Below are 144,179 nucleotides of genomic sequence, written 5' to 3'. Positions count from 1 at the left end.
ACTGGGCATCAGAAGCCGGCTTTCTCCAGGATGGGGAAGCTTGGAGGAGGCACGGGGTTTAAGGGGAAGGAGTGGGGACAGTCCCCCAAAGCTCCCTATTCAGTGCACGGGCGGTGTGCAGGGATTCTGTCACCTCTCCTTTCCTGTGGGGAAAGCACTGGCTTAGTCTGCGAGTCCGCCTGAGCGCCAGAGTAAAAGGCCAAGCGATGCCTACCCGGGAGATGTTTGTGTGCATAGAGTGCCATCCTAGGCTACGCAGGCTACTGCACTTTTGTGGCTCTGTCTGCTTAGTTCGGCCTGGCAGGGTGAACCCAGGACGTGAACATGGAGCCCGGGAAAGGAAGACAGAAGAGGCACCAGCTCTCCCGCAGCTCTTCTTCCCTGACGAAACTGAAGCCTTGCTGAGGAAGCAGCGGCGAAGTGCTGTTCGCTCCAAGGCAAAGCCTGTGCGAAAGCACAGCATTCGCTGAGAAATGTTCGGCGGGCTGCTGCTGCTTGCCTGAGCTCAGTCTCCCAGTGGGAGAAATCGCGGTGGGAGAACCCGCATACAGTGAAAGCCTCTTTGCCTGGGCATCACCCCTGGGAAAGCACCGCATTCGTAGGGAATTCAGAGTTGGGTTTGGGGATGCTGCTGCTGCTTGCCTGAGCTAGTCTCCGCAGCACGGTGGAAGATACCCGCATGGAGCGAAATACCCTTTGCCCTAGCATGCCCTCTGCCTGAGAGAGAAGCATGGTCGCACAAGTCTGTCACCGCGCTCCCCAGGAGGAAGTGTGGGGAAGGCCCCGCACGCCGCCCCCTGGGATGAGAAGGAGCCCTTGGCCTTGGGGTCCGGAAACGCTTGGGAAGCAGGATAGCCTGCCATGGCAGGAACAGCAGGCCAGTGGCAAGACAAGTGTCACCCACTCCCTGTGCGGAGAGATCGAAGCCTGGGTGCTAAGGAGACATGAGTGGACGACTAGGGCAGGGGCGCGTGCTCCACTCTGAGGAAGGAGTCGGGCAGATGGCAGGCCTGTCCTGTGCCTCTGGTCCCAAGGGGAGAGCATCTCCTAGGCCACCTGTCCCAAGGGCAGTCGGGCTTGCCCCCAGTTGCCATACCCGGAACTCGCAGAAACAACCCCATGGAGAAACGGGCAGTCAGATGCTGTCTTCCACCAAGATGTGGCAGTGTTGTGGGTGGCAGGGGTGTGCCTGGTAAGGAGTGGAGACAGACCCCACAGTTCCCCATCCCAGTGCACGGGTCGTGTGCAGGGATCCTGTTGCCTCCTCTCTCCTGTGGTGAAGGCACTGGCCTAGACCTCGAGTCTGCCTGAGCGCATTAGCAAAAGTCAAAGCCTTACCTATGACAGGAGATGGTAATAGGCATAGAGTGCCATCCTAGGCCATGCACGCTGCTGTAGGGTTGTGATTATGTCTGCTTAGTTCGGCTTAGCAAGGTGAACCCCAGGCGCTAACGGGGAGCCCAGGAATGCAAGGCCCAAGAGGCACCAGCTCTCCCGCGGCTCTTCATCCCAGCCACAACAGAGCGAACGACCAAAGCCTTGCTGAGGAAGCAGCAGCGAAGTGCGGTTCGCACCAAGCTGAAAACTTCTGCAAAAGCATAGCAGTCGCTGGGAAATCAGAGTTGGTTCTGTGGGCTGCTTTTGCTGCTTGCCTTAGCCTAGTATTCGCAGCACGATGGGAGAAACCCGCATAGAGCGAAAGCCTCTTTGACAGGGCATCCCCTCTGGGAAAGCACACCATTCTTTGGGAAATCAAAGTCGGGTCTGTGGGATGCTGCCTGCTGCTTGCCAGAGCTGGTCTCCACAGCACGGTGTAATACACTCGCATGGAGCGAAATCCTCTTTGCCTGGGCAACCCCTCTGCCTGAGAAAGAAACGCGGTGACGCCTGTGGAAAGAGCCTTAAGGAAATGGACACGTTTGTCAGGGCAGAGCGACGGAAGCCTGGCTGCTAAAGAGACACGAGGGGAAGATTAGGGCAGGGGAAAGGGCTCCACTCTGTGGAAGGAGTCTGGGCAGAAGGCAGGCCTGTCCTGTGCCTCTGGTCCCAAGGGGACCGCATCACCTTGGCCACCTGCCCCGTCGGCAGTCGGGCTTGCTCCAAGGTGCCATACCCGGAACTCGCAGAAACAACCCCATGGATAAACGGGCAGTCAGATGCCGTCTTCCACCAAGATGTGGCAGTGTTGTGGGTGGCAGGGTTTGTGCCTGGTAAGGAGTGGAGACAGTCCCCCACAGTTCCCCATCCTAGTGCACGGGCCGTGTGCAGGGATCCTGTCGCCTTCTCTCTCCTGTGGTGAAGGCACTGGTCTAGACCCCGAGTCTGCCTGAGCGCATGAGCAAAAGTCAAAGCCTTACCTATGACAGGAGATGGTAATAGGCATAGAGTGCCATGCTAGGCCACGCACGCTGCTGCAGGGTTGTGACTGTGTCTGCTTTGTTCGGCATAGCAAGGTGAACCGCAGGCGCGAAATAGGAGCACGGGAATGCAAGGCCCAAGAGGCACCAGCTCTCCCACGGCTCTTCATCCCTGCCGCGACAGAGCGAACGACCAAAGCCTTGCTGAGGAAGCAGCAGCGAAGTGCGGTTCGCACCAAGCTGAAAACTTCTGCAAAAGCATAGCAGTCGCTGGGAAATCAGAGTTGGTTCTGTGGGCTGCTTTTGTTGCTTGCCTTAGGCTAGTGTGGGAGGAATACGCGTAGAGCGAAAGCCTCATTGCCTGGGCATCCCCTCTGGGAAAGCACAGCATTCTATTGGAAATCAGAGTCGGGTCTGTGGGATGCTGCCTGCTGCTTGCCAGAGCTAGTTTCCACAGCATGGTGTAATAAACCCGCATGGAGCGAAATCCTCTTTGCCTGGGCATCCCCTCTGCCTGAGAGAGAAGCGCGGTGGCGCCTGTGGAAAGAGCCTTAAGGAAAGGGACACGTCTGTCACGGCAGAGCGAGGAAAGCCTGGCTGCTAAGGAGACACGAAGGGAAGATTAGGGCAGGGGAAAGGGCTCCACTCTGAGGAAGGAGTCTGGGCAGAAAGCATGCCTGTCCTGAGCCTTTGGGCTCAAGGAGACAGCAGCTCCTTGGCCACCTGTCCGTGGTGGAGACATGGGCTTGCCACCAGGCGCCTACCCTGAACTCGAGAAACAACTCCCAGAAAGAACTGGCCATCAGATGCCGGCTCCTCCAGGACTTGGAAGCTTGGAAGAGGCATGGGGTTTAAGGGGAAGGAGTGGGGACAGTCCCCCAAGCTCCCTATTCAGTGCACGGGCGGTGTGCAGGGATCCTGTCACCTCTCCTTTCCTGTGGGGAAAGCACTGGCTAAGTCCGCGAGTCCTCCTGAGCGGCAGAGTAAAGGGCCAAGCGATGCCTACCCGGGAGATGTTTGTGTGCATAAAGTGCCATCCTAGGAAATGCACACTACTGCACTTTTGTGGCTCTGTCCGCTTAGTTCGGCCTGGCAGGGTGAACCCAGGACGCGAACATGGAGCCCGGGAAAGCAAGGCCCAAGAGGCACCAGCTCTCCCGCATCTCTTCTTCCCTGACGCGACTGAAGCCTTGCTGAGGAAGCAGCGGCGAAGTGCTGTTCGCTCCAAGGCAAAACCTCTGCGAAAACACAGCATTCGCTGAGAAATGATCTGCGGGCTGCTGCTGCTTGTCTGAGCCCAGTCTCCCAGTGGGAGAAATGGCGGTGGGAGAAACCCGCATACAGTGAAAGCCTCTTTGCCTGGGCATCTCTCCTGGGAAAGCACAGCATTCGTAGGGAAATCAGAGTTGGGTTTGGGGATGCTGCTGCTGCTTGCCTTAGCTAGTCTCCGCAGCACTGTGAAAGATACCGCAAGGAGCGAAATACCCTTTGCCCTAGCATCCCCTCTGCCTGAGAGAGAAGCATGGTCGCACAAGTCTGTCACCGCCCTCCCCAGGAGCAAGTGTGGTGAAGGCACAGCACGCCGCCCCCTGGGATGAGAAGGAGCCCTTGGCCTTGGAGTCGGGAAACGCTTGGGAAGCAGAATAGCCTGCCATGGCACGAACAGCAGGCCAGTGGCAAGACAAGTGTCACCCGCTCCCTGTGCGGAGAGATTGAAGCCTGGGTGCTAAGGAGACATGAGGGGACGACTAGGGCAAGGGCGCGTGCTACACTCTGAGGAAGGAGTCTGGGCAGATGGCAGGCCTGTCCTGTGCCTCTGGTCCCAAGGGGAGAATATCTCCTAGGCCACCTGTCCCAAGGGCAGTCGGGCTTGCCCCCAGGTGCCATACCCGGCACTCGCAGAAACAACCCCATGGAGAAACGGGCAGTCAGATGCCGTCTTCCACCAAGATGTGGCAGTGTTGTGGGTGGCAGGGGGTGTGCCTGGTAAGGAGTGAAGACAGTCCCCCACAGTTCCCCATCCCAGTGCACGGGCCCTGTGCAGGGATGCTGTCGCCTCCTCTCTCCTGTGGTGAAGGCACTGGCCTAGACCCCGAGTCTGCCTGAGCGTCAGAGCAAAAGGCTAAGCCTTACCTACGCCAGGAGATGGTAATGGGCATAGAGTGCCATGCTAGGCCACGCACACTGCTGCAGGGTTGTGACTGTGTCTGCTTAGTTCGGCTTAGCAAGGTGAACCCTGGGCGCGAACTGGGAGCCCGGGAATGGAAGGCCCAAGAGGCACCACCTCTCCCGCGACTCTTCATCCCTGCCGCGACAGAGCAAATGACCAAAGCCTTGCTGAGGAAGCAGCAGCGAAGTGCGGTTCGCGCCAAGCTGACAACCTCTGCGAAAGCATAGCACTCGCTGGGAAATCAGAGTTGGTTCTGTGGGCTGCTTTTGCTGCTTGCCTTAGCCTAGTATTCACAGCACGAGGGAGAAACGCGCATAGAGTGAAAGACTCTTTGCCGGGGCATCCCCTTGGGAAGGCAGAGCATTTTTTGGGAAATCAGAGTGGGGTCTGTGGGATGCTGCCTGCTACTTGCCAGAGCTGGTCTCCACAGCACGGTGTAATACACCCGCATGGAGCGAAATCCTCTTTGCCTGGGCATCCCCTCTGCCTGAGAGAGAAGCGCGGTGGCGCCTGTGGAAAGAGCCTTAAGGAAAGGGACACGTCTGTCACGACAGAGAGATGGAAGCCTGGCTGCTAAGGAGAAACGAGGGGAAGCTTAGGGCAGGGGAAAGGGCTCCATTCTGAGGAAGGAGTCTGGGCAGAAAGCATGCCTGTCCTCAGCCTTTGGGCTCAAGGAGACAGCAGCTCCTTGGCCACCTATCCGTGGTGGAGACATGGGCTTGCCACCAGGCGCCTACCCTGAACTCGAGAAACAACTCCCAGAAAGAACTGGGCATCAGAAGCCGGCTTTCTCCAGGATGGGGAAGCTTGGAGGAGGCACGGGGTTTAAGGGGAAGGAGTGGGGACAGTCCCCCAAAGCTCCCTATTCAGTGCACGGGCGGTGTGCAGGGATTCTGTCACCTCTCCTTTCCTGTGGGGAAAGCACTGGCTTAGTCTGCGAGTCCGCCTGAGCGCCAGAGTAAAAGGCCAAGCGATGCCTACCCGGGAGATGTTTGTGTGCATAGAGTGCCATCCTATGCTACGCAGGCTACTGCACTTTTGTGGCTCTGTCTGCTTAGTTCGGCCTGGCAGGGTGAACCCAGGACGTGAACATGGAGCGCGGGAAAGGAAGACAGAAGAGGCACCAGCTCTCCAGCAGCTCTTCTTCCCTGACGCGACTGAAGCCTTGATGAGGAAGCAGCGGCGAAGTGCTGTTCGCTCCAAGGCAAAGCCTCTGCGAATGCACAGCATTCGCTGAGAAATGTTTGGCGGGCTTCTGCTGCTTGCCTGAGCTCAGTCTCCCAGTGGGAGAAATGGCAGTGGGAGAAACCCGCATAGAGCGAAAGCCTCTTTGCCGTAGCATTCCCTCTGGGAAAGCACAGCATTCTTTGGGAAATCAGAGTCGGGTCTGTGGGATGCGGCCTGCTGCTTGCCAGAGTTGGTCTCCACAGCACGGTGTAATAAACCCGCATGGAGCGAAATCCTCTTTGCCTGGGCATCCCCTCTGCCTGAGAGAAAAGCGCGGTGGCGCCTGTGGAAAGAGCCTTAAGGAAAGGGACACGTCTGTCACGACAGAGAGATGGAAGCCTTGCTGCTAAGGAGAAACGAGGGGAAGCTTAGGGCAGGGGAAAGGGCTCCATTCTGAGGAAGGAGTCTGGGCAGAAAGCATGCCTGTCCTCAGCCTTTGGGCTCACGGAGACAGCAGCTCCTTGGCCACCTATCCGTGGTGGAGACATGGGCTTGCCACCAGGCGCCTACCCTGAACTCGAGAAACAACTCCCAGAAAGAACTGGCCATCAGATGCCGGCTTCCTCCAGGATGTGGAAGCTTGGAAGAGGCATGGGGTTTAAGGGGAAGGAGTGGGGACAGTCCCCCAAGCTCCCTATTCAGTGCATGAGCGGTGTGCAGGGATCCTGTCACCTCTCCTTTCCTGTGGGGAAAGCACTGGCTTAGTCTGCGAGTCCGCCTGAGTAAAAGGCCAAGCGATGCCTACCCGGGAGATGTTTGTGTGCATAGAGTGCCATCCTAGGCTACGCAGGCTACTGCACTTTTGTGGCTCTGTCTGCTTAGTTCGGCCTGGCAGGGTGAACCCAGGACGTGAACATGGAGCCCGGAAAGGAAGAAGGAAGAGGCACCAGCTCTCCCGCAGCTCTTCTTCCCTGACGAAACTGAAGCCTTGCTGAGGAAGCAGCGGCGAAGTGCTGTTCGCTCCAAGGCAAAGCCTCTGCGAAAGCACAGCATTCGCTGAGAAATGTTCGGCGGGCTGCTGCTGCTTGCCTGAGCTCAGTCTCCCAGTGGGAGAAATCGCGGTGGGAGAACCCGCATACAGTGAAAGCCTCTTTGCCTGGGCATCACCCCTGGGAAAGCACCGCATTCGTAGGGAATTCAGAGTTGGGTTTGGGGATGCTGCTGCTGCTTGCCTGAGCTAGTCTCCGCAGCACGGTGGAAGATACCCGCATGGAGCGAAATACCCTTTGCCCTAGCATGCCCTCTGCCTGAGAGAGAAGCATGGTCGCACAAGTCTGTCACCGCGCTCCCCAGGAGGAAGTGTGGGGAAGGCCCCGCACGCCGCCCCCTGGGATGAGAAGGAGCCCTTGGCCTTGGGGTCCGGAAACGCTTGGGAAGCAGGATAGCCTGCCATGGCAGGAACAGCAGGCCAGTGGCAAGACAAGTGTCACCCACTCCCTGTGCGGAGAGATCGAAGCCTGGCTGCTAAGGAGACATGAGTGGACGACTAGGGCAGGGGCGCGTGCTCCACTCTGAGGAAGGAGTCGGGCAGATGGCAGGCCTGTCCTGTGCCTCTGGTTCCAAGGGGAGAGCATCTCCTAGGCCACCTGTCCCAAGGGCAGTCGGGCTTGCCCCCAGTTGCCATACCCGGAACTCGCAGAAACAACCCCATGGAGAAACGGGCAGTCAGATGCCGTCTTCCACCAAGATGTGGCAGTGTTGTGGGTGGCAGGGGTGTGCCTGGTAAGGAGTGGAGACAGACCCCACAGTTCCCCATCCCAGTGCACGGGTCGTGTGCAGGGATCCTGTTGCCTCCTCTCTCCTGTGGTGAAGGCACTGGCCTAGACCTCGAGTCTGCCTGAGCACATTAGCAAAAGTCAAAGCCTTACCTATGACAGGAGATGGTAATAGGCATAGAGTGCCATCCTAGGCCATGCACGCTGCTGTAGGGTTGTGATTATGTCTGCTTAGTTCGGCTTAGCAAGGTGAACCCCAGGCGCTAACGGGGAGCCCAGGAATGCAAGGCCCAAGAGGCACCAGCTCTCCCGCGGCTCTTCATCCCAGCCACAACAGAGCGAACGACCAAAGCCTTGCTGAGGAAGCAGCAGCGAAGTGCGGTTCGCACCAAGCTGAAAACTTCTGCAAAAGCATAGCAGTCGCTGGGAAATCAGAGTTGGTTCTGTGGGCTGCTTTTGTTGCTTGCCATAGGCTAGTGTTCGCAGCACATTGGGAGGAACATGCATAGAGCGAAAGCCTCATTGCCTGGACATCCCCTCTGGGAAAGCACAGCATTCTATTGGAAATCAGAGTCGGGTTTGTGGGATGCCGCCTGCTGTTTGCCAGAGCTAGTCTCCACAGCATGGTGTAATAAACCCGAATGGAGCGAAATCCTCTTTGCCTGGGCATCCCCTCTGCTTGAGAGAGAAGCGCGGTGGCGCCTGTGGAAAAAGCCTTAAGGAAAGGGACTCGTTCGTCAAGGCAGAGCGACGGAAGCCTGGCTGCTAAGGAGACACGAGGGGAAGATTAGGGCAGGGGAAAAGGCTCCACTCTGAGGGAGGTGTCTGGGCGGAAAGCATGCCTCTTCTGAGCCTTTGGGCTCAAGGAGACAGCAGCTCCTTGGCCACCTGTCCGTGGTGGAGACATGGGCTTGCCACCAGGCGCCTACCCTGAACTCGAGAAACAACTCCCAGAAAGAACTGGCCATCAGATGCCTTCTTCCTCAAGGATGTGGAAGCTTGGAGGAGGCACGGGGTTTAACGGGAAGGAGTGTGGACAGTCCCCTAAAGCTCCCTATTCAGTGCATGGGCGGTGTGCAGGGATCCTGTCACCTCTCCTTTCCTGTAGGGAAAGCACTGGCTTAGTCCTCGGGTCCTCCTGAGCATAGAACACAAAAAAATAAGAGACTCAAAAAAAAAAAAGAGGTAAAATTTTCTTTTTTTGGATAACATGAACTTACATGTTAAAAAATCCTAAACACTTCACAAAAAAATTTGAATAAACAAATTTAGTAAAGCTGCCAATAACAAGATCAATATATAAAAGACAAGAATTTTGTTTTTTTTTTTTTTTAATATGGACTGCTTCCCAGTTTTTCATGTCATCCATGTTCAGTGACCACGCTAATTTTCTCTGCATCATTCCAATTTTAGTATATGTGCTGCCAAAGTAAGCACAAGACAGGAGCATTTTAACACTTTAATGATGAACTATCTGAAAAACTAAAGAAAACAATCTAATTCACAATAGCATCAAAAATTATAAAATACTTAGGAATAGATTTAACTAAGAAGATGAAAGATCTGTACTCCATAAATTATGACATTGATAAAGAAATGGAAGGAGACACAAATGGAAAGATAGCTCATATTTATGAATGGTAAGAATTAACATTGTTAAAATGTCCATACTCCCGAAAACCATCTGTAAATCCAATTCCTATCAAAAATCCAATGTTAGGGGCGCCTGGGTGGCTCAGTGGGTTAAGCCGCTGCCTTCAGCTCAGGTCATGATCCCAGGGTCCTGGGATCGAGCCCCGCATCAGGCTCTCTGCTCAGCAGGAAGCCTGCTTCCTCTTCTCTCTCCGCCTGCCTCTCTGCCTGATTGTCATCTCTCTCTGTCAAATAAATAAATTAAAAATCTTAAAAAAAATCCAATATTATTTTTTTACAGAAGTAAGTAAAGAATCCTAAAATTTATATGAGACCATAAAAGACAACAAATAATCAAAGCAGTTCTGAGAAACAATGAGGAAGAGAAATTACACTTCTTGATTTGAAACTATACTACAAAGCCCTCATGCTCAAAACAATAAAGTATACTGGCATAAAAACAGACCAATAAACAAGTAGAACAGAATTGAGAGTCCAGAAATAAATCCTTTCATACAGTCACCTAATATTTGACAGGGGCCAACATATGTAAAGGGTAAAGATAGTCTGTTCAATAAATGATATTTAAACTGAATAGTCACATAAACAGTATGAAACTGGAAACTTATATCACTCATAAGTCTTAACTTGAAATAGATTAAAGACTTAAAGGTGATACATGAAACTACATTTCCTAAAGGAAAACATAGGAAAAATTCTCCTTGACATTGGTCTTGCCAATAGTTTTCTGGATACCAGACCAAAAACACAAGCAAAAAGAGCAAAAATAAATAAATGGTATTACATCAAACTAAAGTTTCTGCATTGCCAAAAAAAGAGAGAGAGAAAGAATGAAAACACAATCCACAGAATGTAAGAAAATACATACAAATCTTATATCTGAAAAGAGGTTAATAACCAACAGATAGATATAGAAAAAAATATATATATAATTAAAAAAATAGCAAAAGGATCTCAATAGACTTTTTTTTCAAAAAAGTTATATAAATGACCAACAGGAGCATTAAAAAGTGCTCAACGTAAAAAACTCAGGGCAAAGTCATTATGTTGTTGTTGTTGTTTACCTCTGAAAAACACAGCAAGATATTACTACCTATTAGAATATATACTACCAAAAAATTGAAACTAACAAATTTTGGTAAATATTGGGGAAAATGGGGAACTTATGCACTGTGATAGGGATATAAATTTGTATGGAAAACAGTATAGAGATTATTCATATTATTAAAAGTAAAATTACCATATGATTCAGTAATCCCACTTCTAGGTATATATCTAAAGGAAACGAAGTCACTGTTCAAAGACATATCTGCACTCTTATGTTTATTATAAAATTATTAACTCTAAGCAAGAGATGGAAATAACTTCAGTATCCATTAATGGATGAATGAATAAAATAAGTATGGTAAATATATACTATGGAAATGCTTAACCATGAAAAATTAAGAAATACTGCCATTTAAAACAGCATGGATGGCTCTTGAAGGTGTTATACTAAGTGAAATATTTCAGAGATTTTATATATTTTTTTAATTTATGTATTATGATATCCCTTACATACAGAATCTGAGGAAAAGGCAAACTAATGGAAACTTAGAGTTGAGTTGACAAGGGGTGAACCTGGCGTAGAGTAAGGTGGTCAAAGGGTGCAAACTTGCAACTATAATATGAAAAAGTTCTGGGGATCTAATGTACAGCATGATGATCATAGTTAATAAAATATACATACTTTTTTTATTGTGCTTCCCTTTATTAAACTTTGCATATATCACATTCTTACAAGTTGAAAGTTTATAGCAATCTTGTATAAAAGAGGTCTGCTGCCACCATTTTTCTAACAACATTTGTTCATTTTGTGTCTCTCTGTCACATGTTGGTAATTCTTGCAATATTTCAAGTTTTTTCATTATTATTGTATTTGTTATGGTGATCTGTGATCAGTAATTATGACCCACTGAAAACTCAGAACTAGTTTACTTAAGGTATATACATTGTTTTTGTTTAAAAACATAATGCTTTTGAACAGTACAGTATAGTGTTTAATTTTTATATGCACTGGGAAACATAATTTTTTATATGCACTGGGAAACCAAAAAAAAAATAATTTGACTTAGTTTATTGAGAAAAATCACTTTATTGAGGCAGTCTGGAACAAAACCCACAAGACCTCTGAAGTTTATCTCTACTATACTATATACATAAAATTTGCTAAGAGAGTAGATCTTAAAATTCCTTACGATACATGCATAAAAAACAGTGGTAACTATACGAGGTAGTAGATGTATTAACATTTTTATGTAGATTATATTGCAATAAAGATGTATACCAATTTATCAAATTGAACAAAATTGACACAATGTTAAAAGTGCAATGTTATAAGAAATCATTTCTTAAATTTACAAATTATAATATGTTGATTTTTTTTCAATAAAGCTTGAAAAAACTTTTTGTAGAATTAATCTATTTTTCAAAAAAAGAAGTAAGGAAGTAGAAACTGCAACTAACTCTGAAATAATAGAATATAAAATCTATTTTCGTTATATACACTGTGACAAAAACTATTACTTAGTTTACAATGAAGGAGTACTTATGAAGCATGCAGGATGGTCTATAAATAAGGCTGAAAGAGCTCAGCTTTAAGGTTTAAATTTAAAATCTTCTTTTGAAATACTAAACTGACCACCCAGTTTTCCAAACATAAATGTCTTAACTGCATGAATTTATTTCATACAACTCTATCATCTAGTTTCATAAGAAAGCAGCATGCAAATTTTGAATAAGACAGACTTGCTTAAGTTTCTTTATGTTCAACAGTAAAGGATACTTCCCTCAAAATAAATAGAAGAAAAATCAGCATATTTATTCTGATAATTATTATTCATAATGACATTCATATTGAATTAGGGAATATATATCCTCAGAGGGGGTAAAGTAAAATGAAATTTATTTTGGTAAATGTGTCTATGAATAGTCAATACAATGCCTCAATATAAATGAATATTACCATTTTGAACAATTTAATTACTATTATTAGAATTATTAGAAGTATAAAAATAGCTATCATTTTAGCATGGAATATGAGACTCTCATGCTCCATGCTTCATCACACCCACAAAACAACTCTGCATAATAAGTATTATCATCACCATTTCATGGGTGAAAAAACTGAGGCTAACACATTTAGATAACTGGTTTATGATTACATGGCTAGTAAAGATGCATCACACTAATTTAGGCTTTATGATTTAGAATTGTCCTCTTTCCACTGCACATTCTATTACTCTGTAAATACTTGGCCTGTTTTCATTTAGTTCTTTAATTTTGTTCATGTGGTGATGGCTTAAAGCTTTATTTAAAGGAAGCTTAAAAAATTCATTTAACCAAAAGCTCCCAAGAATTAAAAATGTCATGGATCTAATGTAGACATGGATATCATTAGTTAATGGATAACTATCTATTTTCCACTCTAGTGAGATAACAATCAGAGTATTTTTCTAAGTTTTAGTCTCTCAGTGTTAAAAAGGACTTTGTTAAAATAGAAATATTTAGACAAAGGTGATCAAAAGTCTGGATCAGGTCACCTTAAGATAAATATTAGGAAACTGAGGAAACAAATGGAGATTTGAACACTGAGCTATGATATAATGAATGGTTTCAAGTATTTAGTAGAGTCTAGAAAAGCCCTTTAAAGCCTGGTCTTAGCCTAGCATTGCAGCTTCTGGGATATCTGTCTATCTATCATCTATCTATCTAGATATAAATTTGAAAACTTTTTTAACTTAAAGATTTTGAGAAATAGAACATAATCAGCACCATAGAAGATCTGTTTATGATAACAACCTAGCCCCTCGTCCCAGTTTGTTAATATTCTCTCTTATTTAATGTAACATTGTGCAAATAGACCACTACTGATCTGCCGTTATGAATGAAATAGCTATAATCATCTGTTTGCATATCCTGGTGAAAATATTCATTTAGTTCCATGTTGTATTTCTAGGAATGGACCAAATCTTTATTTTTATTTTTAAGTATTCTAAATATTGTCCAACTTACCTCAAATGTTTTCATTATGGGCACTTTCATTCTTTCACATTCTTGCAAGACAATTTTACTGTTGCCCAATATGGTAAGTGTGTAATAGTATGTCATTTTAGGTTTTAATTTATTTTTAATTTAATTTAATTTAATTCCAGATTTTAATAAAGATAAACAGTTTTTATATATGAGTGGCCATTTGGATTACCCTTTCTGTAAAGTACATGCTCAAATCTTTTGATATCTTACATTGTGTCATACTGACTTCTTTAATAGTAGATTTTCTGAATGAACTTTTAGCTGTGTAGGTCTTCTCTATTTTATTTTGAACTTGTTTTCATTTCAAAATCTTTATATTTTTTTCATAATCTGCTTTTACTTTGCTTTGTCTATTATCTATCTATCTATCTATCTATTTATTTGCAAGCAAGAGAGAGCGAGCAAGTGAGAGCGCAGGGAGGGATAGAAAAAGAAGGGAAAAGAATCTTAAGCAGGCTCCAGGCTCAGCACAGAGCCCAACTCTGGGCTCTATTTCACAACCCTGACATCATGACCCGAGCCAAAATGAAAGAAATAAAATAAAATTAAGGTGTTAAAAAAAAAAGGAAAAAGAATTGGAAGTTTAATTAAGTGAGCCACCCAGGCACCCCTGTGGTATCTTAGATTAGCTGTCATATCTATAAAGTTCTAGAGTATCCATTTGGTTCATTTATAAAACCTTTCTCAATATCATTTTTAGTTTCAGTTTTTTGTTCAATTTGCTTCGCCTCTCATTTCTTTGAGCAGAGTAATTAAGCCATTTTACAATCTTTATTGATCATTTTAACATCATACTTAATCCCATTTTGTCTATCAAATCTTGTTAATGGTTTTTCTTTGTGTGCTTTGTTCCAATTTGCTATATTCAAGACATTATATTTGAAACTCTTATTGAGTAGGGATAATTAAGAGCTATAATAATGGTATGGTCCTCCTTGGCAGGATTTTCTCTTATATCTGAGACTCTACAAGACAATCATACTCCAAATTCAGCGATTGACTTTCTCAGTTTACACAGAAGGCAAGGTAGGCTTTAGTCTTATTTCTGCTTCTCCTTGTGCTTTGGGGATCTCAACTTACATTTGGGTTGTACCAAAGTCCTCAAATTTGATTGCTGCTGGATTTTGAATTTTGTTTCTCTAGTATCAAGAGTCTATTAACAACACAGCTCAGTGTGTTTTAGCAGTTTCAAATGCTCTCATAGCTAAAATGGCTTCAGGGCATATATCTCTAGGCTCTCATTGTATTTCGTATTTTGGCCCAGTAATCCCACACTTAATTTTTATAATCATTCTGATATTTTTAATTTTAAAAGCTATTTTGTCTGGATTTTTAGTTGTCCTAAGTAGGAGTTTTTAGATCACCATTACTAGAATCAACACCAAATATACATGAAAATGTCCGCAGTAGTTTATCACATCTTTATGGCTTTGAACTTCCATAAGCTGAGGCATCCTTCTCTAATCACTTAGGCAAACTCCAATTTACCCTTTAAAACAACACAAGAACTGCTTCATTTAAGAACATGTTCAGGGATGACTCTTCCCCACTGTTCTTACCAACATTCCCACACACTCTTTGCTTCCCACACCTTGTTTATGAACTTTCATTAGGTATATCACCGTGACCAGAATTTTGCTCTATTGTATTTTTGTCCTTTAGAGCTTTAATTAAATATGAATTCCATAGAAAGTCTGTCCCTTTTCTTTCAAACATGGGTTAGTTATTTCTTCTCATTCTTTGTCAGAAGTTACTTTATTAGAGAAACTTATAGCTCTATTGTGACTTTGGAGCCATTACAGTTTTTTGACTGGAAAAATCACCCATCCCTGAGATTTTTACGCAGCTTCCTAGCTGATATTATTCAGAAATCTGTTCAAAACAGACATTTTCAGGGAGGCCCTTTCGGACCACTCAGTTAAAAAGCCTCTTCTCAATCACTGCTCTTTTTAAAATGTGCTTATTTAATTCAAATATGCATCACTATTAAAGAAAAACCAGTACATTTTTTTTTAAGTTGGCTTACCTATTATCTATCTCTCCCATTAAAATGATTCCTCTGGGCTGGGGTTTTGTTGTGCTCATCTTAGGCCAAGCACTCAATAAATTGTCTCTGAATGAGTGAATTGTTTGACTCCCTTGCTAGATTCTCAACTTCATGAGGCCAAGGATTGTTCTATTCAGTCCTTCTTTATCCTCAATGTCTGTTATATTGCAGTCACTTACGTGACTAATGGGAAAAATCACAGAAAGAAAGAGTTAAAACTACAGAAAAACCCTGTAGGTTCAATAACACAAAGCTTTCTAAAATTATTTAGCCCAGGAATTGAATAATGGCTGCACTTTTGATTTTTTTTTTAATGGTATTGAATTTAATTTAAATGGAAATACTTGATTGGTAGAATAATAAAAAAATTATAAAAGCAACTTGCTCCTTAAAGTAAGAATTATATAGGGCATGTCTTCTAGAAGCAATATTTTCAAATGTCAAATATCTGAAAGCATAGAAGGAGAAGTAAGAGTGTGAATTGTATTTCAATGCTCTTTTCTTTATATTCAGCAAACAGCTTCATTCACACCTTTCCAATATTTTCAACTCTTTTGACAAAGCCTTCAGAGGAGTTACTGCTGATGACAACCATCACAGCCTAACAGGAGAAATTTTATAACGAAAAATAATAGCATGTTTTTCCCACGTTGTTAAGGATATGGTGAAGCTCTGTCGGATTCAAAGGAGGAATGTGAAGTTCCATGCTATATATAATAATAACTTATTTTAATAGTGGCTTTGCAATTTTTCAGATATATCCATTTACTGAAACCACTATCAAATAAACAAAAACAAACAAATTAACAGGGGTTCGAGACAGAAGTTATCTAATCTAAAAATAGCACATGTTCACAGAATACACAACACATATCCCAAGTACTACTCTAGGTTTCAAGTAATAGTCAAAACAATAGTAAAAATGATTCAGACCCTACCAGTCAAATCATAAATGGGACCTTAACTGTAAATCCTTATCTTTAGATCAAAGCGGGTATTTAATTGGGTGCTGAAGATACATTATAGAACTAATATGTTATAGAACTCCTCTGAAATGAGTCATTTCTTCCATCACTTTTCCTGCACAGCTGCTGACCCATGTTTTGGTTCCTGGAAATAGCTGCTACCCTGTCATACTTCTTAAAAGCACATATATTGATAACTCTACTCATTCCTCCATTCCTCTGTGACTGTCACTGTGTTAAAATGTGGAGTCAGCTGACTCACTTGTGGTGGTAATAAAGTAGATGAGTTTTCAAAGTATTTTGTTATTTCTAAAAATGCAAAAACCAAAATCCATTGAAATCATAAGGGGTGTTTCAGGGAGAGCTGTAGGATGTGGTTTCTTGTGTAATCCACAGAGATTAGCTCCAACACATATTTAAACTCTCCTCTAGGAGCAACCTTAGTGGTAAAGCAAGAAGATAAACAGATGTATACACACCCTGGCACAAAATTATCACTTATGTTTGGCTTCCTAGTCTCCTCGTGTTACTTATATATCCTAACTTCTCTCTGAAATCAGGGAACACAGAATCTCAATCAGTTGACATTTTTCTACTGAATTACCCAATAGTCTGATCATACCCCTAAGACTTTTTTAAATTATTTCACTCATAATCCCAAATCTGCTTTGCTTCCTCATCTTAGTACACTGTAATTTGATTTCAAAATGAGGACAGTTGTCAGTAATGCCACATTCATTCATCTATTTTACAATTCCATGTACTTATAACTATGAAGATATGTTAATAACATCCATTCCAATAAGCCACCCTAAACTTATTGTCATGAAACAAGACCTCAAGAAAGAGAATTCAAAATCATCCATGTATTTGCAACTTATTGCAATAAAGTCTTTATCAATAGACTTCCCTGTGCACATGGTGGTCAAATTGCTGGTGAAAAACAGCCAGATCTATTACAAGCTTTCTTATGCCTTCTAGGTAACCCAAGTGAGCCTTTATTGATACTGGGAAGGGATAAAGCAGGGAAGGGATAAACAGTGATGTAAGAATTGGCTAGACAAAGTAATGACTCTCATTACAAAGTGAGTATTTTAAAGCAAAAGAGTCTGTTGGGAATATTGTTTTATAAAATAGTGTTTTTTTAAATTAACTTTTTAAAATTCAATTAGTTAACATATAGTGTACCATTAGTTTCAAATGTAGATTTCAGTTATTCATCCATAGCATATAATAGCTAATGCTCAGTACTTACTGTTATAGCTTCTTGAAAGCAGAATTTTAACCCACTGAGCCACCCAGGCGCCCTTGAAAGCAGACTTTTAGATCCCATTTTCTGATTACTTCCATGTAGTACAACACTCTCCTGCTAGCAACCTTCAAAACATACTGTTTGTTAGAGGAACTTCTTGAATAATAAATAAATAGGAATTTATTTAAATTTATAAATATATAAAATAAATAGGAATTTATTTAAATTTATTTAAATATTGCACACTGCTTCATTGTTCATAAATAAGGTGATGATATTATAGCCATTAGTTGGTAGCACTGATATATCACTTTCTTTTTACTTCTCAGTGCATTCTCTTTACACAAAATAGATATATATTTTAAAAGAATCTGAATCTGTGGCAAACTTTTAAAAAACCCTATACAGTAAAGTTTATCATTTTAAGTAATCTCAATTATCTTCCCCAATTGTGATAGTATATCCTTCTATCTAGGCCAGATATTGTATGAGGGATTTGAAGAGACATACTTTTCTAAATTTCACTTTTCTCATCTGCAAAATGCTTATCATGATCCTACAATAAAATACACTTACAATTTTTTGATGAAAATTTATTTATTTATTTTAAGATTTTATTTCTTTATCAGAGAGAGTGGGCGAGAGAGCAAGCACAGGCAGACAGAATGGCAGGCAGAGGCAGAGGGAGAAGCAGGCTCCCGGCCGAGCAAGGAGCCCGATGCGGGACTCGATCCCAGGACGCTGGGATCATGACCTGAGCCAAAGACAGCTGCTTAACCAACTGAGCCACCCAGGCATCCCTTTTGATGAAAATTTAATCTGTATAAACAATATATTTGCTGTAATGCGTGGTTCATGGAAAATATCTTATTTAATTATAAGCAACAACAGTATTAGAAATTAAGTAAATGTGTCTATAATATTTAAAGTTTTAACACATAATTCCAGTGCTTTGCCTTATTTTCTCAAATCCCTTTACCACTTTCACTGACAGAGTCAAATGTACTTTTTCTACTAGTAGCCAGCTCTTTGTCTTTTGCCAGAAAGATGCCCTTGTGAATTATTTATAATAGAGATATTAGCAATAATAATAATAATAATAATAATAATAAGTAGCAATAAAAATGTTTTTAAAAAGTTTTCTTAACTAATTAGGGTTCTTAGACATCAATTAGAGGAACCACCTCCGGCAAGCAAATTAATCTGCAAAACATTCCCAGAATTAACAAGTCAGTCAGATACAGGGTTGTCCGTAGACTGAAAGGTGAAGCAAAAGGACTAGGTTTGGAAAATAGGTAAGGACAGTGAAGAAAATGATCAAATTTTTGGGCAAAATAAATTCTTAGGTGTCCTTTCAATGGAGTCCTGGGCATTATGTGGCAGAAACTCTGGAGATTATGTCAATCCATTGGAGTCACCCCGTTTATTAGCTTGCTATTGACAAAGTTATTTACAAACTGTAGAGCAAGAGGTTGTAATGTAGAAAACTGATGATAATGCACAAGAGTCTTGTTAACAATAATGCTAGTTAGTGATTTTTCATTAGAGAACATAAATTCTATAACCCAAATTATGGGCCCAGAGCACTTCTGCTGCACAACTCTGCTTATATCCCAAATACCCATGTGAACTAATTTTAATATCTGCTTCTCTTATTAATTTTTGAATAAAAATTCTTGACACAAATATTTTATAATTGTGTGATAATCATGCATTTAATTTCTTGGAGAACAAAACACACTTTAGCATAACTGGGTTCGTTCACAGAACCAGCCTTGATAAAACACTTCTGTATGTTAGAAATGATGTAATAAATGTAGAATATTGGGCACTTGTTTGGTATTCTTTGCCATGTTTTGCACTATCTAAAAAGAGATCAGTGAACTTGGACTGGAGTTAGTAGACATGGAAGAAAATAAAATATTACAGAGAAGAATACTCTGTGGTCCACAACCTAAACGGGCTGGGATTCCCATCATTTGGATCCCTGTAGCTTTACAAAAGTCCATTAAATTTTTGTATCTCCGATTAAAGTTGATTCCCCAGTACTTTTTCAAACATCTCTTGTCAAGTATTGTTTCCCAGAAAAAAAGGGATGTTGCACATGTATCTGCCTTTGTCTCTGGTCATGATCTCAGTCAGGATCCTTGGATCGAGCCCCATATCGGGCTTCCTGCTCATTAGGGAATATACTTCTCAGTCTCTCTCTGCCGCTACATCCCCCTGCCCCACTCATGCTCTCTCTCTCTCAAATAAATAAATACAATCTTTAATTTTTTAATTAAAAATAAGATAAATAAAATAAAATAAAAAGTCTGGTCTTACTGCCCCATTTAGCTCCTTTTTTTTTTTTTTGAGTTGTATTTAAAGCAGCATGAGAGAACATGAGACTCTCAAACTTAAAAAAAAAAGGAAAAAATTGAGTTTTGTTAGGATTTAAGATCTTGTCTGCTAGACAAAAACATTGGCTTTGTTAACATGTGAAAATTAACAAAAGAGAATAAGATAGAATTCTAATAATTTTTGTAGAAATTAGAAATTTCTTCCAACCCAATTACATACAGACCCATTAAGTAAATTCATTCCAATGTCCCAAACCAACCTTTTCTAATAGTAATGCATCTGTGTAAACAGGGTCAACCCAAGGAATAAATAAATATTATTATTTTTTTCCTGTCTCTTCCACAGTCACATATGGGTATATTGGTAGCAAGACAATTATCTATCTTCTAAGACATGATATCATAAGGAAGGGTATTCTGTCCATTTGGAACAACTGAAAATCATTGTAATTTTATCTTGGTGCAGTAACTTGAGATGGCACAGTGTGGGTTATGAATATATTTTATTTTTTTTTACTGGGAAGAAGAGATTATAGAGATATTGGTTATCCAAGAGAGACTGACAGGTGTTGATAGTTGCCAGGTCAATATCCATCTGCTTTTTCCTTTAATATCAGAAAGCACTGAGGGATTGACAACAAAGAAACTTAAAACAACATCAAATATTTTATTGTCTCTTTTCTAGTTACATTGCAACCATATGACAAGGTATCAGTCATACAAGATATCATTCTCTTTTACCTCTATCTTTCTGCCAGAAATGTGGGCTTAATAGTGAGAACCACAACAGCAATTTTTGCAACTGTGAATAAAAAGCCAGGAAAACCTCTAAGATACTTCACTTGACTTTCTTAAGACTCTGAACCAACACCAGAAAACACTCTCTGTAGTCTTCTTGTTAAATGAAAAAATATGGTTAAACCACTTTTGACAGTCTACTACCTACAGCAAAATGTAAATCTTAATTGAAATAGGTCCTCTCAGCTGTGCTTAAGCAACTGAGTCCTGAGCTTTTCAGGTTTTCAGTCTGAAAGAGTACACCTCTGGTGCTCTGAAAGGGAAGAGAAAGGACACCCTGTTCTCCATATAAATTAAAGAAGAGAAATCTGTGCATTTAAGTGGGCCATATAAAATTTATCAAGCAATTATCTCCTAACTCCTTCCTATCCAAATTACCTGATATGCTCTCCCTACTCCTTTATTCCACGTTACTGCCTTTTCCAGGATTCTGTATCACATCACAACATGTCTTCTGTTATTTCCTTCTTGCAAGCTAGTTTTGTTTTCTCCATCTAAAAAAATCAACAATCATTGTGTATTTCAATTCCCATTGTCCTCAAATGCACTGATTCTTCTTATCTATTACTCTTTTCTCATACTCAGTGTCTTTGTCTTTATGGGGTTTGTACTTTGCTTTTCCCCATCCTTTACTGCCATTATATAATCAAATCTAATAACTTCTTAGAGAAAGTTAAAAATTCCTGCATAGCCACACGTGAACACAAAGTCACTGATTTTTAGCAAACCTATAAGATAGTCAGACATCCATTCAATTTCTTTTTATTAAGATTTTATTTATTTATTTATTTATTTATTTATTTATTTATTTATTTGACAGAGAGAGATGACAAGCAGGCAGAGAGGCAGGCAGAGAGAGAGGAGGAAGCAGGCTCCCTGCTGAGCAGAGAGCCTGATTTGGGGCTCTGTCCCAGGACGCTGGGATCATGACCTGAGCCGAAGACAGTGGCTTAACCCACTGAGCCACCCATGCGTCCCTCCATTCAATTTCTTTTTTTTTAAGGATTTTATTTATTTATTTGAGAGAGAGAGACAGTGAGAGAGAACATGAGCGAGGAGAAGGTCAGAGGGAGAAGCAGACTCCCCATGGAGCTGGGAGCCCGATGTGGGACTTGATTCTGGGACTCCAGGATCATGACCTGAGCTGAAGGCAGTCGTCCAACCAACTGAGCCACCCAGGCGCCCCTCTCCATTCAATTTCTTAACTGAGTCTCAAATGCATCCTGAGTTCTAACCTAAATCTAAGTTCTACTTCTTACACGTTGTTCTATGACCAAATTCTTTCAGTTCAGTATTTTGTAACATTTAAATATTAATCAATTGATGCTTTGTTTGTGTATTTCTATGAAAATAATTTGAATACTGTAGATTTATTGTTATATTTATAGATTTATAATCAAAGTTTTATCAGTTGAAGTTTTTGGAAATTTAAGATATAATGATTAACCTAAAGTGATACTGCCTCAAATCCCTGTGATATCAAGGCCCAACACCTGATTATAGCCAAACCTGTGGTGGATAGTTCCATGGGAAATTTCAGTTACTTAACACTGATAGCATCTCATGTTCTCTCTCTCATTTTAGAATGTCTCCAACACAACCCAAAAGTGTAGGAGAGTTAATGTCCTCTGAGGACAGCTCTCAGTGAAGTGGAAATAAGAACCATAGGTAAAATTGTCAGTTTTCAGGTCTTCATGAGGACAACTTAAAGAAGTTTCTCAGGACCTTTCAGTAAAAGCAAGCCTTCATTTTCTATCCACAACAATTATATCAACAATGTACCTCTTTGACAAAGTTGCTTCTTCACTGTATCACTTTCCCATTCTTTTCTACCTTGGATAATCTCCCAGATAAACCAACAGTACTCAAATCCTTTGTCCTACTCTTTGCTCTCAGGATAAATGGAGCCAAAAGACTTAGATTAATATCAAGTTCTGAATGGGATCTTAGAGCTATTTCTGTCCAGATTTTCATAAACATAGGGACCTTTGAATTATCAGGCTATAAATAAGTTCTAAATGGAGGGGGCAAAAGCAAAAAGTAGAAATGTTTATGTTTGATTTTTCATCATGATTAATTGACTTTATTGATTATTAAAAATACTAACCTTATAAAAGTGTGGATCTTTGTAAAACAATGTCATAATGTAAGAAATAAGTTGCATAGTCCTTTTGAGAATATTAAACCAAGTGTTCAGGTGCCATCTAATTTCTTGTTTAATCCAGAACTTTGGTGTGCATTATCTTGAGGAATAGGATTTTGAAGTCCAGACAGACTAACAGAAAACTGATCCAAATGTGTGTGTTTATATTTGTGCTTTTGTTGTAAAAATCAAAGTGTGATTGCTGGTTTAAAATGGTAAAACTAATAATGTTCATGGACTCTATTATAAATTTTCTAATTGTATGGGAAGAATCCAATAAACATAGAATTAATTGATTTGCAAATCCTCAAAGAGCTACAGGATCAGGTAGTGGTGTGTTCTGATTCAACAGCATCATAATGCAGCATTTTATATGTGTGGCTAATGGATATTTTCATGAATGTTTGCTAGCTAGTCAGCCAATACAGAGAAATATTAGGTAGAGTAATTACTCACAGTTGTGTTTAATAAAATGAGAGAAAATTATCAAATGACACTACTAATATTAATCCTATAGCAGGCTAAATAATTCAATGATAATTACAAGTATTAATCCAGCTTTCTTCCCTGATTATGACTCTTCTCTCCTCTATCCTAATGGGAGTAGCAGATTGTCTGCAATGAATTGTGAAAACCCAGCAGTGACTTTGGCAGTGAAGGCCTCCCATCAATTTTGATAGGTTAAAATGATTCTGGTTGGTCTTGAGCAAATGTGTCAATTTTTTTTTCTGTGTGTGTCATAAAAGAAAGAAGCAATAGTAAATTCTTGCTGTTATTCCATGGAGCCAATAAAATCATACTGCCAACAAGAGGCTGTTGACACCGTAAGTATAGTTAACTGTCTTGAAATACTAGGCCTGGAAATAAAATTCCAATATTTCACATAACCTCTTTTTTTTAAAGAAAACAAAACAAAACAAAACAAAACAACTATACTGCTTACATATAGGGCCCTGCTGTTGTGTAACTATTTTTGAACATGTCTACTGTAAGTGTATATATATATTTTTTTTCTGTGCAATACATTCATTTAGAGATAAATTTGGATTGCAAATTATTTTGGGGGAGGCATGGTATTTGTGGCTAGTCTTACAAGTAAAAAAGACTAAAAGAAAGAAGAAAAACATTTTTTATTACAGCATATTTACATCTGTCCAAAGTACTTATTTACTATAATACTGACTAATGTATAATACTGTACACAAAGAAAGAAGTTAAATGAGTTATAATTCAGTCGAAGTATAGCTGGCCATTTTACAACTTACCACTGAATCTGTCTTTTATGAAATGTGATATCTGGCAATCTGGTCCAGTTCATTACATCAGGTCATTTGTATGTTCTTATTACCATTTTGATAGCATAGCACATTTTATAACCCAGACATTTAACAATGGAACTATGATGCATGTATTTTCAAAAGTATAGACATACACGAAGCTATGAGGTCAAAAAAGATGAATGTCCGTAGTACCATATAGACTCAACAAATAAAAGTGTCCAAGGCTCTGAGTGAGATTTATGAATATTGTATAAGATTAGGCCAACATGTGGTTTTGATATAAATAATCTGTTCTTAAATTAGAATTACAATCGTTGAGTACAGTGTTGAAAATGGCAGATAGATTTTAGCTATCTTTGCTCACTAGGGAAAATGGAAAAATGTTTAGTTTGGTCAGATTTTCACTTAACTTCTGAAAAATCTTACGTTTGAGAGAACCCTTCTGAAATAAGAATCCTTAAAGACATAACCCCTTTGGCACAAGTTTCAAGAAACTTGTTTGATGTTGTAGACAATTATATGGCACACGTACTGTTCTAGATGTTTCTGGCCAATAATATGTAAGCCATACCAAGGCTACTATTCATATAGAGATGTTCCTCAGCTTACAAGGGGGCTATGTACAGAGAAACACATAAAAAATTGAAAATGCATTTAATACCCCTAAACTATCAAATATCATAGCTTACCTTAAGCTTATTTAAACATACTCAGAATACTTTCATTTACCTGCATTTGGGCAAAATCATCTTAAGCAAAGCCTATTTTATAACAAAGTATCAAATATCACATGCAATTTATTAAATATTACACTAAAAAAAAGAAGAATGGTTATATATAGAATGCTTGTAAGAATATCAGGTGTTCACCCCTGTAATCTTCTAGCTGACTGGGAGATGTGGCTCACTGCCGCTGCCCAGCATCACAATATGGCACCATACCACATGTCACTGGCTCTTTTTATAAAGAACCAAATTCAAACTTCAAAGTACAGTTTCTACTGAATCACTTTCACTTTCACATCATTGCCAAATATATCATAAGTTGAATCATTGTAAATCAAGAGCCTTCTAATTTGAAAGTTAAATCACAGTCACCCATATACACGCAAAAAAAGGCCTTCATGTAGGGCCATCTATGCATCTCTAAACAACATAGCATGACTTATCAACAGCAAAAAATGGATGTGAAGGAGACAATTGCTTTGCGTCAGTACTCTGAGCAGTAACATACATGGCCTTACTCACCTAGCAGAACTCCAGAGCTAGCTGATGGCAAGGAATTTTCCAAATGTTTGCTGAACAGGTTAAGCACTATTCTTTTTAAATTAGTGTGCATATCTGTTTTCTAAAGATATGTTAATTTATTTTATTGACTTATTACAAAACCAAATAATTTCCTCTTATTTAAGTGGCAGGCAAATAGAATTCTTTGTAATTGAAATCAAATGGCTCTTTAGGGAAAATATACTAAAAATTCTGAAACTTGTATTGCTTATGAATCTTTTATTGGAATCCTTATCAAGTTGTATTTTTCAAGTTTTTCCTAAATAATCTTCAATGAATTGAAAATATTTTTTGGATTTTATTCAAGGCTATTAACACACAATTTCACTTTGTTAAATATAGTGCTAAACTTTCAACCAAAACGTTGTGTCTTTGTTTTCCCACTACCACATCAACCATCTACTGACTGGATTCTCTCCCCAACTAGCACATATATACCATGGTCTATCTTTAGGATAAGTAAGGGTCATCTTTTGTCTTTATTCTATTCCTCGTATGCTTCTGAACTTGTTGAATTTTAATATAGTCACACCATAAGCATCACATATTTTATTCCCCTTTAAATAGTAAACAGTGCACAGCCAGAGCATACCTTCAAAGCTATCAATATACTTACTCTGATATATTATTTTTGTATTTTTGTAAATTAAAATAATTAAATTATAGAACAAGAGTTTCAGGTGGTAGGTGTTGTAAGTTTTACCCAAACTGACTTTTGTCAAACTGGTTTTTGTCATCATATATGTCAAGTAGTTTTCTCGGGTTTATTTTTAGAATATCCTTGTATAATGAATATTTACACTGATATCTAGTATAAAAATCTTGCAAAATATTTTAGAAACATTAAGATATTGAAAATCAATCTATTTCTTTAATTCACTGAAGACATTTTTGGCTTGTTTCCAGTACTTTCTTACTGGTTAAAAAATGAATTTGAAGTAGTCTGAATTTCATTATTATATGGCACTTTCCCTTTGATGAATACAAAGACGATATTCTATATTAGCTATCTGAGAAGAATTCATTTTTTAAATTTTATTTATTTGTAAGAGAGAGAGTGAGAGAGAGCACAAGCAGGGGGAGCAGCAGGGGGAGGGAGAAGCAAACTCCCGGCTAAGCAGGGAATCTGTTGCAGAACTGAGTCCCAGGACCCTAAGATCATGACCTGAGCTAAAGGCTCAGGCGTTTAACTGACTGATCCACCCAGGGGTCCCAATCTGAGAAGAGTTCTGTATGTTATTCCTATTAATATGCAGTTTAAAGTCTAGGTAATTAACTTAATATTTTAGTGGCTATTACATAGATAGCACTATGTTCCAGGCAGAGAGTAAGTAAGAAATATTAAATCAACCATATTCTATGCATTCTAAATGAAAATAATTAATCAATCATAATAAATCCTTCTATTTATGGAATATCAACTTATAAGCTTTTCTCCATATGAACAATGCCAAATACCAGAATAAAGGGTCATCTAATACAAATAAAGGATAGAATTAAAGAACTCTGGTAAGCCATTTAATTTTGAAAAATGGTGTTCTATTGTTGCTGAGTTGTGGTTTTCAGTTACATAATATCTGATAAGTGTAGAAGTAACATGAGTGTTACGTGAGATGAGAAATGGTATATAATTAAGATATTTTTAAAAGTACAGATAGATACAAATTTGTAAACATAGCATTATGGAGGTATAAAAATAAAATACACACTCTAAAGTGAATAAATCTTGGAAAGCTAATAGAGAAGTAAAACAAGGACAGTGCAAAAAGTATGGTGCATTTTTATAAAGTTCAAACAAATTCTGTGAAACCATAGATGGACTTAAAGGTACTATTGTGTATCAAATATTGTAAAAATTAAGCAAGGAAATAGCAAACATAAAATAACCAAAGCATACAAACTTGGGTAGATACAATAGGTGTGATCATGTTCTACTTCATAAAGAGATGAGTTAATAGATATATAGAAGTAACTAGACTTTTTAGAAGTTAATAAAACTTTGCCTGTTATTTCTTAGTAATATAAAATATATGGTTTTCTAACAAAAACGTTTATCTTAAAAATATTTAAAAATAAATTTCAGGCTACTCATAAGGTTATATTTACTTTTCCACTGAAGGAAAAGCTGGTTGTTGTAGTTGTAGTTGTAGTTGTTTGTTTGTTTTAGTCTCCTCCTAGTTGTTATTATTATAATGTGGAATGAGGAATGTTAGATGGAAAAGTGAATTATTTTATAGACAAAAATCATTACTTGATTCACTTCCTGGTACAGCAGATGGAGCTCCTGAAAATATGCCCTTTTGCCTTATGGAAGAGTAACAGTTATGCTTACTTCTGAAACATACTTGGTGGTGGCCCTAAATAGTGACACCATAGTAAACATTTTGAAAATTTGCAATTAATCTTTATAGTCATAGGGCTCCAAAAGGCACTGCTGGTATCTTAGCAGGTATTTCAATAAAGCTAAAAGTTGCCTGACTGTTTAAAAATATTAACAAGGCACAAAACATGGCAGAAGTATTGTCCTCAGATATTATTTTTTTCCATATGCTCCTGATTCCAGACATGACAAGTTATTTTTAAAAAATTTTTTATAAAAGATTTTATTTATTTATTTGACAGAGATCACAAGTAGGCAGAGTCAGGCAGAGAGAGAGAGAGGAGGAAGCAGGCTCCCTGCTGAGCTGAGAGCCCAATGTGGGACTCGATCCAAGGATCCTGGGATCATGACCTGAGCCAAAGGCAGAGGCTTTAACCCACTGAGCCATTCAGGCGCCCCCATGACAAGTGATTTTTGATAGATATATATACAATGTATTTTCAAGTTATAGGAAAAATGGTTCTGCTATTTTTAACCTTTTTTTTAAATTACATAATTTTTAATTAAAATTTTATTTTTTAATGTTTTACATTTCTTTTCTTTTTTAAAGATTTTATTTATTTATTTGACAGACAGAGATCACAAGTAGGCAGAGAGGCAGGCAGAGAGAGAGAGAGGGAAGCAGGCTCCCTGCGGAGCAGAGAGCCTGATGCGTGGCTCAATCCCAGGACCCTGAGATCATGACCTGAGCCGAAGGCAGCAGCCCAAACCACTGAGCCCCCAGGCGCCCCAATGTTTTACTTTTCAATATACTACTTAGAACATAAAACCTATTCCATTTTGTAAGAAGTTTAACCATTTTAAAAATGGTAATTTTCTCATTGTGTCTTCCCCTCACATTGCTTTATTTTGAATAAAAAATTTCACAATAAACATAACTGATGCTTTCCTTCTGACGGTCCCTCTGTTGGTCATATTGTATATGAGCCATGACATTTAGTTTTACAAAATTTATTGATGTTTGTTGATATGTTTTATCATAACTAATTTTCCCTCCCTTATCTAGATTCCCCAGCTTTCAGACAGGTGGACACTTCAATAAACCATACCCAAGGGATGTATCAAGTACTTCTTAGACATTCTCTCAGATCCTTGAGGTCTCCTTTTGCCTAGGGATTTGCAATAGGTTCTGCCAGAGGCACCACTGTGACAACTGATGTCCATGGTCTATCTCCTGCTAAGCTCAAGAGGTCACTGGTTTCCAAGTTTATCTATACAATTAATGCATTCCAGCAAGTTCTTTTTTTTAATATTAACACACTTATTTTAAAGTTTATATGGAGAGGCAAAGACTCACAATAGTCAACATAGTGTTGAAGGAGAACAAAGACTGAGGACTGACTTCAACGTTTACCATAACGATGGGGCACCTGGGTGGCTCAGTGGGTTAAGCCTCTGCTTTCGGCTCAGGTCATGATCCCAGGGGCCTGGGATCGAGTCCCGCATTGGGCACTCTGCTCAGCAGGGAGCCTGCTTCTCCTCATCTCTCTCTCTGTCTGTCTCTCTGCCTATTTGTGATCTCTCTCTCTGTCAAATAAATAAATAAAATCTTAAAAAAAAAGTTTCCCATAACGATAATTGTAAGCAAGATATTGTAATACCACAGAAAGACTAGATTAAAGCAACAGAATATATATTATCAATTATATTTTATATTTAATATAAAAGCAAAAGCAATACAAGAGAGCAAAATACAATCTTTTAAACAAATGGTTCTGGAGTAAAAATATAATATAAAATAAAATAATAAAATAAAATAAATCCAGGCAGATATCATACACTCTTCACAAAAATTAACTCAGATTGGATTATAAACCTAAACATGAAACATGTAGAAGGTAATATAGAAGAAAATTTAAATGACCTTGGTTTTGGCAATAACTTTAGCTACAAAAGCACAAGCACTGAATTTAAAAATGTCTACTCTGTGAAACACAATGCCAAGAGAATGAAAAGGCAAAGCACAAACTATGAGAAAAAATTTGCAAAATACACATCTGGCAAAGGACTGTTAATCAAAAATACACAAAGACCCCTTAAAACTCAACAATGGGGGAAAAACCTGATTAAAAATGAGCCAAAGACCTTAGCAGATACCTCACAAAAGAAAATATTACAGATGGCAAATAAGCATATAAAAAGATGCTTCACATCATATGTCATCAGGAAAATGCAAATTAAAACAAAAAAGAGACACCAGTACATACCCAGAATCCAGAGCACTGACAACAGAACACGAAATGTTGGTGAGGATGTGGAGCAACAGGAATGTTCTTCATGTCTATTGAGAATAAAGAATGGAAAACAACTTGGCAGTTTCTTACAAAACTAAACATTTTCTTGCCAGATCATTCAGCAGTAGCAGTTCTTGGTATTCATCCAAAGAAGATGAAATCTATACCACAAATATGTCTATAACTGACAAAAGCTTGGAAGCAACCAAGATATCCTTCCATAGGTGAAAGGACAAATAAAGTGTAGTACATGCAAACAATGGAATATTATTTAATGCTAGAGAAATGAATTACCAAGCCATGAAAAGATATGGATATAAATATTTAATAAATATTTGATTTTAGGCTTCTACCAGTCTATCAATAGTATTAGTATATTTTAACAGTGAATGCTCAGCATTCATGAATTTACCTAATAAAATATTTTGGGTTCAATATTTTAAATACTTCAACCTCTATGATTATATTCCTAATAATTTTGAATTGGGGTAAATAAACCTTAATTTTTTGTAGCTTGTTTCTTATTGCAAAAGAGCTCAATGAAATTTGAGAAAATAAAAATTTACAAAAAAAAGTTTAGTTTACTATTGCCAAATAATTTAAAACTTTATCTTATATTCAAATACATATATTTTTCTAAATTGATTTATATGCTACTAAAACCAAAAATTTTTAGTTATACTAGATTTCATATCATGCAATCAATGCCAGAAATCCATCTGGCAATGATTTGTCTTAAATAGAGTTAAGATGGGTGTTATTACAATGCAAGATGGAAACAAAGATAGTATAACAACTGGTGTTACATAACTTTTCCGTTTTGATCAAGTTCTAATCTACAAAAGGCTTTTATCAGTGACAGACTTGAGAATTTAACAAAACTTTTAAACAAGCATGTGCGACCCATTCCTAGAAAACTACACAATCAGTAACACTTTATTTAGATTAAATCATGACTATTTCTCCATTTGAATAAAAAAGGTAGCAACCCCAATAAGTTTACTGAACATGAAAAGTTGAAATGCTATAATGTTCCTAAGGAATTAAATGATCCAGTCATGAATTACAAAAAAAGGATATAAATTACCAAAGTGTTTGTATAATTGTAATGTACAACTGCCCATTATCGTTCAATAGTGTAGGCTTGTACAAGAACTCTATAAAAGAACTCTATTCTAAACCGTGGAAAATATGTTCCCTTTCCCCCGATATACAACTATTAAGCCATTCATTTAGCTTTTAAAATACCCACTTAATACAGGCTTTTTACACATTTGAACAGGCAGCAGGGCTCTATTCTTATGGCTTACATCTGAAGGATAGACTTCTAGCGTAAGAGGTAAAGCCCATAAAGGAGCCCAATAATAACAACAAAATACAGTTTAGTGAGCCCTTACAATCTGCCAGCTACCTTTCTGAGAATACTTCAATTAATAAAACATATTAAATACCAGACCACAAAGAGCTTACATTCTTTTGAAATATAATAGTGAAATAATCCAATAATAGAGGGGCACCTCGGTGGCTCAGTCCATTGAGTGACTGCCTTTGGCTTGGGTCATGATCACAGGGTCCTGAGATGTAACTCCCCAGCAGGCTTTCTAGGCAGTGGGGTGTTTTCTTCTTCCTCTGCGCACCCTCCCAATTCTCTCTCTCTCTGTCTCCAATAAGAAAATAAACCAGTAATAGAATAATGATTGATGGTTGATGGTGATAAGTGTTACAAAGAAGTACAAGAAAGGTAAAAGCCATTGGAGAATTCTGGGATGAAAGTTAATTTTATTTTGTGTTGGGTGGTTATAACTCATTTATGAGATGTTATTTGCACAAAGACCCAGGAAGTGAAGGAGAGTGTTATACAGATATTAAAGGAAAAGATTGCTCTAGGCAGAGCAAGTAAGTATATAGACTTTGTGTGAACAGCTTGTCTGTTACTTTTGAGGAAAAGCAAGGAGGCCAATGAGGAGTTCATAGTGGTGGAGAGAGGAAGAACGTATTGATGTATGACCTTCTAGTACATTGAAACACCTTCAGTTTTTATTTAATATGAAAGGGGAAGATACCAAAAGACTTTCAACAGCAGAATAAAATCATCTGACTTGATTTTTAGGTTAAATTGCTGTACCAAAATAAATTTGCAGGGAGAAAGGAGTGCAGTATCTGTGGAAGTGGGGTTATCAATCAAGTCAATAATTCAGGAACATATGATGGTGTTTTTAGCATGCGGGGTGGTAATAGAAGTGGTGAGGGATGGTTTTCATTTTGCATATATTTTGATGGTGAATATTCTGGTGAACAGGATGGGGTATGTGCAGAACAGACGATATCAACATTTATTTTACCTGCACAAACAGAAGGGTGGAGTCTTCAATCCCTGATATGGAGAGAACTCAGAGTTCAAATGTTCTTTCTCATTAAATGGCATAGTGATGATGAGGATTTAGTCAGACAGTGAAAGAGAGCAGTAAGCATAGTGTTAAGCGGTATGGCATTATAATACATTTGAACATCAAAAAACGTTGTGTTGGATCATCTTTTTATGTGAGTAAATAAATAAATAAAGCTTCCTGGGGTTCTGATAGAGGTAAAGAAGACTGCTATATGATCCAAAGGGGCACGTGCACCAAAAGTTAATAACAGTAATATCCACAATAGCCAAACTATGGAAAGAACCTAGATGTCCATCAACAAACATCAACAAATGAATGATATATATATATATATATATATATATATATATATATATATATATTGGAATGCTATGTAGCCATCAAAAGAAATAAAATATTGCCATTTGCGTTGACATGGATGGAACTAGAGGTTATTATGCTTAGCAAAATAAGTCAACCAGAGAAAGACACTATCATATGATCTCCCTGATATGAGGAAATGGAGGTGCAATGTGGGGGGTGGGGGACAGGAAAAGAGTAAATGAAACAAGATGGGATCGGAGGGAGATAAACCATAAGAGACTCTTAATCTCACAAAACAAACTGAGAGTTGCCGGGGGGGTGGTAGGGAGTGGGTGGTGGGGTTATGAACATTGGTGAGGGTATGTGCTGTGGTGAGTGCTGTGAAGTGCATAAACCTGGCGATTCACAGACCTGTACCCCTGGGGCTAATAATACATTATAGGTTAATTAAAAAAGAAGAAGACTACAATAAATCAAATGCTATGGTGTTCAGCAAAGAGTGTGTAATCAGGCATATTTTATTAAAGTAACCAAGTAAAATGATGGTCGAAAATTGGAATAACAGAAAACATAAAAATCTGAGATTTTAAAAAGTGGTATGGGACAATGTAGAGAATATAGTCAATGATATTATAATAGTGTTATATGGTGACAGATGGTGGCTATATTTGTAGTGATCATAGAATAATGTATGGAGATATTGAAAACCTGAAACCAATGTAACACTGAATATCAACTATACTCAAATAAAAAAATAGTAAAAATAAAACATTTTAATTTAAAAAGATAAAAAGAGGGACAAGAATTTGAAAAGTGAATTTCAACAAGAGTAAAGATGAGGCTAAGACATACTCTGAACCTTGAGGAAAACACCATTTTGAAAATTCTTCCCATTTTGAGAAAACTCAAATGAATCAATACCTTAAAAGAACCCATTTTAACTGAGAGATGTAATGAATGCTCAAGAAATAATTTTATGAAAGGATAATTCTTACCTATGAAACAGCATGCAGAAACCAGGGGAAACACCTGGAAGCAAAATAAACTATACTGAAAATAAGAATTAGGAAAAAGATAAATGATGAAAGATAATAAATTAGACCTGCGACAGAGACCTAGTGAAGAGAATTTTTAGCTTGTGGTTTAATGTTTTTGAGGATAATCTAGAGTTCATAACTGCCTGGAGGCAGGCTGGTTGTAGTCAGTTTAGGCAGACCCCTTGACAGGCCTACTTTGGGCAGGTGGTGTTGGAGGAGGCCATTGGGCTGGACAAAGACAAATCCAACCATTTGACTAAAGTGTTTTTGAAGATGTTGAAGTCAGATGCAACAGAGAAAGACCGGTCAAACCTAATCTCAGAAATGGAGATGATGAAGATGATTGGACACACAAGGACACCATCCACCTGCTGGGTCCTGCACACAGGACGGCCCTTCGTACACTCTCATGGAATATGCCTCCAAAGACAACATACAGGAGTACCTGCAGGCCCAGAGGCCTCCTGACCTGGAGTACTGTTACAATATCAGCCTCAATGCAGCAGAGCAACTCTCCTTCAAGGTCCTGGTATCCTGTGCCTACCAGGTAGCCTGAGGCATGGAGTACCTTGCCTCCAAGAAGTGCATACACCAAGACCTGGCCACCAGGGAAGTGCTGGTGACAAAGGACAACATGATGAAGATCTCAGACTTCAGCCTTGCCAGAGATATCACCACATCAGTTACTATAAAAAGACAACCAACAGTGGACTGCCTGTGAAGTGGATGGTCCCTAAGGCCATGTTTGACCAGATCTACATCCACCAGAGTGACTTCTGGTCTTTTGGGGTGATCCTGTGCAAAATTTTCACTCTGGAAGCCTCCCATATCCTGGAGTGCCTGTGGAGGTGGTTTTCAAGCTGCTGAAGGTGTCATTTGATGGATAAGCCAATAAGTGCACCAGAGAGTTATACACAATAATGAGGGGTGGCTGGCATGTGGTACCTTCAAGCTGCTGGTAGAAGACCTGGATCATACTGTGGCCTTGACCTCCAACCAGGAGTACCCGGACCTGTCCTTGGCCCTGGAACAATACTGTCTATGCTTTCCCAACACCCAAAGCTCCACCTGCTCCTCAGAGAAGAAGAATTCCACCTTCTCTCATGTGCCGTTGCCCAGGGAGGCCTATCTGCCCTGACACCCAGCCCAGCTTGCCAATGGTGGACTCAAATGTCTAGTATCCCTATTACTCCTGTCCAGATTCCATCATAAGGTGTAACCCTTACCCCCCATCCTCCCTGAAAGACTCACTGCCTCTCCTTTGTCCCTTTCCTACTGGCAGGAGCCAGCTGCCTACCTGAGGCCTTCACCCCTTGAAGTTCACCTCTCTTCCCCTTCCTCTTCCTCCTCCTTACAACCTGCTCATGAAAGAAAGGAACAGAGAGGCAGGTACTTGCTTGTGGCTACTTCCTTCCCTCCCATATGTTGGACCAAGACCCCTCCCTGTCATCTGGTACTGCCTGGACGTTGAGGGAGTTGGAGATGAGGCATGCCAGTGAAAGCTGTCGGAGCTTTCCTGTTTTGGTTTTGTCTGCTTAGCATAACATGTAAGACTGAGTTCTGGTGGCAGGGACCTACTCCTTGGGGCTATAGCACTAGCGAGGGAAGGTCCACTGGTCTGGGCCTTGGCTAAGAGCAACCCCTGCTCCAGAGATATGGTGCCAAGGGCTTATTAATATTGATACTAATTTGCTTTGCTGACCAAATACCTGGTATCAAAAGATGGGAAGGCAAAGACTGGAAGCAGTGTTGTGACCATGGGGTCCAGCCCCAAACTATGAAGAAAACACAAAGTGTATAAATCTGAGTAAGTATATATTTACACACCTTTTAAAATAGGTTGTTATCAAAGATTTAATCAATGGGTAATATGCTCCTCGTGGCTGGGAAGCATCAGTTGCCATATATTAAAAACAAAGAAAAGAGGTGTCTGGGTGGCTTCCTCCATTAAGTGTCCCTTCTTTTCAGGTCATGATACCAGGGTCCTGGGATGGAGCCCCACATCAGGCTCTCTTCTCAGTGGGAAACCTGCTTCTCCTTTTCCCTCTGCCCTGCTGTAGTTCCTCTTCCTGTCTCTCTGTCTGTCAAATAAATAAAATATTAAAACAAATACAAGAAAGAAACAAAATGTTTTTAAAAGGTCTTTTTTTTTTAATTTTCTATGGGTGCCTGGATGACTCAGTTGTTTAAGCAGATGCTTGCCTGAGGTCATGATTCCAGTGTACAGGGATCCAGCCCTGCATGGGACTACTTGCACCCCAAGGAGCTTGCTTCTTCCTCTCCCTTTGCACGTGATTCCCCCTGCTTGTGTGCTTCTTCTCTCTCTCTCTCTCTCTCTATCTCTCTCTTGCTGTCAATAAACAAAATAAAATTTTTTACTAAATAAATAAATGAATAAATAAATTTCTAAACCTACTTTCAGTTTAGGTCCCTTAACAAAAATTGCTACTGCTTCATTTAAAAAAAAAGATAATTTAGAATGATGCTTCCAGAGTTAAAAAGCTGTTTTGTTTCTTTGTCAAGATTAAATATAGAAGTGCTTTAAAAAGTAAAAGAAAAAATATGCTGTATTAACACTAATCACACTATAACTTTGGTGGTTATATCAAGATAATGAAAAGTGATTTTAAGCAAATTTCATTATCAGACATAAAGATCACGTCAAAATTACAGAAGAGTCAAAGGATGAATTCATCAGGGAGTATAATAATTCTTGACTTTTAATACTTAATAACAGATTTGGGGATATGTAGGGAAATACTAAGAAGAAAAATCATAACTTCCACCTTAGAAGAGAAACGAAAAAAAATTTCAACACCCTTATTTTAAGATTATATAGACAAATGGTCATCAAATTGGTAAGATATGTAAGACTTGAACAAAATTATCAACTAACTAGATATGCTTGATATTACAGAACGCTACCAACAACCGCAGACTACATATATCTTAAGCCATGATTTTCTTTGCAAAGGTCAACATTGATAATGTTCTAGTCATACCTCCGTGTACCAGGAAAGAAGGAGCATATTTCTTGAAAAACACAGCTATCAAAGCTCCATTGAGAAACCGTAAAGATGGAGAAGGTATTTGCAAATTCTATATCTGATAATGGACATCTACTCTGATTATTAAAATATGAATAAAAATAAAAAAACCTTACTAATAACCAAACAGAGTATCCAATTTTACATGTGAAGGAAATTATTGAAGAGACATGTCACCAAAAGGATATGGATGGCTTATAAGCACATGACAAATTTCTCAACATTTAGACATTAAAGAAATACAAATTAAAATCATAATGAGACATGCTTACCTATCTATTAGAATGGCTAAAATTATAAAGGCTAATTGTACTTCGTCTGAGCTAGATTGGGAAGCAACAAAAAATCTAAACTGTTGTTGGCATATATCATGATATCACCACTTTGGAAAATAGTTTGAAAATTTTTTTAAATGCAAAATATGTTGCAGTTACACAAATAGCCATTTTACTTCTAGGCATTTAACCAAGAGAAACATACCCTATGTTCATACAAGGACTTGTATATGAATTTCATAGCAGCTTTATTTTTAAGAATTGAAAACAGTGGAAATGTTCATCAATGTCCATCAATAGAGCAAAGACAAATTATGATCTATTCATTAAAGAGATTACTATTCAACATCAAAATGAACTATTTACAATTGGAGATTCTCAAAGTAATGATGCTGAGAAAAGAAAAGCCAGGCAATGAATAGTATATACTGTGTGATTCCATGACTATAAAAAATCTAGAAAATACAAATGTATATATAGTCACAGTCATCAAATATATTGGTGTGATTTTAGTGCCTTCATCTGTGCTCCCATAGCTTCCTACACTTGGATCTCCGAGCATTTGTTACACCATGTGAAAATATGAACTCTTTTTCTTTATTCTGTCTTTCTAGAATAAGAACCCTTGAAATTTTATGGACATTTGAACTCTCAGTTATTAGCAGAAATTCTATCACACAGTAAGTTTCCAAATATAAAAGCCAGAGTTTTACAATGACTTCTAAGCTTTCACATGATCTAGCCACTCATTTAACCTCGGTGACCTCTTTCCCTGCTACTCTTCAGTCACTCACAGTGGCCTCCTTGCTATTCCTCAGATATGCCAGGCATGGTCCAAACTTATGTCCTTCAAGATAGCCAATTCCTTTGTCTGGAGTGACCTTATTGCTGATAGTTCTGGGCAAATTCATCACCTTTCCATACCTTTGTTCAATTGTCAGCTTCATTGTAACTACCCTGATCTTCCTATTGAAACTTTTAGCTCCCCATCCCCTGCCTAGCAACCTTGATTTTTCTCACCCTGATCGAATTTTTCTTTTTCCCCATTGTACTCATCATTTTTGAATGCACTATGCAATTTTTATTAAGGTTTATAGCTTTTAATTGTCTCACCCATTAAAATAAAAGTTCTACAAAGCCAAGTATTTCATTTACCAGTGTAGTCTGAAGTAATATCTGCCATATAATAGATTCAGTAGACAACTGGTAAATTTCAAAATAAATTAATGTTGAGTGTATACTGAATTTCATAAGTCATTTCAATATTTTTTCCAAAAAATAAACTATGTAAAACATACTTTAGCCCTGCACAAAATGCCTGGTGAAGCCACAGAAACCGTCCCTGCTACAGAGCAGGAGTTGCCACAGCCCCAGGCTGAGACAGTTTCTGGAACAGAATCTGACAGTGATGAATCAGTACCAGAGCTTGAGGAACAGGATTCCACACAGGCAACCACACAACAAGCCCAGCTGGCAGCAGCCGCTATAATTGACGAAGAACCAGTCAGTAAAGCAAAACAGAGCCGGAGTGAAAAGAAGGCACGGAAGGCTATGTCCAAACTGGGTCTTCGACAGGTTACAGGAGTTACAAGATTCACTATCAGGAAATCTAAGAATATTCTCTTTGTCATCACAAAACCAGATGTCTACAAGAGCCCAGCTTCAGATACCTACATAGTTTTTGGGGAAGCCAAGATCGAGGATTTATCTCAGCAAGCACAACTGGCAGCTGCTGAGAAATTCAAAGTTCAAGGTGAAGCTGTCTCAAACATTCAAGAAAACACACAGACTCCAACTGTACAAGAGGAGAGTGAAGAGGAAGAGGTTGATGAAACCGGTGTAGAGGTTAAGGACATAAAATTGGTCATGTCACAAGCAAATGTGTCAAGAGCAAAGGCAGTCCGAGCCCTGAAGAACAACAGTAATGATATTGTAAATGCTATTATGGAATTAACAATGTATCCATCTGAAAACGAGGACCTTTTTTTGGTGTTCCAAAAGAATAACTGCAGCTTGGTTTGAAATTTGTACTGTTTCTATCATTAATAAAGTTATGGGTTCTTGTTGGATGAAAAAAAAAAAACATACTTTAAATTTACTTTCAAAATATTTTATAGCATATAATGGACAATATACATAAGCCTTAAAGAAACAATCATATAAATAACCATTTCATATCTACTTAAAAATTGCATAATACCACACTCCTAGATCCTCTCTGAATGCTCTAAAATAACCCTTCAAATTTTTTGACAAATAATTTAATACAATAAAAGTTTCATTCATCTATGTAGATCATAATAAATGTTTTTAATAAGCATGAAATTATAACTCTGAAGTGTGCTAAAATGAAACCACCTGTGAAGGGTGAGAGAACAAAAATAAGCATCATTATTGCAAATAATAGGTATTTATTACCTTTGAATCAAAGCATGTGGATTTGTTCAAACTGGCAATAAAGGAATATGGAGACACAAACCATAGAAAGTCATATGTTAGATTTCTAAAAGACTTCGAAGTGAAGAGTATACATTTTTTAAATGCTACATAATGCTACATAATGACAAGATGACAGGTTGTGACAAAGAGCATTTAAAAGCTCTACTCATAATGGAACGGAAGGTCATTTCCTGTAATTTTATATAAATCATTAATTTACTATATCTGGATACAACATATTACCAAACAGAAGTTCATCAAAGACTAAATCATTTTTAATGGAACATAATAATTTGAACCTACATGTATTAATCATTTTTTTCGATCTAACATTTATAGTCTCGCTAAACATTTTATCAGTTGTCGACAAAATTCAAAAAAAAATAGGATAAAAAGTCGTGTTTGGAAGAGTAGATTTTTTTCAAATTTGCATTTAATCATTTAAATATTTGCTGATATTTTTAAAACTTTAAATGTAATTTTATATATATCTGACCTATCAGATGATATAAAATTTTTGGAGAAAATATGACATATTTTTTGATCTTGGTTGAAGGTATTAATAAAGAGCAACTGTTTGTATTATTTGTATTGTGATATCTTAGTTAATAAACATGAATAACTGGTATAAAATATGTTTTTTAAAAAATTTTATTTATTTACTTGACAGAGATCACAGGAAGGCAGAGAGGCAGCCAGAGAGAGAGGAATGGAAGCAGGCTCCCTGCTGAGAAGAGAGCCCACTGTGGGACTCAATCCCAGGAACCTGGAATCATGACCTGAGCCGAAGGCAGAGATTTTAACCCACTGAGCCACCTAGGCGCCCTAAGATATGTTTTTTTTATATAGAATTATAGTTCTTGCCAAAATATGGAACTAGCTGGAACTGAATGCCTCCTTCAAAGTCAGCTCTGGAGAAATTATGCAAGTGTAATATGGAACTATTTCAGATATTAACCAAAAACAAAGAAATGATGATAAATTCCTTAAAAGACTCAAAGTTGCTCTTGACTGGTATGTTTCAAGCTCTATTCCTGGTTTGAAGACAGGTTTTAACAGGCCTGTCACTGTAGAAATCAGCTGGATGTTTAGAGGCTATCAGAACTGTACAAAAACCTTGAAGGGGTAAAGACTTGAAAATTCTTTAGAGAGGTTAGCTCCCTAAGGCATTATTCCTCCACACATTTTCCTCCAATCAATTAAGACTGATGGATGAGGGCACCTGAGTGGCTCTCTCATCACGTGGGTGGTAGGTTAAGCCTCTGCCTTCATCTCGAGGCATGGTCTCTGGGTCCTGGGATGCAGCCCCACATCGGGCTCTGCTCAAAAGGAAGCCTGCTTCCCTCCCTGCTTGCCTGCCTCTCTGCTTACTTGTGATCTCTCTCTCTTTCTGTGTGTGTCCAATAAATAAATAAAATCTTAAAAAAAAGGCTGATGGATGATAAATTATGAAAACTGCTCCCTCCAAATGATGCTTCTTTATAAGGATTTAAGAATTTAAAATTGTAAGAATTTAAAATTGAAACTTGATCGTAGGATTTATCTTATAGAATAACATCAAGTGAAGGCAGTTATTATTAGTTCTGAAGTATTTGTGATTCTGAATTCTTGGCCTCATTAGTAAATTTGTTTTTAAATTCTCCCATGGAGTGGTGATTGGCCTTCAGTCTTTCATTGATGTACATCATTGGCTCAAATGAGTTGTGTGTGCCCAGAACTATATATAATCTTCTTTGTATTTCACTGGAGATGGCATTTCTGAGTTTTGTTCAATTGAATTAGGACAGATGTTTTAATAGTCACTTCTAGAGTTGGCCCTGGAGAATATCTTCCTTTTTTTCTCTTCCCGATTCTCTGAAAAACCCTGACTAATTCACATTATCACAGTGATATCACAATTCAAGTTTTTCCAAACACTATAGTTGCCAAATAGAAGGAAGCTACTCAGAATGTAATACTATTGTGAATGATTGTGAAAGAACACATTATCATAATTAAGCTACCAGGTTTCAATGTATTTTATTGTTGCTTAGAAAATCCTAGCATACCCAGACTTTACAGAGATTTGATGATCCTAAGAGGAGCTGAACTCATGGACCAAAATAACTATGCACATAAAAAGTACAATCACTAACCTAAAAAAGATGATGTGGTTAACTTTATATGGCAATCCAAGTGTTATTGGAACAGAAATTTAAAAAATAGCTTAGGGGCGCCTAGGTGGCGCAGTGGATTAAGCCACTGCCTTCAGCTCAGGTCATGATCTCAGGGTCCTGGGATCAAGTCCAGAATCAGGCTCTCTGCTCAGCAGGGAGTCAGCTCCTTCCCCCTCTCTCTCTGCCTGCCCTCCGTCTACTTGTGATCTCTCTCTGTCAAATAAATAAAGAAAGAAAATCTTAAAAAAAAAAGAATGACTGTACTTTTAAAAAATAGCTTAAAAGGGCGCCTGGGTGGCTCAGTGGGTTAAGCCGCTGCCTTCGGTTCAGGTCATGATCTCAGGGTCCTGGGATCAAGCCCCACATCGGGCTTTCTGCTCAGCAGGTAGCCTGCTTCCCTTCCTCTCTCTCTGCATGCCTCTCTGCCTACTTGTGATCTCTCACTGTCAAATAAATAAATAAATTATTTTTAAAAATATCTTAAAAGTATATGAAAAATAATGATATACATATACAAAGAAAAGATACTATACTGTGAATATAAATTAAGTGAAAATTGTTGAAATAAAGAATACGATAAATGGAGACTAAGATGAATATAGCTGTAAAAGGAATAAATGAGTTGGGAAAAACAAACAAACAAACAAATTAATGACTTCTGCCCAATGCAGCAGAAGAGAAAAAAAATAAAGTAAATATTTAAATAAGTACTGAGATAAATTTTGGAGAATTAAAGAAAAAGATACCAGACTTAAAATGATGCCAAACATGAGAAATCAGAAACAAAACAAAACAAAAACCACACACACACAAAACCACTCATATACTTTATGGTGAGTTTTAAGAATATCAAAAACAGAGAAGAGCACAAATGATGCCCAAGAGAAGAACAGATCACCTAAAATGTACAAGAATAATACTGACAGCAGAATTCTCAATAGTAATAGCATATAAAGGAGACAGCTGGGTGTTTGTAGAGATGGCAAAGATATTTGAAACTAGATATTATACATCAAGCCAAATTATTGATTAAATTTGAGAGCTCAGTAAAAATACAATGAAGCATGTTAGGTCTTAGAACATTTATCACACAGAGACACACATTTTAGAACACTTCCTTGGAGGACAGCTCAATTTAGAGAGAGAAAACAGAATTATGTACTCAAAGGCACATTTTGAAGGAAGGATTGAATATAGTCTGCACTGCAAATATTCTTTAATCGTATGTTCTGAATTTCCTAAATTTTAGAAGTATTTGTTCAAATATTTATCTTTAAATAAACCCTAGGAGACTTTTTCTTGGATTCTGGAAAATCAGTCCATTTGGATACAAATCTTTTTGTCACTGATGGAAATTTTGATAGCCCTTAACTGTGGAATGCCTAATGTATTGTTACAGCAATTGCGATTTGCCAATACATGGGTGATGTGTGTGTGTTGTGTGTGTGTATTTTTATTTTTGATGGTTTTACTCTTCTATGAGATTTTTAAGTAGACATAATTTTAATAAATTATGATTTGTTGAAATTTATCTGAGGTTATATATAATAAAATGAAATTTGTGTGAACTAAAGAAGTGCGTCTCCATTTTTTTGTTTTAAGAGTAGACTGGTCTTTAAAAATTGTCCAAAGAAGTACATTATATTCATTATTAAATTTGATAATATACAATAAAGTATTTATGGTCATATGGAACCATATCACATTCTACTATTAATTCATATTAATAATTACCATAAGAGGAAAAAGGGATATTTTTCAAAATGAAAATAAGCGTATTTTTCAGAATATGATATAGTGTTATTCACTGAACAGAGGGAACAAATGTCAAGGTTTAACACAGTTTACAGAATGTTTTAACATAAATTGAAATTTAAATCTGACCAAATTTCACAGTTTTAAGTAAAACGGTAGCACTTTATATCCTTGAAAAGTGGTAAGTGACCCAAAACATTGCTTAGAAAAACAGATTTAACAGTACACTAGTCTGAGATGGTTAAGTGATGGTACAACTTGCCATTGTGTATCATCAAATGGTATTTTTTTTTCTTGGTCTTGTCATTATATTTTATTTTAGCCATTCTGTTAAGTGTGTAGTGATATCTCAGTGTCATTTTAATTGCATTTCCTTGATGTCTAATTATGTCAAAATATATTATTTTGATGTTTAATGTTCTGAGCTTTCGCAGTTCAAGACCATGAAGCCACTTAGGAAAAATACAGTTGCAGATGCACTCATAGACCAACTCTTATTTAGAAATAAGAAGAAACATTACTACCCATTCCAAAAAAAATTGACTTGTTATGCACTAGGGATTTTATAAATTACCTGACACAACTTATATAGTAAGATGAAATGGGACAGGCAGCTTCTTGCAGCTATATACATCATCATTTTAATTTCAATTTTCAGTATAATTTTTCCAAGGTATACACAGAATATATATTTAATGTAAATTGTGAACATTTTAACTCTGTATATGGAAATTAATCAATTTTAAGTTTATAACAATCAAAATTAACAGAAGTTTATTTTAAGTTAGTTAGCTTTCTCTGCATTGCAAGACAGAATAATCAAGAATTGGTAAGAAAAAAATAATCTCTGTAAAATTACCGGGGGTGCATCATAATGTGTTCGGTAACCGATCAAACTCACAATTTGGATTGAATGTCAAGTGATTTTTCAAATCTGCAACTCATTGTCAATTTTTTTTTCTTCATTGTGTCTTAATAAATTACTGTGTTCATTTGCATGGAAGTGAAGAAAAATGCATGACATTTCATCTCAACACTAACACTTTTAACTGGCAACTCTGAATGTACTTTACAGCAGTGTAACAAAGTAAAGATCAATGATGTTTCATGAAATATTTGTTATAATTCTCAAGGAGATAGGGAGTTTGTGCAAAAATGCAAATCACTTTGCGACTAAACACATTGTTTATTTCAGCTAATTTTAAGAAAATATGCTAAGACTCTCTCAAAAAAGGAAGCAATGATTTAGGTTTTCCTTCAAACTCCTTATCTAATCCTGAGCCAACAGCACATAGTTCAAAGAGCAACTAATTTGAGCAGCTCCAATTTACACGTTTCCTAACAATGCTTAATTTAGTGGAATTTCTGTCCAATTATGTTAATTTGAAGTAGTGAAAGACAAACATTCAAAAAGATCATCCTTAATTTATATAGATTGCCAAACTCTGCATTTTCTGAATGACGCCCAGGAACGTATTTTCAAAAACAAACAAACAATGCCAGAACCACTATTAGGTCATCTCTAGGCAGAAAGTGACTCAGAGGCTACATTACTCTCTCCCTGAAAGTATACTGTAGGCACTGAAACTACTACCCTGAGTCTGTGCTATCAAATTCCTTAAGTTAGAAAGTTTTAAAACCCATCTGTGTGGGAGTATTTCATTTACAGATAGAGATTTGGTTGTTTATACATTTTCATACTTGATTTTTAGGGTGTAATAACTATGTTTTAAAATTCATGGTGGTTTTGAATACTGTTGGATAATTGTGCTAAAATGGTATATCCATTCCTTCTAGGAAACAGAAATTATAGAAAGGTAGTGCTTTTCAGATCTGACATCTTTGAGTCATTGCAGTTTCAGTATAAATGCAATAGGAAAAGTGACATTCATGTTTATGATATTTTCTATAAATAAATTAGAATGTACTGGAGGCCTGATATAAAGTGGGATGCCTAAACTTCAGTAAGATCTTGTTTTCAATTCAAAATAAATTTTATTTTTTATTTTTTTTATAATGTACCTCAATTTCAGATAAGCACCCCCCTAAGGTCCACTCCATTTTTTTAAAGATTTTATTTATTTTATTTGACAGATAGAGATCACAAGTAAGCAGAGATGCAGGCAGAGAGAGAGGGAATAGGAAGCAGGCTCCCTGCTAGGCAGAGAGCCCAATGCCGGGCTCAATCCCAGGACCCTGGGATCATGACCTGAGCCAAAGGCAGAGGCTTTAACCCACTGAGCCACCCAGGCGCCCCCAAAATAATTTTAAATTGAATTATGCACGTCTAAGTTCAGAGACAATAAACATCAACCAACACAATTAATAAGTTCTATTTCTTGAAATTTCGGGAACATTGATAGTCTCATCTCCTAGAAGAACAACAGCTAAAATTTTTGGTCATGGATTCTTGCTAAAATATCACTTTCCCAAAGAAAATTAATGTTATGAATTTTCATTGATTGTTATTGATCATGAAGAATATAACAACCACGATAAAAAGAGTAGGAAAAACATTATATCTCATCTGTAAGGGCATGTGGAAAGTAGGAAATGCTAATAAAAATAACTACCATTATTTCCTAAGTTAACATAATATAACAGAACACAAATATTTCATAACAATATTTTCTAGGCTCATTCTGATAACTCTTTTCTACATTCAAATTTAAAGGTTGAGGCATGTGATATATATTACACAAAAGACATCCCAAGGAATTCGTTAAAAAAAAAAACTCTTAAAATTGGACAAATCCAAAGGAATTTTTTTCTAATTTAATTAACAAATTATGAATCGACTTACCTATTTCATCACAGTGTATCAGGCACCAATAATATTTTTTAATCGTCATACCTGATGCAATAGTTACCATCTTTCAGACATACTGATCAGGAACAAGCAAATAAACAGGAGCACCATAGCTTAAGATCTACCTGCATAACTATAGGACTAATTCAGACAATCTCTTCACCACAACATAGCAATGAATAGAAATCATACATGCTCTGTAATGGACATACAGATGAGATAGAAGGGATGGGTGTTAATATATGCAGAATCTTTATTAATTACATTGTAAAACATAATATGGAAAAACAGAATACAATTTTAGAAATACCCAGGTCACCATCATTGTTTTATTTTTATATGTGTAGGTAAGGAGTTTAATAAACAATCCATGACTATTCAACTTCTTATATTTTGAAAATTTTAGCAAAAGTAACAAACCTAGCAACTAGAAAATTGTATCTATCTGCAAAATACAGCTTTGCCAGTATGGTAGAGGAAAAGCAAAACAAAATAAGTAAGAAAAGTTTAACATTTCACAAGAGTTTTACTTTTATTTTTTTATTTATTATTTTTTATTTCTCATTTATTATTTACTTCTATTTTCTACTTTATTTTAATGAAAATGTCATGACCATAACATAAGAGCAGAATTAAACCAACATGAGAAATTATTTTTTCATAGGTTAAAATAAACTAGCTTGGTGATTAATTCAAAAATTATATTACAAACTTCAGTGTTCTTGCAGTAAGTATCACTGCATAAACAAATGAGTCAGGAGTCATAAACTAATGATGATTCTAAATGTTATTTAGAGAGACATTCTGTTCTTAATATATTTCAAATATTCTACACAAGGCAAAGTGGATCCAAGTAATCTGTAGGCAAAATAAGATTTTAGAGAAGTATATATTTCCAACAGTATTTATAAAATATTACCTTTATGTAAGGCATCATCCTGGACTTTGTGGAAAACACACAAAGGAGTAAGAAGTGGCCCTTCAAGAAACATATACAATATCAAGGTTTAACATGAAGCAGCATGTCTTCTCTAAGTAAAAAAACATTGTACCAACTGACTTTACTGAAACTTTATATTTATTGCTCTCGTTTTAGGTCATAGTGTCCTTCTGCATGCAGGCTGCTAGAACGGACATGATATAGACTGAATAGCTTATAAAGAACAGGAATTTATTTCTCACAGTTCTAGAACTGAGAAGTTCAAGATTAAGGAATGGGCAGATCCAGGGAGAGCCCACTTCCTCATAGATGGCTATCTTCTCACTGTAAACGTACATGATGAATGAATCAAGAGAACTCTCTGGGGTCTCCTTTAAAAGGACTGTAATCCCACTTATGACCTAATCACCTCCCAAAGGCCCCTATGTTTTAATACTACCACTTCCAGAGTTAGATTTCATAATATGATTTTGGGAGACATAAACATTCACACCATAGTATATATAAACAAAAAAAAAAAGACACAAAAACAACAAACAACAAAAATTATTTTAACTACCTATTATTTTCAACTACATAAAATTTTGTTTCTATATAATATTAAATAACTCATTTGAGTGATTCACTTATATCCAATGCATCTGAGTGCAATTAAATTTGCTTACCCAACATATCCAGCAGCATATTTCTTCAGAATATCCCATTCCCCACCTTACGGGATTTACCACAATTAGAAGACAGGGGATAGAGGATAGATAGATAGATGTATACGTAAACACACTTGTACATACACATATGCATATTTTTTCCTGTTAATCATACTCATGCAAATAAATTTTAAGCTCAAGGAAACCTGTCTTGTGTGTTACTTAATATCCAGTTTTTAGTCAACATCCAAAAACAAATAATCCAATAAAAACATGGATAGAAGACATGAACAATTGTTTCCCCAAAGAACACATTCAAATGTTCAGTAGATAACATGAAAAGATGTCCATCATCATGTATCATTAGGAAATTGCAAAGCAAAACTAGAAAGACATACCACCTCACACCTGTCAGAATGGCTAAAATCAACACTACAAGAAACAAAAGGTGTTGGAGAGGATGTGAAAAAGTAACACTTGTGGGGGCTGCCTGGGAGGCTCAGTGGGTTAAGCCTCTGCCTTCAGCTCAGGTCATGATCTCAGGGTCCTGGGATCAAGTCCCACATTGGGCTCTCTGCCAGGCATGGAGCCTGCTCCCTCCTCTCTCTCTCTACTTGTGATCTCTCTCTGTCAAATGAATAAAATCTTAAAAAAAAAGAAAAAATAACAATTGAGAACTGTTGGTGGTGATGCAAACTGATACAGCCATATTTGAAAACAGTATGGAATTTCCATAAAATTTAAAAATAGAAGTCCTTTGTGATCCAACAATCCTGCTGGTGTGTACTTACCCAATGAATATAAGAAAACTTATTCAAAAGGATGCTAGCACCCCTATGTTTATAGCAGCATTATTTGTAAAGCTAAGATATGGAAAGAGCCCAAGTATCCCTCAATTTATGAATAAATAAAGAATAAGTGGTATGTATATACAATGGAATATTATTCTGCCATAAAAAAAGACTGAAATCATGCCATTTGCAATAACATGGATGGAACTAGACAGTATAATGCTAAAAGTGAAATAAGTCAGTCAGAGAAAGACAAATACCTTTACTCATATATGGAATAAAAGAAACAAAACAAACAAGCAAAGGGGAAAATAACAAGACATAGAAAGAGAAACAAAGCAAGAAACAGACATTTCATTACAGAGAACAAACTGATGGTTACTTGAGGGGATCTTAAAGGAGTGATGGATTAAATAAGTGATGGGGGTTAATTAGAGCACTTGTTATGATGAGCACTGAGTGCTATATGTTATATTGTACACATGAAAATAATACAACCATATATGTTAACTAACTGGATTTCAAATGAAAACTTTTTTAAAATCCCAGTTTTTAGCTCACATTCTGGCTTACAAAAGGGATTTAGTCCGGAATTTGGAGATTAGTTAATGAACAAATAAGGGGTGAACAGGCAGTTGTTAGATAAAATTACTATCCTTTCTGGCATGATCTTATACCTTTTATCTAGAATTATTTTTAGCACTTTAGAATCTTCCTATTTTATTTTGAGTCATTAAACAAAAATTTCCTCAAAGGACCTTAGACTCCATCGAATTTGAGCAACAGTGTGAGAGAGGAAATGGTGTCCAGGAGGAAAAAAAAAAGATGAAACTACTTTTGTTTACTAGTGAATGCATAGTTCTTCCACAGAAGCTCTAAATGGTCATGGCTCCAGCTTTATATGTGTTCAGTCATATGTTCAGAAGTAGGTAACACTATCAAAAAATATAAAGCATCTGAGATTATTTTCCCTTATTTGAAAGCTGGTGTATGAGTGTGCCGTGGTTTCTTGGGTGTTGATAGAAGACGCAGACTCATGGTTCAGAAATAATATAGCTTATTATTCACAGCAATAGAGGTAGCCAGAATATTTACAGTATTTGTGTGAGTGTGTGTGTGTGTGTGTGTGTGTGTGTGTGTAGGGGTGGGAGTTATATATCAGTTCTGAGCCTCAGTTCCCACAAGAAGAATCAAAAAAGAGGCAGATAATATTTGCAAACACAACAGGTTAAGTTAAAAAAAAAGATACCTTTCTGTCTTCCAAGTCTATTCAATACAACCATCTTCAAAGGATGGTCTAGAACAAATAATAAATGCAGAAATGTAAGCAACCAATTGAAAAGTGTCTCCCAAGAAACACACTTTGAGAGTCTTCATTTGACAAAAATACTATAGGATATTACATGGATCAGGTGCATTGAATACGGGAAGGTTAAAATTACAAGGAACCAAATATTTTTAAGCAGTTCTGGCATCCAGTAGAGTTCAAATAGGTTTTATAAGATTGAGGAAAGAAGCCATCAAAACCTGGGCCCAGGGGCGCCTGGGTAGCTCAGTGGGTTAAGCCTCTGCCTTTGGCTAGGCCATGACCTCAGGGTCCTGGGATCGACCTCTGCATCAGGCTCTCTGTTCAGCAGGGAGCCTGCTTCCCCCTCTCTCTCTGCCTCTCTGCCTACTTGTGGTCTCTGTCTGTCAAATAAATAAATAAAATCTTAAAACAAAACAAAACAAAACAAAAAGCCTGGGCCCAATTTTCCCAAAAGTATGATTCTGATTCTAGTCTCTATAATGTTATCCCTTGAAGACAATGTCTCTAATTGAGTTCAATTAGTTTACTAAAGAGCATACCCCCATTTGTTGTAGGAGACGAACAATATGCAAGAGGCAAAATGCCACATGGAAGCCACCTGGTCTTCAGTGGAATATAGAATCAGTTCCTTTGGGATGAATTTGTTCCACATTTGACTTCCCACTTAAGGGAAAATAAGAGTGCCTTCTAATAGATTTTAAAGAGGAAATGACAACGGAAGCTTATACAAGATTATAAAATGGGAAATTTCATTTAGATAAGCAATAATTTCAAAGTCATCTTCTTAATATGACAGACCCTTCACATAATCATAATTTTATTTTGGTATTATATGGTAATTTCAAATATAGTAAATATAAAGAATTTACCTCTGTAATTATAGCGAGTCTGGTTGTAGTTTAATGTCAACAAAACATCAATTTAGAAGTATGGTCTACCAATTATTAATACATTTGGAAATGGTGTGTCATCTTCACTCCACTTGTCTCACTAAAACAGTGAGCCAAAAAAGTAGGTCCAAGCTGTTTACTATGGTCAAAATGGGTTGCTTTTGCACTTGGTAAAGAAGCAGTCATATTTTGGAAGAAGAAAATGAGGCTATTAATATTTTCAACTTATTTTCAGAAAAAGAAAGAAAGGATAATCTAAGCTAAAGCCAAAATCTTACACAAGGTGGCAGGAGAATGATCTTTTCCCAGATAAAGGGTTTTTCAACTTAGCCATGTTAGGAGGAAGAAGAGATGAGACATTGTGGACTTGACTAACGTTTGTACACTGTTCAAAAAGTTTTCAAAATAATGTGTATTATTTTTCTTCTTTTAGTTGAGACAAAACAAACAAACAGACAAAAAACCACTAATGAGCTTACTCTTAAAAGGAGGTAAACAAGAAACTAGCAAAGATTGAGTGTTAGAAATTGTCCCCCTCCTTTCTTTTTTTTTAAATTATGTTATGTTGGTTACCATACAATATATCATTAGTTTTTGAAGTAGTGTTCCATGATTCATTGTTTGTGTAAAAGACCCAGTGCCCCATGCAATATGTGCCCTCCTTAATACCCATCACCAGGCTCACCCATCCCCACATCCTTCTCATCTTTAAAACCCTCAGTTTGTTTCCTGGAGTCCATAGTTTTTCATGTTTCATTTCCCCCTCCAATCCCCCCACTTCATTTTTCCTTTCCTTCTCCTAATGTCCTCCATGCTATTCCTTAGGTTCCACAAAAAAGTGAAACCATATGATGATTGACTTTCTCTGCTTGACTTATTTCACTTAACATAATCTCCTCCAGTCCCATCCATGTTGATGCAAAAGTTGGGTATTCATCCTTTCTGATGGCTGAGTGATATTCCATTGTATCCATAGATCACATCTTCTTTATCCGTTTCTTTGTGGAAGAGGATCTTGGCTCTTTCAACAGAATGGCTATGGTGGACATTGCTGCTATGAACACTGGGGTGCATATGGCCCTTCTTTCCAGTAAAATAGAGCTAGCCTATGACCCAGCGATTGCACTACTGAGTATTGACCTCAAAGATACAGATGTAGTGAAAAGAATTAGGTATTGTTAAAGCACAAATGCAGGGGATAGAAGTTATGGTACAGAAGAGGGAAGGGCAACCATATGGCAGAGTAGAATAAAGTAGCTCAGGAAGAAATAAGTCATATCCAGATATTGTAAGGCATGTGGGGTTGGCAGGGAGAGCATGAGAATCATGAGAGAAGAGAGAGAAAATGGACCAGGCAGGAGAGGTTTATAACATTTTAACATCTAAGGTAAACATATGCAAAGGAGAATAGGGAAATAAATAAAAGTTTTTATAAGGCTCAATACATAAGGAATAACGTGGAGGACACTGGGAGATAGAGAGAAGTGTGCTGGGGGAAATCGGAGGGAGAGACAAACCATGAGAGACTGTGGACTCTGAGAAACAAACTGAGGGTTTTGATGAGGAGGGTGGCAGGTGGTTGGGTGAGCCCAGTGGTGGGTATTAAGGAGGGAATTTATTACATGAAGCACTGGGTGTGGTGCATAAACAATGAATTTTGGATCACTGAAAATAAATTAAAAGAAAAAAAAAAGACTGACTACAGACATGGACCTCAGTGTAACACACATATGGAACTCACTGTAATACCAGCCACTTCCCACCGACACACACAGACTATGATAATAATAAATAATAATGCAATTAAGAAAATTGCCTGCCAAATAATTTTTCCTCTTTTTTATTTTTATGATTTTTATTTTTATTTTATTTTTAAAGTTTTTATTTAAATTCCAGTTAGTTAAAATAAGGTTAATATTAGTTTCAGGTGTACAATATAGTGATCAACACTGCCATACAATGGCTTAAATAAAAAAAGGAAAAAAAAATTTTAAAGATTTTATTTTTAAAAACCTCTACACCCAAGGTGGATTTCAAACGTACAACCCCAAGATCAAGATTTACATATTTTACTGACTGATACAGCCAGGCACCCCAACAAATAAAAATTTTATAAAATTGTTGAGTTTGTGGGAGTCTCATTTGCTCAGTCAGTTAAGTGTCTGCCTTTGGCTCAGTTCATGATCTCAAGACCCTGGGATCGAGCCCCATATTGCTCATTCTCTCTCTCTCTCTCTCTCTCTGGCTTTTGCTCTTAAATAAATAAATAAAAAATTTTCAAAAAAATTGTTGAGCTTGTTTAACTAGTTTTAAACTAGTAGACAGAGATGAAGATAAAGTATAATGTCATGCAGGTAACGTGCAATGCAAGTTACATCACTTCTTTTATCACCACACTGGGACTTTCCCTACTGAGTTGTTGTAATGTAAGGACCTATTTTATATTTTTATATTTTAGCAAGAGGCTTTCATTGAGGTTAACCCTTAAACTGTCCTTGCTCCCCTTCCCCCAGGGGATTCACTTAAAAACAAGCCCTGGAAATCAGCTCCAGGTAACAAAGCCCATATACAAGAGTGGGTCAGGCCAGGTGGAGACATCAATCAGCGGGAGGGGGGGCGGTGTTTGCATATTGTCTCCCTAGATACTAAGGAGTATGCCCCACTCCTCCGCCCTTTGGGAACCGTTTTGGCACCAATCCTAATCAAGGTGTAATAGGCTGGGTCAAATGTCTATACTAGGGTAAATTGAACCTCAATTGGTCACCTAGCCTCACTGTGGAGTTTCCTGTGTGTGTTAAAATCTCATTGGTCACCTGTGCGTGGCCAGGCCTGACTGCATGGCCTTTGCCCTTAAAAGCTAGACTGTGAAACAGGGAAGGGTTGCCTTCTCTCATAAGAGGTGTGGCCCCGAACGTTCAGTTAGATTCTTGATGCTTGGCATGAAATAAAGCTTTGCTTGAACTTCGCTTTACATCAGTCTTGCTCCTTTAATCATAGACCCATTATTGGGGCATAACAGTATTAATCTTATAGTTATATGTCCACAATGCATCCATCATCCATTCTACCCCTTAACATTCCCCTTTGGACAGACCCATGATCTAGAACAAGCCTTATTTTATAGTGCCTTGCAGGAGATTTTTGCTGCTGCCTAAATTGCCTACTTTCCTCTCACCATTACCACGGAAATTGGGTCCACTGAAACAAAGGGGCAGTGTAAGAAATTAACAACTTCCATAAATCGATTTAAATAACAAAGTATAAGATAGTGATACCTTTTTTTCTACCACATAACCAATTCTTGCAAGAATAAGGTCATATAAGAGAATTTACAACACATGCTAGCATTATCCTACTGGACCCAGATCATTTGTATGTTTCTCTGTCTCTGAGAAATGTAGGTATTTACATGACTAAAACCTACAAATTGTTTGATATGACTACTAATATCACCTACATTATTTTAAAGCCTGTTTAAGGCTTCTGAAATACATAGGTTTTGTAAACACTTATTAAGCATCTTGTATATATCAACACTTTAAAAATCTCTGCTTTAAAAACAAAACAAAAAACCTCTACCTCAATGGAACTTTGAGTCTGAAAAAGATACAGGCAATATACAAGGCAACAGATAGAATAATTACATATTTGATTATATACTCCGAGGTTGTCACATTAAATTGATATGAAAATGATGAGAAGGATCTGGATTTCTTGTCAAAATTTTTTGCCTTAAAAAGAAATTGATATTTAGGGAAAGTTGTTACTGAAAGAGGTCCTGTGTCAACCAAAAATGTTAAATCATGATCTGAATAAATTTTCCAGTTGTTATCATTGCTTTGTTTAGCTGTCTTATATTAAGACTGAATTTAGTAATTCAGTCTCAGGTTTCAGTAAGTCTTTTTTTTTTTAATGATTTTATTTATTTATTAGTGAGAGAGAGGGAGGGGCAGAGGGAGAGGAAGAACCAGGCTCCTTGCTGAGCAGGCAGCTGATGCAGGACTGGATCCTAGTACCCTGGCATCATGACCTAATCTGAAGGAAGACACTTAACCAACTGAGCCATGTAAACTTCTTAAAGGTAAAAAAGTTTATACTTCTAGTAGTTCCACAGACATTTCTCACATCCCTTAAAAAGCATGTACTGATGTAAAATGCCAGCAAATCAAATTATTTAAAAAAGAAAGAAAGAAAGAAAAGATATATCTGGATAAAGAGAAAAACAGAAAATCTAATAATACATTGAATTATTAGAGCAAAGAGTGGAGGAAGAGAAAATAAATATGAAATAGAGATTTCCACTAAAAGAAAAAATTTGAATAAGGCAGGAGATTTAGAAAATTATTATGACAGACGAGAAAAAATAAAATAGGAATTTTTAGAAAATAACAATGAATGAGAAGGTAAATTGTTCCTACCTCTATAATATTAGCTGTTTGTTGTTGTTGTTGTTGCTAATTTACCTATTTAAGCTAATAAACAAAGAAAGGTTTCATTTAGGGATAAGGTTTCTATATATATATATATATTTTTTTCCATTTAGGGTAATATATATATATATATATATTACCCTAAATGGGTAATATATATATGTATATATATATATATATATTATATATATATATATATATATACACACACACACACATATATATATACATATAAATATATATATATTAATTTTAATTGTTAGAAAATGTGTCACAGAAAGTGTTTATACTTTAAGATACAGATGCAACATGTAACGAACTACATTGTTTGAACGTCTAATTTGTAAATGCTGTTAGAGGAAACTTGGTGGAAATGTCCTTATGTGGTTGTGTTTCTGGAACTAAGTATATTTATTAATAAGGAATAGTTTAAAATTATGAAATGACCAGGAGTGGACAATTTTCCTAATCCTATCAGCTCTTTGCAGCCCTTGTATTAGACCCCTTCAGGAAAATCAGCTTTATTTATCTAATTAAATTTTATATTAATGTGCTTTTGACTTTTGGCCTTTCTCTTCCTTCTTTTCTTTTTTTCCCCTAAATTACATGTTTCTGTTTAAGAGCTACTATCAATTCTTTGATATGAATTCTCAACATCAATTTACTAACTCCAGAGATGAAGCAGCATCAATATTTAGAAGCGAAGAATACACAGCCTTGGGCATCTGGATGTCTCAGTCAGTGAAGCATCTGCCGTCGACTCAGGTGGTGATCCCAGGGTCGTGGGATGGAACCCCAGGTTGAACTTTCTGCTCACCTGGGAGCCTACTTCTCCCTCTCCCTCTGCCTGCAACTCCCTTTGCTTGCGTTCTCCCTCTCTTTGTCAACTAAATAAAATAAGTAAAATAAAATAATGTAAATAATATATTTATTTATTTATTAAAATGCAATTGTTACACAATACATAATGTATTGCATAATTATAATAACAATTAAATAATTTATTGAATATTTATATTAAATATATCAATTTAATTAAATAAATATTTTTTAGAATTTTAAATATTTCAAATTGAGATTGTTAAATATTAAATCATTAATTTAATAAATAAATATCTAAACATAATTAAATAAAATAATTTATTTATTAAAATGAATAAAATAATGTTGTCATTATCTGAGCATGTATTTTTAAATAGTCTAAAAAAACCATCTAATAAAGTCTAAATACATTGAGTTCAGATATTTATACAAGTTAACCCAGACACTCACCCCTCAGACAGTTTCAAAACATTTGTTTTTATCTACTACTCAAAATACGGTTGTAATCTATTTATTTATAAGTTTGACATAGCAAGGAAACTTGGAGGAAAAGGAGACATTTGCTTTTAATATTTGAAAATTATTTTGTTGATTTAAAAAAAATAAAAACCTTAACACATGAGCATTTCTTCTTAAATAACACTGTGAAGTATCTGAGTCGCATTCTATTAAAAGTGCTGATAAAATGGCCTCCGTTACTCACTTAAATTATCAGCTGAATGGGTAACAAATGAAGTAGAGAGCTTTTTAATTATTTATGAATGTATTGCTTGTGGATGGAGTGCCACATAGAGTTACCTCTCTTTTTGGCTTTGCTTTGTGAGCAGCAGTGGAATCTATGAATGAGATTAAACATAAGGACATTCACAGAAATTCTTAATGAACTTCTGGGGAAGGGCAATAAGTGCAAGGAAAAAACTGCAGCAAGACTAATTACAAATTTCAAGTGGTCATCGCTTAATTATAGAAGCTTTTAAGTTCAAGTAATATATCTATTTTATGAGCCTATCATATTGTATTAATTACCACAAACTGCACTTTTGAACACTTATCTTTTCACATATTTCTTATTCTTAGTACTTAAAATTACCCTTATGATTGATAAGTAAATCGATTTTACTGACAATGCATTTATTTACATAAATAAATAATGCTGTTTATATATATATAAACAATTGAATATGTGTATGTGTTCAATGAAATTTTTTTTCAAATTAACATCTTAATTCTACCACATTGGTTCCAAATAGATATAGACTTTATAGATTCATCAAATATTTTATTCTCAAATTTATATCTCCTTTGTGAAGTAAATGAAACTCTAGATATTAAATATAATCCTATCACATGTAACAGTTACTAGTGCATCCCAGGGCATACATAGGTCAGGTCCTACTCAAGGCATCACGGGTAACTGGATTTAACTTTCTATCCTAGGAGTCTTCTGTATATTTCTGTGGCTTTTATACTAAATCAGGAGGAAGAATTCCTTTGCTAAAAGCTTCCAAATCACTATGTGAGTAGATTATTTGTAGACTAGTGATATAATATTATAGTTTAATATGTAAAGCATGATAAAATAAAATGCTATTGCCATATTTAATTAGTTCAGTAAAGCATTCATTTAGTTATCAAGCATTCATTTGCTTTTTTTTAAAAGATTTTGTTTATTTATTTGACAGACAGAGATCACAAGTAGACAGAGAGGCAGGCAGAGAGAAAGGAAGGGAAGCAGGGTCCCTGCTGAGCAGAGAGCCTGATGTGGGGCTCTATCCCAGGACTCTGGGATCATGACCTGAGCAGAAGGCAGAGGCTTTAACGCACTGAGCCACCCAAGAGCCGCAAGCATTCATTTTCTTTATACAGAAGAGATAGAACAATATTATATAGTAGAAAATACAGTAAATAATCTAGAAACCTTGATCATTTTGTTTTGGCAATTTTAGAACATAAAATTAGCTAAAGCTCAAGTGCAAATTATATTTGTATCATAGGAGGAAAAGTTAATTAAAAGTTTGTTTATTACCATAGTTTAACACTTCAACAAAATGACAACGAGTCAAAAATTAATGAATATTTGAAGTATACAATAAAAACAATAATCTTGAGTGTATGTGACTCACTGTAGGTATTGATAGGCTAGAAACCAAAGGGAAAGTATCTATAGGGTTTGTTCACTTCCATGCTCATCAGATTAATAGGCTTTCTCATATTGCTTCCTTCACCACATTAATTTGTCTAATGAAGTTTTCAAGAGTTAGAGACAGTGATAGGTTCATGGCTGGAGAGAAGGTACAGAATCTAAGATAGTTCAGCAGTGCTTATTATTTAAGAGAAAGACAGCATGGGAGGTGAGGGGGGGAAGGAAAGGGATAAGAAGAGAGAATCTTAAGCAACTTCCTTGCCTAGCACAGAGCCTATAGGGGCTTCATCTCATCGCCCTGAGATAACAACCTGAGCTGAAATCAAGAGTCAGATGCTTATCTAATTGAGTCACCCAAGTGCACCATTTTTTTTCCTGTATCTTTATTCTCATCTCTTTCTGTAACTGAGTTTCCCTTCAAAATCAGGACTTGCATACACAACCTAAATAATTATTTTGGAATTTGATCACGTGGAAGAGGAGAGAATGAGAAGAGCTAAGTGGTCCAGGAGAAACATATATGAGTTCAGAATGAGTCATTTATGATTGCGGACAACTGAGCATCAATCCTAATGCACAGAATACATCTCAGAATTATTTTCCTGAAACAAGAAAGAATCTGTTTAACCCACTGGCTTCTGCATCCTATCCACAGTGGTTAAAATTCATCCCAGAAGTAATTAATGTCCCTGACTTTTCTATTACTGGGCATGAGAGAGGAGCTGAGTGGGCTTGGTCAGTGTCCCACCTAATGAAAGGCAGAGCAGATTCAGGCCAAAAAAAAAAAAATTATTAGTTCTTTCCAAATTAGATTTAATGGGATTCTATTTTTCATTCCTGAATTCATTTTACATTTTATATTTTATCGATTTTTCTAAGCTTTGGCCAATATTCACTGCATTTTTGAATAGCTTTTATCTATTATTGTAAATCATTTTTCTGCTACATTTGTTTAGTCATGGTTATCCATTTCTTCTTCCAAGTTTTTCAGATATGTGATATCAATTTCCAAATAAATTATTTAAAATGTTTATTTTTTATACTAAACTTCTATGAAAAACATTGATATATGTATTACGGCATATTGTTCCCCTTTCAACTTAGTTTTTAAAATGTGAATGTTCCTTGGCAAATATATATTGTTTCTTTTTATGTTTATGTAGATTCTTCATAATTTTCCCAAGCTCATTGGCTTATGGTTTATATTTTTTAATAATTTTCCAACTGCCAATTAATAGATTTTTTTCCATTACCTTGTCTAAGTTGCTATTGCCATTATAAGTAAAAAGCATCTGGAAATCTATATCCCTGTCCAGTTTCCTCAGATCACTCATTATTTTCAGGATCTAGTTGGATTTTCTTACAGGTTCCAGGTGGACAAGCTTTTGAACTGGTGCTAATTATTATTTCTGTTTCTGGCTTCCTGCATTTACCAGCTTAGGGATCATTTTTAACAATTATGATGAAATGAGGCATCATATTCTTATTCTCAACTTCATTAATAATGATATTAGTGTAACATGTCCTACAAGATAATAATAGATACATGTAAAATAATTTCATTGACCAAAAAAGTGGTGGAAAATGTAAATAAAACACAGTGGCAACCAACTAGTCATTTCAAGTTGAGCTATTTTTTTCCCCCTTTATCTCCCTCCCTCTTTAATTTCCTGTAGCACATTCCTACAAAGTATTTTAAGGTGTTTTAAATGCACATACATAGAGATCATCATGGAGTCTAAATCTAATAATTCCTTGTCAGTTTTAAATATTTTAAGTATTGTTCATTCCTATGTCAGTTGTCTATTAACTTTTTCTCCACACTGCACTTAATTGCAAGGAAATATTTAATTTTAATATAAATAATTAATCACTTTAATAAATATTTTTACGTTATGGATTAATCTTTGATGCTTATTTCTTAATTTTTTTAACTTTTAATATTTTATTTATTGAGAGAGAGAGAACAAGTGCAAGCAGGGGAAGCTGCAGAGGGAGAGGGAAAAGAAGAAGCATGTTCCCCACCAAGCAGGGAGTCAAGCTCAGTCTCAGGGCCTTGGGATCATGATCTGAGGTGAAGGCAGAGGCTTAGCTGACTGAGCCACTGAGTCTAATTGTTATCTTTGATATTTAAGGAAATACTTTATCATCTCTAATTGATCCCCTATGTCACAAATACAGTTTTCTCTATGGTGCTATTAATTTTATTGTCTTCAAATTAGACTCTTTTTCTAGAAGCATTTTTAATCAGTCTCTTAGGTCTATAATTTAGTTTTTATACATTTCATTTAGTATTTTATTTTATCTTCATCATCTCTGAGTATTCCTGACCAGTACTCATTGGTCAAATCTTTCTTATTAATCTATTCCAAAAATTTGTTTGTTTCTATAAGATTTTGTTATTACTGCTGTCGTTCTTAGGTTTTGCCTTTATATTCTTTTTGTTTTGATTTGTTGTTTTATGCTTTGGTGTTTTTGTTGTATTGTTTTGTTTTTCTTTTGAATTAATACAATTAAACCTTTAGATTTCCTTCATACCTTTAATTATTGTCACTTGTTTTCACAAATGATATTACCATAGTACAGTAATTCTAAATATTTCTGAATTAGCTGTATTATTTCTTTTTAGGTATAAAGTTAACTTCCAGTTACATGGACTTAATATTTTGGTCATTCTATTCTAGTTTTATTGCCTTATCATTGGAAAATATAGCCTGATACTTAACTCTAGGGAATGATGTGGGAGAGCTAGGTTCTTGTCTCTTGGAGTCAAAGAAGGAATCTCGTGGGCAATGGAGAGTGAGTAAGTGACAGAAGTTTATCAAGTGAATATATAGAAAAAGCTCTCACAACTAAGAGGGGTCCCCACACAGTTAACAATGAGTGCCTTCAGGGTTTATTTTTTATAAAAAGGTAACCAGGCAACTTTAATCCTTTTAACATCTCTATCAATAACTGCTGCAATGGCTTACCTCCTTTTTAGGGTCTGATTATTCTTTTTTGGTTACAGGTGTTTTTCATAGAGACACCCACCCCACATGACTCACCCCATACACCTAGGGCAGGGTGGTCCTCCATCCCACATGCCTAGATCAGGGTGCTCTTCCCTGGGGTAGGGTGGCCCAATTTATCACTTTACTCTGGTTTTCCCACACCACATTTTGGGGATTTCTGAGAGCCTGTTCACAAAGTTCCCTATGGATCTCTTCCTCCCTAGCCCCACCTGTCCGTTACTCATTTTGAGAGTTGATATTACCAAAGTACTGTAATTCTTAAAATTTCTGAATTAGCTGTATTATTTCATTTTAGGTATGAAGTTAACTTCCAATTATATGAATTTAATATTTTGGTCATTGTTTTCTAATTTTATTGCCTCATTCTTGAAAAATATAACCTGATATTTAACTCTAGGAATTTATTGGCATATACTTCTGACCTAAATAATGGCCTGTTTGTGTAAATGTTCAACTTATGCTTATATACTTACTGAAGACTATGGTTTTGGGGTCAGGATGGCTACATTTATTAATAGATCAGGACTATTAGATTCTCTAAATTTTGATGTCTCTTAATTTAATCTAATTAAATTATCAGTTAATGAAAGAAGTTAAATTTTTTATGTACTACTGCATCTAAACTTATCAAAGTCTTTTGCTATAATTAGACAAGTATGTCATCCTGTTTTTATACCAAGTCTTACATTAAAAAAATCATACTACCTGAAATATTATTTATTATTATTATTATTATTATTATTATTATTATTTTTAAAGATTGTATTCATTGGGGTATCTGAGTGGCTCAGTCAGTTAAGTGTCTACCTATAGCTCAGGTCATAATACCCGGGTCCTGGGATAGAGCCCCACAGGGGGTTCCCTGCTCAGTGGGGTGCTTCTCCCTCTCCCTCTGTTATTCCCCCTGCTGTGTGCATGTTTTTCTTTTCTCACTCTCTCTCAAATAAATAAGTAAAATTTAGAGATTATCTCTCTCAAATAAATAAGTCAAATTTTTTTTCTCAATGGGAGGGAGAAGCAGACTCTCCACTGAGCAGGGAGCCTGATGCAGGGCTCAATACCAGGACCCTGGGATCATCACCTGAGCTGAAGGCAGACACGTGAACCGACTAAGTCACCCAGGCACTCCAGTTGTTTATTTATTTATTTATTTTTATTATGCATATGTTTTATCTTTCTTTTCTTCAAGTCTTTATTTCGATCTTTTTACTTTTTTCATAAAACTGAATTATTTCAAGATGACTTGGTCATCCTCTTTTCCCCCACCCCATAGGTCATAGAGTACATTTTAACTGTTAAAATAATATTAGTATTTAAGTGCTGCCTACACAAATTAAGGCAAATTATCTGTGGTCTGTATTCCTGAAAATATTTTTTTTATTATGCCTTCCTATTTCAATGACATTTTATAAGGATCTAAATGTTTACATTTGTGATTATTTTTTTCAAGATAATAAAGCTATTACCTCATTCTTTTTTATATCTGATGTTATTTTAAAAATTTCTGTCAGACTGATTCTTGTTTCTTTATTTATGAATTTTTTTTTTCTCTAACACTTATGATTTTGTGTTTTTTTTGTCTTTGGTATGTATGCCCTAGTTTGGGATTCATAGTGTTAACTATAGTTATGAATATTTTCTTTCTTTTCTTGTATGTAAGTTTTAATCCAGTGTCTTGACTATTTTATGCTTGAGAAATAGATGTACATTAATATTCAAATATTTCCTTCCTTTTTCTTCTTTCATTTAAAAAAAGTCATTTATTTTATTTTATTTAAAAAAATATTTATTTATTTATTTGGAGTAGAGAGAGAGGGTCATGAAGAGTGGCTGATTATATACTTTCAATTTGGGAGGAGCTGAGGGATAGCACAAGCCTCCAAGGTATTTTATAAACAAGGTTTCCAGGACCTCTAGGGGGCTAGCTATTGTTAGGGAAAGGTCATTTATTACTATTTGGTAAAAACTCAGGGAAGAGACTCTTCTGATGTGTATCAGTGGGTATATGCTTGGGAGATGATTGCCAATGTATATCTTGAGGGCAGGGGTGGGGAGTAGAGATAAAGAAGTTTCCAAAGTAATTTTTACATGTGAAAGTAGATTTTCAGTATCCTGGGGGGTGGACTAAGAATGCTTTTTGCCCTGAGTGGATGTGTCCACATGGAAGCAGCTGAGTCCCCAGAGGAACTTCAAGGACTTGTCAACAGGCTATGAGTAGTAAGGAAATCTAATTTTTTCTCTAGCTTTTGTTCCACACACATCACCTACATCTTACACCTCTTTTATATTGATAATTTTAAGGCTTTGCTGGTATCCAGATGACTATATCCTTAAGTGACTTCTTATCTCTATTGGATCCATTACGTATTCTATCCATTGTATTCTTAATTCAACTAGATTACATATATTTAATCTATTAGTACCACTAGGTTCTTATTCTTGTTTTTATTTCAAAATCTTTCCTTATTACCTTACATTATTTATTGGGTATATTTTAAATCCCTGATATACTCACTTATTATATATAAGCTGTCAACCTTATTCTTATTTTGAGGTAGCTATATCTTTTTGGGTTTTAGGACATCATACCAACAATGCCAAATAATTTTCAGAAAACAGCAGGTTCTCCAAGAATTCAACTAAATTCTGACACTATCTACCTGAACATAGTGTAAGATTTCATCAGTTAAGGGATCAGTCCTCCAAGACTATCTTCAACCCCACCTCAGATGCCAGTCTCACTGTAGGCCCCAGGTTATTACCTGTGCTTGTGACTGAGCAACTACAGGTTGGAGGTCCCAGTGGCCTACTTCTTACGTTCTTTTAATTTGTTACAGGGACTCACAAAACTCAGAAAAATACTTACTTTATGTTTGCCAGCTTATTAAAAGATATAATAGAAGATTTAAATTAATAGATAGATAAAGAAGTGCACACGGCAAGGTATGGAGAATGGGCACAGAGCTTTTATTACCTTCTGGAAGACTGCCACTCTTCCTGCCTTTTCATACATTTAACAAACTGAAAGCTTTCTGAACCCAGTCCTTTCAGGTTTTCTGTGGAGGCTTCGTGACATAGTCATGACTGACTAAATCATTGTCATTTGCTGATCTAATCTCCAGCTCCTCTTCCCTCCCCAGATAATCCTGAATTGGGAGGAAGGGGAGGCATGTTGGGCAAAAAGTTATGAAGGCTTTCACCAAGTGGTTGGTCCTTAAGGCAAACAGCCCTTGCCTTGAGTGAGGTCTGAAGGTCACTTTATTAACATAACAAAACACACCTCTCTCACCCTTATCACAGAAAATTCCAAGAGTTTTAGGAGCTGTGAGTCAGTAGCCATGGTTGAAAACTAAATATTCAGATGACCAAAATATATTTCTTGAAAACCACTACATTACACTACATGCTTAAGTATTTAATTATGTGATCTTTTAAACTAATATTTTCTAAGAGTCTAAACTGTTCTGTCAGTTATCTGGATTGGGGAGTGATGTATTGCCAAATTTCTATCATTTCAGTCCAGGAAGTCAAAGAGAAACAACAGGAGAGCCCCTTAGGGCAGGAAGTTCAAAGTTACAATGTTGACTACTTCTCCCTTTTCTTGATTTTTTTTTTAAACAAGCAAATCATCTCTTCAGAGTTGCAGTTTAAAGCCAAGAATATGCGGAATTGGGAGGAAAAAATAGTTAAATTTGGAGACTTGCAGAGTTAGAATCAGAGTAGTGAAAGCCATTACAGTAACTGAACTAACTGAGGTCAGTCTTTGGTGAATCACAGAAACAGGTGGAGTTGTCAAACAAAGGAATCTTTGTTTACAAAATACAAGGAGATCACAGGGAATAAGTTCCAAGGCCTTGACTGTTTGAACAGGAGAGAGAGATTTTTATTTCGTATTTAAGATGAATACTCAGAAGGGAGAGTTTTATTATCCCGTGTATGGTTGGTCATAAGGTTGTGGATGCATGCACATCCACATATGTATTTGTGCAATATGTATTGCATGTTCACCTGAATGAAGCTTGTATTCCACCGAGGGCAGAAACTTCAACGTTAGAATAAAGCAGAGGTAACTGTTGGACAAGGGAAAGGGACTCTGCAGGCTTCAAGAGCAGATATAAAGTAGATGGGGTCTTGGACTGATTTTCTGCGACAAGGAATGCAAGGCCTTGATTACTTTTGAAATAGCACTAGGAGTTTTACCACTGATTTATTGTCTCAAGAGCTTAGGCTATTTCCTGGTCTGGTGGTGACTGTTAGTTTTCCCATTGCCTTGTTCCCTCAAAATCCTTAACTAGTGAGGTTTTTGCATTTCTTTGTAAGAACCTCCTAGGAAGTTTTGGAAGAAGTGTGCTTGGGCAAGTACACAGGTGGGGTATAGATCATTGAAAATAGCTGGGGACAAAAAATGACTTTTCTTTTGTCAGGAAAACTATATCTCATCTTTAATTTTCTGGGAACCTCTAACTCTTTCTGCTGATGTTACCAGCAGGCATCTGAGATACTACTGATTGTTCTCTTGAACCTAAGGAAAAGGGAATGTAGAAAGCAAAAGACAAAACTTTAAAATCTATCCTGCAAGTCATCAATTCACTGCAGCCACCTCTCTGTCTTTCCCGTTCTCTTTCTCTCTTTCTCTTTTTCTCTCACTTTCTCTCTCACATACGCACAACACACGCAAATCAACTTAAAACAATTTTTAATTTTCCCTATTCCATTTTAATATACTTGAGGCATGATCATTTTCTTAGTAAATACAAGAAAAAAAATCTAGGATTCCATCATTCTGTGTGATTAAAGTATTGAGGAATTTACTTCCAATAGCACTTATAAAAACATATTTTATTTAAGTAATATTATATAATCAGGTGCCTGCATTTTTCTTATTCTCCAACTAGTGGTATTTGGCAATTAATATTTTGTCAATCAATATTCCCCTATATCTGAATGTGTGGGCAGTGAGAGGTGAGTTAGAGGCAAGGATGGTGAACACTCCCAACAACTGCAGACTACATATATCTTAAGCCATGATTTTCTTTGCAAAGGTCAACATTGATAATGTCCTAGTCATACCTCCGTGTACCAGGAAAGAAGTAGCATATTTCTTGAAAGACACAGCTATCAAAGCTCCATTGAGAAACCGTAAAGATGGAGAAGGGATTTGCAAATACTATATCTGATAATGGACATCTACTCTGATTATTAAAAAATGAAAAAAAATAAAAAACCTTACTAATAACCAAACAGAGTATCCAATTTTACATGTGAAGGAAATAATGGAAGAGACATGTCACCAAAAGGATATGGATGGCTTATAAGCACATGACAAATTTCTCAACATTTAGACATTAAAGAAATACAAATTAAAATCCTAATGAGGCATGCTTACATATCTATTAGAATGGCTAAAATTATAAAGGCTAATTGTACTTGGTCTGAGCTAGAATGAGAAGCAACAAAAAATCTAAATTGTTGTTGGCATATATCATGATACCACCACTTTGGAAAATAGTTTGAAAATTCTTTTAAATGCAAAATATGTTGCAGTTACACAAATAGCCATTTTACTTCTAGGCATTTAACCAAGAGAAACATACCCTATGTTCATACAAGGACTTGTATGTGAATTTCATAACAGCTTTTAGGATTGAAAACAGTGGAAATGTTGTTCATCAATGTCCATCAATAGAGAAAAAACAAATTATGATCTATTCATTAAAGAGATTACTATTCAACATCAAAATGAACTATTTACAATTGGAGATTCTCAAAGTAATGATGCTGAGAAAAGAAAAGCCAGGCAATGAATAGTATATACTGTGTGATTCCATGACTATAAAAAATCTAGAAAATACAAATGTATATATAGTCACAGTCATCAAATATTTTGGTGTGATTTTAGTGCCTTCTTCTGTGCTCCCATAGCTTCCTACACTTGGATCTCCGAGCATTTGTTACACCATGTGAAAATATGAACTCTTTTTCTTTATTCTGTCTTACTAGATTAAGAATCCTTGAAATTTTATGGACATTTGAACTCTCAGTTATTAGCAGAAATTCTATCACACAGTAAGTTTCCAAATATAAAAGCCAGAGTTTTACAATGACTTCTAAGCTTTCACATGATCTAGCCACTCATTTAACCTCGGTGACCTCTTTCCCTGCTCCTCTTCAGTCACTCACAGTGGCCTCCTTGCTATTCCTCAGATATGCCAGGCATGATCCAACCTTATGGCCTTCAAGATAGCCAATTCCTTTGTCTGGAGTGACCTTATTGCTGATAGTTCTGGGCAAATTCATCACCTTTCCATACCTTTGTTCAATTGTCAGCTTCATTGTAACTACCCTGATCTTCCTATTAAAACTTTTAGCTCCCCATCCCCTGCCTAGCAACCTTGATTTTTCTCACCCTGATCGAATTTTTATTTTTCCCCATTGTACTCATCATTTTTGAATGCACTATGCAATTTTTATTAAGGTTTATAGCTTTTAATTGTCTCACCCATTAAAATAAAAGTTCTAGGGCGCCTGGGTGGCTCAGTGGGTTAGGCCGCTGCCTTCGGCTCAGGTCATGATCTCAGGGTCCTGGGATCGAGTCCCGCATGGGGCTCTCTGCTCAGCAGGGAGCCTGCTTCCTCCTCTCTCTCTCTCTCTCTGCCTGCCTCTCTGCCTACTTGTGATCTCTCTCTCTGTCAAATAAATAAATAAAATATTTTAAAAATAAAATAAAATAAAATAAAATAAAATAAAATAAAATAAAAGTTCTACAAAGCCAAGTATGTCATTTACCAGTGTAGTCTGAAGTAATATCTGCCATATAATAGGTTCAATAGACAATTGGTAAATTTCAGAATAAATTAATGTTGAGAGTATACTGACTTTCATAAGTCATTTCAATAATTTTTTCCAAAAAATAAACTATGGAAAACATTCCTTAAATTTACTTTCAAAATATTTTATAGCATATAATGGACAATATACATAAGCCTTAAAGAAACAATCATATAAATAACCATTTCATACCTACTTAAAAACTGCATAATACCACACTCCTAGATCCTCTCTGAACGCTCTAAAATAACCCTTCAAAGGAAATACATTTTTTAAAATAACAGATTTTATGTCAAATAATTTAATAAAAGTTTCATTCATCTATGTAGATTATAATAAATGTTTTTAATAAGCATGAAATTATAACTCTGAGTGTGCTAAAATGAAACCACCTGTGAAGGGTGAGAGAACAAAAATAAACATCATTTTTCCAAATAAGAGGAATTTATTACCCTTGAATCAAAGCATGTGGATTTGTTCAAACTGGCCATAAAGGAATATGGAGGCACAAACCATAGAAACGTTTGCTGTTTTTCTGCATTTTTCAAAGCTGAGTTTTTAGCTGGAGGCCGCTCCTTTATGAAAAATTGCTGATACCATATAGTAAAAGCTATTATATGATCTTTTACAAACCATTTCCTATCTTTGCATTCTCATGTGCCAAGACAGACACGGATTATTTAAAACCCTGAAGAGAGTGCTCTTGCATTTAAATTGCCTGTAACCTTCGTGTAATAGATTTATGTTTGATGATAGATTTAGTTAAAATATAACTATTTTACAGATTTACTCTCAGTAAACAATTTCAACCTATGCTCACTTAAGTAACTTGGTGCATAATCCCTTTTCTATTAAACCATGGTGCAAGGACCAATGCAGCGTTTCCGAGGGAACCCCAAGCTATTTTTCTAGAATGGCCATATGCTTATGTATCAGGTAACCTGTTTGCACTCCCTTTGTGGAGCACCTACCCTGGAGGTCATGTAATAACCAATGACCAAAAAAACAAACAAAAAACCCAAACATCCAGGTAGAAGTGCCATCCCTGCCTGGAGACAAGGAGACTGCTCAGACACATCCAGGGCAGGCATCTCAGACCAGGCCTGTGCTGGGGAAGCTGGTTCCTGGCTTTGGGCGCAATCTGGAAGCCAGCAAACTGACCCAAGAGTGCAGCTGGCGTTAGGACTGATGATCTTTTGCAGCCAGGCCGCGGGCAGACACCTGCTCAGGGAGCCAGGCTAGGAGGCTGCCCAGCGCCAGCGCTGGCAACGCTAGCACCCCACCAGGGCTTAGCCCTGCAACCCAGCCCAGGCCGGGCCTCAGGAGGGAGGGTGGCGGGGGCGGCGCAGAGAAGGGGCTTTTTCTAATTCCCAAAGCAGGAAGTGAGCTCACGGAGGACTCAGGAGGGAGGTGGGCGGGGGCGGGTCGGGGGCGGCCCAGAGAAGGGGCTTTGCTAATTGCCAAGACGGGAAGTGAGCTCACGGAGGACTTGGCAGAGACTCTGGGAGGACCAGGAGGGGCTGGCGGAGGAGGGGCGCGCAGCGCCAGGATGTTGTGCTGTGGCCCAGTCGGGACTGCAGGACCCACCTTACTCCCCGCTGCCCGTGCTCTACTGCGCTCCAGCACAGCCCCCCAGGCAGCTCTGTCCTGTTCCTGCTGCCTGCTGCCCCTCCCCGCCCCATGGCTTCTCAGGAGTACCCTCTGCTCACAGGTAAAGTGACAACGTGCCGCGCTCTCACCTGGAGCAGAAAACGAGGGCCACTAGCGGGGGTCGGGGGTGTCCGGGCCTAGGCTCCCGCGAACCCCAGGGCACTGGGACAACCCCGGAAACCGCGCCGCACCCTGTCCGCAAGGGGTCCGGCCTGGGACAGCGCTGCAGGAGGTACCCCACACTCACCAGCAGGCAGGCTAGCCCCCATCTTTGGCACACCCACGCGCATGTCAGAGCCTCCTGCCATTCCCAGGGCACCCAGAACCCAGAGAGTGAGGCCTTGGGTGCTTTCTTGTGACAGATTCAAGGCAATTCTTCGACTTTGGGACTTCAGAGTTAACATAGTTTTCATTTGAGATTATTATTTTTGTGTGAGGGCCATAGCTTTTCTTTTGACCTATGGTTGTTTTCACTCCCGGTTCTGAAGAAGCCCCTAAATCCTAACCCTGTTGAGGACTCCAAAAGCTCTCAGAGCAGCAGTGCTGGGGGACAGTGGCACATGGTTTAGTTTCTCCTCTGGCCTGATTCTGTGGCAGCCCCACTCTGTCCTCCTCAGACTTCAGAGCAATATGTGAACAAGTGGAGAAGGGACCAGGGGGTCAGGAAGGTGGCCACCGAAGAGTGACTTCTCTGGAGGGTGGCTGAGCTAGCAAGTGAGCATGTAAGTCCAGTTCTGCCTGCAGTCAGGATGGAGCTGAACAGGGGCCAGGGAAGGGTAGGAGGAGCAGAGAGTGGGGACAAAGGGACCAAAGAGGAGATTCAGATGAAGGGAACTAATGGGGAGGAAAGAGAAGCAACTCTAGAAGACAGGCATGTAGAAAGGAAAAGGGATGAAATGGGCATTGGGAAAGGGCACCACCAGGGAAGGAGAGAGGGGAAGGGAAGAGAGAGGAAGAGAGGAAAGGGGAAAGGGAGAAGGGAGGAGTCAGCATGCCAGGGCTCCCCCTGCATCTGAAGAAGAGGTGGCTGGTCCAGCTTGTCAAACAGGGTGCTCACTCTTTGGTCCCAGTTTCTGCTCCCAGTGCTACTGGGCTTTGCAAGGAAGGCAGGCTGTCCCCTGGGACCTACAGGAGCCCACTGGAGCCCACAGGAGGTTGCGAGAGGTATGATGCCACCGGGTCCTGTCCTGAGCTGCTCCCAGCCACCAGCCTCACCACATGGTGCAAGAGGGACCCCAGAATAAAGGAAGGACACAGGCCCGCATGTCTGCCGGTGGCCCTGGGCACTTAGCTCATCGCAGTGAACCACACAGCCTCCTCAACCCAGGCTTTCAAAGCCTCCTTCTTCGTTCCTGGCTTTTATGTCTGTAGGAACATGAGCCAGATCTAACTCATCTCTGACAGACAATTCTGACTCACCCTGTGTCAGATTTTTATTAGTGGCTGTGATAGAGTAAGATAGCAATGCTCCAACAAACGGACTGTTTCCTCCCACTTGACCTCAACAGTCTTATACATTTTCTTAGTGAAAACATCTTGTCTCCTTCCATTAAGCTCATAACGTGGTCTAATAGTATACATGTGCCTTCGTTAGATGCAAGGCGATACAGAGGTCCTTTTTTTTAAAAAATTTCACAAGGTAAAGTCAGTGAACACATCCAACTTGACGAATACGTCTCTAAAATGTCAATCCAGGCAAAGCTTTTTCTGCCTACAGTTTGGAGCCTACGTGGTGACGTTTTTAAAATGCTTTCAGTCCCTCAGTGAGGCTCTTAGAAGCTAGCCAGGGCTTACTACGTGCCAGGCACTGTGTCAGGTGTTGGAGCTAAAGGGAAGGAGAGCTTGGAGGCTGGCTGGGGAGGGACATCCATGACACAACCACAGCTAGAAACGGAGGTCAGTGCTAGAAAAGAGAGAGCAGGCTGCATGGAGAGTGTGTACCATGGGGCTTGTGGGCTCACGAATAAGTGGGAGTAACTGGAGTGGGGAGATGGGGGAGAGGAAGAGGGTCTTCCCATCAATGGGAATCACCTGTGCTTGGAGGCAGGCGCCATGAGGGGTCTCCACAGGAAGAGGGAGGCAGTGTGGTTGAAGGGCAGAGAGATGGGGCAGAACAGGCATCAGTCAGTTGGAGGGGTATGAAGAGACTGATGGGAGGATTATGGGTGCCTTTGGAGGACTGAGAATTTGTTAGAAGATCAGTGCAGATTTCTATGGAGACAAATGCCAGGAACTGATAGGTCTTTGAAAGGTCACTCTGGCTGCCTTTTGGCAAAGGGGTTGGTAAAAGGCACTTGCAGGTGTGAACACACCAGGTAGGAGGTGAGTGCAGGAAATCAGGTGAGGGAGCATGGGAACTTGGTCCGGGGCTATAGAAGGGAGAATAGCCTTTAAGGAGTTCCACAAATTGGCACCAGCTGTGGCTTCATTACAGAGCTGGAAGGGGGAGGTGGGTGTGTCCTGGAGGTTACAGAAATTACATGAGAAAGGGACGTCTTTTTAGATCTCTTTTTCAACTAGAGGAACTCTCACCTTATTGATAGAATTCCAGAGTGGGAACCGATGGACATGAGGACATCTTTGAAATGTCTGAATATGTTCTTCGACATCTTTGCAAGTGACGAGGAGACCTTGACCTTAGGAGGCCTCGGCCCTCTTTGTAGCCAAAAAGATTTCAACTACAGATTTGGGTTCTCCCTTTTAAAGTCAAGGAGACAGTCCTTCCAAAGGACACCTCCTATCATTTTACCCTCTCATCATGCCTCATGTGCTGGGATCTCCAAGACCCTCTGTTCCAGGTTGTGAGTATCCACTTTGGCCGGGCTGGTCTTACCAAGAACACCACCAAAGGAAATCTAGAGCCTGTAGTGCTATTAATAACATCATCTAAGACTGTATTTGCTGCCCTCATGGCCTCTTCCCACCATGACTCACTGAAGCTTTTTACACATTGTATCCATTAAGCTATAGTTCCCACAGCTCATCTTCTCTAGTGCCATTAATTTTTAGGAGACCAGGCAAACCTTAAACTTGTCCCCCTTAATTGGATCCCTGTGCCCCCACAATGTCTTTGAATGCCTTTCACCATGATCCGTGAATGAGATCTGAGACCACTGCTGGTACCTAACACTTCTTGGCACCTTGTCTGTTAGGTTCTTGGAAGAGGAGGTGGCTATGGAGGTGAGTGGGAATGGGAGTGGGAGGATTTCTCCCTTCACTTCCCTTTTTGTTTTTTCCAATAATGGGTTTTGAGGGGGAGGGAAAGGTTAACCAGACCATTTATTTTCCATCTCCCATCGATAAAATGTTTACCACTGCCCACTGGAAGAATTTAGATCTTTCGTTTGAATCTCCAGGAAAATCTCCCAAACCCAGACCACCACCATGTGGATTCAGCCATCTTCTGATTCACCTCCAGATTGTCTCCTCCTAACTGCTCAAGCCACAGGTTAAGGGCGAAATGTTCAATGCCCAAGCAAGTAAGTGGGGAACACGTTTATCTAAGCAATTGCATGCAGCTCTGTATCTGCATACAGGGGGTCTCTCCCAAGCCTTTCCAACCTCAGAAAAACAAGACAAAGCCCCAGCGATCTGGGGTATATATTATTCATTCATTCCTGGGTTCAACACTCATGGCGGATCCCCACCAAGACAGTGGGAGAGCAAGGACTGGAGAAATCCTCGAGGCTGAAGTCTGAGGAGGATTTCAAATTCATCAGTTGTGGATAACCCTTGGTGCTCATCATATCACGTGTCCTCCTTAATGCCTATCACCCAGTTACTCCATGTCTCCCACTTCCCTTCCCATGCAGCATCTCTCAGTTTGTTTCCTATAGTTAAAGGTGCCTCATGGTTTCTCTCCCTTTCTGATGACTCCCATTCAGATTTCCCTTCCTTCCCTCTGATCCTCTGTACTACATCTTAATCTCAACAGTCAAGCAGTTGTAGTAATTCAGTCATGGAGTCATGCATATTCTAAATCTGATGAGGTGGATTCCTACACTGCCTTTGTCTCTGCTAGAGCGCTTACATTTGTTATATTATTGCTGCTGTGTTCATCTTTCTCGTTCACTGAATGTCTGATAAAAGAATTAGTAAAATGTGTGATTGCAGAAAATACAATGGTCATGGATGATGAAGATTTTCTCCTTGACCAGACTGGAGTCAAGTTCCTCTGAGTCCTCTTTCTGTCCAGCCTTGACCTCAGGCTCCACCCACTTAGCCCAGTTTTAGCAAGAAACCTGCTTAGTCATTTTTCAGCAAGCTCCTATCCTACTCTTGATATCTGAACAAATTCCTTATCTCTCACCCCTGGTATCTTACTACTGTTTTTTTTTTTTTTAAGATTTATTTATTTTGACAGAGAGAGAGCCTGAGCAGGGGGAATAGCAGAGGGAGAGAGAGAACCAGACTCCCCACTGAGCAGCAAGCCCAATGCCAGGCTTGATCCTGGGACCAGATCATGACCTAAGCCAAAGCCAGAGATTTAACCAACTAAGCCACCCAGGTGCTTCAGTATCTATAACGCTTAATATCTGATCAAATCCCTTATTCCCAGGGCACCTGGTTGATGCAGCTGGTTGAACAGCTTGGTTTCTGCTCTGGTAATGATGTCAGGGTCCTGAGATTAAGCCTCACGTCAGGGTGTATGCTCAGTGAAGAGTCTGATTAAAATCAGTTCGATTTCACAGCCAGCCTTGATCAATTGGCATGTACACCTGTGTCTAGTTTCAGCTCTGTGTAACCTTGCCATAACCTTGGATAAGCCATTCATCTCTCAAATTCAGGTTCTTGGTCCAAAGAGGGAAGGGGCATAGGTTGAGTACCTCCAGTGGGACTTCCTGGCAGGCTTGTTCATCCAAGCATTCCTGTTTCAGTTTGAGTAATTGAATCCAGTCTTTGTTTTACCGAAGGCCAAGCTTGTCCAGTGTGTGCATGCCACCAGCCAACAGCATTTGTCCATGCCATGTAACAACTGAGCAACATTCATAGGAATGGGGGGAGGAAAAGATGTCCACAGGTGTTGACAGATGTTCTGCATGGAGGGACAGGAGCTGGGGACATCACCTCTGTTTCTAGTGGCCTTCTCTGTCGAGTTAAAATAAATGGCAATTATTTGCAATGACAGGGATGAAAGTAGAGGGTATTATGCCAAGCGAAATAAGTCAGTCAGAGAAAGACAATTATCATATGATCTCACTCATATGTGGAGTTTAAGAAACAAAACAGAATCATAGGGGAATAAAGAAAAAAAAATAAAACAAGATGAAGTCAAAGAGGGAGACAAACCAAAAGAGACTTTAAAAAAAAAAAAGGATTTTTATTTACTTATTTGACAAACAGAGATCACAAGTAGGCAGAGAGGCAGGAAGAGAGAGAGAGGAGGATGCAGACTCCCCAGGGAGCAGAGAGCCTGATGTGGGGCTCGATCCCAGGACCCTGAGATCATAACCTGAGTTGAAGGCAGAGGCTTTAACCCACTGAGCCAGCCAGGTACCCCTCAGAAGAGACTCTTAATCACAGTAAACAAACTGAGGGTTCTTGGAGGGGAGGGGGATGGGTGGATGGGGTAACTGGGTGATGGACATTAAGGAAGGCATGTGATACAGTGAGCACTGGGTGTTATAAAAGACTGATGAATCACTAACCTGTATGTCTGACACTAGTATTATATGTTAATTAATTGTATTTAGATTAAAATTTTCTTTAAAAATAATTTTAAAATAAAATAAATAACAATCAAATAATGATCAGAGTTATCCAGCAGGGAGTATCAGATCTAGATGTCAGTTAAATTGAAGGGGCTTGCCGAAGTTTAGGAGAGTCACGCTAGGTCATTTTCCTCTGTGGGGAAGTCTTCAGGGGCAGTTCCAAAGACAAAGAATATTAATATTTCTCCTTCCCCCATTCCTCCTAGAGCCAAAGATGTTTCCTCCACTCACCCACTGGCCCTGTGTGTAGGTGTTGCTTTCTCTCTACCAATCAAAAAATCAGTGAGTAACTAGAACTTCACCTTTTCCAATATCCCCCTACCCCTGACCTTTTGTCTTTAATGGCCATGGGCAACAGGGACAAAGACATTTTTTAAAAACTTACAGAGATCTATTATGCTCTACTACCTTGGCCCGCATGGGCCATTGCAAAGGGATTCTGTGAACCGTGTACTCAGATGAATGGTCATTATCTTCAAAAAGGCAGGGGCAGTGATAGACACAGGAATCAAAAAAGTAAGAGTTAATGGACCATCAGAATAATGAAGTACCAACACTTTTTTGTCCTTGGCTTGAATCCACAAGGTCCAGTGTCTCAACAGAATTTTCATTTCGGTCTCATCTGACTCACTTGTCCACCCCTGGGCCAGTTGGAAGTTATACTGAGAACTGGAAATTTTCCTTAGAAGAGAGAAAGAGTATTTGTCAGGTAAAGCAAGGAAATGTCCATTATAGGAAGTTGGGCCTTTTGTCATGGTACTCCATTAGCACCCTCCTGACTGTTAAAGAAAAAAAAAATTTGTGACACCCATTAAAGACAGTAAGGAAGATTTTATTCAAGAGATGCTACTACGATTGGATTTTATTTTATTTTTTTTAAAAGATTTTATTTATTTATCAGAGGGAGAGAGGGGGAGAGAGCAAGCACAGGCAGACAGAATGGCAGGCAGAGGCAGAGGGAGAAGCAGGCTCCCTGCTGAGCAAGGAGCCCGATGTTGGGACTTGATCCCAGGATGCTGGGATCATGACCTGAGCTGAAGGCAGCTGCTTAACCAACTGAGCCACCCAGGCGTCCCCGATTGGATTTTATTTTATAGTATGGGAGAGAAATCTGGCTCAGCTCAGACAAATGGAGATTTACAGCTAAAGAGCATGGTGGGGGTCACTGAATGTAAAATTAAGATGGAACATCAAGGGTAAGGATGAAGGGATTCTGGCTAAACCATCTGGACAGTAATATTGTTGAAGGAAGGCTAGGGTCATAAACTATTGCGATCAGCGGATAAGGAATTTTTTAAAAGACTTATTAATACATTTTAGAGGGAGGGAACAGGGGTAAGGGTAGAGAGAGAGGGAAAGAGAATTTTAATCAGACTCTTCACTGAGCATAGAGCCTGAGGTGAGGCTTAATCTCAGGACCCTGACATCATGACCAGAGCAGAAACCAAGAGTCAAACGTTCAACCAGCTGCATCAACCAGGTGCCCTGGGAATAAGGGATTTGATCAGATATTAAGCGTTATAGATACTGAAGCACCTGGGTGGCTTAGTTGGTTAAATCTCTGGCTTTGGCTTAGGTCATGATCTGATCCCAGGATCAAGCCTGGCATTGGGCTTGCTGCTCAGTGGGGAGTCTGGTTCTCTCTCTCCCTCTGCTATTCCCCCTGCTCAGGCTCTCTCTCTGTCAGAATAAATAAATCTTAAAAAAAAAAAAAGAGTGGAAAGATACCAGGGGTGAGAGATAAGGAATTTGATCAGATATCAAGAGTAGGATAGGAGATTGCTGAAAAATGACTAAGCAGATTTCTTGCTAAAACTGGGCTAAGTGGGTAGAGCCTGAGGTCAAGGCTGGACAGAAAGAGGACTCAGAGGAACTTGACTCCAGTCTGGTCAAGGAGAAAATCTTCATCATCCATGACCATTGTATTTTCTGCAATCACACATTTTACTAATTCTTTTATCAGACATTCAGTGAACGAGAAACATGGACACAGCAGCAATAATATAACAAATGTAAGCGCTCTAGCAGAGACAAGGCAGTATAGGAATCCACCTCATCAGATTTAGAATATGCATGACTCCATGACTGAATTACTACCACTGCTTGACTGTTGAGATTAAGATGTAGTACAGAGGATCAGAGGGAAGGAAGGGAAATCTGAATGGGAGTCATCAGAAAGGGAGAGAAACCATGAGGCACCTTTAACTATAGGAAACAAACTGAGAGATGCTGCATGGGAAGGGAAGTGGGAGACATGGAGTAACTGGGTGATAGGCATTAAGGAGGACACGTGATATGATGAGCACCAAGGGTTATCCACAACTGATGAATTTGAAATCCTCCTCAGACTTCAGCCTCGAGGATTTCTCCAGTCCTTGCTCTCCCACTGTCTTGGTGGGGATCCGCCATGAGTGTTGAACCCAGGAATGAATGAATAATATATACCCCAGATCGCTGGGGCTTTGTCTTGTTTTTCTGAGGTTGGAAAGGCTTGGGAGAGACCCCCTGTATGCAGATACAGAGCTGCATGCAATTGCTTAGATAAACGTGTTCCCCACTTACTTGCTTGGGCATTGAACATTTCGCCCTTAACCTGTGGCTTGAGCAGTTAGGAGGAGACAATCTGGAGGTGAATCAGAAGATGGCTGAATCCACATGGTGGTGGTCTGGGTTTGGGAGATTTTCCTGGAGATTCAAACAAAAGATCTAAGTTCTTCCAGTGGGGAGTGGTAAACATTTTATCGATGGGAGATGGAAAATAAATGGTCTGGTTAACCTTTCCCTCCCCCTCAAAACCCATTATTGGAAAAAACAAAAAGGGAAGTGAAGGGAGAAATCCTCCCACTCCCATCCCCACTCACCTCCATAGCCACCTCCTCTTCCAAGAACCTAACAGACAAGGTGCCAAGAAGTGTTAGGTACCAGCAGTGGTCTCAGATCTCATTCACGGATCATGGTGAAAGGCATTCAAAGACATTGTGGGGGCACAGGGATCCAATTAAGGGGGACAAGTTTAAGGTTTGCCTGGTCCCCTAAAAATTAATGGCAGTAGAGAAGATGAGCTTTGGGAACTATAGCTTAATGGATACAATGTGTAAAAAGCTTCAGTGAGTCATGGTGGGAAGAGGCCATGAGGGCAGCAAATACAGTCTTAGATGATGTTATTAATAGCACTACAGGCTCTAGATTTCCTTTGGTGGTGTTCTTGGTAAGACCAGCCCGGCCAAAGTGGATACTCACAACCTGGAACAGAGGGTCTTGGAGATCCCAGCACGTGAGGCATGATGAGAGGGTAAAATGATAGGAGGTGTCCTTTGGAAGGACTGTCTCCTTGACTTTAAAAGGGAGAACCCAAATCTGTAGTTGAAATCTTTTTGGCTACAAAGAGGGCCGAGGCCTCCTAAGGTCAAGGTCTCCTCGTCACTTGCAAAGATGTCGAAGAACATATTCAGACATTTCAAAGATGTCCTCATGTCCATCGGTTCCCACTCTGGAATTCTATCAATAAGGTGAGAGTTCCTCTAGTTGAAAAAGAGATCTAAAAAGACGTCCCTTTCTCATGTAATTTCTGTAACCTCCAGGACACACCCACCTCCCCCTTCCAGCTCTGTAATGAAGCCACAGCTGGTGCCAATTTGTGGAACTCCTTAAAGGCTATTCTCCCTTCTATAGCCCCGGACCAAGTTCCCATGCTCCCTCACCTGATTTCCTGCACTCACCTCCTACCTGGTGTGTTCACACCTGCAAGTGCCTTTTACCAACCCCTTTGCCAAAAGGCAGCCAGAGTGACCTTTCAAAGACCTATCAGTTCCTGGCATTTGTCTCCATAGAAATCTGCACTGATCTTCTAACAAATTCTCAGTTCTCCAAAGGCACCCATAATCCTCCCATCAGTCTCTTCATACCCCTCCAACTGACTGATGCCTGTTCTGCCCCATCTCTCTGCCCTTCAACCACACTGCCTCCCTCTTCCTGTGGAGACCCCTCATGGCGCCTGCCTCCAAGCTCAGGTGATTCCCATTGATGGGAAGACCCTCTACCTCTCCCCCATCTCCCCACTCCAGTTACTCCCACTTATTCGTGAGCTCACAAGCCCCATGGTACACACTCTCCATGCAGCCTGCTCTCTCTTTTCTAGCACTGGCCTCCGTTTCTAGCTGTGGTTGTGTCATGGATGTCCCTCCCCAGCCAGCCTCCAAGCTCTCCTTCCCTTTAGCTCCAACACCTGACACAGTGCCTGGCACGTAGTAAGCCCTGTCTAGCTTCTAAGAGCCTCACTGAGGGACTGAAAGCATTTTAAAAACGTCAGCACGTAGGCTTCAAACTGTAGGCAGAAAAAGCTTTGCCTGGATTGACATTTTAGAGACGTATTCGTCAAGTTGGATGTGTTCACTGACTTTACCTTGTAAAATTTAAAAAAAAAAAGGACCTCTGTATCGCTTCGCATCAAACGAAGGCACGTGTATACTATTAGACCACGTTATGAGCTTAATGGAAGGAGACAAGATGTTTGCGCTAAGAAAATATATAAGACTGTTGAGGTCAAGTGGGAGGAAACAGTCCGTTTGTTGGAGCATTGCTAACTTACTCTATCACAGCCACTAATAAAAATCTGACACAGGGTGAGTCAGAATTGTCTGTCAGAGATGAGTTAGATCTGGCTCATGTTCCTACAGACATGAAAGCCAGGAACGAAGAAGGAGGCTTTGAAAGCCTGGGTTAATGAGGCGGTGTGGTTCACTGCGATGAGCTAAGTGTCCAGGGCCACCAGCAGACATGCGGGCCTGTGTCCTTCGTTTGTTCTAGGGTCCCTCTTGCACAATGTGGTGAGGCTGGTGGCCTGGAGCAGCTCAGGACAGGACCCGGTGGCATCTTACCTCTCCCACCCTCATGTGGGCTCCAGTGGGCTCCAGTAGGTCCCAGGGGACAGCCTGCCTTCCTTGCAAAGCCCAGTAGCACTGGGAGCAGAAACTGGGACCAAAGAGTGAGCACCCTGTTTGACAAGCTGGACCAGCCACCTCTTCTTCAGATGCAGGGGGAGCCCTGGCATGCTGACTCCTCCCTTCTCCCTTTCCCCTTTCCTCTCTTCTTCTCTCTTCCCTTCCCCTCTCTCCTTCCCTGGTGGTGCCCTTTCCCAATGCCCACTTCATCCCTTTTCCTTTCTACATGCCTGTCTTCTAGAGTTTCTTCTCTTTCCTCCCCATTACTTCCCTTCATCTGAATCTCCTCTTTGGTCCCATTGTCCCTGCTCTCTGCACCTCCTCCCCTTCCCTGGCCCCTGTTCAGCTCCATCCTGACTGCAGGCAGAGCTGGACTAACATGCTCACTTGCTAGCTCAGCCACCCTCCAGAGAAGTCACTCTTCGGTGGCCACCTTCCTGACCCCCTGGTCCCTTCTCCACTTCTTCATATATTGCTCTGAAGTCTGAGGAGGACAGAGCGGAGCTGCCACAGAATCAGGCCAGAGGAGAAACCAAAACATGTGTCCACACTGTCCCCCAGCACTGCTGCTCTGAGAGCTTTTGGAGTCCTCAACAGGGTTAGGATTTAGGGGCTTCTTCAGAACCGGGAGTGAAAACAACCATAGGTCAAAAGAAAAGCTATGGCCCCCACACAAAAATAATGATCTCAAATAAAAACTATGTTAACTCTGAAGTCCCAAAGTCAAAGAATTGCCTTAAATCTGTCACAAGAAAGCACCCAAGGCCTCACTCTCTGGGTTCTGAGTGCCCTGGGAATGCAGGCGGCTTTGAATGCGCGTGGGGATGCCGAATGATGGGGGCTAGCCCGCCCGCTTGCAAGTGGGGGGGGGTACCTCGTGCAGCGCTGTCCCCGGCCCGACCCCTTGTGGACGGGGTGCGGCACGGCGTTCGGGGAGGTCCTGGTGCCCTGGGGTTCGCGGGAGGCTAGGCCTGGACATTCCCCCTCCCCCCGCTAGTGGCCCGCGTTTTCTGCTCCAGGTGAGGGCGCGGCGCGGTGTCACTTTACCTGTGAGCAGAGCGTACATGGGAGAAGCCAAGGGGCGGGGAGGGGCAGCAGGCGGGGGAAACCGTACAGCCCAGCCTCGGCCTCGGGCGCTAGCCTGGAGCGCGGGAGCGCAGGGGCGGCGGGCATGGTAGGTCCTGCAGTCCCGACGGGGCCGCAGCACAGCAGCCTGGCGCTGCGCGCCCCTCCTCTGTCAGCCCCTCCACCTCCTCCCAGACTCTCTGCGGCGTCCTCCGCGAGCTCACTTCCCGCCTAGGCAATTAGGAGAGCCCATTCTCCGGGCCGCTCCCGCCCCGCCCCCGCCACCCTCCCTCCTGAGTCCTCCGGGAGCTCACTTCCCGCTTTGGAAATTAGCAAAGCCCCTTCTCTGCGCCGCCTCCGCCCTCCTCCCTCCCGAGGCCCGGGCCCCCTCTGTGGTGCGGGGCGAAGCCCTGGCGGGCTGCGAGCATTGCCAGCTCAGGCGCTGCGCAGCCTCCTAGCCTGGCTCCCTGAGCGGGTGTCCGCGCGTGGCCTGGCTGCGAAAAGATCATCAGTCCTAAACACCAGCTGCACTCTTGGGTCAGTTTGCTGGCTTCCAGATTGCGCCCAAAGCCAGGAACCAGCTTCCCCAGCACAGGCCAGGGCTGAGATGCCTGCCCGCAATCTGTCTGAGCAGTCTCCTCTTCTCCAGGCAGTGATGGCACTTGGACCTGGATGTTTGGGTTTTTTGTTTGCTTTTGGTCATTGGTTATTACATGACATCCAGGGTAGGTGCTCCACAAAGGGAGTGAAAACAGGACGCCTGATATATAGGCATATAGCCATTCTAGAAAAATAGCTTGGGGTTCTCTCGGAAAAGGTGCATTGGTCCTTGCACCATGGTTTAATAGAAAAGGGATTATGCACCAAGTTACTTAAATGAGCATAGGTTGAAATCGTTTACTGAGAGTAAATATTTAAAATAGTTATATTTTAACTAAATCTATCATCAATCATAAATCTATTACACGAAGGTTACAGGCAATTTAAATGCAAGAGCACTCTCTTCAGGGTTTTAAATAATCCGTGTCTGTCTTGGCACATGAGAATGCAAAGATAGGAAATGGTTTGTAAAAGATCATATAATAGCTTTTACTGATTCTATTTATTTGACAGACAGAGATCACAAGTACGCAGAGAGGCAGGCAGAGAGAAAGATGGGGAAGCAGGCTCCCCGCCAAACAGAGAGCCTGATGAAAGGCTCGATCCCAGGACCCTGAGATCAGGACCTGAGCCCAAGGCAGAGGCTTAACACGCGGAGCCACCCAGGCGCCCCCAGATGAAATACATTTCTGATTTAGAAACTTCAGATAGAATTTTTTTGTCCATGATGACAACTGAAGAAAATGTGTCATCCCTAAACCTAACCTTAACCCCTAACAACGCTGAAACCTAAGCTGACCTTAAAGCCCAAACTAGAACCCTGAATCCCAAACCTGAAATGGAACCCAATGCCTGTACCTGAGCCCTGGACCCAAGCCCTGAACCACGAACCCAAACCCTAAACCAGACCTCCAAGTCATGAACCCTGAACCCAAATCTCAGCATGAAGCCAAACCCCAAATTTGACCTTGAACTTTATCCCATAAGCCCTGAGTCTTAAAGCCTGAATCATAAACTGAAAGCCCTAAACTATAACTCTGTTCCCTTGTCCTTCACTCTAAATCCTCACCCTAACACTAAACCCAAAGCCTGATCTAGAACTCTGACTAAAACCTGAACCTGAACCCAAATTCAAACCCTTCACCACACTTTGCTTATGCACTTGCCATTGATGGATATTTGCAGTTTCTACCTTTTGATTCTTGTGAACATTGTTTGGGTTGGGGGCTAGGGTTAGGGTCTTGGATTAGGGTAGGGTCCAGGCTTGAGACCAAGTTGAGGTCAGAGTGTGGGTCTGCATCAGGGCCATGTTCAGTGCCACTGTTTGGGTCAAGGACTGTTGTAATTTTACATTGTTTCCAATTCATTGTTCCTTAGCTATTTGGGGGAAGTTGGGGGGTATTGGGCTCCATGCAGCTTGAATTTCCGGAATGAAATGGCATCAGCTGGACCCCAGGAGGGAGCAGGACCTTCCACTGAAGGGTGAGCTCCCACAGTCCTGCACTGCCTTCCACCGCCTGCAGAGGGCGGCAGACCGCAGGTCCCGCCCTGAGCCCAGGCTGCACAGCCACAGCTGGGACCAGAGCCCCGCCTCTTCAGGACCCACTGTGGAGACTTCTGGAGAATGTGGGGCGCCTCCCATCCTGACAGGACAAGCTGAGGAGGGTGTGGCTCTGCAGCCACACTGACCGGACCCGTTGTAGAGGACGCGCCCACACTGGCAGCAGTCCAACCTCCTAAGGACCAGACGCTGGAGGAGGTGAGGAGAAGCCGCCTGAGTGGACTGTCAAGGGGTTCGTGGTCTCAGGACCCCAAAGAGGAAGGGCGCCCTGTGTAGACACTGGGACTTCCGTCGTTTTGTGTGAGGAGACGTGGCCTCCTGCTGTGCTGTGTGCGGGGCTGTGGGGTCCCCCCTTTCTGGGCTCGGGTGCTCCTCGGTCCTTGTCTGTGTTTGTGTGCTCGCGGATTCGGTTCCTGGAGCTCCTCAGATGGTCTGCAGTCAGGGAGCGTCCGCCTGCTTCGGTGCTTGTGCTCCCCCCACCTCAGCCCTGCGGGGTCCTTCCCGTGTCCACACCCAATCCAGGCTTGCGACGAGTCTGGAAATTCAGGACCCAGAGTGAGGACTCTGTAGACGGTTTTGGGGAGAGGAGCATTTTCCCAGTGTGGGTTCTTCCCTGAGCACAGTGCCTCCCCATCTCCGTGTGTCCCCCTCCCTGTCTGTCGTCATTGTTGCAGGGCTGTCAGAGGACAGGTCTGTCACCTTCTTGGTTCAGGGGCCTCCCGGGTATCTTGCTGTCTTGGATGCAGGTGTAAATGAGATCGTTCTCCGTAGTCTCTTTCTGATGGTTCCTTCCGAGCACGTAGGAGTGCCACTAATTTGTGCATATTGATTTTGTTCCTTGCAAGTTCTTGAATTTATTAGTTCAATTTGCCTTAAACTCTATCTGCCAGTTATTTGACCAGCAGCATGGGTTTATTTGGGAAGAGCAGAGAATGGCAGTCTGGGCTGAGCAAGCTACGGTCCCATCACAGGCAAGTGCGAGAAACAAAGGAGAGGAACATTATTTCATGGAGGAGGAAGAAGTTGGGAAGGGTGCTTGAAGGAAAGTCCCCTGGAGAAAGGCAGGGTGATGGAGAATTCTCACCAGCTGAGCTGCAAAGGTCCTACAAAAAGTCAGGAGATGAACCTCCGGCTGCCCCTGTGGGGCCTGAAGTTGGTGAGTCTCTCCTGTGGGGGATTGCAATGTGGGGTCTGTCATGGGCACTGAGCACCAGGCGTCCCCTTCCAGCCTCCCCATCTGGCATCCCCAGTCCACTTTACTGGGGCTTCCCTTCCTGCTTTTGCACAGTTCTAACCAGCTTGTGCTGGAACGTTGTGGAAAACTGAAATTCCAACTCCACTGCTTCTACTGCACCTGAGATACAGGGGCCCATGATTTAATCCTCCCACGAGTCTCTTGCTAACATGTGTCCTCTCCATGTTGGGTGACCTGGATCTGGGAGGGCTTGGCCTCCATCCCAAAGTCTGATGTTCTCTCTGCTTCCGTGTCGTCGTGCTAACATGGATGTTTGAAAGGGTCATTTCCTCTGCGGTGATTTCAAAGTGCAGTCAGCTTGTTATAGCAGCACAAATACGTGCTGTCTCCACACTCAGATTCCCCAGCCATCATTTCTTTACCACGTTTGCCACTTTACACGGGATGCTTCAGTGTGTTTGATCCCACACCAGGACAATGTCCTGTAGAACCACCACATAACCTGAAATGAGGAGATCATTACAGAACCCATCCAAGGGTTAGTGTTAGGGACCAGGGACATGGCAGGACTGACCTGAAGACCCCATGGAGAGGGTCTGAGTTGACAGTGTAGGTGAGGGTGAGTGTCTGGCTCTGGCTTTGTGTCCAGGAGTCAGCTCTGTGCGGGTGTGTCCTCAGCTGGGAATGCGGATTCCTGCTCCTCTGAATCCTTTCCGGAGTTCCAAATGGCACAGTTTCCTTCTGGGCGGCAGGCTGAGTCCTCTGGGATTGCCCAGGTGTCCCCAAATTGTAGGGCACCTACTGCAAGGATTTTGGGGTCAGAAATCTGAGAACCAAACCAAAGGTTATGGTTAGGGCCAACCACATGGCAGGCCCGATCTGCCAGCACTCTGTCCATCTTTCTGGGGGAGCGGGCAGTCGAGGGATTTGTTCAGGGTGAGTGTCAAGCTCCAGGTTTGCATCCAGGGGCCTGCTGAATATGGGGGTGTCCAGAGGTAGGAATGCAGATTTCAGTTCCTCTGAATCCTTTCTGGAGTTCCAAATGGCATGGTTCCTTTCAGGGTGGCAGGGTGAGTCCTATGGTGTTCCTCACTGTCCCCAATCTCTGAGGCTTTGGATCCAGGCCGTCGGGGACAGACCTCTCAGGACAGAATCTAGGCTTAAGAGTTTGTGCCTATGGGCATGGCTGCACTGATCTGAAAGCACTGTGGCGAGGATCACAGGGGTCTGAGTTGAGAGCATGGTTCAGGATCAGTATCAAGGTCTGGGTTTGTGTCCAGGGGACCGCTGAATGTGGGGGTGGTCTCAGATGTCCAAGACGATTTCCCCTACTCTGAATCCTTTCCAGCATTCCAAATAGCCTGGTTTCCTTCTGGGTGGCAAGCTGAAATCTCTGGGATTTCTCAGGTCTTCCCTTGCCCTTGCAAGGGCAAGATACTTTTTACAGTAAAAGAATTCACCAGATGAGCTGAACAGCAGAAAAGACACAGCTCAGGGGTAAATCAGTGAACAGGAATATCATGCCAAAATCTTCTTTGAGAACACACTACAGAGCAAGGGAAGATAGGAGAGAAAGCTGAGATATAAAGGACAAACCCTCCAACTTTCCAACATCATTCCCTACTTGTTTATTTCCACTGCTGTCAGCTCCTTCCCACTCAAAAATAAGTCACTGGAGCCAGCCTTTTTTCTTCCTGAGTTTGGGGCACTGCAAAGCCCACCAGAGGGGCCAAGGGCACCCCTGTACCTGCTGAGCTGAGCCCATTTGTACCCCAACAGTGAGAAGGTACCAGCCTGGCCCTCTGGTGCACCATGGTCTGTGGCAGTCCTTCCTTCTGGACCCTGCTTTGCTGCTCTTCCTTCCCTAACCCTGGTCTCAAACTAGGGATTGCTCCTGGAGGAGGAACTCAGGGAGATGAGGTTCAGGAGGGCCTCCCTGCCTGGAATCTCCGTGTGAGGAGTGCACAGCCAACCGATTTTGCCCAGGGACTTGCAAAATGCAGAGAGGCAGATTTCTTTTCTCTCTTTCTCTCTCTCTCTCTAGCCTCATACCAACCAGGAGTTCTTAGCACTTTCTTCAGTGACTTCTAGGTGTGGCTTGGCCACTATTTCCACAGCAAGGCCACTTGAGCATGATCAAACATACGTATAAGCAATTACATTAAAAAAAAAAAACAATAAGCCAATGCACACAGACCTTTGACAGCAGCACAGGACGCTCAAGGGACCAGAGTCCCTACCTTGGGCAATAGTGGTAGAGGCCGGGTTCTGCCACGCAGGTCCCTAGACTTTTGGCAGTTGCCACGATTGCAAATCCAGACATGCAGAATCCTGAGGGACAACCTACTAACTGCAAAAGAGCAAAAATTCATCAGGATTCAGAGAGTGGAAATCCATTTGTACTGGAAAAGAAAGAAATAGGCTTGCTGTGAATCCAGCAGGGAGGACAGGCAGAGATAAAGTCTGGTGTATGGGTCACGGAAACTACTGTTTCTCAAGGGTCATGCTGTCTCTGTAAAATGCTATGAGGACTGTCTCTTGGGGGAACTCCTGCTTTCCTACCAGAGACGCCCCCAGATTCTGCTTTGCTAGTCCCATGGATTCCTGGGGATACCCAGTTGATAAGCTACGCTGTCCTCATGACAACACTTGCTAATGGACTGAATGTGTGTGTCTTGTCCCATTTCAGATGTTGAAGCCCTGACCCTCAAGGAGTGTCATCAGGAGGTATGGGCTTTGAGAGGTGATTAGGTCATGAGATTGGAACACTTGTGAATGAGATAAAAGCACTTCTGAGAAAAGACCTGAGAGATTGTTCTGCCAGCTGTCATCCATGCAAGGCTACAACAGAAATATGGGCATCTATAGATAATGAAGCAGTCCCTTGCTAGATATCAGATCTCCCAGGATCTTGCTTTTGGACTTCTCAGTCTCTAGAACTGCAAGGAATAGTACATGTTTTGCTGTTTCAGCCACCCAGTCTGTCATCATTTGTTGCAGCAACTTGAACTGAATAAGGCAGAGCCCAAGTCCTGGTTAATCCCTGCTTCTACTCATTTCCCCTCAGAAAGAACTTCTAATCCAGAACTGACCTCTGCTTTCCATACACGTGCTTCAGACTCCTTCTGTGAGAACCCAGACTTTGTAAAAGACTCCTCCCTCATGGCAACCAGCATTCTGTGACTCCTGAGGAAAATCCTCCCTGACTGTATTGATTCTGGAGTCCCAGGATCAAGGACTGCATCAGGCTCCCAGCTTCATGGGGAGTCTGCTTCTCCCTCTGACCTTCTCCCCTCTCATGCTCTCTCTCTCTCACTCTCTCTCTCTCAAAGAAATAAATAAAAATCTTTTAAAAATCTGATTTTAACAGACCATAAGGTTGTTCTTGCTGGTCTTTGGAAGATTAGGCATTAGCCCTTCGGAGAAAGTTCTGAATGGCTGCTTCATGAAGGGGTGAACTGTGTCCCCAAAGTCTCTTTTTGCTGCCTTCTAATCACAGATGCTGAGACAAATCCTCCCAGGTGCTGGTTTTTCAAAGCACTTAATGCTTTGGCTTTGAAGTTCCTCACTTGACAGTTCTGCTTTAATCAGTTTGTGACAAAACAGCCAATTGGTGGTGGATGCAAAGTGCACTGATAAAGTTAATATCAGGGAACAATGTTTTGAGTGTCAAGCATGTGCATGTGTGTGCACACACATATCCATGTGCTAAGCATTATGGTACATGTCTGACAAGAACTAAAACATCAAAATGTCAGGATACCCCATTAGCTGATATTTTTATTATTCCTACATCCTAAGCTATGAAAAACAGGGTCAGAGAATAAGAAGTGGCAAAAAGAATCAAGATTTGAGGCAGTTAGATTGCACAGCCAGCCTTGATCAATAGGCATGTACACCTGTGTCTAGTTTCAGCTCTGTGTAACCTTGCCATAACCTTGGATAAGCCATTCATCTCTCAAGTTCAGGTTCTTGGTCCAAAGAGGGAAGGGGCACGGGTTGAGTACCTCCAGTGGGACTTCCTGGCAGGCTTGTTCATCCAAGCATTCCTGTTTCAGTTAGAGTAATTGAATCCAGTCTTTGTTTTACCGAAGGCCAAGCTTGTCCAGTGTGTCCATGCCACCAGCCAACAGCATTTGTCCATGCCATGTAACAACTGAGCAACATTCATAGGAATGGGGGGAGGAAAAGATGTCCACAGGTGTTGACAGATGTTCTGCATGGAGGGACAGGAGCTGGGGACATCACCTCTGTTTCTAGTGGCCTTCTCTGTCGAGTTAAAATAAATGGCAATTATTTGCAACGATAGGAATGAAAGTAGAGGATATTATGCCAAGCGAAATAAGTCAGTCAGAGAAAGAGAATTATCATATGATCTCACTCATATGTGGAGTTTAAGAAACAAAACAGAATCATAGGGGAATAAAGAAAAAAAAATAAAACAAGATGAAGTCAAAGAGGGAGACAAACCAGAAGAGACTTTAAAAAAAAAAGGATTTTTATTTACTTATTTGACAAACAGAGATCACAAGTAGGCAGAGAGGCAGGAAGAGAGAGAGAGGAGGATGCAGACTCCCCAGGGAGCAGAGAGCCTGATGTGGGGCTCGATCCCAGGACCCTGAGATCATAACCTGAGTTGAAGGCAGAGGCTTTAACCCACTGAGCCAGCCAGGTACCCCTCAGAAGAGACTCTTAATCACAGTAAACAAACTGAGGGTTCTTGGAGGGGAGGGGGATGGGTGGATGGGGTAACTGGGTGATGGACATTAAGGAAGGCATGTGATACATTGAGCACTGGGTGTTATAAAAGACTGATGGGGCGCCTGGGTGGCTCAATGGATTAAGCCGCTGCTTTCGGCTCAGGTCATGATATCAGGGTCCTGGGATCGAGTCCCGTGTCGGGCTCTCTGCTCAGCAGGGAGCCTGCTTCCCTCTCTCTCTCTCTCTGGCTGCCTCTCTGTCTACTTATGATTTCTCTCTGTTAAATAAATAAATCTTTTAAAAAAATAAAAATAAAAGACTGATGAATCACTAACCTGTATGTCTGAAACTAGTATTATATGTTAATTAATTGTATTTAGATTAAAATTTTCTTTAAAAATAATTTTAAAATAAAATAAATAACAATCAAATGATGATCAGAGTTATCCAGCAGGGAGTATCAGATCTAGATGTCAGTTAAATTGAAGGGGCTTGCCGAAGTTTAGGAGAGTCACGCTAGGTCATTTTCCTCTGTGGGGAAGTCTTCAGGGGCAGTTCCAAAGACAAAGAATATTAATATTTCTCCTTCCCCCATTCCTCCTAGAGCCAAAGATGTTTCCTCCACTCACCCACTGGCCCTGTGTGTAGGTGTTGCTTTCTCTCTACCAATCAAAAAAATCAGTGAGTAACTAGAACTTCACCTTTTCCAATATCCCCCTACCCCCGACCTTTTGTCTTTAATGGCCATGGGCAACAGGGACAAAGACATTTTTTAAAAACTTACAGAGATCTATTATGCTCTACTACCTTGGCCCGCATGGGCCATTGCAAAGGGATTCTGTGAACCGTGTACTCAGATGAATGGTCATTATCTTCAAAAAGGCAGGGGCAGTGATAGACACAGGAATCAAAAAAGTAAGAGTTAATGGACCATCAGAATAATGAAGTACCAACACTTTTTTGTCCTTGGCTTGAATCCACAAGGTCCAGTGTCTCAACAGAACTTTCATATTGGTCTCATCTGACTCACCTGTCCACCCCTGGGCCAGTTGGCAGTTATACTGAGAACTGGAAATTTTCCTTAGAAGAGAGAGGAAATGTCCATTATAGGAAGTTAGGCCTTTTGTCATGGTACTCCATTAGCACCCTCCTGACTGTTAAAGAAAAAAAAAATTTGTGACACCCATTAAAGACAGTAAGGAAGATTTTATTCAAGGGATGCTACTACGATTGGATTTTATTTTATAGTATGGGAGAGAAATCTGGCTCAGCTCAGACAAATGGAGATTTACAGCTAAAGAGCATGGTGGGGGTCACTGAATGTAAAATTAAGATGGAACATCAAGGGTAAGGATGAAGGGATTCTGGCTAAACCATCTGGACAGTAATATTGTTGAAGGAAAGCTAGGGTCATAAACTATTGAGATCAGGGGATAAGGAATTTTTTAAAAGACCTATTAATACATTTTAGAGAGAGGGAGCAGGGGTAGAGGTAGAGAGAGAGGGAAAGAGAATTTTAATCAGACTCTTCACTGAGCATAGAGCCTGAGGTGAGGCTTAATCTCAGGACCCTGACATCATGACCAGAGCAGAAACCAAGAGTCAAACGTTCAACCAGCTGCATCAACCAGGTGCCCTGGGAATAAGGGATTTGATCAGATATTAAGCGTTATAGATACTGAAGCACCTGGGTGGCTTGGTTGGTTAAATCTCTGGCTTTGGCTTAGGTCATAATCTGGTCCCAGGATCAAGCCTGGCATTGGGCTTGCTGCTCAGTGGGGAGTCTGGTTCTCTCTCTCCCTCTGCTATTCCCCCTGCTCAGGCTCTCTCTCTGTCAAAATAAATAAATCTTAAAAAAAAAAAAAGAGTGGTAAGATACCAGGGGTGAGAGATAAGGAATTTGATCAGATATCAAGAGTAGGATAAGAGATTGCTGAAAAATGACTAAGCAGATTTCTTGCTAAACCTGGGCTAAGTGGGTGGAGCCTGAGGTCAAGGCTGGACAGAAAGAGGACTCAGAGGAACTTGACTCCAGTCTGGTCAAGGAGAAAATCTTCATCATCCATGACCATTGTATTTTCTGCAATCACACATTTTACTAATTCTTTTATCAGACATTCAGTGAACGAGAAACATGGACACAGCAGCAATAATATAACAAATGTAAGCGCTCTAGCAGAGACAAGGCAGTATAGAAATCCACCTCATCAGATTTAGAATATGCATGACTCCATGACTGAATTACTACCACTGCTTGACTGTTGAGATTAAGATGTACTACAGAGGATCAGAGGGAAGGAAGGGAAATCTGAATGGGAGTCATCAGAAAGGGAGACAAACCATGAGGCACCTTTAACTATAGGAAACAAACTGAGAGATGCTGCGTGGGAAGGGAAGTGGGAGACATGGAGTAACTGGGTGATAGGCATTAAGGAGGACACATGATATGATGAGCACCAAGAGTTATCCACAACTGATGAATTTGAAATCCTCCTCAGACTTCAGCCTCGAGGATTTCTCCAGTCCTTGCTCTCCCACTGTCTTGGTGGGGATCCGCCATGAGTGTTGAACCCAGGAATGAATGAATAATATATACCCCAGATCGCTGGGGCTTTGTCTTGTTTTTCTGAGGTTGGAAAGGCTTGGGAGAGACCCCCTGTATGCAGATACAGAGCTGCATGCAATTGCTTAGAAAAACGTGTTCCCCACTTACTTGCTTGTGCATTGAACATTTCGCCCTTAACCTGTGGCTTGAGCAGTTAGGAGGAGACAATCTGGAGGTGAATCAGAAGATGGCTGAATCCACATGGTGGTGGTCTGGGTTTGGGAGATTTTCCTGGAGATTCAAACGAAAGATCTAAATTCTTCCAGTGGGCAGTGGTAGACATTTTATCGATGGGAGATGGAAAATAAATGGTCTGGTTAACCTTTCCCTCCCCCTCAAAAACCATTATTGGAAAAAAAAAAAAAAGGGAAGTGAAGGGAGAAATCCTCCCACTCCCATCCCCACTCACCTCCATAGCCACCTCCTCTTCCAAGAACCTAACAGACAAGGTGCCAAGAAGTGTTAGGTACCAGCAGTGGTCTCAGATCTCATTCAAGGATCATGGTGAAAGGCATTCAAAGACATTGTGGGGGCACAGGGATCCAATTAAGGGGGACAAGTTTAAGGTTTGCAGGCAAACCTTAAAACCCCTAAAAATTAATGGCACTAGAGAAGATGAGCTTTGGGAACTATAGCTTAATGGATACAATGTGTAAAAAGCTTCAGTGAGTCATGGTGGGAAGAGGCCATGAGGGCAGCAAATACAGTCTTAGATGATGTTATTAATAGCACTACAGGCTCTAGATTTCCTGTGGTGGTGTTCTTGGCAAGACCAGCCCGGCCAAAGTGGATACTCACAACCTGGAACAGAGGGTCTTGGAGATCCCAGCACGTGAGGCATGATGAGAGGGTAAAATGATAGGAGATGTCCTTTGGAAGGACTGTCTCCTTGACTTTAAATGGGAGAACCGAAATCTGTAGGTGAAGTCTTTTTGGCTACAAAGAGGGCCGAGGCCTCCTAAGGTCAAGGTTTCCTCGTCACTTGCAAAGATGTTGAAGAACATATTCAGACATTGCAAAGATGTCCTCATGACCATCGGTTCCCACTCTGGAATTCTATCAATAAGGTGAGCGTTCCTCTAGTTGAAAAAGAGATCTAAAAAGCCGTCCCATTCTCATGTAATTTCTGTAACCTCCAGGACACTCCCACCTCCCTTTCCATCTCTGTAATGAAGCCACAGCTGGTGCCAATTTGTGGAACTCCTTAAAGGCTATTCTCCCTTCTATAGCCCCGGACCAAGTTCCCATGCTCCCTCACCTGATTTCCTGCACTCACCTCCCACCTGGTGTGTTCACACCTGCAAGTGCCTTTTACCAACCCCTTTGCCAAAAGGCAGCCAGAGTGACCTTTCAAAGACCTATCAGTTCCTGGCATTTGTCTCCATAGAAATCTGCACTGATCTTCTAACAAATTCTCAGTCCTCCAAAGGCACCCATAATCCTCCCATCAGTCTCTTCATACCCCTCCAACTGACTGATGCCTGTTCTGCCCCATCTCTCTGCCCTTCAACCACACTACCTCCCTCTTCCTGTGGAGACCCCTCATGGCGCCTGCCTCCAAGCACAGGTGGTACCCATTGATGGGAAGACCCTCTTCCTCTCCCCCATCTCCCCACTCCAGTTACTCCCACTTATTCGTGAGCCCACAAGCCCCATGGTACACATTCTCCATGCAGCCTGCTCTCTCTTTTCTAGCACTGGCCTCCGTTTCTAGCTGTGGTTGTGTCATGGATGTCCCTCCCCAGCCAGCCTCCAAGCTCTCCTTCCCTTTAGCTCCAACACCTGACACAGTGCCTGGCACGTAGTAAGCCCTGGCTAGCTTCTAAGAGCCTCACTGAGGGACTGAAAGCATTTTAAAAACGTCAGCACGTAGGCTTCAAACTGTAGGCAGAAAAAGCTTTGCCTGGATTGACATTTTAGAGACGTATTCGTCAAGTTGGATGTGTTCACTGACTTTACCTTATAAAATTAAAAAAAAAAAAAAAGGACCTCTGTATCGCCTTGCATCTAACGAAGGCACATGTATACTATTAGACCACGTTATGAGCTTAATGGAAGGAGACAAGATGTTTTCACTAAGAAAATGTATAAGACTGTTGAGGTCAAGTGGGTGGAAAAAGTCCGTTTGTTGGAGCATTGCTATCTTACTCTATCACAGCAACTAATAAAAATCTGACACAGGGTGAGTCAGAATTGTCTGTCAGAGATGAGTTAGATCTGGCTCATGTTCCTACAGACATGAAAGCCAGGAACGAAGAAGGAGGCTTTGAAAGCCTGGGTTGAGGAGGCTGTGTGGTTCACTGCGATGAGCAAAGTGCCCAGGGCCACCGGCAGACATGCGGGCCTCTGTCCTTCCTTTGTTCTGGGGTCCCTCTTGCACCATGTGGTGAGGCTGGTGGCTGGGAGCAGCTCAGGACAGGACCCGGTGGCATCTTACCTCTCCCACCCTCATGTGGGCTCCAGTGGGCTCCAGTAGGTCCCAGGGGACAGCCTGCCTTCCTTGCAAAGCCCAGTAGCACTGGGAGCAGAAACTGGGACCAAAGAGTGAGCACCCTGTTTGACAAGCTGGACCAGCCACCTCTTCTTCAGATGCAGGGGGAGCCCTGGCATGCTGACTCCTCCCTTCTCCCTTTCCCCTTTCCTCTCTTCCTCTCTCTTCCCTTCCCCTCTCTCCTTCCCTGGTGGTGCCCTTTCCCAATGCCCATTTCATCCCTTTTCCTTTCTACATGCCTGTCTTCTAGAGTTTCTTCTCTTTCCTCCCCATTAGTTCCCTTCATCTGAATCTCCTCCTGGTCCCTTTGTCCCCACTCTCTGCTCCTCCTCCCCTTCCCTGGCCCCTGTTCAGCTCCATCCTGACTGCAGGCAGAGCTGGACTAACATGCTCACTTGCTAGCTCAGCCACCCTCCAGAGAAGTCACTCTTTGTTGGCCACCTTCCTGACCCCCTGGTCCCTTCTCCACTTGTTCACATATTGCTCTGAAGTCTGAGGAGGACAGAGCGGGGCTGCCACAGAATCAAGCCAGAGGAGAAACCAAACCATGTGCCACACTGTCCCCCAGCACTGCTGCTCTGAGAGCTTTTGGAGTCCTCAACAGGGTTAGAATTTAGGGGCTTCTTCAGAACCGGGAGGGAAAACAACCATAGGGCAAATGAAAAGCTATGGCCCCCACACAAAAATAATAATTTCAAATGAAATCTGTGTTAACTCTGAAGTCCCAAAGTCGAAGAATTGCCTTGAATCTGTCACAAGAAAGCACCCAAGGCCTCACTCTCTGGGTTCTGGGTGCCCTGGGAATGGCAAGAGGCTCTGACATGCGCGTGGGTGTGCCAAGGACGGGGGCTAGCCTGCCCGCTGGCGGGTGGGGGGTACCTCCTGCAGCGCTGTCCCAGGCCGGACCCCTTGCGGACAGGGTGCGGCGCGGTGTCCGGGGTTGTCCCAGTGCCCTGGGGTTTGCGGGAGCCTAGGCCCGGACACCCCCGACCACCGTTAGTGGCCCTCGTTTTCTGCTCCAGGTGAGGGCACAGCGCGGTGTCACTTTACCTGTGAGCAGAGGGTACTCCTGAGAAGCCATGGGGCGGGGAGGGGCAGTAGGCAGCAGGAACAGGACAGAGCTGCCTGGGGGGCTGAGCTGGAGTGCAGTAGAGCACGGGCAGCGGCGAGTCCGGTGGGTCCTGCAGTCCCGACTGGGCCAGAGCACAACACCCTGGCGCTGCGCGCCCCTCCTCCGCCAGCCCCTCCTGGTCCTCCCAGAGTCTCTGCCAAGTCCTCCGTGAGCTCACTTCCCGTCTTGGCAATTAGCAAAGCCCCTTCTCTGGGCCGCCCCCGACCCGCCCCCGCCCACCTCCCTCCTGAGTCCTCCGTGAGCTCACTTCCTGCTTTGGGAATTAGAAAAAGCCCCTTCTCTGCGCCGCCCCCGCCACCCTCCCTCCTGAGGCCGGGCCTGGGCTGGGTTGCAGGGCTAAGCCCTGGCAGGGTGCGAGCGTTGCCAGCGCTGGCGCGCTGGGCAGCCTCCTAGCCTAGCTCCCTGAGCGGGTGTCCGCCCGCGGTTTGGCTGCAAAAGATCATCAGTCCTAACGCCAGCTGCACTCTTGGGTCAGTTTGCTGGCTTCCAGATTGCGCCCAAAGCCAGGAACCAGCTTCCCCAGCACAGGCCTGGGCTGAGATGCCTGTCCTGGATGTGTCTGAGCAGTCTCCTTGTCTCCAGGCAGGGATGGCACTTCGACCTGGATGTTTGGGTTTTTTGTTTGTTTTTTTGGTCATTGGTTATTACATGACCTCCAGGGTAGGTGCTCCACAAAGGGAGTGCAAACAGGTCACCTGATATATAAGCATATGGCCATTCTAGAAAAATAGCTTGGGGTTCCCTTGGAAACGAGGCATTGGTCCTTGCACCATGGTTTAATAGAAAAGGGATTATGCAACAAGTTACTTAAGTGAGCATAGGTTGAAATTGTTTACTGAGAGTAAATCTGTAAAATAGTTATATTTTAACTAAATCTATCATCAATCATAAATCTATTACACGAAGGTTACAGGCAATTTAAATGCAAGAGAACTCTCTTCAGGGTTTTAAATAATCCGTGTCTGTCTTGGCACATGAGAATGCAAAGATAGGAAATGGTTTGTAAAAGATCATATAATAGCTTTTACTATATGGTATCAGCAATTTTTCATAAAGGAGCGGCCTCCAGCTAAAAACTCAGCTTTGAAAAATGCAGAAAAGCAGCAAACGTTTCTATGGTTTGTGTCTCCATATTCCTTTATGGCCAGTTTGAACAAATCCACATGCTTTGATTCAAAGGTAATAAATTCCTCTTATTTGGAAAAATGATGTTTATTTTTGTTCTCTCACCCTTCGCAGGTGGTTTCATTTTAGCACACTTCAGAGTTATAATTTCATGCTTATTAAAAACATTTATTATAATCTACATAGATGAATGAAAATTTTATTAAATTATTTGACATAAACTCTGTTATTTTAAAAAATGTATTTCCTTTGAAGGGTTATTTTAGAGCGTTCAGAGAGGATCTAGGAGTGTGGTATTATGCAGTTTTTAAGTAGGTATGAAATGGTTATTTATATGATTGTTTCTTTAAGGCTTATGTATATTGTCCATTATATGCTATAAAATATTTTGAAAGTAAATTTAAGTAATGTTTTCCATAGTTTATTTTTTGGAAAAAATTATTGAAATGACTTATGAAAGTCAGTATACTCTCAACATTAATTTATTCTGAAATTTACCAATTGTCTATTGAACCTATTATATGGCAGATATTACTTCAGACTACACTGGTAAATGAAATACTTGGCTTTGTAGAACTTTTATTTATTTTATTTTATTTTATATTTTAAAATATTTTATTTATTTATTTGACAGAGAGAGAGATCACAAGTAGGCAGAGAGGCAGGCAGAGAGAGAGAGAGAGAGGAGGAAGCAGGCTCCCTGCTGAGCAGAGAGCCCGATGCGGGACTTGATCCCAGGACCCTGAGATCATGACCTGAGCCTAAGGCAGCGGCCTAACCCACTGAGCCACCCAGGCGCCCTAGAACTTTTATTTTAATGGGTGAGATAATTAAAAGCTATAAACCTTAATAAAAATTGCATAGTGCATTCAAAAATGATGAGTACAATGGGGAAAAATAAAAATTCGATCAGGGTGAGAAAAATCAAGGTTGCTAGGCAGGGGATGGGGAGCTAAAAGTTTTAATAGTAAGATCAGGGTAGGTACAATGAAGCTGACAATTGAACAAAGGTATGGAAAGGTGATGAATTTGCCCAGAACTATCAGCAATAAGGTCACTCCAGACAAAGGAATTGGCTATCTTGAAGGCCATAAGGTTGGATCATGCCTGGCATATCTGAGGAATAGCAAGGAGGCCACTGTGAGTGACTGAAGAGTAGCAGGGAAAGAGGTCACCGAGGTTAAATGAGTGGCTAGATCATGTGAAAGCTTAGAAGTCATTGTAAAACTCTGGCTTTTATATTTGGAAACTTACTGTGTGATAGAATTTCTGCTAATAACTGAGAGTTCAAATGTCCATAAAATTTCAAGGATTCTTATTCTAGTAAGACAGAATAAAGAAAAAGAGTTCATATTTTCACATGGTGTAACAAATGCTCGGAGATCCAAGTGTAGGAAGCTATGGGAGCACAGATGAAGGCACTAAAATCACACCAAAATATTTGATGACTGTGACTATATATACATTTGTATTTTCTATATTTTTTATAGTCATGGAATCACACAGTATATACTATTCATTGCCTGGCTTTTCTTTTCTCAGCATCATTACTTTGAGAATCTCCAATTGTAAATAGTTCATTTTGATGTTGAATAGTAATCTCTTTAATGAATAGATCATAATTTGTCTTTTCTCTATTGATGGACATTGATGAACAACATTTCCACTGTTTTCAATTCTAAAAGCTGCTATGAAATTCATATACAAGTCCTTGTATGAACATAGGGTATGTTTCTCTTGGTTAAATGCCTAGAAGTAAAATGGCTATTTGTGTAACTGCAACATATTTTGCATTTAAAAAAATTTTCAAACTATTTTCCAAAGTGGTGGTATCATGATATATGCCAACAACAATTTAGATTTTTTGTTGCTTCTCATTCTAGCTCAGACCAAGTACAATTAGCCTTTATAATTTTAGCCATTCTAATAGATATGTAAGCATGCCTCATTAGGATTTTAATTTGTATTTCTTTAATGTCTAAATGTTGAGAAATTTGTCATGTGCTTATAAGCCATCCATATCCTTTTGGTGACATGTCTCTTCCATTATTTCCTTCACATGTAAAATTGGATACTCTGTTTGGTTATTAGTAAGGTTTTTTTATTTTTATTCATTTTTTAATAATCAGAGTAGAAGTCCATTATCAGACATAGGATTTGCAAATCCCTTCTCCATCTTTACGGTTTCTCAATGGAGCTTTGATAGCTGTGTTTTTCAATAAATATGCTACTTCTTTCCTGGTACACGGAGGTATGACTAGAACATTATCAATGTTGACTTTTGCAAAGAAAATCATGGCTTAAGATATATGTAGTCTGCAGTTGTTGGGAGTTTTCACCATCCTTGCCTGTAACTCACCTCTCACTGCCCACACATTCAGATATAGGGGAATATTGATTGACAAAATATTAATTGCCAAATAACACTAGTTGGAGAATAAGAAAAATGCAGGCACCTGATTATATAATATTACTTAAATAAAATATGTTTTTATAAGTGCTATTGGAAGTAAATTCCTCAATACTTTAATCACACAGAATGATGGAATCCTAGATTTTTTTTCCTGTATTTACTAAGAAAATGATCATGCCTCAAGTATATTAAAATGGAATAGGGAAAATTAAAAATTGTTTTAAGTTGATTTGCGTGTGTTGTGCGTATGTGAGAGATAAAGTGAGAGAGAAAGAGAAAGAGAGAAAAAGAGAACGGGAAAGACAGAGAGGTGGCTGCAGTGAATTGATGAGTTGCAGGATAGATTTTAAAGTTTTGTCTTTTGCTCTCTACATTCCCTTTTCCTTAGGTTCAAGAGAACAATCAGTAGTATCTCAGATGCCTGCTGCTAACATCAGCAGAAAGAGTTAGAGGTTCCCAGAAAATTAAAGATGAGATATAGTTTTCCTGACATAAGAAAAGTCATTTTTGTCCCCAGCTATTTTCAATGATCTATACCCCACCTGTGTACTTGCCCAAGCACACTTCTTCCAAAACTTCCTGGGAGGTTCTTACAAAGAAATGCAAAAACCTCACTAGTTAAGGATTTTGAGGGAACAAGGCAATGGGAAAACTAACAGTCACCACCAGACCAGGAAATAGCCTAAGCTCTTGAGACAATAAATCAGTGGTAAAACTCCTAGTGCTATTTCAAAAGTAATCAAGGCCTTGCATTCCTTGTCGCAGAAAATCAGTCCAAGACCCCATCTACTTTATATCTGCTCTTGAAGCCTGCAGAGTCCCTTTCCCTTGTCCAACAGTTACCTCTGCTTTATTCTAACGTTGAAGTTTCTGCCCTCGGTGGAATACAAGCTTCATTCAGGTGAACATGCAATACATATTGCACAAATACATATGTGGATGTGCATGCATCCACAACCTTATGACCAACCATACACGGGATAATAAAACTCTCCCATCTGAGTATTCATCTTAAATACGAAATAAAAATCTCTCTCTCCTGTTCAAACAGTCAAGGCTTTGGAACTTACTCCCTGTGATCTCCTTGTATGTTGTAAACAAAGATTCCTTTGTTTGACAACTGCACCTGTTTCTGTGATTCACCAAAGACTGACCTCAGTTAGTTCAGTTACTGTAATGGCTTTCACTACTCTGATTCTACCTCTGCAAGTCTCCAAATTTAACTATTTTTTCCTCCCAATTCCGCATATTCTTGGCTTTAAACTGCAACTCTGAAGAGATGATTTGCTTGTTTAAAAAAAAAATCAAGAAAAGGGAGTAGTAGTCAACATTGTAACTTTGAACTTCCTGCCCTAAGGGGCTCTCCTGTTGTTTCTCTTTGACTTCCTGGACTGAAATGATAGAAATTTGGCAATACATCACTCCCCAATCCAGATTACAGTTTAGACTCTTAGAAAAATATTAGTTTAAAAGATCACATAATTAAATACTTAAGCATGTAGTGTAATATAGTGGTTTTCAAGAAATATATTTTGGTCATCTGAATATTTAGTTTTCAACCATGGCTACTGACTCACAGCTCCTAAAACTCTTGGAATTTCCTGTGATAAGGGTGAGAGAGGTGTGTTTTGTTATGTTAATAAAGTGACCTTCAGACCTCACTCAAGGCAAGGGCTGTTTGCCTGAAGGACCAACCACTTGGTGAAAGCCTTCATAACTTTTTGCCCAACATGCCTCCCCTTCCTCCCAATTCAGGATTATCTGGGGAGGGAAGAGGAGCTGGAGATTAGATCAGCAAATGACAATGATTTAGTCAGTCATGACTATGTCACAAAGCCTCCACAGAAAACCTGAAAGGACTGGGTTCAGAAAGCTTTTAGTTTGTTAAATGTATGAAAAGGCAGGAAGAGTGGCAGTCTTCCAGAAGGTAATAGAAGCTCTGTGCCCATTCTCCATACCTTGCCGTGTGCACTTCTTTATCTATCTATTGATTCAAATCTTCTATTATATCTTTTAATAAGCTGGCAAACATAAAGTAAGTATTTTTCTGAGTTTTGTGAGTCCCTGTAACAAATTAAAAGAACGTAAGAAGTAGGCCACTGGGACCTCCAACCTGTAGTTGCTCAGTCACAAGCACAGGTAATAACCTAGGGCCTACAGTCAGACTGGCATCTGAGGTGGGGTTGGAGATAGTCTTGGAGGACTGATCCCTTAACTGATGAAATCTTACACTATGTTCAGGTAGATAGTGTCAGAATTTAGTTGAATTCTTGGAGATCCTGCTGTTGTCTGAAAATTATTTGGCATTGTTGGTATGATGTCCTAAAACCCAAAAAGATATAGCTACCTCAAAATAAGAATAAGGTTGACAGCTTATATATAATAAGTGAGTATATCAGGGATTTAAAATATACCCAATAAATAATGTAAGGAAATAAGGAAAGATTTTGAAATAAAAACAAGAATAAGAACCTAGTGGTACTAATAGATTAAATATATGTAATCTAGTTGAATTAAGAATACAATGGATAGAATACGTAATGGATCCAATAGAGATAAGAAGTCACTTAAGGATATAGTCATCTGGATACCAGCAAAGCCTTAAAATTATCAATATAAAAGAGGTGTAAGATGTAGGTGATGTGTGTGGAACAAAAGCTAGAGAAAAAATTAGATTTCCTTACTACTCATAGCCTGTTGACAAGTCCTTGAAGTTCCTCTGGGGACTCAGCTGCTTCCATGTGGACACATCCACTCAGGGCAAAAAGCATTCTTAGTCCACCCCCCAGGATACTGAAAATCTACTTTCACATGTAAAAATTACTTTGGAAACTTCTTTATCTCTACTCCCCACCCCTGCCCTCAAGATATACATTGGCAATCATCTCCCAAGCATATACCCACTGATACACATCAGAAGAGTCTCTTCCCTGAGTTTTTACCAAATAGTAATAAATGACCTTTCCCTAACAATAGCTAGCCCCCTAGAGGTCCTGGAAACCTTGTTTATAAAATACCTTGGAGGCTTGTGCTATCCCTCAGCTCCTCCCAAATTGAAAGTATATAATCAGCCACTCTTCATGACCCTTTCTCTCTACTCCAAATAAATAAATAAATATTTTTTTAAATAAAATAAAATAAATGACTTTTTTTAAATGAAAGAAGAAAAAGGAAGGAAATATTTGAATATTAATGTACATCTATTTCTCAAGCATAAAATAGTCAAGACACTGGATTAAAACTTACATACAAGAAAAGAAAGAAAATATTCATAACTATAGTTGACACTATGAATCCCAAACTAGGGCATACATATCAAAGACAAAAAAAAAAAAAACACAAAATCATAAGTGTTAGAGAGAAAAAAAAATAATTCATTAATAAAGAAACAAGAATCAGACTGACAGAAATTTTTTAAATAACATCAGATATAAAAAAGAATGAGGTAATAGCTTTATTATCTTGAAAAAAAATAATCACAAATGTAAACATTTAGATCCTTATAAAATGTCATTGGAATAGGAAGGCATAATAAAAAAAAATATTTTCAGGAATACAGACCACAGATAATTTTCCTTAATTTGTGTAGGCAGCACTTAAATACTAATATTATTTTAACAGTTAAAATGTACTCTATGACTTATGGGGTGGGGGAAAAGAGGATGACCAAGTCATCTTGAAATAATTCAGTTTTATGAAAAAAGTAAAAAGATTGAAAAAAAGACTTGAAGAAAAGAGAGATAAAACTTATGCATAATAAAAATAAATAAATAAATAAACAACTGGAGTGCCTGGGTGACTTAGTCGGTTCAAGTGTCTGCCTTCAGCTCAGGTGATGATCCCAGGGTCCTGGTATTGAGCCCTGCATCAGGCTCCCTGCTCAGTGGAGAGTCTGCTTCTCCCTCCCATTGAGAAAAAAATTTTGACTTATTTATTTGAGAGAGATAATCTTTAAATTTTACTTATTTATTTGAGAGAGAGTGAGAAAAGAAAATCATGCACACAGGAGGGGGAATAACAGAGGGTGAGGGAGAAGCACCCCACTGAGCAGGGAACCCCCTGTGGGGCTCTATCCCAGGACTCGGGTATTATGACCTGAGCTATAGGTAGACACTTAACTGACTGAGCCACTCAGATACCCCAATGAATACAATCTTTAAAAATAATAATAATAATAATAATAAATAATATTTCAGATAGTATGATTTTTTTAATGTAAGACTTGGTATAAAAACAGGATGACATACTTGTCTAATAATAGCAAAAGACTTTGGGGGCGCCTGGGTGGCTCAGTGGGTTAAGCCGCTGCCTTCGGCTCAGGTCATGATCTCAGGATCCTGGGATCGAGTCCCGCATGGGGCTCTCCGCTCAGCAGGGAGCCTGCTTCCTCCTCTCTCTCTCTCTGCCTGCCTCTCTGCCTACTTGTAATCTCTCTGTCAAATAAATAAATAAAATCTTTAAAAAAAATAGCAAAAGACTTTGATAAGTTTAGATGCAGTAGTACATAAAAAATTTAACTTCTTTCATTAACTGATAATTTAATTAGATTAAATTAAGAGACATCAAAATTTAGAGAATCTAATAGTCCTGATCTATTAATAAATGTAGCCATCCTGACCCCAAAACAATAGTCTTCAGTAAGTATATAAGCATAAGTTGAACATTTACACAAACAGGCCATTATTTAGGTCAGAAGTATATGCCAATAAATTCCTAGAGTTAAATATCAGGTTATATTTTCCAAGAATGAGGCAATAAAATTAGAAATCAATGACCAAAATATTAAATTCATATAATTGGAAGTTAACTTCATACCTAAAAAGAAATAATACAGCTAATTCAGAAATTTTTAGAATTACAGTACTTTGGTAATATCAACTCTCAAAATGAGTAACGGACAGGTGGGGCTAGGGAGGAAGAGATCCATAGGGAACTTTGTGAACAGGCTCTCAGAATTCCCCAAAATGTGGTGTGGGAAAACCAGAGTAAAGTGATAAATTGGGCCACCCTACCCCAGGGAAGAGCACCCTGATCTAGGCCTGTGGGATGGAGGACCACCCTGCCCTAGGTGTATGGGGTGGGTCATGTGGGGTGGGTGTCTCTATGAAAAACACCTGTAACCAAAAAAGAATAATCAGACCCTAAAAAGGAGGTAAGCCATTGCAGCAGTTATTGATAGAGATGTTAAAAGGATTAAAGTTGCCTGGTTACCTTTTTATAAAAAATAAACCCTGAAGGCACTCATTGTTAACTGTGTGGGGACCCCTCTTAGTTGTGAGAGCTTTTTCTATATATTCACTTGATAAACTTCTGTCACTTACTCACTCTCCATTGCCCACGAGATTCCTTCTTTGACTCCAAGAGACAAGAACCTAGCTCTCCCACATCATTCCCTAGAGTTAAGTATCAGGCTATATTTTCCAATGATAAGGCAATAAAACTAGAATAGAATGACCAAAATATTAAGTCCATGTAACTGGAAGTTAACTTTATACCTAAAAAGAAATAATACAGCTAATTCAGAAATATTTAGAATTACTGTACTATGGTAATATCATTTGTGAAAACAAGTGACAATAATTAAAGGTATGAAGGAAATCTAAAGGTTTAATTGTATTAATTCAAAAGAAAAACAAAACAATACAACAAAAACACCAAAGCATAAAACAACAAATCAAAACAAAAAGAATATAAAGGCAAAACCTAAGAACGACAGCAGTAATAACAAAATCTTATAGAAACAAACAAATTTTTGGAATAGATTAATAAGAAAGATTTGACCAATGAGTACTGGTTAGAAATACTCAGAGATGATGAAGATAAAATAAAATACTAAATGAAATGTATAAAAACTAAATTATAGACCTAAGAGACTGATTAAAAATGCTTCTAGAAAAAGAGTCTAATTTGAAGACAATAAAATTAATAGCACCATAGAGAAAACTGTATTTGTGACATAGGGGATCAATTAGAGATGATAAAGTATTTCCTTAAATATCAAAGATAACAATTAGACTCAGTGGCTCAGTCAGCTAAGCCTCTGCCTTCACCTCAGATCATGATCCCAAGGCCCTGAGACTGAGCTTGACTCCCTGCTTGGTGGGGAACATGCTTCTTTTCCCTCTCCCTCTGCAGCTTCCCCTGCTGGCACTTGTTCTCTCTCTCTCTCTCTCAATAAATAAAATATTAAAAGTTAAAAAAATTAAGAAATAAGCATCAAAGATTAATCCATAAGGTAAAAATATTTATTAAAGTGATTAATTAATTTATATTAAAATTAAATATTTCCTTGCAATTAAGTGCAGTGTGGAGAAAAAGTTAATAGACAACTGACATAGGAATGAACAATACTTAAAATATTTAAAACTGACAAGAAATTATTAGATTTAGACTCCATGATGATCTCTATGTATGTGCATTTAAAACACCTTAAAATACTTTGTATGAATGTGCTACAGGAAATTAAAGAGGGAGGGAGATAAAGGGGGAAAAAATAGCTCAATTTGAAATGACTAGTTGGTTGCCACTGTGTTTTATTTACATTTTCCACCACTTTTTTGGTCAATGAAATTATTTTACATGTATCTATTATTATCTTGTAGGACATGTTACACTAATATCATTATTAATGAAGTTGAGAATAAGAATATGATGCCTCATTTCATCATAATTGTTAAAAATGATCCCTCAGCTGGTAAATGCAGGAAGCCAGAAACGGAAATAATAATTAGCACCAGTTCAAAAGCTTGTCCACCTGGAACCTGTAAGAAAATCCAACTAGATCCTGAAAATAATGAGTGATCTGAGGAAACTGGACAGGGATATAGATTTCCAGATGCTTTTTACTTATAATGGCAATAGCAACTTAGACAAGGTAATAGAAAAAAATCTATTAATTGGCAGTTGGAAAATTATTAAAAAATATAAACCATAAGCCAATGAACTTGGGAAAATTATGAAGAATCTACATAAACATAAAAAGAAACAATATATATTTGCCAAGGAACATTCACATTTAAAAAAATAATTTGAAAGGGGAACAATATGCCGTAATACATATATCAATGTTTTTCATAGAAGTTTAGTATAAAAAATAAACATTTTAAATAATTTATTTGGAAATTGATATCACATATCTGAAAAACTTGGAAGAAGAAATGGATAACCATGACTAAACAAATGTAGCAGAAAAATGATTTACAATAATAGATAAAAGCTATTCAAAAATGCAGTGAATATTGGCCAAAGCTTAGAAAAATCGATAAAATATAAAATGTAAAATGAATTCAGGAATGAAAAATAGAATCCCATTAAATCTAATTTGGAAAGAACTAATAATTTTTTTTTTTGGCCTGAATCTGCTCTGCCTTTCATTAGGTGGGACACTGACCAAGCCCACTCAGCTCCTCTCTCATGCCCAGTAATAGAAAAGTCAGGGACATTAATTACTTCTGGGATGAATTTTAACCACTGTGGATAGGATGCAGAAGCCAGTGGGTTAAACAGATTCTTTCTTGTTTCAGGAAAATAATTCTGAGATGTATTCTGTGCATTAGGATTGATGCTCAGTTGTCCACAATCATAATCCACTCAGTCTGAACTCATATATGTTTCTCCTGGACCACATAGCTCTTCTCATTCTCTCCTCTTCCACGTGATCAAATCCCAAAATAATTATTTAGGTTGTGTATGCAAGTCCTGATTTTGAAGGGAAACTCAGTTACAGAAAGAGATGAGAATAAAGATACAGGAAAAAAAAATGGTGCACTTGGGTGACTCAATTAGATAAGCATCTGACTCTTGATTTCAGCTCAGGTTGTTATCTCAGGGCGATGAGATGAAGCCCCTATAGACTCTGTGCTAGGCAAGGAAGTTGCTTAAGATTCTCTCTTCTTATCCCTTTCCTTCCCCCCCTCACCTCCCATGCTGTCTTTCTCTTAAATAATAAGCACTGCTGAACTATCTTAGATTCTGTACATTCTCTCCAGCCATGAACCTATCACTGTCTCTAACTCTTGAAAACTTCATTAGACAAATTAATGTGGTGAAGGAAGCAATGTGAGAAAGCCTATTAATCTGATGAGCATGGAAGTGAACAAACCCTATAGATACTTTCCCTTTGGTTTCTAGCCTATCAATACCTACAGTGAGTCACATACACTCAAGATTATTGTTTTTATTGTATACTTCATATATTCATTAATTTTTGACTCGTTATCATTTTGTTGAAGTGTTAAACTATGGTAATAAACAAACTTTTAATTAACTTTTCCTCCTATGATACAAATATAACTTGCACTTGAGCTTTAGCTAATTTTATGTTCTAAAATTGCCAAAACAAAATGATCAAGGTTTCTAGATTATTTACTGTATTTTCTACTATATAATATTGTTCTATCTCTTCTGTATAAAGAAAATGAATGCTTGCGGCTCTTGGGTGGCTCAGTGCGTTAAAGCCTCTGCCTTCTGCTCAGGTCATGATCCCAGAGTCCTGGGATAGAGCCCCACATCAGGCTCTCTGCTCAGCAGGGACCCTGCTTCCCTTCCTTTCTCTCTGCCTGCCTCTCTGTCTACTTGTGATCTCTGTCTGTCAAATAAATAAACAAAATCTTTAAAAAAAAAAAAGCAAATGAATGCTTGATAACTAAATGAATGCTTTACTGAACAAATTAAATATGGCAATAGCATTTTATTTTATCATGCTTTACATATTAAACTATAATATTATATCACTAGTCTACAAATAATCTACTCACATAGTGATTTGGAAGCTTTTAGCAAAGGAATTCTTCCTCCTGATTGTAGTATAAAAGCCACAGAAATATACAGAAGACTCCTAGGATAGAAAGTTAAATCCAGTTACCCGTGATGCCTTGAGTAGGACCTGACCTATGTATGCCCTGGGATGCACTAGTAACTGTTACATGTGATAGGATTATATTTAATATATAGAGTCTCATTTACTTCACAAAGGAGATATAAATTTGAGAATAAAATATTTGATGAATCTATAAAGTCTATATCTACTATGAACCAATGTGGTAGAATTAAGATGTTAATTTGAAAAAAAAATTTCATTGAACACATACACATATTCAATTGTTTTTATATATATAAACAGCATTATTTATTTATGTAAATAAATGCATTGTCAGTAAAATCCATTTACTTATCAATCATAAGGGTAATTTTAAGTACTAAGAATAAGAAATATGTGAAAAGATAAGTGTTCAAAAGTGCAGTTTGTGGTAATTAATACAATATGGTAGGCTCATAAAATATATATATTACTTGAACTTAAAAGCTTCTATAATTAAGCGATGACCACTTGAAATTTGTAATTAGTCTTGCTGCAGTTTTTTCCTTGCACTTATTGCCCTTCCCCAGAAGTTCATTAAGAATTTCTGTGAATGTCCTTATGTTTAATCTCATTCATAGATTCCACTGCTGCTCACAAAGCAAAGCCAAAAAGAGAGGTAACTCTATGTGGCACTCCATCCACAAGCAATACATTCATAAATAATTAAAAAGCTCTCTACTTCATTTGTTACCCATTCATCTGATAATTTAAATGAGTAACTGAGGCCATTTTATCAGCACTTTTAATAGAATGCGACTCAGAAACTTCACAGTGTTATTTAAGAAGAAATGCTCATGTGTTAAGGTTTTTTTTTTTTTAAATCAACAAAATAATTTTCAAATATTAAAAGCAAATGTCTCCTTTTCCTCCAAGTTTCCTTGCTATGTCAAACTTATAAATAAATAGATTACAACCGTATTTTGAGTAGTAGATAAAAACAAATGTTTTGAAACTGTCTGAGGGGTGAGTGTCTGGGTTAACTTGTATAAATATCTGAACTCAATGTATTTAGACTTTATTAGATGGTTTTTTTAGACTATTTAAAAATACATGCTCAGATAATGACAACATTATTTTATTCATTTTAATAAATAAATTATTTTATTTAATTATGTTTAGATATTTATTTATTAAATTAATGATTTAATATTTAACAATCTCAATTTGAAATATTTAAAATTCTAAAAAATATTTATTTAATTAAATTGATATATTTAATATAAATATTCAATAAATTATTTAATCGTTATTATAATTATGAAATACATTATGTATTGTGTAATAATTGCATTTTAATAAATAAATAAATGTATTATTTACATTATTTTATTTTACTTTATTTTATTTAGTTGACAAAGAGAGGGAGAACGCAAGCAAAGGGAGTTGCAGGCAGAGGGAGAGGGAGAAGTAGGCTCCCAGCTGAGCAGAAAGTTCAACCTGGGGTTCCATCCCACGACCCTGGGATCACCACCTGAGTCGATGGCAGATGCTTCACTGACTGAGCCATCCAGATGCCCAAGGCTTTGTATTCTTCGCTTCTAAATATTGATGCTGCTTCATCTCTGGAGTTAGTAAATTGATGTTGAGAATTCATATCAAAGAATTGATAGTAGCTCTTAAACAGAAACATGTAATTTAGAGGAAAAAAAGAAAAGAAGGAAGAGAAAGCCCAAAAGTCAAAAGCACATTAATATAAAATTTAATTAGATAAATAAAGCTGATTTTCCTGAAGGGGTCTAATACAAGGGCTGCAAAGAGATGATAGGATTAGGAAAATTGTCCACTCCTGGTCATTTCATAATTTCAAACTATTCCTTATTAATAAATATACTTAGTTCCAGAAACACAACCACATAAGGACATTTCCACCAAGTTTCCTCTAACAGCATTTACAAATTAGACGTTCAAACAATGTAGTTCGTTACATGTTGCATCTGTATCTTAAAGTATAAACACTTTCTGTGACACATTTTCTAACAATCAAAATTAATATATATATATATGTATATATACATATTATATGTATATATAATATGTATATATACATATATATATATATTACCCTAAATGGAAAAAAAAAATATATATATAGAAACCTTATCCCTAAATGAAACCTTTCTTTGTTTATTAGCTTAAATAGGTAAATTAGCAACAACAACAACAACAAACAGCTAATATTATAGAGGTAGGAACAATTTACCTTCTCATTCATTGTTATTTTCTAAAAATTCCTATTTTATTTTTTCTCGTCTGTCATAATAATTTTCTAAATCTCCTGCCTTATTCAATTTTTTTCTTTTAGTGGAAATCTCTATTTCATATTTATTTTCTCTTCCTCCACTCTTTGCTCTAATAATTCAATGTATTATTAGATTTTCTGTTTTTCTCTTTATCCAGATATATCTTTTCTTTCTTTCTTTCTTTTTTAAATAATTTGATTTGCTGGCATTTTACATCAGTACATGCTTTTTTATGGATGTGAGAAATGTCTGTGGAACTACTAGAAGTATAAACTTTTTTACCTTTAAGAAGTTTACATGGCTCAGTTGGTTAAGTGTCTTCCTTCAGATTAGGTCATGATGCCAGGGTACTAGGATCCAGTCCTGCATCAGCTGCCTGCTCAGCAAGGAGTCTGGTTCTTCCTCTCCCTCTGCCCCTCCCTCTCTCTCTCTAATAAATAAATAAAATCATTAAAAAAAAAGACTTACTGAAACCTGAGACTGAATTACTAAATTCAGTCTTAATATAAAACAGCTAAACAACGCAATGATCACAACTGGAAAATTTATTCAGATCATGGTTTAACATTTTTAGTTGACACAGGACCTCTTTCAGTAACAACTTTCCCTAAATATCAATTTCTTTTTAAGGCAAAAAATTTTGACAAGAAATCCAGATCCTTCTCATCATTTTCATATCAATTTAATGTGACATCCTCGGAGTATATAATCAAATATGTAATTATTCTATCTGTTGCCTTGTATATTGCCTGTATCTTTTTCAGACTCAAAGTTCCATTGAGGTAGAGGTTTTTTGTTTTGTTTTTAAAGCAGAGATTTTTAAATTGTTGATATATACAAGATGCTTAATAAGTGTTTACAAAACCTATGTATTTCAGAAGCCTTAAACAGGCTTTAAAATAATGTAGGTGATATTAGTAGTCATATCAAACAATTTGTAGGTTTCAGTCATGTAAATAACTACATTTCTCAGAGACAGAGAAACATACAAATGATCTGGGTCCTACTAGTAGGATAATGCTAGCATGTGTTGTAAATTCTCGTATATGACCTTTTTCTTGCAAGAATTGGTTATGTGGCAGAAAAAAAGGTATCACTATCTTATACTTTGTTATTTAAATCAATTTATGGAAGTTGTTAATTTCTTACACTGCCCCTTTGTTTCAGTGGACCCAATTTCCGTGGTAATGGTGAGAGGAAAGTAGGCAATTTAGGCAGCAGCAAAAATCTCCTACAAGGCACTATAAAATAAGGCTTGTTCTAGATCATGGGTCTGTCCAAAGGGGAATGTTAAGGGGTAGAATGGATGATGGATGCATTGTGGACTTATAACTATAAGATTAATACTGTTATGCCCCAATAATATGTCTATGATTAAAGGAGCGAGACTGATGTAAAGCGAAGGTCAAGCAAAGCTTTATTTCATGCCAAGCATCAAGAATCTAACTGAACGTTCGGGGCCACACCTCTTATGAGAGAAGGCAACCCTTCCCTGTTTCACAGTCTAGCTTTTAAGGGCAAAGGCCATGCAGTCAGGCCTGGCCACGCACAGGTGACCAATGAGATTTTAACACACACAGGAAACTCCACAGTGAGGCTAGGTGACCAATTGACCCTAGTATAGACATTTGACCAATTGACCCTAGTATAGACATTTGACCCAGCCTATTACACCTTGATTAGGATTGGTGCCAAAACGGTTCCCAGAGGGCGGAGGAGTGGGGCATACTCCTTAGTATCTAGGGAGACAATATGCAAACACCGCCCCCCCTCCCGCTGATTGATGTCTCCACCTGGCCTGACCCACTCTTGTATATGGGCTTTGTTACCTGGAGCTGAATTCCAGGACTTGTTTTTAAGTGAATCCCCTGGGGGAAGGGGAGCAAGGACAGTTTAAGGGTTAACCTCAATGAAAGCCTCTTGCTAAAATATAAAAATATAAAATAGGTCCTTACATTACAACAACACAGTAGGGAAAGTCCCAGTGTGGTGATAAAAGAAGTGATGTAACTTGCATTGCACATTTTATTTTTAAAACGTGTAAGTTGTATTTTTCATACTTGTATGAAAAATTGTATCATACTTTATCTTCATCTCTGTCTACTAGGTTAAAACTAGTTAAACAAACTCAACAATTTTTTTGAAATTTATTTATTTATTTATTTAAGAGCAAAAGCCAGAGAGAGAGAGAGAGAGAGAGAGAGAATGAGCAATATGGGGCTCGATCCCAGGACTCTTGAGATCATGAACTGAGCCAAAGGCAGACACTTAACTGACTGAGCAAATGAGACTCCCACAAACTCAACAATTTTATAAAATTTTTATTTGTTGGGGTGCCTGGCTGTATCAGTCAGTAAAATATGTAACTCTTGATCTTGGGGTTATACGTTTGAAATCCACCTTGGGTGTAGAGGTTTTTAAAAATAAAATCTTTAAAATTTTTTTTTTCCTTTTTTTATTTAAGCCACTGTATGGCAGTGTTGATCACTATATTGTACACCTGAAACTAATATTAACCTTATTTTAACTAACTGGAATTTAAATAAAAACTTTAAAAATAAAATAAAAATAATAATCATAAAAATAAAAAAGAGGAAAAATTTGGCAGGCAATTTTATTAATTGCATAATTATTTATTATTATCATAGTCTGTGTGTGTCGGTGGGAAGTGGCTGGTATTACAGTGAGTTCCATATGTGTGTTACACTGAGGTCCATGTCTGTAGTCAGTCTTTTTTTTTTTCATTCAATTTATTTTCAGTGATCCAAAATTCATTGTTTATGCACCACACCCAGTGCTTCATGTAATAAATTCCCTCCTTAATACCCACCACTGGGCTCACCCAACCACCTGCCACCCTCCTCTTCAAAACCCTCAGTTTGTTTCTCAGAGTCCACAGTCTCTCATGGTTTGTCTCTCCCTCCGATTTCCCCCAGCACACTTCTCTCCATCTCCCAGTGTCCTCCACGTTATTCCTTATGTATTGAGCCTTATAAAACTTTTATTTCTTTCCCTATTCTCCTTTGCATATGTTTACCTTAGATGTTAAAATGTTATAAACCTCTCCTGCCTGGTCCATTTTCTCTCTCTTCTCTCATGATTTCTCATGCTCTCCCTGCCAACCCCACATGCCTTACAATATCTGGATATGACTTATTTCTTCCTGAGCTACTTTATTCTACTCTGCCATATGGTTGCCCTTCCCTCTTCTGTACCATAACTTCTATCCCCTGCATTTGTGCTTTAACAATACCTAATTCTTTTCACTACATCTGTATCTTTGAGGTCAATACTCAGTAGTGCAATCGCTGGGTCATAGGCTAGCTCTATTTTACTGGAAAGAAGGGCCATATGCACCCCAGTGTTCATAGCAGCAATGTCCACCATAGCCATTCTGTTGAAAGAGCCAAGATCCTCTTCCACAAAGAAACGGATAAAGAAGATGTGATCTATGGATACAATGGAATATCACTCAGCCATCAGAAAGGATGAATACCCAACTTTTGCATCAACATGGATGGGACTGGAGGAGATTATGTTAAGTGAAATAAGTCAAGCAGAGAAAGTCAATCATCATATGGTTTCACTTTTTTGTGGAACCTAAGGAATAGCATGGAGGACATTAGGAGAAGGAAAGGAAAAATGAAGTGGGGGGATTGGAGGGGGAAATGAAACATGAAAAACTATGGACTCCAGGAAACAAACTGAGGGTTTTAAAGATGAGAAGGATGTGGGGATGGGTGAGCCTGGTGATGGGTATTAAGGAGGGCACATATTGCATGGGGCACTGGGTCTTTTACACAAACAATGAATCATGGAACACTACTTCAAAAACTAATGATATATTGTATGGTAACCAACATAACATAATTTAAAAAAAAAAAAAAGGAGGGGGACAATTCCTAACACTCATTCTTTGCTAGTTTCTTGTTTACCTCCTTTTAAGAGTAAGCTCATTAGTGGTTTTTGTTTGTTTGTTTGTTTTGTCTCAACTAAAAGAAGAAAAATAATACACATTATTTTGAAAACTTTTTGAACAGTGTACAAACGTTAGTCAAGTCCACAATGTCTCATCTCTTCTTCCTCCTAACATGGCTAAGTTGAAAAACCCTTTATCTGGGAAAAGATCATTCTCCTGCCACCTTGTGTAAGATTTTGGCTTTAGCTTAGATTATCCTTTCTTTCCTTTTCTGAAAATAAGTTGAAAATATTAATAGCCTCATTTTCTTCTTCCAAAATATGACTGCTTGTTTACCAAGTGCAAAAGCAACCCATTTTGACCATAGTAAACAGTTTGGACCTACTTTTTTTGGCTCACTGTTTTAGTGAGAAAAGTGGAGTGAAGATGACACACCATTTCCAAATGTATTAATAATTGGTAGACCATACTTCTAAATTGAAGTTTTGTTGCCATTAAACTACGACCAGACTCGCTATAATTACAGAGGTAAATTCTTTATATTTACTATATTTGAAATTACCATATAATACCAAAATAAAATTATGATTATGTGAAGAGTCTGTCATATTAAGAAGATGACTTTGAAATTATTGCTTATCTAAATGAAATTTCCCATTTTATAATCTTGTATAAGCTTCCGTTGTCATTTCCTATTTAAAATCTATTAGAAGGCACTCTTATTTTCCCTTAAGTGGGAAGTCAAATGTGGAACAAATTCATCCCAAAGGAACTGATTCTATATTCCACGAAGACCAGGTGGCTTCCATGTGGCATTTTGCCTCTTGCATATTGTTCGTCTCCTACAACAAATGGGGGTATGCTCTTTAGTAAACTAATTCAACTCAATTAGAGACATTGTCTTCAAGGGATAACATTATAGAGACTAGAATCAGAATCATACTTTTGGGAAATTTGGGCCCAGGTTTTTTGTTTTGTTTTGGTTTAAGATTTTATTTATTTATTTGACAGTCAGAGACCACAAGTAGGCAGAGAGGCAGAGAGAGAGGGGAAAGCAGGCTCCCTGATGAACAGAGAGCCTGATGCAGAGCTCGATCCCAGGACCCTGAGATCATGGCCTAGCCAAAGGCAGAGGCTTAACCCACTGAGCTACCCAGGCGCCCCTGGGCCCAGGTTTTGATGGCTTCTTTCCTCAATCTTATAAAACCTATTTGAACTCTACTGGATGCCAGAACTGCTTAAAAATATTTGGTCCCTTGTAATTTTAACCTTCCAGTATTCAATGCACCTGATCCATGTAATATCTTATACTATTTTTGTCAAATGAAGACTCTCAAAGTGTGTTTCTTGGGAGACACTTTTCAATTGGTTGCTTACATTTCTGCATTTATTATTTGTTCTAGACCATCCTTTGAAGATGGTTGTATTGAATAGACTTGGAAGACAGAAAGGTATCTTTTTTTTTTTAACTTAACCTGTTGTGTTTGCAAATATTATCTGCCTCTTTTTTGATTCTTCTTGTGGGAACTGAGGCTCAGAACTGATATATAACTGCCACCCCTACACACACACACACACACACACACACACACACACACACACACAAACACACACACACACACAAATACTGTTAATATTCTGGCTACCTCTATTGCCGTGAATAATAAGCTATATTATTTCTGAACCATGAGTCTGCGTCTTCTATCAACACCCAAGAAACCACGCAGACTCATACACCAGCTTTCAAATAAGAGAAAATAATCTCAGATGCTTTATATTTTTTGATAGTGTTACCTACTTCTGAACATATGAGTGAACACATATAAAGCTGGAGCCATGACCATTTAGAGCTTCTTCTGTGGAAGAACTATGCATTCACTAGTAAACAAAAGTAGTTTCATCTTTTTTTTTTTTCCTCCTGGACACCATTTCCTCTCTCACACTGTTGCTCAAATTGGATGGAGTCTAAGGTCCTTTGAGGAAATTTTTGTTTAATGACGCAAAATAAAATAGGAAGAGTCTAAGTGCTAAAAATAATTCTAGATAAAAGGTATAAGATCATGCCAGAAAGGATAGTAATTTTATCTAACAACTGCCTGTTCACTCCTTATTTGTTCATTAACTAATCTCCAAATTCCGGACTAAATCCCTTTTGTAAGCCAGAATGTGAGCTAAAACTGGGATTTTAAAAAAGTTTTCATTTGAAATCCAGTTAGTTAACATATATGGTTGTATTATTTTCATGTGTACAATATAACATATAGCACTCAGTGCTCATCATGACAAGTGCTCTAATTAACCCCCATCACTTATTTAATCCATCACTCCTTTAAGATCCCCTCAAGTAACCATCAGTTTGTTCTCTGTAATGAAATGTCTGTTTCTTGCTTTGTTTCTCTTTCTATGTCTTGTTATTTTCCCCTTTGCTTGTTTGTTTTGTTTCTTTTATTCCATATATGAGTAAAGGTATTTGTCTTTCTCTGACTGACTTATTTCACTTTTAGCATTATACTGTCTAGTTCCATCCATGTTATTGCAAATGGCAAGATTTCAGTCTTTTTTATGGCAGAATAATATTCCATTGTATATACATACCACTTATTCTTTATTTATTCATCAATTGAGGGATACTTGGGCTCTTTCCATATCTTAGCTTTACAAATAATGCTGCTATAAACATAGGGGTGCTAGCATCCCTTTGAATAAGTTTTCTTATATTCATTGGGTAAATACACACCAGCAGGATTGTTGGATCACAAAGGACTTCTATTTTTAAATTTTATGGAAATTCCATACTGTTTTCAAATATGGCTGTATCAGTTTGCATCACCACCAACAGTTCTCAATTGTTATTTTTTCTTTTTTTTTAAGATTTTATTCATTTGACAGAGAGAGATCACAAGTAGAGAGAGAGAGGAGGGAGCAGGCTCCATGCCTGGCAGAGAGCCCGATGTGGGACTTGATCCCAGGACCCTGAGATCATGACCTGAGCTGAAGGCAGAGGCTTAACCCACTGAGCCTCCCAGGCAGCCCCCACAAGTGTTACTTTTTCACATCCTCTCCAACACCTTTTGTTTCTTGTAGTGTTGATTTTAGCCATTCTGACAGGTGTGAGGTGGTATGTCTTTCTAGTTTTGCTTTGCAATTTCCTAATGATACATGATGATGGACATCTTTTCATGTTATCTACTGAACATTTGAATGTGTTCTTTGGGGAAACAATTATTCATGTCTTCTATCCATGTTTTTATTGGATTATTTGTTTTTGGATGTTGACTAAAAACTGGATATTAAGTAACACACAAGACAGGTTTCCTTGAGCTTAAAAGTTATTTGCATGAGTATGATTAACAGGAAAAATATGCATATGTGTATGTACAAGTGTGTTTATGTATACATCTATCTATCTATCCTCTATCCCCTGTCTTCTAATTGTGGTAAATCCCGTAAGGTGGGGAATGGGATATTCTGAAGAAATATGCTGCTGGATATGTTGGGTAAGCAAATTTAATTGCACTCAGATGCATTGGATATAAGTGAATCACTCAAATGAGTTATTTAATATTATATAGAAACAAAATTTTATGTAGTTGAAAATAATAGGTAGTTAAAATAATTTCTGTTGTTTGTTGTTTTTGTGTCTTTTTTGTTTATATATACTATGGTGTGAATGTTTATGTCTCCCAAAATCATATTATGAAATCTAACTCTGGAAGTGGTAGTATTAAAACATAGGGGCCTTTGGGAGGTGATTAGGTCATAAGTGGGATTACAGTCCTTTTAAAGGAGACCCCAGAGAGTTCTCTTGATTCATTCATCATGTACGTTTACAGTGAGAAGATAGCCATCTATGAGGAAGTGGGCTCTCCCTGGATCTGCCCATTCCTTAATCTTGAACTTCTCAGTTCTAGAACTGTGAGAAATAAATTCCTGTTCTTTATAAGCTATTCAGTCTATATCATGTCCGTTCTAGCAGCCTGCATGCAGAAGGACACTATGACCTAAAACGAGAGCAATAAATATAAAGTTTCAGTAAAGTCAGTTGGTACAATGTTTTTTTACTTAGAGAAGACATGCTGCTTCATGTTAAACCTTGATATTGTATATGTTTCTTGAAGGGCCACTTCTTACTCCTTTGTGTGTTTTCCACAAAGTCCAGGATGATGCCTTACATAAAGGTAATAATTTATAAATACTGTTGGAAATATATACTTCTCTAAAATCTTATTTTGCCTACAGATTACTTGGATCCACTTTGCCTTGTGTAGAATATTTGAAATATATTAAGAACAGAATGTCTCTCTAAATAACATTTAGAATCATCATTAGTTTATGACTCCTGACTCATTTGTTTATGCAGTGATACTTACTGCAAGAACACTGAAGTTTGTAATATAATTTTTGAATTAATCACCAAGCTAGTTTATTTTAACCTATGAAAAAATAATTTCTCATGTTGGTTTAATTCTGCTCTTATGTTATGGTCATGACATTTTCATTAAAATAAAGTAGAAAATAGAAGTAAATAATAAATGAGAAATAAAAAATAATAAATAAAAAAATAAAAGTAAAACTCTTGTGAAATGTTAAACTTTTCTTACTTATTTTGTTTTGCTTTTCCTCTACCATACTGGCAAAGCTGTATTTTGCAGATAGATACAATTTTCTAGTTGCTAGGTTTGTTACTTTTGCTAAAATTTTCAAAATATAAGAAGTTGAATAGTCATGGATTGTTTATTAAACTCCTTACCTACACATATAAAAATAAAACAATGATGGTGACCTGGGTATTTCTAAAATTGTATTCTGTTTTTGCATATTATGTTTTACAATGTAATTAATAAAGATTCTGCATATATTAACACCCATCCCTTCTATCTCATCTGTATGTCCATTACAGAGCATGTATGATTTCTATTCATTGCTATGTTGTGGTGAAGAGATTGTCTGAATTAGTCCTATAGTTATGCAGGTAGATCTTAAGCTATGGTGCTCTTGTTTATTTGCTTGTTCCTGATCAGTATGTCTGAAAGATGGTAACTATTGCATCAGGTATGACGATTAAAAAATATTATTGGTGCCTGATACACTGTGATGAAATAGGTAAGTCGATTCATAATTTGTTAATTAAATTAGAAAAAAATTCCTTTGGATTTGTCCAATTTTAAGAGTTTTTTTTTTTTAACGAATTCCTTGGGATGTCTTTTGTGTAATATATATCACATGCCTCAACCTTTAAATTTGAATGTAGAAAAGAGTTATCAGAATGAGCCTAGAAAATATTGTTATGAAATATTTGTGTTCCGTTATATTATGTTAACTTAGGACATAATGGTAGTTATTTATATTAGCATTTCCTACTTTCCACATGCCCTTACAGATGAGATATCATGTTTTTCCTACTCTTTTTATCGTGGTTGTTATATTCTTCATGATCAATAACAATCAATGAAAATTCATAACATTAATTTTCTTTGGGAAAGTGATATTTTAGCAAGAATCCATGACCAAAAATTTTAGCTGTTGTTCTTCCAGGAGATGAGACTGTCAATGTTCCCGAAATTTCAAGAAATAGAACTTATTAATTGTGTTGGTTGATGTTTATTGTCTCTGAACTTAGACGTGCATAATTCAATTTAAAATTTATTTTGGGGGCGCCTGGGTGGCTCAGTGGATTAAAGCCTCTGCCTTTGGCTCAGGTCATGATCCCAGGGTTCTGGGATTGAGCCCCGCATTGGGCTCTCTGCCTAGCAGGGAGCCTGCTTCCTCTTCCCTCTCTCTCTGCCTGCCTCTCTGCCTACTTGTGATCTCTATCTGTCAAATAAAATAAATAAAATCTTAAAAAAATGGAGTGGACCTTAGAGGGGTGCTTATCTGAAATTGAGGAACATTATAAAAAAAATAAAAAATAAAATTTATTTTGAATTGAAAACAAGATCTTACTGAAGTTTAGGCATCCCACTTTATATCAGGCCTCCAGTACATTCTAATTTATTTATAGAAAATATCATAAATATGAATGTCACTTTTCCTATTGCATTTATACTGAAACTGCAATGACTCAAAGATGTCAGATCTGAAAAGCACTACCTTTCTATAATTTCTGTTTCCTAGAAGGAATGGATATGCCATTTTACCACAATTATCCAACAGTATTCAAAACCACCATGAATTTTAAAACATAGTTATTACACCCTAAAAATCAAGTATGAAAATGTATAAACAACCAAATCTCTATCTGTAAATGAAATACTCCCACACAGATGGGTTTTAAAACTTTCTAAATTAAGGAATTTGATAGCACAGACTCAGGGTAGTAGTTTCAGTGCCTACAGTATACTTTGAGGGAGAGAGTAATGTAGCCTCTGAGTCACTTTCTGCCTAGAGATGACCTAATAGTGGTTCTGGCATTGTTTGTTTGTTTTTGAAAATATGTTCCTGGGCGTCATTCAGAAAATGCAGAGTTTGGCAATCTATATAAATTAAGGATGATCTTTTTGAATGTTTGTCTTTCACTACATCAAATTAACATAATTGGACAGAAATTCCACTAAATTAAGCATTGTTAGGAAACGTGTAAATTGGAGCTGCTCAAATTAGTTGCTCTTTGAACTATGTGTTGTTGGTTCAGGATTAGATAAGGAGTTTGAAGGAAAACCTAAATCATTGCTTCCTTTTTTGAGAGAGTCTTAGCATATTTTCTTAAAATTAGCTGAAATAAACAATGTGTTTAGTCGTAAAGTGATTTGCATTTTTTCACAAACTCCCTATCTCCTTGAGAATTATAACAAATATTTCATGAAAAATCATTGATCTTTACTTTGTTACACTGCTGTAAAGTACATTCAGAGTTGCCAGTTAAAAGTGTTAGTGTTGAGATGAAATGTCATGCATTTTTCTTCACTTCCATGCAAATGAACACAGTAATTTATTAAGACACAATGAAGAAAAAAAAATTGACAATGAGTTGCAGATTTGAAAAATCACTTGACATTCAATCCAAATTGTGAGTTTGATCGGTTACCGAACACATTATGATGCACCCCCGGTAATTTTACAGAGATTATTTTTTTCTTACCAATTCTTGATTATTCTGTCTTGCAATGCAGAGAAAGCTAAGTAACTTAAAATAAACTTCTGTTAATTTTGATTGTTATAAACTTAAAATTGATTAATTTCCATATACAGAGTTAAAATGTTCACAATTTACATTAAATATATATTCTGTGTATACCTTGGAAAAATTATACTGAAAATTGAAATTAAAATGATGTTGTATATAGCTGCAAGAAGCCGCCTGTCCCATTTCATCTTACTATATAAGTTGTGTCAGGTAATTTATAAAATCCCTAGTGCATAACAAGTCAATTTTTTTTGGAATGGGTAGTAATGTTTCTTCTTATTTCTAAATAAGAGTTGGTCAATGAGTGCATCTGCAACTGTATTTTTCCTAAGTGGCTTCATGGTCTTGAACTGCAAAAGCTCAGAACATTAACCATCAAAATAATATATTTTGACATAATTAGACATCAAGGAAATGCAATTAATGACACTGAGATATCACTACACACTTAACAGAATGGCTAAAATAAAATATAATGACAAGACCAAAAAAAAAAAAACATACCATTTGATGATACACAATGGCAAGTTGTACCATCACTTAACCATCTCAGACTAGTGTAGTGTTAAATTTGTTTTTCTAAGCAATGTTTTGGGTCACTTACCACTTTTCAAGGATATAAAGTGCTACCATTTTACTTAAAACTGTGAAATTTGGTCAGATTTAAATTTCAATTTATGTTAAAACATTCTGTAAACTGTGTTAAACCTTGACATTTGTTCCCTCTGTTCAGTGAATAACACTATATCATATTCTGAAAAATACGCTTATTTTCATTTTGAAAAATATCCCTTTTTCCTCTTATGGTAATTATTAATATGAATTAATAGTAGAATGTGATATGGTTCTATATGACCATAAATACTTTATTGTATATTATCAAATTTAATAATGAATATAATGTACTTCTTTGGACAATTTTTAAAGACCAGTCTACTCTTAAAACAAAAAAATGGAGACGCACTTCTTTAGTTCACACAAATTTCATTTTATTATATATAACCTCAGATAAATTTCAACAAATCATAATTTATTAAAACTATGTCTACTTAAAAATCTCATAGAAGAGTAAAACCATCAAAAATAAAAATACACACACACAACACACACACATCACCCATGTATTGGCAAATCACAATTGCTGTAACAATACATTAGGCATTCCACATTTAAGGGCTATCAAAATTTCCATCAGTGACAAAAAGATTTGTATCCAAATGGACTGATTTTCCAGAATCCAAGAAAAAGTCTCCTAGGGTTTATTTAAAGATAAATATTTGAACAAATACTTCTTAAATTTAGGAAATTCAGAACATACGATTAAAGAATATTTGCAGTGCAGACTATATTCAATCCTTCCTTCAAAATGTGCCTTTGAGTACATAATTCTGTTTTCTCTCTCTAAATTGAGCTGTCCTCCAAGGAAGTGTTCTAAAATGTGTGTCTCTGTGTGATAAATGTTCTAAGACCTAACATGCTTCATTGTATTTTTACTGTGCTCTCAAATTTAATCAATAATTTGGCTTGATGTATAATATCTAGCTTCAAATATCTTTGCCATCTATACAAACACCCAGCTGTCTCCTATATATGCTATTACTATTGAGAATTCTGCTGTCCGTATTATTCTTGTACATTTTAGGTGATCTGTTCTTCTCTTGGGCATCATTTGTGCTCTTCTCTGTTTTTGATATTCTTAAAACTCACCATAAAGTATATGAGTGGTTTTGTGTGTGTGTGGTTTTTGTTTTGTTTTGTTTCTGATTTCTCATGTTTGGCATCATTTTAAGTCTGGTATCTTTTTCTTTAATTCTCCAAAATTTATCTCAGTACTTATTTAAATATTTACTTTATTTTTTTTTCTCTTCTGCTGCATTTGGGCAGAAGTCATTAATTTGTTTGTTTCTTTGTTTTTCCCAACTCATTTATTCATTTTACAGCTATATTCATCTTAGTCTCCATTTATCGTATTCTTTATTTCAACAATTTTCACTTAATTTATATTCACAGTATAGTATCTTTTCTTTGTATATGTATATCATTATTTTTCATATACTTTTAAGCTATTTTTAAAAATAATTTATTTATTTATTTGACAGTGAGAGATCACAAGTAGGCAGAGAGGCAGGCAGAGAGAGAGGAAGGGAAGCAGGCTACCTGCTGAGCAGAAAGCCCGATGTGGGGCTTGATCCCAGGACCCTGAGATCATGACCTGAACCGAAGGCAGCAGCTTAACCCACTGAGCCACCCAGGCGCCCTTTTAAGCTATTTTTTAAAAGTACAGTCATTCTTTTTTTTTTTTTTTAAGATTTTCTTTCTTTATTTATTTGCCAGAGAGAGATAACAAGTGGACGGAGGGCAGGCAGAGAGAGGGGGGTGGGGGAGCTGACTCCCTGCTGAGCAGAGAGCCTGATGCAGGACTTGATCCCAGGACCCTGAGATCATGACCTGAGCTGAAGGCAGTGGCTTAATCCACTGCGCCACCTAGGCGCCCCTAAGCTATTTTTTAAATTTCTGTTCCAATAACACTTGGATTGCCATATAAAGTTAACCACATCATCTTTTTTAGGTAAGTGATTGTACTTTTTATGTGCATAGTTATTTTGGTCCATGAGTTCAGCTCCTCTTAGGATCATCAAATCTCTGTAAAGTCTGGGTATGCTAGGATTTCCTAGCAACAATAAAATACATTGGAACCTGGTAGCTTAATTATGATAATGTTTTCTTTCACAATCATTCACAATAGTATTACATTCTGAATAGCTTCCTTCTATTTGGCAGCTAAAGTGTTTGGAAAAACTTGAATTGTGATATCACTGTGATAATGTGAATTAGTCAGGGTTTTTCAGAGAATTGGGAAGAGAAAAAAAAGAAGATATTCTCCAGGGCCAACTCTAGAAGTGACTATTAAAACATCTGTCCAAATTCAATTGAACAAAACTCAGAAATGCCATCTCCAGTGAAATACAAAGAAGATTATATATAGTTCTGGGCACACACATCTCATTTGACCCAATGATGTACATTAATGAAAGACTGAAGGCCAATCACCACTCCATGGGAGAATTTAAAAATAAATTTACTAATGAGGCCAAGAATTCAGAATCACAAATACTTCAGAACTAATAATAACTGCCTTCACTTGATGTTATTCTATAAGATAAATCCTATGATCAAGTTTCAATTTTAAATTCTTACAATTTTAAATTCTTAAATCCTTATGAAGAAGCATCATTTGGAGGGAGCAGTTTTCATAATTTATCATCCATCAGCCTTTTTTTTAAGATTTTATTTATTTATTGGACACAGAGAGAGAGAGAGATCACAAGTAAGCAGAGAGGCAGGCAAGCAGGGAGGGAAGCAGGCTTCCTTTTGAGCAGAGCCCGATGTGGGGCTGCATCCCAGGACCCAGAGACCATGCCTTGAGATGAAGGCAGAGGCTTAACCTACCACCCACGTGATGAGAGAGCCACTCAGGTGCCCTCATCCATCAGTCTTAATTGATTGGAGGAAAATGTGTGGAGGAATAATGCCTTAGGGAGCTAACCTCTCTAAAGAATTTTTAAGTCTTTACCCCTTCAAGGTTTTTGTACAGTTCTGATAGCCTCTAAACATCCAGCTGATTTCTACAGTGACAGGCCTGTTAAAACCTGTCTTCAAACCAGGAATAGAGCTTGAAACATACCAGTCAAGAGCAACTTTGAGTCTTTTAAGGAATTTATCATCATTTCTTTGTTTTTGGTTAATTATCTGAAATAGTTCCATATTACACTTGCATAATTTCTCCAGAGCTGACTTTGAAGGAGGCATTCAGTTCCAGCTAGTTCCATATTTTGGCAAGAACTATAATTCTATATAAAAAAAACATATCTTAGGGCGCCTAGGTGGCTCAGTGGGTTAAAATCTCTGCCTTCGGCTCAGGTCATGATTCCAGGTTCCTGGGATTGAGTCCCACAGTGGGCTCTCTTCTCAGCAGGGAGCCTGCTTCCATTCCTCTCTCTCTGGCTGCCTCTCTGCCTTCCTGTGATCTCTGTCAAGTTAATAAATAAAATTTTTTAAAAAACATATTTTATACCAGTTATTCATGTTTATTAACTAAGATATCACAATACAAATAATACAAACAGTTGCTCTTTATTAATACCTTCAACCAAGATCAAAAAATATGTCATATTTTCTCCAAAAATTTTATATCATCTGATAGGTCAGATATATATAAAATTACATTTAAAGTTTTAAAATTATCAGCAAATATTTTCATTTAAATGCAAATTTGAAAAAAATTTACTTTTCCAAACATGACTTTTTATCCTATTTTTTTTTAATTTTGTCGACAACTGATAAAATGTTTAGCGAGACTATAAATGTTAGATAGAAAAAAATGATTAATACATGTAGGTTCAAATTATTATGTTCCATTAAAAATGATTTAGTCTTTGATGAACATCTGTTTGGTAATATGTTGTATCCAGATATAGTAAATTAATGATATATATAAAATTACAGGAAATGACCTTTCGTTCCATTATGAGTAGAGCTTTTATATGCTCTTTGTCACAACCTGTCATCTTGTCATTATGTAGCATTATGTAGCATTTAAAAAATGTATACTCTTCCCTTCGAAGTCTTTTAGAAATCTAACATATGACTTTCTATGGTTTGTGTCTCCATATTCCTTCATTGCCAGTTTGAACAAATCCACATGCTTTGATTCAAAGGTAATAAATACCTATTATTTGGAATAATGATGCTTATTTTTGTTCTCTCACCCTTCGCAGGTGGTTTCATTTTAGCACAGTTCAGAGTTATAACTTCATGCTTATTAAAAACATTTATTATGATCTACATAGATGAATGAAACTTTTATTTTATTAAATTATTTGACAAAAAATCTATTATTTTTAAAAATGTATTTCCTTTGAAGGGTTATTTTAGAGCATTCAGAGAGGATCTAGGAGTGTGGTATTATGCAATTTTTAAGTAGGTATGAAATGGTTATTTATATGATTGTTTCTTTACGGCTTATGTATATTGTCCATTATATGCTATAAAATATTTTGAAAGTAAATTTAAAGTATGTTTTACATAGTTTATTTTTTGGAAAAAATATTGAAATGACTTAGGAAATTCAGTATACACTCAACATTAATTTATTTTGAAATTTACCAGTTGTCTACTGAATCTATTATATGGCAGATATTACTTCAGACTACACTGGTAAATGAAATACTTGGCTTTGTAGAACTTTTATTTTAATGGGTGAGACAATTAAAAGCTATAAACCTTAATAAAAATTGCATAGTGCATTCAAAAATGATGAGTACAATGGGGAAAAAGAAGAATTAGATCAGGGTGAGAAAAATCAAGGTTGCTAGGCAGGGGATGGGGAGCTAAAAGTTTTAATAGGAAGATCAGGGTAGTTACAATGAAGCTAACAATTGAACAAAGGTATGGAAAGGTGATGAATTTGCCCAGAACTATCAGCAATAAGGTCACTCCAGACAAAGGAATTGGCTATCTTGAAGGCCATAAGTTTGGACCATGCCTGGCATATCTGAGGAATAGCAAGGAGGCCACTGTGAGTGACTGAAGAGTAGCAGGGAAAGAGGTCACCGAGGTTAAATGAGTGGCTAGATCATGTGAAAGCTTAGAAGTCATTGTAAAACTCTGGCTTTTATATTTGGAAACTTACTGTGTGATAGAATTTCTGCTAATAACTGATAGTTCAAATGTCCATAAAATTTCAAGGGTTCTTATTCTAGAAAGACAGAATAAAGAAAAAGAGTTCATATTTTCACATGGTGTAACAAATGCTCGGAGATCCAAGTGTAGGAAGCTATGGGAGCACAGATGAAGGCACTAAAATCACACCAAAATATTTGATGACTGTGACTATATATACATTTGTATTTTCTATATTTTTTATAGTCATGGAATCACACAGTATATACTATTCATTGCCTGGCTTTTCTTTTCTCAGCATCATTACTTTGAGAATCTCCAATTGTAAATAGTTCATTTTGATGTTGAATAGTAATCTCTTTAATGAATAGATCATAATTTGTCTTTTCTCTATTGATGGACATTGATGAACATTTCCACTGTTTTCAATTCTTAAAAATAAAGCTGCTATGAAATTCATATACAAGTCCTTGTATGAACATAGGGTATGTTTCTCTTGGTTAAATGCCTAGAAGTAAAATGGCTATTTGTGTAACTGCAACATATTTTGCATTTAAAAAAATTTTCAAACTATTTTCCAAAGTGGTGGTATCATGATATATGCCAACAACAGTTTAGATTTTTTGTTGCTTCCCAATCTAGCTCAGACGCAGTACAATTAGCCTTTATAATTTTAGCCATTCTAATAGATATGTAAGCATGTCTCATTATGATTTTAATTTGTATTTCTTTAATGTCTAAATGTTGAGAAATTTGTCATGTGCTTATAAGCCATCCATATCCTTTTGGTGACATGTCTCTTCAATAATTTTCTTCACATGTAAAATTGGATACTCTGTTTGGTTATTAGTAAGGTTTTTTATTTTTATTCATTTTTTAATAATCAGAGTAGATGTCCATTATCAGATATATAATTTGCAAATCCCTTCTCCATCTTAACGGTTTCTCAATGGAGCTTTGATAGCTGTGTTTTTCAAGAAATATGCTACTTCTTTCCTGGTACACGGAGGTATGACTAGAACATTATCAATGTTGACCTTTGCAAAGAAAATCATGGCTTAAGATATATGTAGTCTGCGGTTGTTGGAAGTGTTCTGTAATATCAAGCATATCTAGTTAGTTGATAATTTTGTTCAAGTCTTACATAACTTACCAATTTGATGACCATTTGTCTATATAATCTTAAAATAAGGGTGTTGAAATTTTTTTCCGTTTCTCTTCTAAGGTGGAAGTTATGACTTTTCTTCTTAGTATTTCCCTATATATCCCCAAATCTGTTATTAAGTATTAAAAGTCAAGAATTATTATACTCCCTGATGAATTCATCCTTTGACTCTTCTGTAATTTTGACTTGATCTTTATGTTTGATAATGAAATTTGCTTAAAATCACTTTTCATTATCTTGATATAACCACCAAAGTTATAGTGTGATTAGTGTTAATACAGCATATTTTTTCTTTTACTTTTTAAGCACTTCTATATTTAATCTTGACAAAGAAACAAAACAGCTTTTTAACTCTGGAAGCATCATTCTAAATTATCTTTTTTTTTTAAAATGAAGCAGTAGCAATTTTTGTTAAGGGACCTAAACTGAAAGTAGGTTTAGAAATTTATTTATTCATTTATTTATTTAGTAAAAGATTTTATTTTGTTTATGGACAGCAAGAGAGAGATAGAGAGAGAGAGAGAGAGAGAAGAAGCACACAAGCAGGGGGAATCACGTGCAAAGGGAGAGGAAGAAGCAAGCTCCTTGGGGTGCAAGTAGTCCCATGCAGGGCTGGATCCCTGTACACTGGAATCATGACCTCAGCCAAAGGCAAACATCTGCTTAAACAACTGAGTCATCCAGGCACCCATAGAAAATTTAAAAAAAAAAAAGACCTTTTAAAAACATTTTGTTTCTTTCTTGTATTTGTTTTAATATTTTATTTATTTGACAGACAGAGAGACAGGAAGAGGAACTACAGCAGGGCAGAGGGAAAAGGAGAAGCAGGTTTCCCACTGAGCAGAGAGCCTGATGTGGGGCTCCATCCCAGGACCCTGGTATCATGACCTGAAAAGAAGGGACACTTAATGGAGGAAGCCACCCAGACACCTCTTTTCTTTGTTTTTAATATATGGCAACTGATGCTTCCCAGCCACGAGGAGCATATTACCCATTGATTAAATCTTTGATAACAACCTATTTTAAAAGGTGTGTAAATATATACTTACTCAGATTTATACACTTTGTGTTTTCTTCATAGTTTGGGGCTGGACCCCATGGTCACAACACTGCTTCCAGTCTTTGCCTTCCCATCGTTTGATACCAGGTATTTGGTCAGCAAAGCAAATTAGTATCAATATTAATAAGCCCTTGGCACCATATCTCTGGAGCAGGGGTTGCTCTTAGCCAAGGCCCAGAGCAGTTGACCTTCCCTCGCTAGTGCTATAGCCCCAAGGAGTAGGTCCCTGCCACCAGAACTCAGTCTTACATGTTATGCTAAGCAGACAAAACCAAAACAGGAAAGCTCCGACAGCTTTCACTGGCATGCCTCATCTCCAACTCCCTCAACGTCCAGGCAGTACCAGATGACAGGGAGGGGTCTTGGTCCAACATATGGGAGGGAAGGAAGTAGCCACAAGCAAGTACCTGCCTCTCTGTTCCTTTCTTTCATGAGCAGGTTGTAAGGAGGAGGAAGAGGAAGGGGAAGAGAGGTGAACTTCAAGGGGTGAAGGCCTCAGGTAGGCAGCTGGCTCCTGCCAGTAGGAAAGGGACAAAGGAGAGGCAGTGAGTCTTTCAGGGAGGGTGGGGGGTAAGGGTTCCACCTTATGATGGAATCTGGACAGGAGTAATGGTGATACTAGACATTTGAGTCCACCATTGGCAAGCTGGGCTGGGTGTCAGGGCAGATAGGCCTCCCTGGGCAACGGCACATGAGAGAAGGTGGAATTCTTCTTCTCTGAGGAGCAGGTGGAGCTTTGGGTGTTGGGAAAGCATAGACAGTATTGTTCCAGGGCCAAGGACAGGTCTGGGTACCTCTGGTTGGAGGTCAAGGCCACAGTATGATCCAGGTCTTCTACCAGCAGCTTGAAGGTACCACATGCCAGCCACCCCTCATTATTGTGTATAACTCTCTGGTGCACTTATTGGCTTATCCATCAAATGACTCCTTCAGCAGCTTGAAAACCACCTCCACAGGCACTCCAGGATATGGGAGGCTTCCAGAGTGAAAATTTTGCACAGGATCACCCCAAAAGACCAGAAGTCACTCTGGTGGATGTAGATCTGGTCAAACATGGCCTTAGGGACCATCCACTTCACAGGCAGTCCACTGTTGGTTGTCTTTTTATAGTAACTGATGTGGTGATATCTCTGGCAAGGCTGAAGTCTGAGATCTTCATCATGTTGTCCTTTGTCACCAGCACTTCCCTGGTGGCTAGGTCTTGGTGTATGCACTTCTTGGAGGCAAGGTACTCCATGCCTCAGGCTACCTGGTAGGCACAGGATACCAGGTCCTTGGAGGAGAGTTGCTCTGCTGCATTGAGGCTGATATTGTAACAGTACTCCAGGTCAGGAGGCCTCTGGGCCTGCAGGTACTCCTGTATGTTGTCTTTGGAGGCATATTCCATGAGAGTGTACGAAGGGCCGTCCTGTGTGCAGGACCCAGCAGGTGGATGGTGTCCTTGTGTGTCCAATCATCTTCATCATCTCCATTTCTGAGATTAGGTTTGACCGGTCTTTCTCTGTTGCATCTGACTTCAACATCTTCAAAAACACTTTAGTCAAATGGTTGGATTTGTCTTTGTCCAGCCCAATGGCCTCCTCCAACACCACCTGCCCAAAGTAGGCCTGTCAAGGGGTCTGCCTAAACTGCCTACAACCAGCCTGCCTCCAGGCAGTTATGAACTCTAGATTATCCTCAAAAACATTAAACCACAAGCTAAAAATTCTCTTCACTAGGTCTCTGTCGCAGGTCTAATTTATTATCTTTCATCATTTATCTTTTTCCTAATTCTTATTTTCAGTATAGTTTATTTTGCTTCCAGGTGTTTCCCCTGGTTTCTGTATGCTGTTTCATGGGGAAGAATTATCCTGTCCTAAAATTATTTCTTGAGCATTCATTACATCTCTCAGTTAAAATGGGTTCTTTTAAGGTATTGATTCATTTGAGTTTTCTCAAAATGGGAAGAATTTTCAAAATGGTGTTTTCCTCAAGGTTCAGAGTATGTCTTAGCCTCATCTTTACTCTTGTTGAAATTCACTTTTCAAATTCTTGTCCCTCTTTTTATCTTTTTAAATTAAAATGTTTTATTTTTACTATTTTTTTATTTGAGTATAGTTGATATTCAGTGTTACATTGGTTTCAGGTTTTCAATATCTCCATACATTATTCTATGATCACTACAAATATAGCCACCATCTGTCACCATATAACACTATTATAATATCATTGACTATATTCTCTACACTGTCCCATACCTCCTTTTAAAATCTCAGATTTTTATGTTTTCTCTTATTCCAATTTTCGACCATCATTTTACTTGGTTACTTTAATAAAATATGCCTGATTACACACTCTTTGCTGAACACCATAGCATTTGATTTATTGTAGTCTTCTTTTTTTTAATTAACCTATAATGTATTATTAGCCCCAAGGGTACAGGTCTGTGAATCGCCAGGTTTATGCACTTCACAGCACTCACCACAGCACATACCCTCCCCAATGTTCATAACCCCACCACCCACTCCCTACCCTCCCCCCCACCCCGGCAACTCTCAGTTTGTTTTGTGAGATTAAGAGTCTCTTATGGTTTATCTCCCTCCGATCCCATCTTGTTTCATTTACTCTTTTCCTGTTCCCCAAACCCCCCAAATTGCACCTCCATTTCCTCATATCAAGGAGATCATATGATAGTGTCTTTCTCTGGTTGACTTATTTTGCTAAGCATAATAACCTCTAGTTCCATCCATGTCAACGCAAATGGCAATATTTTATTTCTTTTGATGGCTGCATAGCATTCCATCATATATATATATATATATATATACCATTCATTTGTTGATGTTTGTTGATGGACATCTAGGTTCTTTCCATAGTTTGGCTATTGTGGATATTACTGCTATAAACTTTTGGTGCACGTGCCCCTTTGGATCATATAGCAGTCTTCTTTACCTCTATCAGAACCCCAGGAAGCTTTATTTATTTATTTACTCACATAAAAAGATGATCCAACACAACGTTTTTTGATGTTCAAATGTATTATAATGTCATACCGCTTAACACTATGCTTACTGCTCTCTTTCAATGTCTGACTAAATCCTCATCATCACTATGCCATTTAATGAGAAAGAACATTTGAACTCTGAGTTCTCTCCATATCAGGGATTGAAGACTGAATCCTTCTGTTTGTGCAGGTAAAATAAATGTTGATATCGTCTGTTCTGCACATACCCCATCCTGTTCACCAGAATATTCACCATCAAAATATATGCAAAATGAAAACCATCCCTCACCACTTCTATTACCACCCCGCATGCTAAAAACACCATCATATGTTCCTGAATTATTGACTTGATTGATAACCCCACTTCCACAGATACTGCACTCCTTTCTCCCTGCAAATTTATTTTGGTACAGCAATTTAACCTAAAAATCAAGTCAGATGATTTTATTCTGCTGTTGAAAGTCTTTTGGTATCTTCCCCTTTCATATTAAATAAAAACTGAAGGTGTTTCAATGTACTAGAAGGTCATACATCAATACGTTCTTCCTCTCTCCACCACTATGAACTCCTCATTGGCCTCCTTGCTTTTCCTCAAAAGTAACAGACAAGCTGTTCACACAAAGTCTATATACTTACTTGCTCTGCCTAGAGCAATCTTTTCCTTTAATATCTGTATAACACTCTCCTTCACTTCCTGGGTCTTTGTGCAAATAACATCTCATAAATGAGATATAACCACCCAACACAAAATAAAATTAACTTTCATCCCAGAATTCTCCAATGGCTTTTACCTTTCTTGTATTTCTTTGTAACACTTATCACCATCAACCATCAATCATTATTCTATTACTGGTTTATTTTCTTATTGGAGACAGAGAGAGAGAGAATTGGGAGGGTGCGCAGAGGAAGAAGAAAACACCCCACTGCCTAGAAAGCCTGCTGGGGAGTGACATCCCAGGACCCTGTGATCATTACCCAAGCCAAAGGCAGTCACTCAATGGACTGAGCCACCGAGGTGCCCCTCTATTATTGGATTATTTCACTATTATATTTCAAAAGAATGTAAGCTCTTTGTGGTCTGGTATTTAATATGTTTTATTAATTGAAGTATTCTCAGAAAGGTAGCTGGCAGATTGTAAGGGCTCACTAAACTGTATTTTGTTGTTATTATTGGGCTCCTTTATGGGCTTTACCTCTTACGCTAGAAGTCTATCCTTCAGATGTAAGCCATAAGAATAGAGCCCTGCTGCCTGTTCAAATGTGTAAAAAGCCTGTATTAAGTGGGTATTTTAAAAGCTAAATGAATGGCTTAATAGTTGTATATCGGGGGAAAGGGAACATATTTTCCACGGTTTAGAATGGAGTTCTTTTATAGAGTTCTTGTACAAGCCTACACTATTGAACGATAATGGGCAGTTGTACATTACAATTATACAAACACTTTGGTAATTTATATCCTTTTTTTGTAATTCATGACTGGATCATTTAATTCCTTAGGAACATTATAGCATTTCAACTTTTCATGTTCTCTAAACTTATTGGGGTTGCTACCTTTTTTATTCAAATGGAGAAATAGTCATGATTTAATCTAAATAAAGTGTTACTGATTGTGTTGTTTTCTAGGAATGGGTCGCACATGCTTGTTTTAAAGTTTTGTTAAATTCTCAAGTCTGTCACTGATAAAAGCCTTTTGTAGATTAGAACTTGATCAAAACGGAAAAGTTATGTAACACCAATTGTTATACTATCTTTGTTTCCATCTTGCATTGTAATAACACCCATCTTAACTCTATTTAAGACAAATCATTGCCAGATGGATTTCTGGCATTGATTGCATGATATGAAATCTAGTATAACTAAAAGTTTTTGGTTTTAGTAGCATATAAATCAATTTAGAAAAATATATGTATTTGAATATAAGATAAAGTTTTAAATTATTTGGCAATAGTAAACTAAACTTTTTTTTTGTAAATTTTTATTTTCTCAAATTTCATTGAGCTCTTTTGCAATAAGAAACAAGCTACAAAAAATTAAGGTTTATTTACCCCAATTCAAAATTATTAGGAATATAATCATAGAGGTTGAAGTATTTAAAATATTGAACCCAAAATATTTTCTTAGGTAAATTCATGAATGCTGAGCATTCACTGTTAAAATATACTAATACTATTGATAGACTGGTAGAAGCCTAAAATCAAATATTTATTAAATATTTATATCCATATCTTTTCATGGCTTGGTAATTCATTTCTCTAGCATTAAATAATATTCCATTGTTTGCATGTACTACACTTTATTTGACCTTTCACCTATGGAGGATATCTTGGTTGCTTCCAAGCTTTTGTCAGGTATGAATCAAACTACTATAGACATCTTTGTGGGTTTAGATTTCATCTTCTTTGGATGAATACCAAGAACTGCTACTGCTGAATCATCTGGCAAGAAAATGTTTAGTTTTGTAAGAAACTGCCAAGTTGTTTTCCATTCTTTATTCTCAATAGACATGGAAGAACATTCCTGTTGCTCCACATCCTCACCAACATTTCGTGTTCTGTTGTCAGTGCTCTGGATTCTGGGTATGTACTGGTGTCTCTTTTTTGTTTTAATTTGCATTTTCCTGATGACATATGATGTGAAGCATCTTTTTATATGCTTATTTGCCATCTGTAATATTTTCTTTTGTGAGGTATCTGCTAAGGTCTTTAGCTCATTTTTAATCAGGTTTTTCCCCTGATTGTTGAGTTTTAAGGGGTCTTTGTGTATTTTTGATTAACAGTCCTTTGCCAGATGTGTATTTTGCAAATTTTTTCTCATAGTTTGTGCTTTGCCTTTTCATTCTCTTGGCATTGTGTTTCACAGAGTAGACATTTTTAAATTCAGTGCTTGTGCTTTTGTAGCTAAAGTTATTGCCAAAACCAAGGTCATTTAAATTTTCTTCTATATTACCTTCTACATGTTTCATGTTTAGGTTTATAATTCAATCTGAGTTAATTTTTGTGAAGAGTGTATGATATCTGCCTGGATTTATTTTATTTTATATTATATTTTTACTCCAGAACCATTTGTTTAAAAGATTGTATTTTGCTCTCTTGTATTGCTTTTGCTTTTATATTAAATATAAAATATAATTGATAATATATATTCTGTTGCTTTAATCTAGTCTTTCTGTGGTATTACAATATCTTGCTTACAATTATCGTTATGGGAAACTTTTTTTAAGATTTTATTTATTTATTTGACAGAGAGAGAGATCACAAATAGGCAGAGAGACAGACAGAGAGAGAGATGAGGAGAAGCAGGCTCCCTGCTGAGCAGAGAGCCCAATGTGGGACTCGATCCCAGGCCCCTGGGATCATGACCTGAGCCGAAAGCAGAGGCTTAACCCACTGAGCCACCCAGGCGCCCCATCGTTATGGTAAACGTTGAAGTCAGTCCTCAGTCTTTGTTCTCCTTCAACACTATGTTGACTATTGTGAGTCTTTGCCTCTCCATATAAACTTTAAAATAAGTGTGTTAATATTAAAAAAAAGAACTTGCTGGAATGCATTAATTGTATAGATAAACTTGGAAACCAGTGACCTCTTGAGCTTAGCAGGAGATAGACCATGGACATCAGTTGTCACAGTGGTGCCTCTGGCAGAACCTATTGCAAATCCCTAGGCAAAAGGAGACCTCAAGGATCTGAGAGAATGTCTAAGAAGTACTTGATACATCCCTTGGGTATGGTTTATTGAAGTGTCCACCTGTCTGAAAGCTGGGGAATCTAGATAAGGGAGGGAAAATTAGTTATGATAAAACATATCAACAAACATCAATAAATTTTGTAAAACTAATTGTCATGGCTCATATACAATATGACCAACAGAGGGGCCGTCAGAAGGAAAGCATCAGTTATGTTTAATGTGAAATTTTTTATTCAAAATAAAGCAATGTGAGGGGAAGACACAATGAGAAAATTACCATTTTTAAAATGGTTAAACTTCTTACAAAATGGAATAGGTTTTATGTTCTAAGTAGTATATTGAAAAGTAAAACATTGGGGCGCCTGGGGTCTCAGTGGTTTGGGCTGCTGCCTTCGGCTCAGGTCATGATCTCAGGGTCCTGGGATTGAGTTGCGCATCAGGCTCTCTGCTCCGCAGGGAGCCTGCTTCCCTCTCTCTCTCTCTGCCTGCCTCTCTGCCTACTTGTGATCTCTGTCTGTCAAATAAATAAATAAAATCTTTAAAAAAGAAAAGTAAAACATTAAAAAATAAAATTTTAATTAAAAAATTATGTAATTAAAAAAAAGGTTAAAAATAGCAGAACCATTTTTCCTATAACTGGAAAATACATTGTATATATATCTATCAAAAATCACTTGTCATGGGGGCGCCTGGGTGGCTCAGTGGGTTAAAGCCTCTGCCTTTGGCTCAGGTCATGATCCCAGGATCCTTGGATCGAGTCCCACATCAGGCTCTCAGCTCAGCAGGGAGCCTGCTTCCTCCTCTCTTTCTCTCTGCCTGACTCTGCCTACTTGTGATCTCTGTCAAATAAATAAATAAAATCTTTTATAAAAAAATTTTTAAAAATAACTTGTCATGTCTGGAATCAGGAGCATATGGAAAAAAATAATATCTGAGGACAATACTTCTGCCATGTTTTGTGCCTTGTTAATATTTTGAAAACAGTCAGGCAACTTTTAGCTTTATTGAAATACCTGCTAAGATACCAGCAGTGCCTTTTGGAGCCCTATGACTATAAAGATTAATTGCAAATATTCAAAATGTTTACTATGGTGTCACTATTTAGGGCCACCACCAAGTATGTTTCAGAAGTAAGCATAACTGTTACTCTTCCATAAGGCAAAAGGGCATATTTTCAGGAGTTCCATCTGCTGTACCAGGAAGTGAATCAAGTAATGATTTTTGTCTATAAAATAATTCACTTTTCAATCTAACATTACTCATTCCACATTATAATAATAAAAACTAGGAGGAGACTAAAACAAACAAACAACTACAACTACAACAACCAGCTTTTCCTTCAGTGGAAAAGTAAATATAACCTTATGAGTAGCCTGAAATTTATTTTTAAATATTTTTAAGATAAACGTTTTTGTTAGAAAACCATATATTTTATATTACTAAGAAATAACAGGCACTGTTTTATTAACTTCTAAAAAGTCTAGTTACTTCTATTTATCTATTAACTCATCTCTTTATGAAGTAGAACATGATCACACCTATTGTATCTACCCAAGTTTGTATGCTTTGGTTATTTTATGTTTGCTATTTCCTTGCTTAATTTTTACAATATTTGATACACAATAGTACCTTTAAGTCCATCTATGGTTTCACAGAATTTGTTTGAACTTCATAAAAATGCACCATACTTTTTGCACTGTCCTTGTTTTACTTCTCTATTAGCTTTCCAAGATTTATTCACTTTAGAGTGTGTATTTTATTTTTATTCCTCCATAATGCTATGTTTACAAATTTGTATTTATCTGAACTTTTAAAAATATATTAATTATATACCATTTCTCATCTCACGTAACACTCATGTTACTTCTACACTTATCAGATATTATGTAACTGAAAACCACAACTCAGCAACAATAGAACACCATTTTTCAAAATTAAATGGCTTACCAGAATTCTTTAATTCTATCCTTTATTTGTATTAGATGACCATTTATTCTGGTATTTAACATTGTTCATATGGAGAAAAGCTTATAAGTTGATATTCCATAAATAGAAGGATTTATTATGATTGATTAATTATTTTCATTTAGAACGCATAGAATATGGTTGATTTAATATTTCTTTCTTACTCTCTGCCTGGAACATAGTGCTATCTATGTAATAGCCACTAAAATATTAAGTTAATTACCTAGACTTTAAACTGCATATTAATAGGAATAACATACAGAACTCTTCTCAGATTGGGACCCCTGGGTGGCTCAGTCAGTTAAACGCCTGAGCCTTTAGCTCAGGTCATGATCTTAGGGTCCTGGGACTCAGTTCTGCAACAGATTCCCTGCTTAGCCGGGAGTTTGCTTCTCCCTCCCCCTGCTGCTCCCCCTGCTTGTGCTCTCTCTCACTCTCTCTCTTACAAATAAATAAAATTTAAAAAATGAATTCTTCTCAGATAGCTAATATAGAATATCGTCTTTGTATTCATCAAAGGGAAAGTGCCATATAATAATGAAATTCAAACTACTTCAAATTCATTTTTTAACCAGTAAGAAAGTACTGGAAACAAGCCAAAAATGTCTTCAATGAATTAAAGAAATAGATTGATTTTCAATATCTTAATGTTTCTAAAATAATTTGCAATATTTTTATACTAGATATCAGTGTAAATATTCATTATACAAGGATATTCTAAAAATAAACCTGAGAAAACTACTTGACATATATGATGACAAAAACCAGTTTGACAAAAGTCAGTTTGGGTAAAAATTACAACACCTACCACCTGAAACTCTTGTTCTATAATTTAATTATTTTAATTTACAAAAATACAAAAATAATATATCAGAGTAAGTATATTGATAGCTTTGAAGGTATGCTCTGGTTGTGCACTGTTTACTATTTAAAGGGGAATCAAATATGTGATGCTTATGGTGTGACTATATTAAAATTCAACAAGTTCAGAAGCATACGAGGAATAGAATAAAGACAAAAGATGACCCTTACTTATCCTAAAGATAGACCATGGTATATATGTGCTAGTTGGGGAGAGAATCCAGTCAGTAGATGGTTGATGTGGTAGTGGGAAAACAAAGACACAACGTTTTGGTTGAAAGTTTAGCACTATATTTAACAAAGTGAAATTGTGTGTTAATAGCCTTGAATAAAATCCAAAAAATATTTTCAATTAATTGAAGATTATTTAGGAAAAACTTGAAAAATACAACTTGATAAGGATTCCAATAAAAGATTCATAAGCAATACAAGTTTCAGAATTTTTAGTATATTTTCCCTAAAGAGCCATTTGATTTCAATTACAAAGAATTCTATTTGCCTGCCACTTAAATAAGAGGAAATTATTTGGTTTTGTAATAAGTCAATAAAATAAATTAACATATCTTTAGAAAACAGATAGGCACACTAATTTAAAAAGAATAGTGCTTAACCTGTTCAGCAAACATTTGGAAAATTCCTTGCCATCAGCTAGCTCTGGAGTTCTGCTAGGTGAGTAAGGCCATGTATGTTACTGCTCAGAGTACTGACGCAAAGCAATTGTCTCCTTCACATCCATTTTTTGCTGTTGATAAGTCATGCTATGTTGTTTAGAGATCCATAGATGGCCCTACATGAAGGCCTTTTTTTGTGTGTATATGGGTGACTGTGATTTAACTTTCAAATAAGATGGCTCCTGATTTACAATGATTCAACTTATGATATATTTGGCAATGATGTGAAAGTGAAAGTGATTCAGTAGAAACTGTACTTTGAAGTTTGAATTTGGTTCTTTATAAAAAAAGCCAGTGACATGTGGTATGGTGCCATCTTGTGATGCTGGGCAGTGGCAGTGAGCCACATCTCCCAGTCAGCTAGAAGATTACAGGGGTGAACACCTGATATTCTTACAAGCATTCTATATAACCATTCTTCTTTTTTTTAGTGTAATATTTAATAAATTGCATGTGATATTTGATACTTTGTTATAAAATAGGCTTTGCTTAAGATGATTTTGCCCAAATGCAGGTAAATGTAAGTATTCTGAGTATGTTTAAATAAGCTTAAGGTAAGCTATGATATTTGATAGTTTAGGGGTATTAAATGCATTTTCAATTTTTTATGTGTTTCTCTGTACATAGCCCCCTTGTAAGCTGTGGAATATCTCTATATGAATAGTAGCCTTGGTATGGCTTACATATTATTGGCCAGAAACATCTAGAACAGTACGTGTGCCATATAATTGTCTACAACATCAAACAAGTTTCTTGAAACTTGTGCCAAAGAGGTTATGTCTTTAAGGAATGGATCAAGAAGATGTGGTATATATACACAATGGAATACTATGCAGCCATCAAAAGAAATGAAATCTTGCCATTTGCGACAACATGGATGGAACTAGAGCGTATCATGCTTAGTGAAATAAGTCAAGCAGAGAAAGACAACTATCATATGATCTCCCTGATATGAGGAAGTGGTGATGCAACATGGAGGCTTAAGTGGGTAGGAGAAGAATAAATGAAACAAGATGGGATTGGGAGGGAGACAAACCATAAGTGACTCTTAATCTCACAAAACAAACTGAGGGTTGCTGGGTGAGGGGGTTTGGGAGAAGGAGGTGGTATTATGGACATTGGGGAGGGTATGTGCTTTGGTGAGTGCTGTGAAGTGTGTAAACCTGGTGATTCACAGACCTGTACCCCTGGGGATAAAAATATATGTTTATAAAAAATAAAAAATTAAAAAAAAAAAGGATTCTTATTTCAGAAGGGTTCTCTCAAACGTAAGATTTTTCAGAAGTTAAGTGAAAATCTGACCAAACTAAACATTTTTCCATTTTCCCTAGTGAGCAAAGATAGCTAAAACCTATCTGCCATTTTCAACACTGTACTCAACGATTGTAATTCTAATTTAAGAACAGATTATTTATATCAAAACCACATGTTGGCCTAATCTTATACAATATTCATAAATCTCACTCAGAGCCTTGGACAATTTTATTTGTTGAGTCTATATGGTACTACAGACATTCATCTTTTTTGACCTCATAGCTTCATGTATGTCTATACTTTTGAAAATACATGCATCATAGTTCCATTGTTAAATGTCTGGGTTATAAAATGTGCTATGCTATCAAAATGGTAATAAGAACATACAAATGACCTGATGTAATGAACTGGACCAGATTGCCAGATATCACATTTCATACCAGAAAGATTCAGTGGTAAGTTGTAAAATGGCCAGCTATACTTCGACTGAATTATAACTCATTTAACTTCTTTCTTTGTGTACAGTATTATACATTAGTCAGTATTATAGTAAATAAGTACTTTGGACAGATGTAAATATGCTGTAATAAAAAATGTTTTTCTTCTTTCTTTTAGTCCTTTTTACTTGTAAGACTAGCCACAAATACCATGCCTCCCCCAAAATAATTTGCAATCCAAATTTATCTCTAAATGAATGTATTGCACAGAAAAAAAAATATATATATACACTTACAGTAGACATGTTCAAAAATAGTTACACAACAACAGGGCTCTATATGTAAGCAGTATAGTTGTTTTGTTTTGTTTTGTTTTTTCTTTAAAAAAAAGAGGTTATGTGAAATATTGGAATTTTATTTCCAGGCCTAGTATTTCAAGACAGTTAACTACACTTACGGTGTCAACAGCCTCTTGTTGGCAGTATGATTTTATTGGCTCCATGGAATAACAGCAAGAATTTACTATTGCTTCTTTCTTTTATGACACACACAGAAAAAAAAAAATTGACACATTTGCTCAAGACCAACCAGAATCATTTTAACCTATCAAAATTGATGGGAGGCCTTCACTGCCAAAGTCACTGCTGGGTTTTCACAATTCATTGCAGACAATCTGCTACTCCCATTAGGATAAAGGAGAGAAGAGTCATAATCAGGGAAGAAAGCTGGATTAATACTTGTAATTATCATTGAATTATTTAGCCTGCTATAGGATTAATATTAGTAGTGTCATTTGATAATTTTCTCTCATTTTATTAAACACAACTGTGAGTAATTACCCTACCTAATATTTCTCTGTATTGGCTGACTAGCTTGCAAACATTCATGAAAATATCCATTAGCCACACATATAAAACGCTGCATTATGATGCTGTTGAATCAGAACACACCACTACCTGATCCTGTAGCTCTTTGAGGATTTGCAAATCAATTAATTCTATGTTTATTGGATTCTTACCATACAATTAGAAAATTTATAATAGAGTCCATGAACATTATTAGTTTTACCATTTTAAACCAGCAATCACACTTTGATTTTTACAACAAAGGCACAAATATAAACACACACATTTGGATCAGTTTTCTGTTAGTCTGTCTGGACTTCAAAATCCTATTCCTCAAGATAATGCACACCAAAGTTCTGGATTAAACAAGAAATTAGATGGCACCTGAACACTTGGTTTAATATTCTCAAAAGGACTATGCAACTTATTTCTTACATTATGACATTGTTTTACAAAGATCCACACTTTTATAAGGTTAGTATTTTTAATAATCAATAAAGTCAATCATGATGAAAAATCAAACAAAAATTTCTACTTTTTGCTTTTGCCCCCTCCATTTAGAACTTATTTATAGCCTGATAATTCAAAGGTCCCTATGTTTATGAAAATCTGGACAGAAATAGCTCTAAGATCCCATTCAGAACTTGATATTAATCTAAGTCTTTTGGCTCCATTTATCCTGAGAGCAAAGAGTAGGACAAAGGATTTGAGTACTGTTGGTTTATCTGGGAGATTATCCAAGGTAGAAAAGAATGGGAAAGTGATACAGTGAAGAAGCAACTTTGTCAAAGAGGTACATTGTTGATATAATTGTTGTGGATAGAAAATGAAGGCTTGCTTTTACTGAAAGGTCCTGAGAAACTTCTTTAAGTTGTCCTCATGAAGACCTGAAAACTGACAATTTTACCTATGGTTCTTATTTCCACTTCACTGAGAGCTGTCCTCAGAGGACATTAACTCTCCTACACTTTTGGGTTGTGTTGGAGACATTCTAAAATGAGAGAGAGAACATGAGATGCTATCAGTGTTAAGTAACTGCAATTTCCCATGGAACTATCCACCACAGGTTTGGCTATAATCAGGTGTTGGGCCTTGATATCACAGGGATTTGAGGCAGTATCATTTTAGGTTAATCATTATATCTTAAATTTCCAAAAACTTCAACTGATGAAACTTTGATTATACATCTATAAATATAACAATAAATCTACAGTATTCAAATTATTTTCATAGAAATACACAAACAAAGCATCAATTGATTAATATTTAAATGTTACAAAATACTGAACTGAAAGAATTTGGTCATAGAACAACGTGTAAGAAGTAGAACTTAGGTTTAGGTTTGAACTCAGGATGCATTTGAGACTCAGTTAAGAAATTGAATTGAGAGGGGCGCCTGGGTGGCTCAGTTGGTTGGACGACTGCCTTCAGCTCAGGTCATGATCCTGGAGTCGCAGGATCAAGTCCCACATCGGGCTCCCAGCTCCATGGGGAGTCTGCTTCTCCTTCTGACCTTCTCCTCGCTCATGTTCTCTCTCACTGTCTCTCTCTCTCAAATAAATAAATAAAATCCTTAAAAAAAAAGAAATTGAATGGAGGGACGCATGGGTGGCTCAGTGGGTTAAGCCACTGTGTTCGGCTCAGGTCATGATCCCAGCGTCCTGGGACAGAGCCCCAAATCAGGCTCTCTGCTCAGCAGGGAGCCTGCTTCCTCCTCTCTCTCTGCCTGCCTCTCTGCCTGCTTGTCATCTCTCTCTGTCAAATAAATAAATAAATAAAATCTTAATAAAAAGAAATTGAATGGATGTCTGACTATCTTATAGGTTTGCTAAAAATCAGTGACTTTGTGTTCACGTGTGGCTATGCAGGAATTTTTAACTTTCTCTAAGAAGTTATTAGATTTGATTATATAATGGCAGTAAAGGATGGGGAAAAGCAAAGTACAAACCCCATAAAGACAAAGACACTGAGTATGAGAAAAGAGTAATAGATAAGAAGAATCAGTGCATTTGAGGAAAATGGGAATTGAAATACACAATGATTGTTGATTTTTTTAGATGGAGAAAACAAAACTAGCTTGCAAGAAGGAAATAACAGAAGACATGTTGTGATGTGATACAGAATCCTGGAAAAGGCAGTAACGTGGAATAAAGGAGTAGGGAGAGCATATCAGGTAATTTGGATAGGAAGGAGTTAGGAGATAATTGCTTGATAAATTTTATATGGCCCACTTAAATGCACAGATTTCTCTTCTTTAATTTATATGGAGAACAGGGTGTCCTTTCTCTTCCCTT

General features: G+C 38.5%; 2 long non-coding RNA genes and 1 pseudogene across 3 annotated transcripts; 2 read left to right on the top strand and 1 right to left on the bottom strand.

The window, feature by feature from the left end:
• Positions 1-35,861: 35,861 nt before the first annotated feature.
• LOC309857359 lies at positions 35,862-47,115 on the bottom strand. The gene is made up of 3 exons (XR_014307655.1): positions 47,054-47,115; positions 46,180-46,259; positions 35,862-35,993 (listed from the first exon to the last, which is right to left on the bottom strand). It is a non-coding gene; the product is annotated as an uncharacterized lncRNA (long non-coding RNA).
• Positions 38,286-39,058, top strand: LOC309857357 (nascent polypeptide-associated complex subunit alpha pseudogene; annotated as a pseudogene). Its single transcript has one exon. The product of its transcript is annotated as a nascent polypeptide-associated complex subunit alpha pseudogene (transcript).
• A 22,435-nt stretch (positions 47,116-69,550) lies between the features above and the next one.
• LOC309857358 lies at positions 69,551-128,810 on the top strand. The gene is made up of 4 exons (XR_014307654.1): positions 69,551-69,659; positions 72,751-72,778; positions 118,275-118,334; positions 128,624-128,810. It is a non-coding gene; the product is annotated as an uncharacterized lncRNA (long non-coding RNA).
• The last annotated feature ends 15,369 nt before the right edge of the window (positions 128,811-144,179 follow it).

Source organism: Mustela nivalis (assembly GCF_964662115.1).
Source record: "Mustela nivalis genome assembly, contig: HAP1_SCAFFOLD_654, whole genome shotgun sequence".
Lineage (NCBI taxonomy): Eukaryota > Metazoa > Chordata > Mammalia > Carnivora > Mustelidae > Mustela > Mustela nivalis.
Note: the sequence above shows the minus strand (reverse complement) of the source record. Positions and strands in the feature narration are given on the sequence as shown.